Source organism: Amphiura filiformis, unplaced genomic scaffold (genome assembly GCF_039555335.1).
Source record: "Amphiura filiformis unplaced genomic scaffold, Afil_fr2py scaffold_22, whole genome shotgun sequence".
In the NCBI taxonomy this organism is placed as follows: Eukaryota; Metazoa; Echinodermata; class Ophiuroidea; order Amphilepidida; family Amphiuridae; genus Amphiura; species Amphiura filiformis.
Window position 1 is genome coordinate 610,781 of NW_027305486.1, and position 144,179 is coordinate 754,959.

At 37.1% G+C, this 144,179-nt stretch overlaps 6 protein-coding genes across 7 annotated transcripts; 2 read left to right on the forward strand and 4 right to left on the reverse strand.

Moving 5' to 3' along the window:
* The first annotated feature begins 4,109 nt into the window (after positions 1–4,109).
* Positions 4,110–27,604, forward strand: LOC140143507 (alpha-2,8-sialyltransferase 8F-like). 2 transcript variants are annotated; one of them, XM_072165337.1, is made up of 7 exons: positions 4,118–4,574; positions 6,494–6,725; positions 14,305–14,463; positions 22,555–22,701; positions 23,851–23,963; positions 25,244–25,333; positions 25,629–27,604. In XM_072165337.1, exons 4-7 carry the CDS (start codon positions 22,690–22,692, stop codon positions 26,089–26,091), a joined length of 678 nt encoding a protein of 225 aa, XP_072021438.1. In that variant the 5' UTR covers positions 4,118–4,574; positions 6,494–6,725; positions 14,305–14,463; positions 22,555–22,689; the 3' UTR covers positions 26,092–27,604. The 2 variants fall into 2 exon arrangements, with proteins under 2 accessions (XP_072021439.1, XP_072021438.1); XM_072165338.1 differs by lacking the exons at positions 23,851–23,963; positions 25,244–25,333; positions 25,629–27,604 and having other exon boundaries at positions 4,110–4,574; positions 22,555–22,683.
* A 14,422-nt stretch (positions 27,605–42,026) lies between these two features.
* On the reverse strand, positions 42,027–46,500 carry LOC140143466 (uncharacterized). Its single transcript, XM_072165298.1, has 2 exons — positions 46,281–46,500; positions 42,027–44,244 (listed from the first exon to the last, which is right to left on the reverse strand). Exon 2 carries the CDS (start codon positions 44,211–44,213, stop codon positions 42,096–42,098), a length of 2,118 nt encoding a protein of 705 aa, XP_072021399.1. The 5' UTR covers positions 44,214–44,244; positions 46,281–46,500; the 3' UTR covers positions 42,027–42,095.
* Positions 46,501–49,274: 2,774 nt separating this feature from the next.
* Positions 49,275–56,000, reverse strand: LOC140143461 (post-GPI attachment to proteins factor 4-like). Its single transcript, XM_072165294.1, has 2 exons — positions 55,906–56,000; positions 49,275–51,138 (listed from the first exon to the last, which is right to left on the reverse strand). Exon 2 carries the CDS (start codon positions 50,796–50,798, stop codon positions 49,425–49,427), a length of 1,374 nt encoding a protein of 457 aa, XP_072021395.1. The 5' UTR covers positions 50,799–51,138; positions 55,906–56,000; the 3' UTR covers positions 49,275–49,424.
* A 6,916-nt stretch (positions 56,001–62,916) lies between these two features.
* On the reverse strand, positions 62,917–69,094 carry LOC140143450 (post-GPI attachment to proteins factor 4-like). Its single transcript, XM_072165286.1, has 2 exons — positions 68,994–69,094; positions 62,917–65,430 (listed from the first exon to the last, which is right to left on the reverse strand). The coding sequence occupies exon 2, from the start codon at positions 64,988–64,990 to the stop codon at positions 63,650–63,652; it is 1,341 nt and encodes a 446-aa protein (XP_072021387.1). The 5' UTR covers positions 64,991–65,430; positions 68,994–69,094; the 3' UTR covers positions 62,917–63,649.
* Positions 69,095–70,284: 1,190 nt separating this feature from the next.
* On the forward strand, positions 70,285–110,096 carry LOC140143503 (mitogen-activated protein kinase kinase kinase 4-like). The gene is given in 27 exon segments (XM_072165334.1): positions 70,285–70,350; positions 77,728–78,000; positions 78,002–78,511; positions 79,330–80,914; positions 81,523–81,662; positions 82,639–82,750; positions 83,727–83,885; positions 84,793–84,950; positions 86,072–86,179; positions 86,597–86,696; positions 87,690–87,773; positions 88,530–88,871; positions 90,111–90,260; positions 91,291–91,452; positions 93,936–94,069; positions 95,011–95,092; positions 96,093–96,171; positions 96,832–97,035; positions 97,827–97,993; positions 99,165–99,357; positions 100,412–100,482; positions 102,698–102,814; positions 104,057–104,216; positions 105,796–105,915; positions 106,521–106,633; positions 107,292–107,471; positions 109,813–110,096. Coding segments are annotated over 27 exon segments (5,610 nt in total). The 5' UTR covers position 70,285; the 3' UTR covers positions 109,855–110,096.
* A 19,829-nt stretch (positions 110,097–129,925) lies between these two features.
* Positions 129,926–142,374, reverse strand: LOC140143501 (tryptophan--tRNA ligase, mitochondrial-like). Its single transcript, XM_072165332.1, has 6 exons — positions 142,264–142,374; positions 136,727–136,996; positions 135,770–135,850; positions 133,912–133,997; positions 132,909–133,027; positions 129,926–132,123 (listed from the first exon to the last, which is right to left on the reverse strand). Exons 1-6 carry the CDS (start codon positions 142,360–142,362, stop codon positions 131,672–131,674), a joined length of 1,107 nt encoding a protein of 368 aa, XP_072021433.1. The 5' UTR covers positions 142,363–142,374; the 3' UTR covers positions 129,926–131,671.
* Positions 142,375–144,179: the final 1,805 nt, after the last annotated feature.

Below are 144,179 nucleotides of genomic sequence, written 5' to 3' on the forward strand. Positions count from 1 at the left end.
TGATGAGTACGGGACTCAGACTCGGTGGCAAAAACCTCCCTCATGACCAGGAGAATATATTTGCAACATTTTGCGGCAGTCAGATACCTCCACAAGGGGTATGGGGCCCAAACTCATTGACAACAAATCTCATGACCAGGGGAACATTTGAAAATATTGATTATTACGATCGTATTTGCTCACTTTGTAACACCGCAAGCTTTGAAAATGAGTATTATTTTATTATGTCATGTCCGTTTTTTGTAGATATAAGAAATGTGAAATGTTACTATTATAATCTATAAATGCACCAAATGAAGCCAAATTTATTTCACTAATGAGCATCGAAAATGCTCATGATTTACAATGTTTATCTAAATATTAGAGAAAAAACTAAAAAATTAGAGATTCGATCTAATTAAATTATATTATTGATGTTTTGTTTGTATTATGTACTAAATATATTGTATTGTGGGCCTGTGGCCTTGAATTACATGATAATAAATGAACTGAACTGAACTGGAACATTTTGCAGGGGTCAGGTCAAAGGTCATGCAGAGGTCAAATCTTAGAAATGTTTGTTTGGACATCTGCAAGAGGTACGGGGCTAAAATCAGTGACAACAAACTTGATGACCAGGGGAACATTTTGGAACAGTTTGCAGGGGTCAGGTCAAAGGTCATCTGGGGTCAAATCTTAAAATTGCATTTTCTGGACATCTGTAAGGAGTATGGGTCAGATACCTCCACAACACAAACACGCCCCAGCTAGGTTTGTGGTCTATGACCACCATTTGCCACTAGTTCTTCTTCATCTGGCAACAAACTTTAAAATGCACCTCCTCCTACATGTTACACCCTACAATTACGTAAGTTGCATGCATCGGCTATATCCAGTGCCCATAGGGTCTAAACAGAATTGGAGTCAAAGGTCATTAAGGGGGCTTCAAAATTGCCACATATTATATAGTACAATGATGGCATTTGCATATCATGCATCGGCTATTATAATACACCACACGCCTATACATACAGAATTGGGGGAAAAGGTCGTTAAAGGAGTGTTTCGTGATCCTAGCATCCTCTTTTTATGACATTTTCAGTACATGTCCACGAAAAAAACCTATTCCCAAAATTTCAGTTGATTCAGATTTTGCGTTTGCGAGTTATGCATGATTATGTGTATTACACTGCTCCATAGACAATGCGTTGTAATTTCGTTCTGGTGCACCAGAACGAAATTCAAATTTCACGATATCTTTGCAAAACGAATTAATCTGCAAGAAATATTTTGTACATAAACATTATGTAGCCAGAGGTTTCCAGTGATATAAAAATCTCAACTTTTTTGAGAAAAGTGGGGGATGAGGCTGTGGATCACGAAATGCCCTTTAAGGGGTAAAATCTTACAATTTCATTATCTGGATATCTGTAAGGGGTATGGGGCTCAAACTCGGTGCTAACAAATCTAATGTCCAGGGGAACATTTTGCAGGGTCAGGTCAAAGGTCATGCAGATGTCAAATTTTATAGAAATGCATTTCCTGGATATCTGTAAGGGGTACGGGGCTCAAACTTGTTGACAACAAACTTAATGATCAGGGGAACATGTTGGAACACTTTACAGGGGTCAAAGGTTATCTGGGGTCAAATCTTAAGATTGGATTTTCTGGACAACTGTAAGGAGTACGGACTCAAACTCGGTGACAACAAACCTCATACCAGGGGAACATTTTTTGAACATTTTACAGGGGTCAGATACTTCCACAACACCAACACGCCCCACCATTTGCCATAATGTTTTTTCTTTGACTTTCACTATTTTCAATAAGTTTCTCTCTCTCCCCATTCTTTCTTTTTCTTCCTTCATTTCTTTCTTAGAAGTTCCTTCCTTCCTTCCTTCCTTCCTTCCTTCCTTCCTTCCTTCCTTTCTTTCTTTCTTTCTTTCTTTCTTTCTTTCTTTCTTTCTTTCTTTCTTTCTTTCTTTTTCTTTCTTTCTTTCTTTCTTTCTTTCTTTCTTTCTTTCTTTCTTTCTTTCTTTTAATCTTTCTCTTCTTCCTTCCTTCCCTCCCTCCTTCCTTCCTTCTTCCCTTCCTTCCTTCTAAGTTTCTTTACATAGGCATAAAATCTCGGGGTGAGGAATAAATCCCCAAATATTTTAGGGGCATGGTCTATACAATCACCTCCATGTTGACGCATGTGTGTGGGTTTCTTTCGTTCGTTCTTTCTTTCTTTTATATTTGTTTCTGTTTCATGGGCGTAAATTCCGGTGATGGGGATGGGGATAACCCCCCCATATTTTGCTATGGGAAATGGTCCATACAATCACCCAAAGTTGACACCTGTATAGTGCACTTTTGCACCATATAATTCACCATTTTAACTTCATTACTTCGTTGTCATAACTTCATAACAAACATTAACATATTCGATACAAACATTTAGAAAGAGTATACAGGGCATTCATTCTCTTCAAATTGCTGGGTCAAATCTTAGAATTTCATTTTATGGACATCTGTAAGAAGTACGGGGCTCAAACTTGGTTACAACAAACATCAAGACCAGGTGAATATCAATGAACATCATGAATGAGTCATGTCAAAGGTCATCTGGGGTCAAATCTTAGAATCGTATTATCTGGACATCTGCAACTCGTATGGGGCTCACACTCGGTGACAACAAACCTCATGACCAGGGGAACATTTGTATAACATTTTGCAGGGGTCAGATACCTCCAAAACACCAACATGCCCACTCCGGTTTGTGGTCTATGACCATCATTTGCCACTAGTTTTTTCTTTGACTTTCTCTTCACTATTTTCAATCAGTTTCACATTTACGTAAAATACGGTTCAAATTTTTTTTCTGACTTGCAAAATCTCTCTTGGTATATAATGGCAATATGAGGTCCTTGGACTATGAGTGTGACAGAGGGCGTTTGCATGGTCTGCACACAATCAGGGCCTGCACACAATCAAGGTCAGGCTCGTCAGTCCTCCTATTTTGTTATGCTTATCTAACTCGGCGGGGGCCTATTAATTGATATCCTTGACCTGTACGCAGCCTCATTAATATCGTGATGATAAGATCACTGTTTGGGGGAAATTAAATACAATATTTTGAGAAAATTATATTATTGTTTGGGGGAAATTAAATCCTGTTTGAATCCTGTTTGGGGAAAATTAAATCATGTTTAGGGGAAATTATTTTTGTTGGGGGGGATATTAATTTCTGTGTTTTTTTTTTGGGGGAATTAAATCGTGTTTGGGGAAATTAAATCATGGTTTGGGGAAATATAATCGTGTTTGGGGAAAATTAAATTAAATCCTGTTTGGGGACATTAAATCGTATTCGGGGAAATGAAATTAAATCGTGTTTGGGATGAATTAAATCGTGTTTGGGGGAAATTAAATCGTGTTTGGGGGAATTAAATTAAATCGTGTTTGGGGGGAATTAAATTAAACCCTGTTTGGGGAAATTAAATCCGGTATTAAATTATATCGTGTTTGGGGTGAATTAAATCCGGTTTGGGGGAAATTAAATTAAATCGTGTTTGGGGGAAATTAAGTCGTGTTTGGGGGAAATTAAATCATGTTTGGGGGAATTAAATCATGTTTGGGGAAATCACGTTTGGGGGAAATTAAATCATGTTTGGGGAAATTAAATCATTTTGGGGAAATTAAATCATGTTTGGGGAAATTTAATCATATTTGGGGGAAATTAAATCATGTTGGGGGAAATTAAATCATGTTTGGGGGAAATTAAATCATGTTTGGGGAAAATTGAATCATGTTTGGGGAAATTAAATCATGTTTGGGGAAAATTAAATCATGTTTGGGGAAAATTAAATCATGTTTGGGGAAATTAAATCATGTTGGGGGTTTGGGGGAAATTAAATCATGTTTGGGGAAATTAAATCATGTTTGGGGGAAATTAAATCATAGTTGGGGGAAATGATAGCTGTCGAACACCGTAAAAGTAGCCTATTCATGCGCGACGATCTGAAAAACGATATGCGCGAGTTTTTTTCTGCATGGTGATCGTTTTAGCAGACTTTAGTTTGTTTCTGCATTTCGTAATTATTTATAGCTGCTGCAGCAGAAGCCAAGTAGCTCCAAGTTGTAGGCCTATCACCATAGCAACCGTTTTAATTTCCAGAACGCATTTAGCTGTGTGGTTGTGGAAATGGGTGGAAACAGGGATTGAATTGAAATCACCCTGGATAAAATAGCACCACACGTACAAATACATGTACTGTATTATAGCCCTACTAGAGTTTCACCCAGCTTGGCGCGTCATGCATCGTATAATATTACATGCAACGTGAACTTGACTTTGCTATTTAATAATGACGTCACTAAAGCCTACTTGGATATATGACAACCATAGCAGAAGCTATATGTTTTCTGCTCAATGAAGGCGCTTGAAATGCACATGTGAAACATGGAATGGGTGACTGACGGCGTGTACGTGGCATGGTATGGTCATCATTCTCGTCATCATCATACAGTATATTAATTCACAAGAACAGCGGCTGTACAGCCAGGCTACCAAAAGCGTCCATCAAATAATGCTATCTACATGCTGTACGTGACAGGTATTGGAGAACTTTAATATCAGTGAAAGTTTTGGTATTAAAGTTATCTTTTAGCTTTTTTTACTAGGCCTACTCTATGTTGCATTTTGAAATGTTCACTATTGGCTACTGTTTGTAGGCCTATAGTTTGTCTTATTAATTCAGTATCGAAGTGTTTAGTCAGTGTTACGTGTTATCCGATTATCACCTTGTAAACTGGATCACGCTTTTGTAGTCTCGAACCACGACCGAAACTATCACAACACAAACCAAATGAGCACTCTACATGGCAACATCAGCGTGATCCAGTTATAAGCATTACGTAATCACTTCGAAACTGAATTATTCGCTATATCAGCGCATTGTGTGACGTAATACATCGTTGCCAGGTCAACAACTGGTTCACGCTATGAGATAATATCTGTGTTCGGAACCATGATCAAAATGATTACAACAAAAAGTCTATGGGAGGCTAGATTGCCAAGCGTGAATCAGTAACGGTATCATATTTAATTCACTACGACGGTGAATGAATATTTAGGAAATGGTTGTTAAATTTGTTGGCACGGTTGTTGAATTGTTGTTGCTCGAGAGTCGAGACATTTGCTTTCCATAATTTGACGTGCACAAGGCTCTAGGGATTTGCATTCCCTTGCATGCGATATACAGGGTGTATCACCAAAAAAAATGTTATATTAAATTTTAGATATTTTTTTCCAACTGGAAGGAAAAGTGAGTTCGATTTTTTATTGGCGGTAGGCCTATTCGCCGTATAAGTGATGATGTAACAGGGTTAACAACAATAGCAATTAGGTTAAGGGATCTAAAATGAGCGTTTATTGCGTTTCGACAGTATTTTTTGTGGGACATGAGAGCACCTCAGACCTATCGAATTGCATTCTGAATACGAAGCATGTCTTTCTGATATCAAATAATTTTCATTTTTGAAAATCACAATATAATACAAATTTTATGACAAATTATAAAAATTTGATATTTTTCAAATTTTTGATATATAACAGTCCTCGAAGTAAATTATATAAATCTAATGATATATTCTTAAAGTGTATGTAGCAGGAGGAAAAGCCGACGGTCAATTGAAAATTTTGACCTTTCATATTGAAGATATAGATTTTTTTCTCAAAAGACCTAATTTTTTTTGGTGTTTTGGGAAAAAAATCCATATCTTCAATACGAAAGGTCAAAATTTCAATTGTTCGTCGGCTTTTCATCCCACCTACATACACTTTAAGTATAAATCATCAGATTTATAAAGTTTACTTCAAGTACTGTTAAATATCAAAAATATCAATTTTAATGATTTGCCATAAAATGTGTATTAAATTGCGAATTTCAAAAATCAAAATTATTTGATATCAGAATGACATTCTTCGTATTCAGAATGCAATTCGATATGTCTGATGTGCTCTAATGTCCCAAAATAAATACTGTCCAAACGTTCATACCCCAGCCCTTAAGAAGACCTGGAATATGCATATCATGTTGATCACTCGCACCTATATAAGATTAGTAGGCCTATCTTTGAAAAGAGCGGTATTGTATTCAATCTACGATCGCAGACATACACAGGTGATGAGTGCAACCTACTTGTAGTGCAGAGCGATATGTTAAACAATTGTTTTAACCTATTGTTATTGCAGTTAATCTTGTTACATCATCACTTCTACGACGAATATATAGTGTGATGTCGGCTGTGTAATAGGGGCCGTTTATATATTAAAGCCAGGGCGTGTTTGGGAGTTCAAAAACCCCAACAACAACCATGGTTCAATAAAAAAGAATAGATTTCCCCCTATATAGACCCACAAGATTGTATTTTGGATTTTAAACTCAAAACTCCAATTACGTAAATATTGAACGGACCATTATTCAGAGTTTTTGTTCTAAAGTTCTATAATATTCTTTGTCTTTTAATTAAGGTAGCAGTTAAAGAGAGGAAAACAATGTCGTCATGGTTACGAATTTTCCTAAGAAATTCCTGTCATTGGTTGGTGTCAGCATTATCCTTTACGGAATATGGTGGTACGTTTACCTCGACAGTTCAACGGCTTTTGTATTAAACCGACCAAGTATCCTAAATGTACCCGTATCGGTCGCTACAACTTTACAATCGATGTTAAATACAACAACTATAAAGAGAACCACAGCAAGGTACATGTATTAATAATTTGGTAAAAAATGAATGAATGAATGAATGAATGAATGAATGAATGAATGAATGAACTGACTAAAATCACGGTAGAAGTGACGTAAGGGTGGTGCAATAATTATGTGTACCCGGGGGTGAATTCTCAAAATGGTCTGCCAAAATCGCTTGCCCCCCCCTCTGGCCGTGCCAAAAATCTTTGCCCCCCCCTTTCGACGTGCCAAAAACCTTTGTCCCCCCCCTTTGCCGTGCCAAAAAATCTTTGCCCCCCTTACACATGCAAGATTTTGGGGAACCCGAATTTAAAACCTTAAATTGTCTTATCATATAGTGCGAGTGCAGCGAGCAGGAAATTTTGCATATTTGAACGTGTTCCTAACGTTTTCCTACACCTTTTAGGGCGTAATATAGAAACGGTGCCCAAAATATCTGTGCCAAAATTGCTTGCCCCCCCTTTCGACCTGCCAAAATCGCTTGACCCCCCTTTGACCTGCCAAAAAAGCTTGCCCCCCTTTTGGCCTGCCAAAAATCTTTGCCCCCCTATAATTCACCCCGGGGTACACATAATTATTGCACCACCCCTAATGAATCGGATTAATCAAGTTGTTCTGTTTTCGAGATATTGAAAGATATTTAACATGTTTAAAGAGAAAAGACACCCGAAAAGACCCAAAATATGAACATTGACCTTATGACCCGGGTCTTATCATTAGTGTCACCACTTGTGGAGAATATGTTTTTATAATATTCTTTACTTTTTTTCTCTGTCATTTGACACCACTCCGGGGTTCATACCTTCTTGGCATTGCGATTTTCGAGATTATATGAAAAGGACCCAAAATATTGCATGACCCGGGTCTTATGAGGAGTGTCACCTCCGGTGGGAAATTCCTTTCGCGGATTGGGCTATTCCAGAAAATAGATACACCCCTATAGAGGAGTTTGAATTGACTTCTTGTCCTGTCGTAATTTATTGAAATCCAGATTTTAAAGTGTCCAAAGGCAAACAAATCCAGCAGAAAATAGTTATATCTTCAATTTGAGAGCGCATTTGGGACAATTCCATGATTTTCTATTCATTTTATATTGCATTTCCAAGCATTTGCCAGTGCCATTGGCAACTGAAATTCCGGGCGTTTTTAGAAAGCAAACTTGGAAATCCAAACATTTCTTTTGTTTAAAGTTACTCTTCTATAGGGTGTGTACTTATTTTCTGGAATAGCCCATTTATTATATACAACAATGTTTTTGCGACGCGGTTAAAATGGAGCGACTGAATAATTGCGATATCCATTGAGTAAGTTGGACTGATATTACAACAGCCTAATAAATTATTTGGCTTTTGTATTGCTCTAACATGTCTAGCATTATTAATATGAGTGATCAGATACCAAGATGATTGGACATGTTGGATGTGGATGTTATAGGATTTTGTGCTAATACTTTAATTTTAATTAAAGTATTAGCACAAATAAGCAGTGCAAGCTGTCGTGTATTACATTGTAAGAGTGCAATTTGCAAACGCATCACCAGCCTCGGAGTTTTATTGCGAAAAAGTATGAATTTCCTATAATTTATGAAAGATTAATCAGTCATTTTATTTAATTAATTTAATTGGGCTTACTAAGATTTAAAAAATGAGGTGAAAAAAGCAGTTTACAAGCTGGTGTATGATTACAATGTAAGAATGCGATTTGCAAATGGGTATACCCAAGCAAAACATGAAAAATGCTCAGAACTTCAAAACTACAATTACTACAATAGTAAATTTGGTATCAAATTAAAGAGGTTAGGTACTACACCTGGCCAATTTTAATGCCTATTTTGCATTTTTCTCAATAATTATAGCACATTGGTGACAAGTAAGATATGTATATTATAGGGGCAAGGACTACAACTACTGTACTGAAAATTCAGCCACTCAAAGCAAGTAGTTATTGATTTATTGATCATTGGTTTTCCCTCATTTTTGACTGTAACTCCACAACTGTTGTCTGTGCTGAAATAATATTTCCAGTGCAGTATAGTTGTAGTCCTTGCCCCTATAATATACATATCTTACTTGTCCCCAATGCGCTATAATTTTTGAGAAAAAATGCAAAAATAGGCACAAAATTGGGCAGGGGTGTAGTAACTAGTACCCCCTTAACGTGCTCTTTAAATCAAGTTCTCTAACGGTTAAGTTGGTGCATGTTTACTTTGAATTTGCTTAGAAAAACCTGTTTTTGGCCAAATTTGTTACTTTTTTGAGTACAAAAGACCTACATTTTGGATCTCCTTTGCACATCTTCAGGGTTTTTTCCCTGTATTTAGTTCTAAATTACTCAAGGAATGTTGCAATTTACGTAATTCTATGATTTTTTTCACGTGTTTTTTGAAACGTTTGTTATGTATATAAATTTACATGTATTACTTAATTACCTTTTATCTTTTTGGGCGGACAAACTGTTACAGCACGAGTTACCGTACGGTAGCACGAGTACCATATGTTTTTGCAAGCAAATGTAACACTTTGAAGGGCAAATCTTTTTAAGGTATATCAAAATAAACCTTAGTATATAGTTACTTATCATTAGGCTTTAGTGTTGTTGTTTTTTGTTGTTTGTTTGTTTTGTTTTAGGACCCCCATCAAAATAATAAAAATGAGTGATTTTTTAGCATGTCCTCTGCTCGTAATTACCGTTTTTCACAGCTGTCCCATATCTTCATTTAGCAATACTATCAGTATGATGATCTATAGCCTAGAATATTGGGTAGTAAAATACAAAAAATAAAAGATTCCACTGATTTTAAGGCTGGTGCATAATGTAAAAGGATGCCAAATAGTGTAGTATGAGTAAAGTACCAAATGCATCACCAACCTCCGAGTTTCATTACGAAAAATATATGTCCAAAGGTTGCTGAGTATAAGTAAGGTAAATACCCAGCAAACACAAAACGTTTTAAAACGTTTTAAACATGACCTTTAGGTCTGAACCCGACATTTTAATGTTATTAAAATCCGTTTTACTAACATCAAAAGCCAAAATATAACTTATTTAAAACGTTTTTAAAACGTTTTAAAACGTTTTTAAAACGTTTTGTATGAAAACACACTATAACACCATTTTTAAAACGTTGTCAAAATGTTATCATAAAAAAATTTTGCAAACATATTTTGCCAAATATTTTCTCAACACTAATAACATTATGTTAGAATATTTTGCAGTAAGTTTTCAAAAAAAGTTTTTGAATTTTATGAAAACGTTTTATATACGTTTTATCAAACAAACAAAACGGCTCCAGTTGCGCATTGCAATTTTTTGTATTTACAATAAAAATGTCTAGACCTAAAAACAAACTTATTGTTTTATGTCGATCCTATTAGAAGAATCATTAATAATAATAATGATAACAACAACAACAACAACAACAACAACAACAATAATAATAATAATAAAACAAAGAAAATCATTTTCCTGATAGGTCAGAGTTCAAAACTGTACCAAATGTCCAGTCAAACTGGTCCACAATGCATTGCGAATATGTTGTAAATGCTGAACCAATCTCTTCAATGAAATGTCCCATGTAGTCCAAACATACCACAGCATTTAAGTGTCTCGACGTTTTTCTAAGAAAATGATATGGATGACATGTCCCGTAGGTCACTATATCGAGGGGGTTATGCAAGAAAAGCCTATCTGCAATAGCTGCCCTACAGGCATTTGACAATTTCTGCATTCTATATTGTACACCCGGATTGTACACATCTTAAGGGACCGTTCACAAACATTTGTAAGGGGGGCCTGATGCAAAAAGGGGGGCCCTGAAAATTTTTGACCCTCCTAAGGGGGGGCCCTGAAAAAAATGACCACAAATTTTCCTGGAAAAATTGAGTTTATATGCTTTTCTATGGGGTTTGTGAACGGTCCCTAAATATAGATGACATCTGGCAGCTATTGCAGGTAAGGTGGGGGGTCTTGAAATGCAATACAAGATTATTATGTAGGCCGTGACGTCAAAGTTCCTTAGTACACGTATACGTCATGTTTGTGTGTCCGGTCAACCAGGCCATGGTTAATGACAGTAAAATGTGTTAAAATCATTAAGCAGTTATATATCTGTCAGAAACCAAAGCCTCAAACGTACAATGATTAAAGCAAGACTGACATGACATTACAAATTGTTTTAAAACAAACAAATAAAAGCAGAAACATTATTTCGAAAGTGAGTGGGGGGCTCGGGTCACGATTCCCCGATAACTGTTGAAAATCGCTTCGCTCGCCTTGATTAGAATAAAATTGCTAACTGGTGACCCGATTTTTTTTCGCCAAGACGCTCAAGAAGGGGTACCGGGGGTATAGGGGTGTGTCGGCAGGGGGGGGGGCGTTTACATACACTGTCAGTCCATGGAAAATACATGGTCCTGACCTATGCGAAATTGCTCAAGTCATGCTATAGTTAAAGCATACTGGTCCATATCTAAATGCTTCAACATGTTTACTTGCAACACTTTTATATACTTCTAAGTTCTAACACATTTAAGGTTTGGGAGGCAAACACTAAATTAAACACCATAAACACCCCTAAACACTAAATAATGATAAAAACAAGTATTTAGGTAGCTATATTGCTTTTAAGAACGAAACACACTATAACCATAATAACCATGATAACTTCTCTTCTCTGCTTAGACAAACAGTGTGTTTATTCTTCAAAGCAGGCATGTGTAGATGGGTACAATGTATATTATGTTATATGTTTGTGTTAATGATAAACACATCAAAGTATTTAAATATTAAAATAGCTAAATACTAGGATGTGTTTTAAAATCATTTAGTGTTTCGGATCGTATCATTTTGATTGTGTGTTTAGGAGCGTTTATAGTGTTTTAATATATGTGTTGATACACTGCAAAAACTACGGATAACACTTAATAAACACTATAACGCGTTTATATATAAATATTTATATTCTACACGTAAACGTATACATGGTATAGGAGGCATTGTATACGTTTACTCTAACACGTTTATAGAAGGTTTTATTGATGGATTAGTAACACTTTAACATGTTTTTATCGGTGATATAAAGTTATAAACGTGTTGGAGTGTTTATATATATTTTTATCACAAATACCTCTATAACGTGTTATGGTGTTAATCGTATGTAACACCTCCTATATTTTACATGTAGGCCTAAAATATAAAAAAATATACGCGTTTTGGTGTTTATTAAGTGTTATCAGTTTTTTTTTTTTTGCAGTGTAGTCTCCACTTTGCTTCCACTGGTGTTGACTGCAGACGACAAGTTCAGATTTTATGTTCAAAATTTCCAGAAATTTACATTTCCATGACCTTAATTTGAATCAGCATGACAAATGCATTAATATGAGCTATTGGTCCAATGGTTCTTGAGATATTTTTTGCTATTTTGAGAAAATAATCTCAAACCTTTGGGACTTATTGAAGCGTGCGGTATACTGTTATGCCTAAAATGCAGAGCAGTTTAATTTAAAAATCGCAACATCTGGGTATTGTTTGAACAGGAATAAAAGATAGAGTTGAAAAGTTGAAAAGCCTATTGAAGGATGTTTAATTGTCTCTTCCCGTGAATGATGTCAGCAGCTGGTTTATGGCCAGCAGTTAGAGATTTTTTTCACATTCTGCACGATTCATTGTTTGTTTTGCCTGATATTGTTTCACAATATTTGCACTCATTTCAGTCTGATTTCAATGGCAATGTTAGCTTATTTTCAGCTATGTTTCAGTATTGGGGATCCATATCAATATACTAAGTAATAGGCCCTAATTGTTCGGGTATACACCTTTGCACAGTATTTTGTGTGGGGCCGGAGAGCACATCAGACACACCAAATTGTATTCTGAATACGAGGAATATCCTTCTGATATCAAATAATTTTGATTTTTTTTTTTTAATTTGCGATAAAATACAAATTGTATGGCAAATTATTAAAAATTGATGTTTTTTTTATATTTTTTATATTTATTAAACCATTCTTGCAGTAAACTTTGTCAATCTAATGATATGTAGGCCTACTCAAAGTGTATGTATGTAGCTGGTATGAAAAGCCGTCTATCATGGATATTTTGACCTTTTGTAGGCCTATTGAAGATTTACATTTTTCCCAAACAGACCTAAAATATTAAATTTGATATCAAAAGGATATTCCACGCATTCACGGAGCAATGCATTTTGGTGTCTGATGTGCTCTCAGGTCCCACACAAATACTGTGCAAAGGTGTGTAATCATGGTAATACAATACAGTGTATAATACATTATTTTGTTTTCGCTGTATAAAATTGTATGTTTTTAGCTATTGTAAATCGCGTTGAGTAGTCGTCGTCGTCGTCGTGTCGTCGTCGTCGTGTCGTCGTCGTCGTCGTCGTCTAAATAATACAACTCTCCACCTCCGGAAGTTTAATATTATTAGATTTGTAAAGCTTTTTTAAACACCCGGTTAATTTATATTTCACAAAAAAAAAATACTACTAAAAAAATACACGATATTCATCCATGGCGTTGTCTTTTTAAAGACAGTTCTTGTTCAACCATACAAATTAATAGTAAGAATAAAACCACAGGTATTGAAACACAATATATGTGTTCCATTATCTGTGATATAACTAAGATTTAGAAATTGCGTGGTTTTACTGCTATATATTTAGAACCCATACCTCTTGCGCGTCTGCTAAAACCAATTAAGTTTATCTCAATATCATTTTAAGGGATCTGGAATGAGCGTTTGAGCGTTTCGACAGTATTTTTTGTGGGACATTAGAGCACATCAGACATATCGAATTGCATTCTGAAAACGAAGAATGTCTTTCTGATATCAAATAATTTTCATTTTTTAATTCACGATATAGGCCTAATACAAATTTTATGACAAATTATTAAAATTTGATATTTTTCACATATTTGATATATAACAGTCCTCGAAGTAAATTTTATAAATGTAATGGCATATTCTGAAAGTGTATGTAGCTGGGAGGAAAAGCCGACGATCAATTGAAAATTTGGACCTTTCATATTGAAGATATAGATTTTTACCCCCCAAAAGACCTAATTTTTTTTGAGTTTTGGGAAGAAAAATCCATATCTTCAATACGACAGGTCAAAATTTTCAATTGATCGTCGGCTTTTCATCCCACCTACATACACTTTAAGTATAAATCATCAGATTTACAATGTTTACTTCGAGTACTGTTTATATATAAAAAATATAAATTTTAATCATTTGCCATAAAATGTGTATTACATTGCGAATTTCAAAAAATCAAAATTATTTGATATCAGAAGGACATTCTTCGTATTTAGAATGCAATTCGATATGTCTGATGTGCTCTCATGTCACACAATAAATACTGTCCAAACGTTCATACCCCATCCCTTAAGTGTGTATACCAAAATTGAGTGTATAAGCAAAATAAATCTTATACATGGCAACAGAGAGCTAGATGAAAAGATCACACAATAGATATGCCTATATAAATAGATAAACACAAAAATAATATCATAAAGCATTTAAAAATTTTTTTTTATCATCCTATTTTATCTTTATAAAATTTTATCTACAACAGCATTCCGGCTACAACACCAAACTCTATCAATATTTTCTATGAGATGCAAGATTTTATCGCATCGATACCAAGGAGACCTGAAGCCAAAGTGTTTGCTAATATATCAAACATATTATCACATCCGTGGAAACACAACGAAGCAAGGTCCAAATATTTCAAGTAAGTAGTACATACCCAGCAAACACAAAAACGTTTTTAAAACGTTTTAAATAAGTTATATTTTGGGTTTTGGTTTAGGTAAAGACATTTTTATAACATTAAAATGTCGGGTTATATAAAGGTCATGAAATCGTTTTAAAACGTTTTGTATGAAAACACACTACAACAATATTTTTAAAATGTTTTCGAAATGTCATTGTTAACTATTTTTGCAAACACTATTGGCCAAATATATTGTCAACACTTAAATAACATGTTAAAATATTTGCACCCAGCAAACACAGAAATGTGAACTCTTAAAATGTTTTTTACAAAACGTTTTAATAACATTTAAATGTCGGGTTATATAAAGGTCGTGAAAACATTTTAAAAACGTAAATGTAAATATTTTGGGCAAACATTTTTTTTGCAAAATATTTTTTCAACCCCAAAATAACATTCTGTTTAGAATGGTTTGTACCAAGTTTTCAAAAATGTTTTTGGAATGTTATTAAAACGTTTTATACCCTTTATATAACCCGACATTTAAATGTTTTCTGTAAAACATTTGTGTTTGCTGTGCAGTGAATTACCAACAAATGTTTTTAAATGTTATGAAAACGTTTTATACCATTAATGTACCCTTTATATAACCCGACATTTAAACGTTTTCTGACAACCTTTTATAACCTTTTGCGAATGATGTCGAAAACGTTTTGTGTTTGCTGGGTAGTGATAATGTAATTATTGTTAAAGATAAAACACATTCGTTTTATATTAAATTACCAAAAAATTAAAGTGGCAATGATTACCAGGTCCAGCAGAGCGCGTGCGTGTTAGGCTTGTAGGCCTATATTTTGATTGTTTTTTCATGTTCTATCTTCTGAAGATAGCATTTAAAATACAGCGTAATTATGTTATAACAGCATGATTTATTATACTCGGAGTTTCACGCCTAAAACGGCGATCATCAGATAAATAGCTGAATATAGCATTTATATAGCATGTCATCCAGTGGGGCTGGTAAAATTGACAAGGCTGGCAAAAACTATAAATAGTATCAAAGCGCTTCCGTTGTCGTTAGAACAAAGATACTCAATACTATGGCAGCTGCTATACAATGCCCAAGGCATGCTCATACTTTTGGGTGGCGCTCAATGGGCAATATTATACTCCTAACAGCTCCCCATTTCACCCCTTCTGGAGAGAGACAAGTGAGGCAAAGCGCCTTGCCAAGTGCACTACAAGACGATGGCACCGTCGGAACTCGAACTCGCAACCTTTCGATCGCGAGGTAGAGCCCGTACCGTGCCCACCGAAAGGGAGTTTAAACATAGCATTATAACACCTTCAATAATTAATGGGAGGTAGCAGGTAGGGTATTTGTACTATGAGAATTTAATATTTTAGACTATAATGTAATAGTAGTTGCCACGCCATGGATATTGTCAAATTATGTTCAATTATATACAGGCTTTAGAACAGTCAGTTTAATCAACATTAACTCATGAAGGATTAACTTGCATTAGGAAGCCTTGTTGTTATGGTAACACGTTTGTTGGTCGTGTAATACGTTAGGCCTGCATTACTTTTATTTTATCACAAACTGTCATTACCCTGGGGGGGGGGCATCGAAAAATTTTGGTGGGTATGCTCCCCCGGAATTGTGAGGTGGTGGGTCTTTGGGAGCTGACGGCGTACCGATAAAAGGGGGTCTTTTGGACATGTTGGAGCTGCGAACAATTAAAATGTGGACTTTTGGAGCTGCGAACACAGTCCAAATCAAGGGTCTTTCTTGGCTTTCTGATTGAAAATCGCCTGAAAAAACCTTTCAGAGCTGAAATTATCAAAATCGAGGGTCTTTCGGAGCTCTATTTTGGTCAAATATAGAGGGTCTTTCGGAGCTGCGAAATCCAAAAAGAGGGGTCTTTCCGGGGGAGCATACCCGTATGGTCATTTGTGTTGAGTGCCCACCCGGGGTCATTACAATAACTGATTCGCAATTATTTAGAAAATGGTAATGTTATATTCTGTAAAGGCCGTATTAAATTAATATTTTGGTTCTCGTCCAGAGGATTTTCATAAATTAATGAGCGAGGGAGGGAGGTTTTTATTCTTTAATGCAAAATTAGCATTGTTAAAGTTATAGGCGCGTAGTTTTCGGTCTTTACTACGGTGTCTGATCTCCGCCAAACTCCCCCTTTTATAATTCATATCCCCAAATTTTAGTTTTCCCCCTTTTGCGAACCGGCTTTCCCCTTTTTCAAATATTTCCCCTTTTTAACTTTCCCCGTTTTCAAATAGTTCCCCTTTTCGACTTTCCCCCTTTTCGACTTACCCCTTTTCAAATAGTTTCCCCTTTTCGACTTTCCCCTTTTCAAATAGTTTCCCCCTTTTCGACTTGCCCCTTTTCAAATATTTTCTCCTTTTCACTTTTTCCCCTTTTCAAATAGTTTCCCCCTTTTCGACTTTCCCCCTTTTCATATAGTTTTTCCCTTTTCGAATTCCCCCTTTTCAAATAGTTTCCCCCTTTTTAATTTCCTTTTCAAATAGTTTCCCCGTTTTCGAATTACCCCTTTACAAATAATACCCTTTTTATTTTCACCCATTTTGTAAAATTAATAGTTCCCCTTTTACAAATAATCCCTTTTTAACTTTCCTCCCGCTTTTCACAAATAGGTTCCCATTTTAAATAGTTTCTCCCTTTTAAAATAATACTCCTTTTGTTTTTAATACTCCCTTTTTGTTTGGGTACTCCCCGTTTTCCGTGCGTAGGCTTTACCAGTAAGCCTGGACCCTGGAGAGTACCGTGCACTCACTAGAGCTCATTTCGCTACAGCCATTATTGGAAAGGCGTTCTACATGAATGTGGATACCAACGTAGGTAGATTTATAGCCTGTTGTGCAAGCGCCGCTAAATTCAATGGGTTAGGGATCCGTCAACTTTTATGCACGTTTATAGAGGGGCTGTACAAAGAGCAAATCCGATATGATTGATAAACCAAATGATGTTCAGAATGTTAAACGGGTGAAATGGCATGCATAAATATTTATGCTGGTCAAATTCATAGCAATGATATTTGAAAGTCTGTGAAGAACTTGTCTATAAACAGGGATATGTCAGAGACAACAAACAACTGGCTGCCATTGTTACAGAAGCCTAGATAATAAGAATTGTTTGTGCTATATAATTATTCAAAAGTTTTTTTTTAAAGTTAGCACCAAAGTTTAAAACAAGCGGTCTTAACAGTGAAATGACAATAAAAGCATACATTTATAAAACGGGCCTGGACAAAATGGGCATTGCATATTTATGACAAGTGTGGCTGTGTGATTTTATGCAACTTTATTTTAAGCCAGTTCCGAGTAATTTTCTCTATTCTTTGTTTGTCAACAATCCCGTTAACAATAAAAATGTGCTTTCTAATCAAAGGCTCTATGGCGTAGGCCCTATATTCAATTGACCAGACAAATGAACCAGGGACTTCGGTCAGTGGTGCACGCCTCAAAAATCCAAAAAGAATTAGTAGGCCCTATATGTTAGATGAAGAATTAAGTAGCAATTAAGGGGGTACCGTAAAATGGGGTAACTTCGGTCAGCGGGGTAACTTTGGTCGGTCAAATATATTTTTTTAAATGGTCATATTTTCGTACAGCAATATTGTTTTTAGTCATATTTGGTGTCAATTTGTTAAGAAATATGTTTGGAAGAAATAATAGTCGCTCATGTGTAATTTCCTTGAAATTTACGAAAAAGGGATTTTGACCAAAATCTGCATTTTTTACATTTTTTCAGAAAAATAAAAATCGATATTTGTGAGCAAGTATGTGTGTTTGATTAATTTTGCAAGGTGTCAAATGTCACAAAAACAACAACTTGCCCATATTCAGCGAAGATCAATTTTTTGATTTTTTTCCTTCATGGAATGTAATACTGTGACCAAAGTTGCCCCAAAGGCGGGGTAACTTTGGTCAGGTCATTTTTAACCCCTAGGGCACCCTTACAAAATTATTATAAAATCTTTTTCAACTTCAAGGTGTAGAAGGAACCCTAATGTCACAAAAAAGAGTTAATTAGAAATATAATTGGTTTTGTTTGGAAGCAGTGGTTTAAAAACTCTGAAAAGTGCCCAAAGTTACCCCAGTTTACGGTACTACACCCCTGCCCAATTTTGTGCCTATTTTTGCATTTTTCTCAAAAATTATGGCGCATTGGGGACAAGTAAGATATGTATATTATAGGGGCAAGGACTACAACGACTGCACTGGAAATTTTATTTCAGCACAGCCAACAGTTGTGGAGTAACAGTCAAAAATGAGGGAAAACCAATATTTGATCAATAAATCAATAACTACTTGCTTTGTGTTGCTGTATTTTCAGTACAGTAGTTGCAGTCCTTGCCCCTATAATATACATATCTTACTTTACACCAATGTGCTATAATTTTTGAGAAAATTGCAAAAATAGGCGCAAAATTGGTGTAGTACCCCCTTAAGCCTAGTCTTTTTTTAAAGTCGAGACAAGTCCAAAATAATAACGATTAATAAGCCAATCTAATTGATTCGAATTCCAATCTCCTGGCCTTTTCCTGGGTCTTTATTTAGTTGCATGATATAATTCAGATTATGATTTTTCTTAAATGTAGATCTATATCCTATAGAATTCATAAATTACATAATAAGTATCATTTTATTCATTTTATTTAGCTCAAGAATTTGTATCAGACAATCACGTGCTTTCAACGTGTAGGCCGGACCTATTTCAATATCGAAGTACATGGGACGTGAATGCACGGTACTATAGATGGTCCGTGCCTACGCATCGTGAAAAGGGGAATAAAAAAAAAGGGAGTAAAAAAAAAGGGAATAAAAAAATAAGGGAGAAACTATTTTAATGGGGGAAAAATCTGTAAAATGGTATTATGTAAAAGTGAAAAGAAAATTCGAAAAGGGGGAAACTATATGAAAAGGGAGATATTCGAAAAGGGGGAACCTATATGAAAAGGGGGAGATTCGAAAAGGGGAACTATATGAAAAGGGGGAAATTCGAAAAGGGGAAACTATATGAAAAGGGGGAAATTTGAAAAGGGGAAACTATATGAAAAGGGGGAAATTTGAAAAGGGGGAGCCTATATGAAAAGGGGGAAATTCGAAAAGGGGAAACTATATGAAAAGGGGAAATTCGAAAAGGGGGGAACTATATGAAAAGGGGAAATTCGAAAAGGGGGAACTATATGAAAAGGGGGAAATTCGAAAATGGGGAAACTATATGAAAAGGGGGAAATTCGAAAAGGGGGAACTATTTGAAAAGGGGTAAAGTCGAAAAGGGGGAACTATTTGAAAAGGGGGAAAGTCGAAAAGGGGGAAAAGGGGGAAATATTTGAAAAAGGGGGAAAGCAGTTTCACAAAAAGGGGGAAAACTGAAAATTTGGGGAGATGAATTATAAAAGGGGGAGTTTGGCGGAGATCAGACACCGTACTTTTCCAACCAAAGTATTCTTGTTCCAACAGTGCCCTTTTTCCTTTGAGATTCTGAGAGATGACCGGAAACAAGCACATTCCGTCCACAATCACCCGGCACAATCACTACCCTTTATACTCCACTCCCAACGTCCAATATATTAAATAAACACATACAATAATAATACCTGTTCCTAAAATACACAAATCTGGATTTTGATGAATTTTAGGGTGTTCTTATTTGGCGTATGACTTGTTGATAATGGGCTTTTTGATATGAACGGTGGTATTAATGTTTAAAAAATGTTGACATTTACACAGCGCTTAGAGTATGTCACATACAATGCCCAAGGCATGCTAAATACCTTTGGGTGGCGCTCAATGGGCAATATTCCTAACAGCTCCCTATTTCACCCTTGGTGGAGAGAGACAAGTGATGCAAATCGCCTTGCCCAAGTGTACAACACGATGGTACCGTCGGGGCTCGAACTCGCAACCCTCCGATTGCGAGGTAGAACCCGTATCGTGCCCACCGAAAGTGAGTTAAAACATATTCACTTTTAATTCAGATTTCCACTTTCTCGCGATATTTTGGAGTGACAAAATACCAGTATTCCATCCGTTAAAGAATTAGGCTATATTAGGTACAAATATTTGCCTGTCCAGTCCTGTCCAATATTAATCATTATTATGTTTTGTTGAATCCAAGTGCATGTAAAAATATTGGATCCAAAACATAATAATGATAAGATTGGATGCTTTACGTCCAATATTTATTGGTCTCGCTATGAGTTTTAAAATATTAATATTTTGAAACTCATAGCTCGACCAATATAAATGTGGGCTCAATCGATCCAATTTTATACCAAAACGGTCCATTTTGTCACTGATCACTGAAAAATTTATTTTCCGCATAAAAATATCGGTAAAAAATCTAACGGTGGAGATGCAAATATTTATTTTAAGACACAGAACATCAATAGAAGCAAATGGGTAACTACTCGCTAGTATAGTTGAAGCAGTAAAAAATAAATAAATAAATAAATGTTTTATAAATAAAATGAATAAATGATTCATGACATTTTAAAATCAGATTCTTTTAATTTAATCTTCTGGGCAAAACATAGGCTACTGCAGATGTTTGATAATAATTTCAATATCCATGTATCTTTTTTTAAGCTTATCAAGCTACTCTTAATGCCTGATTTGATGTTTGAGATAAGAAAATATATATTCAATATGCGCATATTCTCCTAAGTATGAAAAATTATTTAATCCTGGCTTATTATATTATACGCCTCGCAGTATTTTGGTTGCTTTTTTAAAATCACGATAGTGTGTAATCATATAGACAATATTTTCTACTGTCTGGGAGGTAATTCAATAGGCTTTACACGTAACCATGGTAACCTTTATAGTAACAACAAGAAACCATTGTGTTTATATCCATGCAGTCTTTCAAATTTTTAGGTGATTTAGCTTAAAGCCATGCTTAAAGCCAAGCCAAGCTTATAACATTTCTGTAAAAATAGATTAGTATTTATTTTCCATAAAATGTTAGCTTTTACTGTCAGATATGTCCCTTTTAATTTTGAGCCGAACAAGTGAGGTAAAGCATAGAAAATTGGAATTTACTACTAGCGCCCATGCATGTTACTCCCGCGGTTGTAATACGGTACGATCCTCGGGGGTGTGTGTATGTGTATCCCGCACGCCGTGTACGTACTGTGCATTCGTGTTTGACTAATATTTCCATCGTAATAATAAAACGCCGGTTCCATCGTTTTATTCAAAATCTCGGATCGTTTTATTCAAAATCTCGGATTTTGACAAAACTACAGCACCTAAAGTCTTGATTTTTGCAGACTATCTTTAATTGACTAAAGTACATTACAATCGTGTAAAAACCAGAATTATAAATTTTTTTGAGGGCGTTCTCCTCAGCAAATGTTATAATATGGCTTTAAAGCTATAATGAACGGTTTCCGTCAAATTTTAATTTTGTTATTCTTTACTCAAAATGCTGCAATAATTTATTAAATTATCATTAGCAATAACGGACAGGAAGGGGGGGGGTCTGTCAATTTTAAGCCGAAATAATGAGGTAAAGTGAAAGAAACCCCTTTGGACATGTTGGATATTTTGACCGTTGAACATGCACGGAGTTCTACATGTTCTATCATTGGAGTAAAAAGTGTTTTTAGGGGGAAGTGTTATCTTTTGTTCAATATAAAAAAATCTGTTTGGATGAAGGCATGGGAACATTCGGGGTTTTGACAAAAACCAATCACAGATGCCGTATTTTCCACTAGTCACCAGCTGGAAGCTCACACATCTCTTATGATGCTATGCACTCAACCGTGTAGTATAGTGTAAACAAAGACTGTGTAGAGACAATTCACTGCTTGTTTGGAAGCTCTTGGACGAAATTGTGCGCTCAGGTGTATCGAGGTGGAAACTATGCATAGATGCGTTTAGAATCCCTTTGTAGCCAAACCTTTCCATGTTTGAGAAGTTTTCACCAAAAAATGGTTGAAAATGCTCAAGAAAATTTTGTTCAAAAATCATTAAAAAAAGCCTGATTTTCGCCCAAGCTTCTAATATTTTTGGTGTTTAACCACTTTAACGATTGTTTTACATGTTTTGTTATAGATTGAAGTTTGAGACTGAGACCAACATGAGTACAAGTCAACATATAATGTTAACGCAAGAAAACACACCGTTAGATTCTCTCATGAAACGGTCATATCGAGTTCTACAGTAAAAACTACGAAGGCTATATTCGATATGCTTCCTAAGGTAAGGATATTACACGCAACTTAAAGAGAGCCCCGCCAGAGCAGTTCTTCTGGGGTGAACCAAACCTAGCTGGTTATCAAATTAATCAGTGATGAGTTTATCTCTGAATTTGACAGGTGCTAATTGATGCAATAACATTATAAAACATCAATTAGCACCTGTTAAATTTAGAGATAACCTTATCACTGATTAATTTGATAACCAGACAGGCTTGGGTCACCCCCCAGAAGAACTGCTCTAGCGGGTCTTCCTCTTTAAGAATTTTGCGGTTCTCGGCTTACTAAGTCGGGCCATGAGTTTCTAAGTTGGGGCTACAGCAGTCATCCAAGCTATCAGCTGTAATATATTTGCAAAATGTTAAGGGGACTGTTAGGCAAGAAAATGACTAAAATGAGTATGTGTAATTTGAATTTTGCAACTTATTAAATTCAGCAGAGTTTTTACCCCATTAAAATCTGACATTGCATTGCAAAGTTTGCGCTATTTGAAGTGAACATAATGGTGTCGAGAAATATGGTAACATTCGTTCGTTTCCTAATACATGCACTTGAATGCATTTATTGTTTTTCAAGGTGTGTTACGTAAAAGAATTACGAATAAAAATATTTATACCTGGCAATTACAACATATTATTTATTTAAGCTTTATTATTATTTATATATATGAGTTTTGCCTCAACAAATTTATATTCTAGTATATTTATAATATATTTCATAATTTCTCACCTGGCTATTATTAGTGGCTATTATTAGTAGGCCTAATTTTTAAAATGGTAATTTTATCAGTAATTCCAGGATTTTTCAGGCATTGTAAGTCCAAATGACTTGCAACATGGCAGAAAGGTGTAGAGAAGAACAGAGCCCTTTTTTCATCATCATCATCATCATTGACATCTTCTGTTATCTATTCTTCAGCCGGGTGCCACCACAAAACGTTTTCTTTTTCACAGGAAAATTGATACTCTGTGTCAACATAGATTTCTGTATTCAGAGTCTATGGTGTCAATCATTTTATTATTTTTCAGAAGTTTTACATCAAGAAAATTGTTAACACTACATAATATATTTTATGCTGATACAAAACTGCTGAAGCTTACTGAAACATCCAAACATTTGAATTTTCTATTTTTCTATTTGACTGACCATGCAGACATCTTTATTGTCTTCATCGCCATATGAAACATGCAGTGTGGTTGGTAGTGGCGGAATCTTAGCTGGGTCTAAATGTGGACAGCTCATTGATAGTATGGACTTCGTTTTCAGGTAAAAATGTGAAGAAAACAGAAAAACATAATTATTGTATAAAAATGTACGATAGGTGGTACTACACCCCATGATAAATTTGTGACTATTTTTGCATTTTTCTCAAAAAATAATAACACACTGATAACAAAATTTATGTATATTATAGGGGCAAGGAATCCAGTTACTACACTGGAATTTCAGTGACTCAAGACAAGTGGTAGGTTATTTATGATAAGAAAAGAGGTACCGCTAGAATGTACCTCATATCTTAACATAAATAATAAGCCACTTGTCTTGAATCACTGAATTTTCAGTGAAGTAATTGGATTCCTTGCTCCTATAATATACATAACTTTTTAAATTGTGACCTAATCAAAATTAGTCACAAAATTTATCAGGGGGTGTAGAACAACCTCAATATCAGGAAATTGAATATTGAGATGGTGTTGTAAGGAGTAGGGCAGTAAAACAGAGATGCAGAGAGCAGGACCAGACGCGAAGCCTGGGCCACTCACCAAAAATTTGGTGACGGGGATGTGCGGCCACACTGACCCCCATTTTTCAACTCCCTAACACCCAGTGACCAGCTTTTTTTGTTTCACTGAACTCCCTCTCACCCAATGACCCTTTATTGTTTTCCTGTTACCAAAAGACCCACTTTTTTCACAAAAATTGGGAAAAATTTGGGAACATTTAAAATTTTTTTTAAATTGTCGTGTATTTTTGAAAATTTTGAATCAACTTTTATATTTTGACACAAAATTTTTCTCAGACTTACTGAATGACCACTTTTTTGGTAAGATTTTCCCCAGTCACACGGAAACGCCCATTTTTAGGGCCTTCTCACTGAGAGACCCATTTTTTCGGTGTCTATGCTCTCACCGAAAGACCACTAGTTTCGAACAGCTGTCCGCACATCCCAGTCACTTCCGAAGTCGAGTGCCTCCTCCCTCCCCCCATGCAGGGGTAGCGTTAACCCCCGATTGGGGGTGAATGACCCCCTAAATTTAAAAAATATTAATTTTTCACCCTCCATATATTGGGAATGTGCAAGCTCGGGGGTAACTCTGACCCTCTACTTTTGGACCTTACTCCTACCCCTGACTACACTGCAAAATATTTTTCACCCCCGAGATTTAATTTTCACCCCATGTATTTGGATTTTCTGCAAGCTCGGGAGTGAAAAACACCGGAAAACAACCCCCGACTTTCGGGCCTTAATGCTACCACTGCCCCGAAGTAGGAAAAATAAAGTTTGACATGAAATAGAGATTTATATAATATCTTTTTTTTTTCAGATTCAATCTTGCCCCAACAAATGGGTATGAACAAGACGTAGGAAACAGGACGAACTTAACCACGATGAACCCGTCCATACATCGAGGAGAGTAAGTTAGGATTTATATAAAGATTTATATATAGATTTATATAAGGAACTCGCACACAAATGCACCGCGGAGTCTAACGGCTTACCGATTGAGCTAAATGTAGATACATATAGCACTGGCTTCTGTGTTGTACTCTGATACCTGTATGATGATTTTCCAAATCGCTACGCTCGGTGCTCGCTCCGCTCGCTATTCGAGAGGAGTCGCGGTTTGTGAAACGGGGCTAGTTCTAAATACATACTCTCATGATGTTATACTAATACTTTCGTATTTTTGTTTTCATATGCTTTTGTAGGTTTGGAAATCTAAAGACTTCAGAACAAGTGACAAACTTTACTCGGATGCTAAGTGGTCAAAAAGGTTTTGTTTGGACGCCTGCATTCGGGTTCAAAGGTTACTACAAAGATAGCTTGAAAGCGATCCAGAAAGCTAATGGTTCGAACCCAAATTTAACTTTCATTTTGGAGGGCACAAAACACTTCAAAGCATCTCAAATATTTTGGAAACAATACGGAATGAAGAAAATGCCTTCCACTGGGTTTTACATAGTTAATTGTGCACTTGCTTTATGTAAAAATGTCCACATTTTTGGATTTTGGCCTTTGAAAAAGACACTAGATGGACGGATCGCCCCGTATCATTATTACAATGAGGTCGTAGGAAAAAGTCATGATTTTTCAACGGAATTAAAATGGATTTTAACAATGCACCACTTTGGTCTACTAAAATTACACGTTGGAAACTGCACAGATGGATGAAACGGATAATTTTATGAAACATATGGGGAGATTATTTTCCCAGATTATTTTCTGCGTCTCTCATATCACTAGGATCCACAACATGCTCATCTATCAATGCACAGTTCGTTCTTTAACCCCAATACATTTAGTAGGCCTACATTCATTGTATGACCTTTGAAATTTTGAGTACAAAAACTCATACCCTGCAACTTGAGGTCAAATTTTGCACTACGATTGTTTAATTGAGGTTATTGAACTATGCCACTGGGATGAGGCATTGTGGTCCATAGTGTATCAAGTGTTGCGTGTAATGTGAAGCTAATCAAACGTCCATCCGGGTGAGCACCCCCGCAATTGGGCGATTTCTGAAGATTTTCCCCGTGCCTTTTTGCCGTGTTTTGTCCTAAAAGAAGCCAATGGTTAAGAAAAAAAAAGAGTAACTGTTCGACATTGGCTCCCGCGACTTTGATAGGCTGATGTCCTATGCTATCCAGCGGTTTAAAGAATAAATTGGGCGACTAATTGATGACTTGACCCGCGATCATGGCGATTGTGGCTGTAATTATGGCAACCATGACTTCCACCAGATTACAGATGGCCGAATTCTGTTATGAGGCTTGATGAATGGGAAACACGAACTGGGTCATAATATTTTTTATTCCTTTTGAGTAATGGATGTGATTATGCAGAGGGTGATTATGCTTGGTTTACTGTATGAATTACAACGACAGAATATCATTGCCATGTGTGCGGTAACTCGACCAAATCAGCGACGACAGACAGACGATGCGATTCAGGCCAACTCGGCAACCTTTATACACTGTAAAAAATATTTTACTCAACACTGAGTAAAAAGGTCACAGCTCAACAGTTGAGTAAAAAATTACTCAACATTGAGCTCATTATAGGTCACAACTCAACTGTTGAGTAAAAAATTACTCAACATTGAGTAATTTTTTACTCATTTGTTGAGGTGTCTAAAATCTTTCACACAGGAAGTTTGAATTTTAAATGGGGATAATACCTGAATGGGTGACTCCATTGGAAATATACGCCCCTGTGTGAGAGATTAAGGTTATATCTCACTTAAGGGATGTATGGATTTCAATTGGAAAAGCCCTATTTTAAATATTATTCTGATCGCTATTGGAAGCAGCATTGTTCTCAAAGTGCTGCTGACCATTCCTACAATTGGCACTTTCCTGCCATTGATGGGGTGTACATCGATATCACGCCCTTCTTGACCTCGCTTTCGTTATTTTATAATCACGTGCACGTGATACCTTTCTTGTATTCGCTTTCGTTATTTTATAATCACGTGCACGTGATACCTTTCTTGTATTCGCTTTCGTTATTGCGTGATATCGATGTTCACCCCATCAACGGCAGGAAAATGCCAATTAGTGGAATGGTCCATAACTCAGCCGAGGTGAACCGGATAAAACGGGACAGGAATCTGAGAAGTCTGATTTTCGAATGCAGGAGGAAGTGTCTATACAGCAATAACACCATAAATATCTTTATCATACATTTTATTCAATTGACAAGCTTCTAAATATTTGACGATGGGTTTAGCGACCTAATTAAAACCAATATGTGCCTGATAATATTGTAGAGCTTATTTTGAGAAATTACCAATATTGAATGAATATTTATGACTTAAAGGCCTTTGCAGTGATTTGCTCACTCATCCGGAGGATCGTAAAAATCATCAAAATTCAGATTTTGGCAACTTTGTTATAGTCCGTAGGCCTATACCTTCCTCGAGTCAGTAAAGTAAAATCAAATTTTGAGATTTAACACTGTTGATTTTTGCAGGAATCTTAGGGGGCTGGCATTTTCTTCGGAAGGGGGGTCACAAATATGTCGGTGACCGGAGTCAATTTTTTATGACCCCCTATCGCGGGTCGAAAAATTTTATGATCCCCCCCCCCCCTTCCAACTACACAGACTCAAGAAAAATTATTCATTGCCGGAACTAAGGCGCGGAGCGCGTCAAAACTTAAAAGTGAAGAAAGTGTGTGGAGCGCGTTAAAATTTTTATTGTAAGTGTAAAGAAGGCGCGCGGCGTGTAAAAATTTGCATAGATTGTATGCACATTTCGATTACGAAGTTAAGAATGCGCGCGCAGTGCGCGAAAATTTTGAGTCACCAGCCCTTAATAATTCTATAACCTCTTCTACTTTGGGTGTTAAAAAATTATAACCCCCTATTTTTGGTCTGAAAATTCTATGACCCCCCCCCAGTATTTTTGGGACCCCCCTTCCGAAGAAAATGCCAGCCCCCTTATGCTACAGGATGAGTCAAAAAAGTGCAGTAGGACTAAGAATTGATATTTAGGCCTACGTGAGAACCAAGTTGAACATTTCCCATTGTTGAGCGTTTTTATAAATGTCAGACTCAATAATCACCTGTGAAAAAATGAAGTGAATCGCAACTACCGTTTAATTTTTATGAATCATTTTACTGCGATACCCAATTTAACCCTTTGTCCACGATGCACCATGTATTTTGAATGAGAGCACACAATGCGGAATAAAGACACCAGATCTGAAACTGACTTTAACCTAAATCAAGGTTGATTTTTGCGTTCTAAAGGAATTATTCCTTTTTCGGTTCAAACTAACTTTCTAGCATAAAAGTTCTTTATACCTCACCCGATACGACTCCACTCCTCTTTTCACTTGCACAATTTTTCTTTTCCCTGCAAAACTTAATGGATATTCTGTAATTCACACCACTTCAGTTTGTACGCATTTCCTTTGACATTTGAATAACATTTAATGTTTCTCTTATTAGAATGAACATTTTTAATGTAAAGGCAAATGTGAAAATAACAACAAAGTAATGTTTCTTCTACTTAATCAAGACCATGGACAATAAAACTTTGGGTGCTCCGTTTACTTCAGTGCCAATGACGTTAAGAGAATGGCAGTTTTAATTGTTCCAAATGAAGACCAGAGCACAAGAAGACCGTAAGTCCAATTTGCCCCTCAACATGTATACACTAAAGTTGCGTATGTAGTTTCGTATAGTTTGGTAATGTTTTATACATGTTCAGGGGCCAAAGCAAATCTTTCACAACCTTTCATGATGTTTTCACCCTGGAACATGTATTAAACATTTATAAAACCCTAAGAAACTACACGTAACTTTAGTGTATACATGTTGAGGGGCCAAGTGGACTTACGATCTTCTTGCGCTCAGGTCTTCAAAATGCTTGACATAAACTGTGGTGATCAGCACACTGACATTCAAAATGTAGATGTTTCGTTACTAACATTAAAATGGGGTGTGGATATCAAATGGGACATAAAAACAGAATGGTAAATTGTGCAAATTAAGGGCTGGGGTATGAACGTTTGGACAGTATTTATTTTGGGATATGAGAGCACATCAGACATATCGAATTGCATTCAGAATACGAAGAATGTCATTCTGATATCAAATAATTTTGATTTTTTGAAATTCGCAATTTAATACAGATTTTATGGCAAATCATTAAAAATTGATATTTTTGATATTTAACAGTACTTGAAGTAAACTTTATAAATCTGATGATTTATACTTAAAGTGTATGTAGGTGGGATGAAAAGCCGACGATCAATTGAAAATTTTGACCTTTCGTATTAAAGATATGGATTTTTTCCCAAAACACCAAAAAAAATTAGGTCTTTTTGGGAAAAAATCCATATCTTCAATATGAAAGGTCAAAATTTTCAATTGACCGTCGGCTTTTCCTCCCTGCTACATACACTTTAAGAATATATCATTAGATTTATATAATTTACTTCGAGGACTGTTATATATCAAAAATTTGAAAAATATCAAATTGTTATAATTTGTCATAAAATTTGTATTATATTGTGATTTTCAAAAATGAAAATTATTTGATATCAGAAAGACATTCTTCGTATTCAGAATGCAATTCGATAGGTCTGAGGTGCTCTCATGTCCCATAAAAAATACTGTCGAAACGCAATAAACGCTCATTTTGGATCCCTTAAGGACGCTACAGACTCCCGAGTATTCGACGTAGAATATTTTGATGTAACATATCTACGTCATTTAACAGTTGTCTTAGGGCATTTAAATAAAGGCACTTAATTTAATGCCCACGTGACCAGATGGGTGCTGACATTACAGCGTCTAGACAGGATGTCTGGAAAAGTGACCTTTGGCACAGCGGGTGGTTTTCCTGTGTTTCAATTGGAAACGCGGGATGCTTGTTTAAATTTTCTAGCAAATTTGTAATTTTTTTGCAACTTTGTAGTATTATTGTAAGAGTTTCCGTCGATATTTTTTCCGTCGACCAAAACTTTCAAAATTTAGTTCTTGAAAACATACTAAAAAACAGAATCCCCGTATGTATAATAAAAAACAGAATCCCCGTATGTATTATTAAGTTGCCTATAAATTTTCAGTAATTTTGATGATATTTGTCTGAAAAATTCCTATCTCTTAGCATTGTAGCACATCTACTGATCACTTGGTGGTCTGGTATGGCGGCGCCCATGGGCCACATGGGCATTGAAATTTAGTGCCTTTTTATTTAATACCCTATGGTAACTGTTTAATATAGTCCCATTCTATTTCCAGTAAAGTTTAAATTCTAACGAATGTTTGATGACGTAAAATCGATAATGTGTTACGTAGAATATCTGGTAGAAATATATTATCGATTTTACGTCATCAAACATTCGTTAGAAATTAAACATTACTGGAAATAGGATGGGTCTAGATTAAATAACGTAGATATGTTACATCAAATATTTTACGTCGAATAAAAAGTCTGTAGAGTCACTTCGTTTTTTCACACAAGATCACTAATGAATGTATCATTCATCCCGTCGTGCATATATAAAGCTTCCATTTTACATTCACTAACTATGGACGCCAAAGGACTTGAAGCAAGTCTATATACAGCCTGTCTCAAAAAAAATTGTGCAAGTGAAAAGCGCCCTCTTTGGCAATTATAAAATACCGTTGTCTTACATCATCGTCAAGGGCGTAGTCTTAACTCGCAAATGCCGTTTGTTCTGTTAAATTTGCTTGTTTTAATCTCGAGATTTGTTTAGTTAACAACGAAAGTGTAAAATCACAATTGTGCCACTTTTACTAGGAAAGTGGGCGGGCTGTACATGTAAATCAATGATAACATCAAGTTTATCAAGAGTTCATTCGTGAAATCAAAAGAATGCATCAATTACACAACAATACAAAATTGTTTTTACTATTTTTACTGTTTTATCACGATACAGGTATAATGATTCTCTTTTCCACTTAAAACAGATTAAAATATAAATAAATATTTCACATTCTGCTGTAAAATTAAATACATGTGCATGTCAATGATTTTCTCATGGTAAGGGACCGTTCATTATTTATAGGGGAGGGGGGCCGGGAGGATTTCAAAATTGAGTTCATAGAGTTACACAACCCCCCTATTAGCAGCATCTAAAATTACATAACCCCCTATTGCCGCCAAAAAAATACATAACCCCCCCCTCACATCAAGAAATACATTTTGCTGGTATGGCCGGATTCACCTTTTGATGGCCCCTGGGCATGGCAACATGATTGCCACCTCTGGCTCTTCGTATAGAAGACACCCCTCTCCCCACAATTAATTTTTTTCCAAGCTGTCTCCAGAAAATATGCTATTTATGCTAAAATTCAAAGAGAGACGTATCGGAGTCACCGAACCAGGGGGCAAAATTTCCAAATCGTCCCACTGATCTGCTACTAAAAGAACATTACTTGGAAAAAATATGTGCCCTAAAATCATTTCAAAGGATGATGCATATAGGGCTTTCACAACTTTTGGTTAATTTAGTCCCAGTATTTTGATTCCGTTTTATGCTTTTTTCCAAGCATCAGAGGAGCTGCCCTAGCACTCATATTTATGATTTACATTATAGAATGGATGGAATTCTAACTCTCATTTTTGAGATTCGTGTTCAAGTTCAAGATGAAAAAAACACCAGAATTTACAAGGGCATGTCTCACAGATTTACTCGCAGAATGGTATTTCTGAGATAAATGCGCGCGAAGCGCGCAACAATTTGGCATTTTGATATTAAAAAATGGGGTTAATTTAAGAAAGATGCAAATCATAAGTTTTGTCACAATACATCTGTCGACTGAGTAGGGGAGGGGACTGACTTGCCACCCTGCCATATGGCTAATGTGCTGACGAACAGTGGTATAGATTTTTTGACATGAGGTGGTTGGAAAAATTTCTTGAAGTTTTATGTGAATCCAGCACCTTTTGGTGAGAGAATAAGTTTATGACACAAATGCGTCCAAAGCGCACAAAAATGTTGCCATATTGAAGCTAAACTCAAAATATGGTGCAGGAATAAATTCGCGCATGAAGCGCGCAAAAATTGACATTTTTGTGGCTAAAATGGCCAAATATGAGGTAAAATTGTAGTGAATCATAATCATAGTGAATAACTTAATATTGAATTTCACCTGACCCCCCCTATCAGGAAAAATAAAATCACATAACCCCCCCCTGTTTGTTAAAGTGAAAATCACATAGCCCCCCTACATTTTTCCCGGCCCCCCCTCCCTTGTAAATAATGAGCGGTCCCTAAATACTGTTTTCTTTGCAACTCAAGACATGTTAAAAGACAAACGAATATTGCAATGTTGGGAGATTACTTGTTGGGAGAGAAATGAGACAAAATAATGCACTCGCACTGATGTTGATGCGTCTAATGCACGTGCATTAGACGCATCAATATCAGCTATCATTGACTAATACATGTACAGCCCTCTTCCCTAGTAAAAGTGGCACAATTGTGATTTTACCATTTCGTTGTTAACTTAACATATCTCGAGATTAAAACAAGCAAATGGAACAGAACAAACGGCATTTAAAAGCTAAGACTGCGCCCGTGACGTTGATGTAAGCATCATGTCACAACTGTATTATCTAATTGCCATAGAGGGTGCTTATCACTTGCACAATTTTTTTTGAGACAGGCTGTAGATGTGCTAACAGCATGCTAGTGGTTAAGCCGAAAACCATAATAAACCCTTAATGTACGATTTCCGTTAAATTTAAATTTTGTTATTCTTCATTCAAAATGTTGAAATAGGCCTACATGTAATATAAATATTTAATAGTAATAACTGCCGGGAAGGGTTCCTGTCCATTTTAAGCTGAAATAACAAGGCCAGTGAAAGAAATCCCACTTGTTATTTTGGCCATTTAACATGGTCTATGGGCATGATGGGAGCTAGGGCATAAAGTCATAATTTCTGCCCCCTGCCCCCGCTGGCTAGTACCCCTAATTTTCAATTATAAACGTCATACAGTTATATTTGGTGCTAATGTATCATGGCTGTCATGGCTATGGGTCTCCTCTCTATCCGGTGACTCCGGTATACATGCAATGCACTAGTTTTCGAGAGGGGGCTATACAAATATTTGTGTATATAATGTAATATCACTTATATGGTCTTTACAAAAATAAAATGTCCATTTGAAACATAAACGCTTCATAGGACATATGTAAATGATTGTCCAGTCTACAGTAGTCTGATGATTGGACAACCGCAAGGGCCGATTAAATAAGCCATAGGGCCTACATTTAAGGTTGAGGCCCTGTAATATCAGGCTATGAGACATCCTCATGATGTTGAGGTTCTCCTATATCTATAATCCATTAAGCTTGTTTGTGTAGTATATTGATTTGGGTATTGTTTACGCAATCTACCATTAAATAAGCCAAAATACCAGAGGGTATTATTTTCTCAACCCACACCCCCCCCCCTACACACACAATACAGGATGTGTATACCATGAAAGCTAGTCACTGCTCTATTGTTGATGGCCCTACTGAGAAGGTAATTGTTTATTTAGTCAACCAGAAAATCCAATTCGCCGTCGAAGTGATGTAATAATCGGATTAAATACATAGCAATAGGGTAAAACTATTTTTGAATATATCGCACTTCACTAGTACGTTCACGCGGTACCTCTACATTGAACCATATCAAGCTGATCACTCGCACCTGTAAGATTAGTATCTTTGAAAAGAACGGTATTGTATTCAATCTATGATTGCAGACATGCACAAGTGATGAGTACGATCTGCTTGTGGTGCAGCGCGATACATTCAAAAATTGTCTTACCCTATTGCTATGGTAGTTAATCCGATTATTACGTCACTTCGACAGCGAATAGCTTAACAAATATAAACTGAGCTCAAAAAGAAACTTATAATTTTTTACAACTTGTGAATCACAAGGTCATATCTTAAAATACTGTCAATCAAATTGAACCAAAATTACACACAGATTTACTTCAATACTCTACTCTTAACACATGTCAGTAACCAAGCAGTTATCCAACTGACACAACAGCAAAATGCACTGACATGGGACAGCTTCCTGGACTACATTCACAGCCCAGCCCTGTTTCATGAAAAAGTGTATGAAAAGCAGAAAGCAGCACCGTTTTATCATCTGTGCAAGGATCTTGTGTGCATTCTCACAGATTTTTTGTCCTGGGTGCCAAATGTTGGGCTGTGAAAGTGAAGGAAGTCCAGGAAGCTTGTCCCATGACAGTGCATTTTGCTGTTGTGTCAGTTGGACAACTGCTTGGTTACTGACATGTGTTTTGAGTAGAGTATTAAGGTAATCCTGTGTGTAATTTTGGTTCATTTTGATTGACAGTATTTTAAGATATGACCTTGTGATTCACAAGTTGTGAAAAATTATAAGTTTCTTTTTGAGCTCAGTTTAGTTTGACAACTGTAACAATAGGGCTGAAAGATTGGCTGGACCCACCACCAGCACTGATTTTAAAGCCTGAAATTACAGGGCTTCAACCTCTTATGATCAACATCGAATATTTCATTCAACTTGTATTCGTCAAATTGTTGTCTTCTAAACGGAAAATTATTTGCCATCGAAGTTCAGTAGCAAAACCATTGCCCACCAAATATTCGAGAACGAATTCGTTTTGTCGTCAACTTGAATCTGTGAGTAGCTGTGATTCACACATCACATGCAAGTATTTAAATAGGCATTAGCTTGAAGTTGTGCACTGGTATAATGCAGCACATGTTACAGACCCAATACAGCTAAACGTAGCCTGTCATTCAAACACTGAGCACGTCATTAAATTAATTTTAAAATTTAATTACAGGATATTGAACAAATTATTTTGTCCATTTAGATATATCAAAAATTAATATTACACATTATCTAACTACCGATACAAAATTTGACATAGTAAACCATCAAATAAAAAATGACCCTGATTTAAAACAAGTAGACCTACTCCCCTTTACCATATCTATATACAGGCCTACAGTTCAAAACCAGTACACACATCACATGCAAGTATTTAAATATTTTAGCTTATTTTGTACACTGGTATATGCAGCACATATTACAGAACCAAAACAGCTAAACATAGCTTGTCATCCAAACACCCGAGGGCGTCATTAAATTAATTTGAAAATTTAATTACAGGATATTGAACAAAAATATCAAAAATTAATATTACACATTATCTAACTACCGATACAAAATTTGACATAGTAAACCCTGATTTAAAATAAGTACTCTCCTTACATGTCTATATAATATATTCTACAGTTCAAAACCAAAAATTGCCCCCCTAAAACGAGCTTTGTGTACTTTTTGATAGGTATCCAGTTTATGGGGCGATACTATGGTCCCCCAGGTATGGTCCCCTAAAGGTGCTCAAAATCATGAGCAATTAAAAATTGCAGAGATGATAATGTCCCCGTGCTCCCCGGTTTCAGGTTTTACAACAAACTATTACAACAAAAAACTGAACTCAAATTTTCCCCTTTTTTGGTCACAAACATTGCCAAATAATGATTATGAACGTTTTGAGCCACCCAGTATTTCAGCCTTAACGTTGCGACCCGTTCGATAGGAGGAAACGGAGATGGAGAAGCGCTGGATCATGGATGTTCGGGCCTTCCTACGAAAACCAGGACTCCGCAGTCCGCTCAAAACTCTCTGGCTACCAATTCAAAACCGATAACTGATGTGGGTGAAAGATGAAGTCTGACGAACGGGTCACAACATTATTTAAAAAATCGTTGGTGAATACAGCACTGATTTAAAGCCTGAAATTACAGGGCTTCAACCTCTAATGATCAACGTCGAATATCGAGGGCTTAGAGCCAGAAGTAGCTATGTCCATAATTACATGTTACTCATTTCGGCAACAAATGGACATTTAATTCTGCCCTCTATGTAAGTGACTTTGGGGTATGTAGGCCTACAATGTACAATGTACATGGTCACTTGCATCTAACTAACCACGATAACTGTTTACATGGTTTAGGTGACCATGCATACCCCAAAGTCTCTTGCATTTATTATGGAGGGCAGAATTACCATCCACTTGTTGCCGAAATGAGTAACATGTAATTGTGGACATAGCTACTTCTGGCTCTAAGCCCTCGATATTTGATTAAGCTTGTATTCGTCAAATAGTCTTCAAATTGTTGTCTTCTAAACAGAAAATTATCAGGGGCGGATTTAGGGGGGGGGGGCGCAGCCGGCGCGCGCCCCCCCTATTTTTTGACTAGCAAAGGGCGCCGGCCTAACTTAAAAATACAAAAAATGAAAGAAATTTAAAAAAAAATGAACAAATTCGGCCATGAACAGCAAACAATGGGCCACAACCGTTCAGTTTTCGAGGTGGTAACCCCCTGAACACCATTTTTTCGTCGTCGACCAAGAGGCGCCCCCCGGGGCGCCCCCCCCCCTCTATCAAAAATTCCTGGATCCGCCCCTGATTCGCCATCGAAGTTAAGTAGCAAAACCCTTGCCCACCAAATATTCGAGGACGATTTCGTTTTGTCGTCAACTTGAATCTGTGAGTAGCTGTGAGTCACACATCACATGCACGTATTTAAATATTTTGGCTTATTTTGTACACTGCATATGCAGCACATGTTACAGAAGAGTGCACTACACTAAATCCTTCCGCATTTGGTGTAACCCTTGATAGTTCCGGTAAGAAATAGCGCCTATGCGAAATATATCGGCGTCCCAAGGGAACCAAATTTGAGTGACTCTTGGTTGTTTTGATAAAAACGATAGAATAGGAGCTCAACATTACAAATCTGTTCAGAAAATGTTCCGAATCGAATGTACATGGGCAATAGGCCCTCGGAACAATATCATGGCCGGAACTGGTAAGGAGGCGAGAGTGTCGGCTGAAATTCGGGATGGCGCTGTTCAGGAGTTCGTATCTTTTAAGCTTGTCTCAACTTGTCCCAAAAAATCAAATTTAAATAAAAGTTTAATCTTTATTTAAGACGTGGATTCGATCAAAATATTAAAAATGTTGTTACATGGGGTAGAAAAACAAACTTACTTTCTTGTATTTTCCCGTGTATTTCAATGGGACGATTATTTAGTGGTGTGCGCCCTTCGAAGACTCATTTTTATAGGCTATGGACATGATTAATACCCGATTTTAAGTGCCAAAAAGTTGAGATTTTTGTCTGAAACTGATGTCTTTGCAAAGAAAAAAGATCTGTTTTCTATTTCCGTCTACAAATATGCAATTTCATTCTTAAACGCACGAGAAATTTGCTTCAAAACACAAGTTCCCGTCGAATTGACAATTTAAGACCGGGCTATTGAAATTGAGCTATTTTGGCCACAATATCATAGAAGTGGTCACTTTTGATTATCTCGGTGCAGAAAAATGAAACATCTTTGGAATTATTTTGATGCAAAATGTAATTATAAGATCAAAACTCAATTATAACCGTTTTGAAAAAAATCACTGAACCTTTAATTGGATCTCAATAGACATTTAAAGTCAAATCATACTATATTACGGCCTAATGATGGAAAATTGACGGCATTTTTATTATATGACCAAATGTTCAATTCCCAAGAGAGAAATTTATCAAACAATTCTAATGATGGGGGTTCTTAATTTTAGATCTTGTAAAAATAATACACACAACTGGGAAATTTAACATTTTAGAGTGTCAAATTGACGTTCTATCTACCCATACCCCCCCAAACTTTACGCACATGCCTATTTGCACGTCCTTATATTATGCATGATATAAGAGTGGGGGGGGGGGGGGGGTGAAATGATCCCATGTCGCTTTTCGGTCATGTTATATTTGTGATTGTACATATTTTTAGTAAACAAAGTCACTTTCCTGATGTTAATGGGATTATAAATACAGTTTAACATGGTCAAAATGTTGCTCTGGCCCTTGAATGCCGAAAATTGCGAAAAGTATCATATTTTTCACCCAGTCCCAGCTTGTTTGGAGCCCTGTTTTATAACTTTGGAGCGACTAGCGATAAAAAGCAATTTCACTTTTTTAGGATGTTGACCACTGATTCCAAAAATAAAGAATATCAAAAATATTTTTTCTTAGAAGAGTGCACTACACTAAATCCTTCCGCATTTGGTGTAACCCTTGATAGTTCCGGTAAGAAATAGCGCCTATGCGAAATATATCGGCGTCCCAAGGGAACCAAATTTGAGTGACTCTTGGTTGTTTTGATAAAAACGATAGAATAGGAGCTCAACATTACAAATCTGTTCAGAAAATGTTCCGAATCGAATGTACATGGGCAATAGGCCCTCGGAACAATATCATGGCCGGAACTGGTAAGGAGGCGAGAGTGTCGGCTGAAATTCGGGATGGCGCTGTTCAGGAGTTCGTATCTTTTAAGCTTGTCTCAACTTGTCCCAAAAATCAAATTTAAATAAAAGTTTAATCTTTATTTAAGACGTGGATTCGATCAAAATATTAAAAATGTTGTTACATGGGGTAGAAAAACAAACTTACTTTCTTGTATTTTCCCGTGTATTTCAATGGGGCGATTATTTAGTGGTGTGCGCCCAGAACCAAAACAGCTAAACGTAGCCTGTCATCCGAACACTGAGGGCGTCATTAAATGAATTTGAAAATTTAATTACAGGATATTGAACAAATTATTTTGTCCATTTAGATATATCAAAAATTAATATTACACATTATCTAACTACTGATACAAAATTTGACATAGTAAACCATCAAATAAAAAAATGACCCTGATTTAAAAACAAGTACTCTCCTCTACATTGTCTATATTCTAAAACCAAAAATGTGACAACGTAAACCATCAAATAAAGAAATGACCTTGATTTAAAAAAAGTACTCTCCTTACATGTCTATATTCTACAGTTCAAAACCAACAATTGCCCTCCTTATCAGACTGCCCAGAGACGTGACCGATGGGTCACTTATTGGTAATTGGCGTAGAAGTTGTGTCACGGGTAGCATTCCCACTGGCAGGAGTGCGATAGGAGGAAACCTACAATTCCCTTATAGTCCAGTCAATCTAAACAAATTAGTGGTGTCACCCATCACTAATTACAATAGAATTGTTTTCACTTTTATACATTTAAGAGATGTCCCCTGAACATCATACCAAAAATATACTAAAATATACTTGGTGGAAAGGTAGTTTTTGGCGGGAAAACGTCATACAGGGGTCAAATTTCAAAATTGCTTTAATCTTTTAAAAAGCTATACCAAAACATTCCTCTAGTCTTAAGGATTCAGAAAAAGTATAGTTTGTCATATCTGTGATGTACCATTCTCAAGTTATAAGCAAAAAGGTCAAAGGTCAAATTTTGGGATCCACGTGGGTCAACTTCGAAAAAATGCTCCGATCTCCTTTAAAATGGTCTCAATGTGTTCGTACTTTAAAGACACTCCAAAATAAGAATAGTTTGCCGTATCTTGGATGTTTCGTTACCTAGGTAGCAGGATAAAAGAGGTCATTGACCATTGAACTCTATTGACCCCGACCTAGTTTTCGATGTTACGCAAGTAATTAAACAACCTAAACAGTGCAAATATTCTTTAAATGAATTATGTTTGCAAGCCGAACAATTTGAGACCATTTTGGTTTAAATGATTGGAGTAATTTTGAAATTTGGCCCCAGTATGACCTTTTCCCGCCAAAAACTACCTTTCCACCAAGTATATTTTAGTATACTTTTTGTATGCTGTTCAGGGGACATCTCTGACATTCATAGCAGTGAAAAAAATTCTGTTGCAATTAGTGGTGAGTCAAAACCTACTTTGACTGGACTATTAACCAGTACTCCGCGGTCCTTACAACACAAAACTTTATGGCCACCAATTCAAAACCGATGACTGATGCTATCATAAACTCCAATAACGTGTTAATAAGGAGGAAAAGTGAGTTTGAAGTTTGAGAGGGAGTGTGAAGCCAGCCAGCATGAAGGGAAGTCTCTGTTTTCCTGCACGCCTGGGACCTCGTCGTGAAACAACTTCCTCGCCTATTACCATCACGTGACCAAACCATTAGCCCAGTCTATGCGCAGTCTGATCTGCTGATGAAGTCTGGCGAACGGGTCACAACATTATTGAAAATGTGAAGCAGAATTTTGATCCACATTTAATATTTTCCATTACCAAAGAATGGCCCAACAGTCATGACATTGAATGGCCATATGTTTTACAAATCATTCTGTGTTGCAGTGTTCACGTAGTTGTAAAATAAAATCACAACTAAACCTATCCCAAAAAGAAAGTACCCAGTTTGATTTTGGTCCATACGTCAAAGATGGGGTCTTAAATCTACCAAAAGTAGGTTACAGATAAATTTATTCGGCACAGTTTGATACCGCATTTGTCTAAATCGATGAAGAATTGATGACACAATGACTTTTTGAATGCACCTACCCAGGATGTTATCATCAGGTGCCTTCCAAGTCAAGGTCATATTGTTTAGAGAAACTTTGGTTCCTCAAGGTTATGCCAAACTGAAGTTTAAACAGTCTTAGTCCATCAGGTGCACAATAACAGAGATGGACTAAGACTATTTAAACTTTACTTTGGCATAATCTAAAGGAACCAAAGTTTAGAGATGCCAAAGTGAAGTTCACAGGTGCAGAATAAAGCTGAATTTATACTCGATCGCCGAGCGATGCGATTAATCGCTTTTGAAAAAGCGATTTGCAATCGCCGAATTTTGCGATGCATCGCCCGTCGCTTTTGCATTTATACTTATCACGGCGATAGCGATTGCAGACGACAATTAAAATATTCTAAATGCCACAAAATACATTTTTAAAACATCAGTTGCTGTCAATAATTATTGCTTTGAATTAATTCATCATCAAAAGTTAAAAATCGAGAAAGATAAATTAATTAGTAAAATAATAGATCCAGTTGGTTGTATATGATTGGTTGACGCATTCACGTGTCAAGCGATATCGCTGGGAAGTTGAGATTTCTTCAACTTGCAAAAGCGACGTCGTTTTTGCCTCCGCGATTTGAATCGATTGATCGGCTTGACGCTCTGGAAATGTAAGTAAACATTGAGCATGCGTGAAAATCGCTTTTCTGCAAAAGCGATCGAGTATAAATTCAGCTTAACAGAGATGAACTAAGACTGTTTAAACTTCACTTTGGCATAATCTTAAGGACCTGAGAAATTATCTCTGTTTTGTGCACCTGATGGACTAAGACTGTTTAAACTTCACGTTGGCATAATCTTAAGGAACCAAAGTTTCTCTAAACAATATGACCTTGACTTGGAAGGCACCTGATGAAAGAATATAAGCCCCTCATGCTTTAATTTCATGTATTGATTATTGCTGTGTTTTGTATTTTCACCTTAACAATATTGAAACGAAAATAATCTGAATTGGCAATTGGTGCAAGATAGAAGATACCATGCACAATTCCATTTTGCAGGAGTCTCTCTTCATCACTGTTGTGTACATTGATGAAGAATTGAGTATCAGGACCAAATCAATAGAAGTAACTGTAACTTTTAAAATTGAGGTGATTGCATTCAAAAGGTCATTGTATCATCAATTCTGCATCGATTTGGACAAAAGAGGTATCAAACTGTGCGGAATAACTTGATTTGTAACGGTAGGTATTGATTTAACACCCTTTCTTTGACTTATGGATCAAAATTAAACTGAATACTTTCTTTTTGGGATGAGTTTAGATAGACTGTTCAGTTTGAAAGAATCCAAAAACACTAAGATTCCAGTACCATACGCTGACCAGAACTATCGATAACATCAATTTGGGACGTACATACATCACAGAAACAAGAAAAATAAATATGTGAATGGGATATAGATTCACAGTACTAGCTGTAAATGGAATAGCATCATTACTATTAAGAAATATTTGAATATGTATTGATTCAAGTAAGTCAGGTATGAAAATTATAATTGCTAAAAGGAAGCAGTTTGTCACAAATTGGACTAGGCCAGGTGCATCAATGCGAGCAAATTGGTGACATCTCTCGATACGTTGTTTACTGATGCATACATAGATTGCAAGAGGAGTAAACAAAGTCATCAGTTCTAATTGACAACAAAAAATGAAGTGTTTTTGTACTGGATGGAATAAAGCATAACATCCTTGTGCTCTTTCCATGTCTTGTGAGGACACGAGGTACAGTAAGATGAAATATGTTGTATAGTATACTACTGCCAAAACCAAGGAGGAAAATAACAAATGGAGACAGATAAGCAACATCCACTGAAGTATACTTTCTTGAATTTGAATTTTCCATATTGGCTTTGGTGTGGATATGACTAGAATCCCACCTATCAAACAGGATAATATTACACCTGCATTTGATACAGATAGGGGCCAGTTTCTTGGTTTATGTGTAACATGGGTATAAATGCATTCCAGTATGACAATGCTTACAAACACAGCAGATAATATGTAAATGCGCTTGATGAAAACAATGTTCATCATAGATTTGTTTTTGATACGGATTATCATCCTTCCCATTATGTTTACCATCAATCCTAGACCCACAACTACCAACAGGGGTTCCATAGGTAACAACTTCTGACATAGTGACAAATTATTCTCATTTTCACATAAGTATCCTGCAAAATCTCGTACGAAATCTTGCATGTGAAATTCAACGTAGTTAGCGGATTCAAAATGAAACTTCAACAGTCCTGAATCTACCAGTTCTAAAAGAGAGTCATTCTTTGATTTACTATCATGACCATCATCATCGATTTCAAGAGCAAAGCTCACTAAGTTCTGTGTTAGATTGCATTTGTTATCAAGTATCGTTCGTAAGAACTGGAAAATAGTCGAGGGAATGGTTGGATCTATTGGCCCTATTTGCCTGGTAGTTACAAGTAAGTACGACCTTAATTCTGTGACAGTATACAAGTGAGAATGTAACTGATGCCCAATGATGTCCAGTAGTATTGGTAAGCCTTGTGTGATATCAGCAATGTAATAAGCATGCTCTGGTATAATATTGGTATGTACGTGCTGTAGCAACTCCACTGAACTCTTTTGACTCATCAGTGGTATATTGTACGTGTAAAAATGGGAGGTAAAATCACACTTCTGTTTGGAGGTGGTTACAAAACTGATCTTATGTAACTTAATTATTGTTTCAAGTAAATTGATGAACTCGATGTCATGAGAATTGATAACGTAATCAATGTCATCTAGTATGAGCAATACCTTGTTGGATCGTATATTGATATCACGAAGTTCAATCATCTGTGATCCTTGGTGGACTCCGAGAGATGACATAATGGCGTCCAAAGCTGAAGGAATGGATCTAATATGTTTCAAGTTCGCATAAGCCACTGCATATCTATAGTGGTCTTGCAGATACTTCCCTAGTTCACGGGATAACGTGGTTTTGCCGTATCCGAGAGGACCCACAATATTCACAACCGATGTGTTCTTGTCGATTATTTGGTGTATCAGTAGTTGTAAATCATCCTCACGTCCTACAAAAACACGTGGTTGCATAACATCGGGGAAATAGAAGTTATCAGGGTTGAGCTTGTCTAGTTTTGCCTTTCTGATGGTAAGTTTGATTTGGTCAAAACTAGGTTCCGTGTAAAGCGAACTGAACGCAAGAAATTTCAGCGCAATGAGCAAACCAACAATGCTGATTACCAAAACACTAATAATTATTATATTCTTAAGTATTAGAGGAACGGTTGAATTGTTCTTTTGGTGGTCCTTTAGTCCAGTCAGCTTAAGCTCCGGCTTGGTGTATCCACAAAAGTTTTTAGTGTTTTGTTGAGGTGGTCTATTTTGTTGATCTAGATCCATGTTGCAAGATGCGTCGAGATGACCTATAGATCTGTCAAAGAAGCAAAAATATTGTTACACCATCAGTGACCAGCTTCCACAAAATGAGCGCAAAGTCGCAAATGGTAGTTCGAGACCTCTTGGCTGCTGAGTTGGTAGGCCCCTATTCTTTATTTCACGCGCACCTGTGCAAGCCAGCAGTATGTCTTTGTGAATGGGGCATTCCGCAAGCCAGTAATATCCTTTGTGAAGGGGCATACATGACATACTAATAGCTTGTACGGGTGCGAGTTAGACAAAGAACATAAACTCAGGAGCCAGGATACATCGTCATCACCAGGTAAAGAATTATATTTGTACAGGTGGAAATGAACCAATAGATAGAATAGCCTTGAAGCGAATCACATGAATATGTATGTAAAAGAGTGAAAAATTCACTCCCGAAAAGAGTGATTCACTTATAAGACCACTCAAAAAGGAGTGAAATGTGTTTTTAACTTTAAAACCACTCAAAAAAGAGTGAAAACCACTCTTTAAGAGTGAATTTTAACTCTTTCAAGGAGTTAAATGAAGGACAACTCTAAAAATGTGTTGTTCTTCATTTAACTCCTTGAACGAGTTGAAATTCACTCTTTTAGAGTAGTTTTCACTCTTTTTGAGTGGTTTTAAAGTTTAAAAACACATTTCACTCATTTTTGAGTGGTTTTATAAGTGAATCACTCTTTTGGGGAGTGAGTTTTTCACTCTTTTACATTTAGAGAGATAATCACCCCGTCAAGAGCCAGTTAATGAATATTAAGCTGAGTTTAATAACGCGGGTTTTCCACCTCGACTCGCCAATTACGCTCGTATAGGTGCGGGTGTTGCTTCTAAAATAAATATGCATTTAGATATCTTTAATTTATTTTGTTTTCCTGGTGATTTATAAAATTAAGTGGAAGAAAGAGAACTTCTTTATGAGTTATATAAAACAAATATTGAATGTTTTATTCATTCAATGGAATATTTCCATTCGGTGAAATATGGACTGTTCTATTCAACTTGGCAAAGACTCGTTGAATGGAACAGTCCACATTTCACCTCATGAAGATATTCTTACCATTGAACTCATAAACATTAAACAAAACAAAAATGTTGTTATGGAAATGTTACAATATTACTTTGCTTTGTGCATTATTGCTATAAATAATGTTTAATAAATGGCTGAAGTTGAGTAAAACAGATTGTGTCATATTAGGGGCTGTGCAATAATGGTGAGCCCGGGGGGAGTGTACAGCTGGGTGGATTTTTTTTGGCAACCCCAAAGGGATGTGAAGAAATTTTGGGCACGTCGAAAGCGGGCGGGGAAAGCAATTGTTGGTACATATTTAAGGGTCACCTATTAAATAACACATGCAAAAAACGCAACAGTGCAAAAACGTTCAAATATTAAAAATTTATTGTTCGTTAGTACTATAATTATATACCCGCAACTATTATTTTTCTCCGCTCAAGCATGACTTTGATGACTGTTATATAATAATTATGCAAGTTTGTACCTTTGTCTTTCAACACAAATGTGTGTTATAACAAAGTTGAATCCTTTATTACGAAATAACATTAGCATAGCAAAATACCATATGGACACTGCCTGATTTATGGTGAAAAATAGTGGAGAACTAACGAACCAAATTGAGGTATATAGTCACATAATTTCAAATATCTCGAGAATAAAGTATGAAAAGTATGTGTTAGCTTGAAATTCCCCTGGACAAGGAACTTACTGCTAATTTGTCTCGTTGTAACCCATACGAAACTCGGGGAGCTGATCCTGGTTGCGAAGGTTATTTGTGGAATGTGTAGGGTGTGCGCTCTTCAAGCAGCAAAGTACTAGTCATGTTCATGCTTGAGCGGAGATAAATAATAGTTGCGGAATATAGTACCGTCCCTCGTATATAGACCATTTTAAGAGTTGTAGGCCGGGGAAGGGGGGAACAAATTTTTCGCACGCCGTTTGGAAATTTGGGCTTATTGCACAGCCCCGGATCGAGCCCCCTATATGAATACAAAAAGTCAGTTTATATTCTACTTAATACTTTCAGTACTTACCAAGTGAATTCCTTAATGCGGTAAACAGCACTCTGCAACGAAAGATGTTATTGTTAATACTATCACTGCACAATTCAGTACACGGTGGCGGTGTTGATAGCAGCAACAGAACTCCAGATTCCAAAAGCATTCAGAACTCATTTGTTTGAATAAAACAGAATATTTTCCGTTTTGTCAGATGAAAGGAACGTCATTTATACTTTACTGATATTATAAGTTAAATTTAATACTAAATTTAGGTATTTAAAAAAACCGAGTATCGGGTGTATCAGATTCACTGAGTCACTAGCACTGGCACGGTATGCACTCAGGATAGGCCTTCAGGAAACGGTCATTACAGATTTTGGGTCATTGAGTCATTATTACGGCAGAATTAATTAACGTAATCCTAAGCCGGAAGTCATTGCTGGACATTTCCGACTTTTTTTGTGTGTTTTCATAACTCCTTACTGTCAATCTCCAATCTAACTACTACTGGTTGATACAACATTATTAATATACAATTAGAATATGTGTGGGAGTAGGACCCGGAGTAGGAGATGAACTAACTCTGATTGGCCCAAAGTTATTGTATGTGAGCAGGAACATAATAGCTTCCTGTCCGCGTACATGACAAAGGACACCAAACATGGCCTAAGAATGTGTGATGTCACTGATGCAAGGTTATGCATTGTCTTGATGTTTCAGGGAAATCACTCATGTCTTGGAATCAACAATAATGCAATTGTAGCAACATTAACAATATTCTAATAAATCATTGCCGTCATCAGAGTAAGTCATACACCTACTAATTTAGTATAATGACCCTTGTTATACAGGTACATAAAAAACGGGCGCATAGGGGCCTACAGACAGATGCCACTTCAAAAATTCATTCTGAAGGCGGGTTCTGAAGGGTAGAACTATAAATTAATTTGACCTTGACAGACGAGGAGGGAGCGTTAACGAACGTTAACTAAAGCTGGATTTAGACTACATCGCTCAGCGATAGCGGTTGGTTTTTGGTGCGCCCCTACGGAGGGACCCAATATTGTCTTGCATTACAAAGTTGCTTCAATTTTTGTTTTTGCTAGATTTACTTTGTATTTGTTTTGATCATGATGCAGTTATCTCTACAGTAGAATTCACCACGACCTTTGCAGGACGTAAACCCCATTAAAAGCTATTAAACCAAGATAACACTTATTGAAAACAGCTCAAATTTTTATAAATCAGATCTTCTCTAGTCAAATCCACACTACACATGTTTCTGTTTTACCTGTGCGATCTTGCAATGAGCTGGTATTATAGTTTCAGTTGGGTGAACGATTATAAAGCAAACACAAGGTAATAATACTGTGTGGGCCTTTGTTTATCAAATGAGACAATAGTCTGCATATTGTTAACCAGCATTCTTGAAAATGAGAAACATAATGGTTGTAGACTTAACACAGTTTGGAAATAATTTCTTAAGTTTTTTGGTGTTATCTGTCATTCACATATCAGGGAGGTACGACCATATTTGCAGATGCCCAACCTACTCAGTATTTAGCCTACATGTAATGTATTCATTATTCTTGATTGACATCCAAGTTTAAAAAATATCCGTCAAGTGGTTTAGCTTTAATGCCCTTCGCAAGAGAGCGGTACACAAGTGACAGTAAAAGATGCATTCGATTTATTGCAGGCCGTGCCGTGCCCTTCCTTCCGAAAACACCAAAGTGCGAATATTTCCAAACCCCTATTATTAGCTAAAAATTTAGGACATGTTACAAAACTATATTTTCTAGAATTTCAAAGAGTACTTTAAATATTGGCCGGTTATTTTTCACACAGTGCCGTTAACTAGGCAATGCCCTATACCTATAACATACACTGTTTGTAGAGGTCACGCGTCAATGGTGAGAGTACTGTGTATGTGTAAAGGAAAATGAACAGTAACTGCAGTATGTTAAAAGTACATGCTTACAATAAATAACGCAATTGATTCGGTTTAATTGAATTTATTACTGTTTAGGCCTACTAATATGCACTGAATGCTAGTAACGTAGTTTACAGCAGGAATTTACGAAATTAATGAAAATTTATTCCGCCATTTAAAGGAGCACGGTGTAGACATATTACATGCTTACACACCTATGGTCGGTCGGAACCATCATCAACATCTGTGACGTCATCGGAGGTGTCCCTACAAACAACATCACTAGCAACAACAACAAAATCCGCCGAAGACACCGGTTGACCTGGTGAAAGCACTCCGGGGAGTGCCACAAATTTGAGGAGGTAGAAGTATAATATTTTGCTTTCGATATTTTTGTAAAGTAAATTTGTTGTGATTTTGTCTTTGGCTGTTTACTGAAACGTAGACTATGCCATAGTCGAATTTTGAGAAATTTAGAAATATGCCTATGTTATCAATCTCAATATTATAATGTAATAAATAGTCTATAAACAAATCTAGTTGCCCTAGATGTAGGCATTCTAAGTGATCATTTGTGTCCTGCCTTACTTTTGTTTTTTAATATTTTTTGAAAGAGGGCTCCCTTCATGCCTACCAGTGATTTTCTAGCAGTCTGTTTTATTTTGGAGAATTGCTCACGTTACTTACGAAAAATCACTTGGGTATCAAGCTAACAGAGGGCGTACGGTGACTGAATAGATCTGGAAAATCTATCAATTGTGCACACAATCGGAGTTTTTAAAAATGCAAAGGTAATTCTGAATATGCACAATGGCAAGTGGACTACGGAGAAGTCTAACTGAAACGATAATAATTATCATGCAGATAATTAAGGGGTACTACACCCTCGATAAATTTGTGTCTATTTTTGCATTTTTCTCAAAAACTAATAACACAGTGGTAACAAAAGTTATGTATATTATAGGGGCAAGAATCCAATTACTACACTGGAATTTCAGTGACCCAAGACTAGCGGTTTGTTATTTATGATCAGAAATAAGGTACCGCTAGGATATACCTCGTTTCTTATCATATATACTGAACGGGTTGTCTTGACTCACTGAAATTTCAGTGTAGTAATTGGATTCCTTGCCCCAATAATATACATAACTTTTGTTACCAGTGTGTGATTATTTTTTGAGAAAAATGCAAAAATAGTCACAAATTTACCACATGGGTGTAGTACCCCCTTAAAGCCAATCTCTTCAAACAAATTCTGCCTCGTTTGTGTTAAAACTTTGCCGTATTGATGAATAGAATCCAATATGACTGAATATATTTGGTGAAACTAAATACTGTTTGATGTTATTGTCTATTCTGTAATTATCCAAAGCAAAATCTAACGGGAAATGTCTACTACACTTGATGCTTCTGAGATATTTAACTATACTTGGAACTTCGCTAGACTGGAATAAAACAGCCTGTGTACAACAAGATGTTCCTGGTTCCAAAGCATGAAGATACGGCGAGAAACTCCTTACTTGTACATAATAAGCCCTTCCTATGATCCAGATAATCAATAAAAAGTAGATAAATGTGAAGAGTAGCAGCACACAGAAAGATGTTGAGGAAGTCTTAATTATGTTTGCTGATTGCCGAGTTGATGAGCAACATTCAATGTAGAAACAATGTGCAAGCCACACGATTCCAGAAAGTAATAGTGCTAGTGCGACCCACTGACAGAAAAAGAACCAATTTCGATGATATTTTGTGAGCGAATAAGGAATCATCAATTTAACCCAACCCCATCTCACTGTATTAAGAGTTCTCTCGCCTCTCCGTATGTTAGTTTCAAGTTTTGTCTCGATAAGGTGTTCTAAAACTTCTAAAAAATTATCCTTTGGATATGCATCGTCTTCAATTAGAATGACATAATCAGGGTTATATTCTAACGCTGATTCTAAACAGAACACATAGTCTTGTTTCTCCATTTCCATTTTTCCAGTCCTTTTGTAACTACCTTCTTGATATGTTGAAGAGTACAACTTTGTTTCGTTTGGAAAATACTGTGCCAGGTGTAATGCTTCATAAAAGTCTTCTGGCTTCAGATCTACATTGCACATGAAAGGAAAGACGTAATTGGTAGCACCGTGTTTTGCAATTACATCGTGTAGCTGCGTCATGACTTGAGTAAGGTATTCCAATTCGCCCACTTCTGCAATGAAGTTTTTCCTCGCGACAGTTACAACACCAATGGCATACGTTAGATGGTCAGATTTACCATTTTGAAGATACATTCTTCGAGTCCCACTTGGATTGAGTTCTGACAGTACCTCACGTGCTTTAGAACGTCTTTGATTATTTAGGCTCCTTATTCGTGCAAAATTGATTTCATTACTACCATACGAACGATAGAAAAATGAGTAAGGAAGTTTTTGGCAGACAGTAAACAGGACTGCAAGGGTCACAATATAGACACTTAAGATTTTGATGAGAGATACAAGTCGTGAGCGAGTAAACTGTTTTGCAAAGCAACAAAATGTGATTATTATTAGCCATTGTATTAAGTTGAAAAGTATACGACAGTAATAAAGTACATAACAGATAATGTTAGCTTTTCTGTTGCAGAGATATTCCATCTTTGGAATGTAAGAGGCACTGAGTTTCAATGAAGCAGCTCATTTAAAATCCGACAATGTACTTATGTAAATTAATGATTTGAACGCTGGAACCTTTGTTGTTCTACTGGTAATAAAGTCATCTGAGATGGAACCGAAACTTGAACCTGGAACCTTCGGGTTGCTAGACCAGTACTCAGACTACAAACTAATCCAATGAGACAGCTGGAAGTGTTGATGATATAAAATCGATAGTTTTCACGTTAAACCTTCCAAAACATATTGGTCCAATTGAACTGTAGTCAGGGCAGATACATCAAAAAGTCAGACGAAACATCTGCTACATCACCTGATCACCCCACTGTACATTAAAAGAAAAACGGATGATATATTAATGATGAAATTTATAAAACATATATGGACATACATGGACATAATTTTTGAATATATCGCAATGCACTAGTACGTTTACATGGTACATCTGCATGGTACATATTCATATCATGCTAATTCGAAGGCGAAATGACGTAATAATCGGATTAACTACTATAGCAATAGGTGAAAACAATATTTGATTAAACCGCGCTGCACTAGTACGTTCACGCGGTACCTCTGCATTGAACCATATCATGCTGATCACTCGCACCTGTACGATTCTCTGTGTGTGTGTGTCAGGTGGCGCTGTGTAGCGCTGCTGTGGTCTTCACAAGAGTACGCCATCTCACTCGATCTGATGCCAAGTGCGTTGCACCTTTCATTCATTGGTTAGAAACCAGCTTCACGTCATTAGTCCAAGATGTTGGTGGACGTCCTCTTCCTCGTCTGCCTTCCATACTCCCTTGCAAAATCTGTTTTCTACACCTCCATGTTTCCTGACAATATGGCCAAAGTACTTCAGCTTTCTCTCCATTATGCCGCTTCTGATGGTTAGACTTGTACCAATCTGGTCGAGGATCCATGTCACTTGCAGAAGCCTCCTAACACCACATCTCAAAAGCATCTACTCTTTTCCCAAGACTCGCATCCGTAAGTTGCAATGGAAAACACAGTTGCACGAAGTAGGTGTACCTTGAGGTCAATGGATAGGCCTCTGCTTTTCCATATGCTTGACATGCCCTGCACAGTTGTCCTTGCAATAGCCAGTCTTCTCTTAATTTCAGTTGTGCTGTCAGCACTGTTGTTAATCATTGAACCCAGATATTCAAATTGCTTCACCTCTTCCATCTGCTGTCCATCTATCACAAACTCATCACTTTTCCGCTCTCTGTCTACAACCATTATTTGTGTCTTCTTTGTGTTCAGGAGAATGTGTTTTTCTTCGCTGGCCTCTTTGATGCGCTTCAAAAGATCAATCAGCTCTACTCTGCTGCTACAAATAAGAGTGGTATCATCGGCGTACTTCAGGTTAGTAATACTTGTACCGCCAAAACTCCACCTTCAAACCCCTCCAAAGCTGTTCTCATTATGTCTTCAGAGTGGATGTTGAATTAGTAAGATTAGTATCTTTGAAAAGAGCGGTATTGTATTTAATCTTTTATTGCAGACATACACAGGGGGGAGGTTTAGCTGCTTGTAGTCAGTGCAGCGCGATATATTCAAAACTTGTTTTCACCTATTGCTATGGTAGTTAATCCGATAAATACATCACTTCGCCGGCGAATTACTCGCACCTGTAAGATTAACTAATCACATGTGTATGCCTACAATCATAGATTGAATACAATACCGCTCTTTTCAAATGTACTAGTACATTTGAAAAGAGCGGTATTGTATTCAATCTATGATTGCAGACATACACAGGTGATAAGTAACTATAAGTGCAAGATGTTTGTAGTGTAGAGCGATATATTCCAAAATTATTTTACCATATTGCTATGGTAGTTAATCCTCTTACATCATCACTTCTACGGTGAATACGCCTCTTGCAAACTGGAGGGCGTATATGGAAAGTGGTAAATGTAAAAGCGCCTTAGACCGCTCGCCCACTTGTCTTGTTGGTACATACTGCAGTTTCTGTCCGTTTTCCTATACACAATACACAGTGCTCTTTCCCATTGACGCGTGACCTATACAAATAGCCCTACGTTAACAGTATGGGGATATGACTAGTTAACGTCGCTGTGTGAAAAATAACCGGCCAATATTAAAAGTACTCTTCTAAAGTTCTAGAAAATATAGTTTTTAACATGTCCTAAATTTTAGCTAATTTAGATGTTTGGAAATATTCGTACTTTGGTGTTTTAGTTAATGTTATAGGTAATAGTACATTGCCTAGTTAACGTCGCTGTGTGAAAAATAACCGGCCAATATTAAAAGTACTCTTCTAAAATTCTAGACAATATAGTTTTGTAACATGTCCTAAATTTTTAGCTAATTTAGGTGTTTGGAGAGGGTCGTACTTTTGTGTTTTAGGAAGGATATGTAAACGACAGATAACACCAAAAATATGAAGAAATTATTTCCAAACCGTGTTAAGTCAACAATCATTATGTTGCTCATTTTCAAGAATGCTGGTTTACAAAAAGCACGCCATTGTCTCATTTCGTGAACAAAAGTACACATACCATTGTTTCCTTTCGTTTCCTTTATAATCGGTTACCCAACTGAAGCTATAATACGCAAACTTTATTGCGATATCGCACATGAAAACAGTCACATGTGCACAGCCAGAGAAGATCCGATTTAATCAGTTGAGCTGTTTCAATGAGTGTTATCTTGGTTTAATAGCTTTTAATGGGGTTAAGTCCTGCAAAGGTCGAGATGAATTCTACTGTAGACATGACTGCATCATGATCCATCTAAAACTTATTTGAACATATAATCGCAACTTCAACATAGGCCTACCACGTGACAAGCAAAGGCAGAAAATGTACCATATTTTGGAATTTTATTTGCCTAAAAACATTAATGTGTATTATAATAGAGCTACCATTATTTATATTGTTGAATTCTTAAGCGCATACAGACAATTAATACGAGGGTACTATGATACACATAAATCGATTTTGATTTCGGCCACGTGCTCTGCAGTACATCGCGTCGGTTGCGAGGTATGGCCAGTCAGTCTACCATTTTTCTTGTATACACGTTCGATGTTTTTATCAATTATTTAAAAAATCCACATTAGACCCCAATTTTGTTTTCAGGAAATAAAAGATTAGATTACCATAAAAAGGAAACAGTAATCTTTGGTGAAGTCTAATGTAATTTTTACATAGAATTTTCAACGTTTTTTCTATCCTTATTCTTGCTCAATTTAAAAATATTTTGGCCTATATAAAATTGAAATAAAATTCTCTGCCTCTTAAACGACATCAAATGTACCACAATTTGGTATCACGAATCGTTATATAGGCCTATGATGTGCAGTAAATATTCATTATTCTTTTATACATAGGATGCTTCAATTTTGACACAAAAAATATTTAATTGAAAACCCTCTCACTCGGCTATTTAAATAAGGTAACCACGCTTCCCTAGAATGTGCAATAAATTAGCATTAAAAGTTTTCTTATTTTAGCAGCATTCTAGAAACTCTTGCCGTTTGAGGAATAGAGGAGTAGCATCGATTGTGCAATGGTTATGAGCCGGATGCATGGTGGAGGGTACAGCGGGGTGGGGGGTTGCAATCCCAAGGGGATGGGGAAGCAATTTTTGGCAAGTCGAAGGGGGGATTTTGGTATATATTTAAGATTTAAGAAACACCTTTTAAAAAACCGGGAGGGGGGCACTCACATAAAAAATGGTCTGTACGCATGCGTGACCAAAAAAAAAAGGGGTGTTTTCTGAAACTTGTTTAGGGTACCTTTTCAAATTTTTGGTAATAATGAGTCCAAAAAGTCCTTTTTTTTTTTTTTGATTTTTACTAACAAAAACTCATTAGAGGGCAAATTCTATATTAAATTACCTTACTAAGGGATTTGCTGGTAGGGTATAACTCGTTTAGGAGTGTTTCAAAAAAATTTGGTCACGCATGCGTACACTATCAGTGGCCCCCTGGGTAAAAAGAAAAAAAAAAAAGCCAAATTTATTGTTCGCTACGCTAGTATTATAATTTAATACCGTATTACTCGGGGAGCTAGAGGCACATCCTGTGCACCCCAGGCCATTTTAGGTGCTATCACAAAAGGACACTGATGGCTGGGATGCTTTCCATCTATCTTATCTTAGAAGTATATTAGGCCCTAAATCAAGCCAAAAAGTTATAGTTTGGTTCAGAAAAATCCCGTTATAGGCCTATGATAACTTATAGTCTTTTTTCAGTATTTGGCGGCCATTTGGGCGCCATTTTGAAAATATACTGACTGTTGGGAATTATTTTTCTTTATATCAACTTGAGTTTATGCTGGGCTCTTTAATTAAGCTAAAAAGGTTAGTTTGATTCAGAAATAGTATTCATATATGGTCATTTATAGTGATTACCTGCATTTGGCGGCCATTTTGGGCGCCATTTTGAAAATACACTGTCTCTTGGGATGTTTTATCCTTTATATCAACTTGAGTTTATGCTGGGCTCTTTAATTATAGCTAAAAAGGTTAGTTTGATTCAGAAAGAGTATTCATATAATTATGGTCATTTTATAGTGATTACCTGCATTTGGGGCCATTTTGGACGCCATCTTGAAACCCCACTTGGGGCCAGTTTATATTTTTGGGAACATCCTGATTATGTTTTGGGGTCATCTCATGAACCTAAAAAATTGGTTTGGTTTAGTCCTGGGGGGATGCACAGGATGTGTCTCTAGCTCCCCGAGTGTGTAGCCTAGACCATTGTAAGGTTTCCAAAATGAAAACACACACACAAAGAGGCAAGTGCAGGGGTGGGGACGGGGGCAAAGTTTTTTGGGCTGGCCACGCGAGGGGAGGGCAAGCAATTTTGGCACGCCGTTTGAAAATTTGGGCATATTGAACAGCCCCTTACAAAAAGTTTATATTATACTTCCAGTACTTCAGGGTCAGAATTTCGGCGTGAATCAGAGAATTGATTCTCGCAAAGATTCTCGTAAACAGATTTGCGTGAATCAAAGTTGATTCCCGCAAACGTTAGTAGTTTACACAGAAGTTGATTTGCGAGAAGCAAATGATTCCCGCAAATTTATGTGAAACGAAATTCTGACCCTGTACTTACCAATTGAATTCCTTGTGGTAAACAGCTCTCTGGACAACATTTTCAGCCGTTTTAAATGCAACGAAAGATGTTGACAACATCACTGCAAATTAAAGTGCACGGTGTTTAATATGTTGATAGCAGCAACAGAACGCCAGATTCCAAAAAACATTCAGAACTCATTTGTTTGAATTTGTCAGTTCACTTATTTGTTCACTTATCCTTTATCAAGAATATAAGTTAGATTCAATACTAAATTTATTTTTAAAACGAGTATATGATATTCACTGAGTCATATCCTGGAAAGAGGTTTGGGTCATTAGACCTTTTACAATAAATTCTTAGTTTCTTGTTTAAGGTTTGAAAAAAGAACGAGGTGACTTCGAAATAATTCGAGCATAGGCCTACCCTGCCAACAAGTATAAGCCTTACCCTAATCTTAACCCTAACTCGAACCCTAACATACAGGGTGCGTAGGGTAAACCAGAATTGTACTTAAAACACAGGGTGCGCAGGGCGGTCAATAAGTTCGTAGAACAAGTTACTAAAAAAGAGGACTATAAACTGAATTCTTTCTATCTTACTCTTGAACATGGTCACTGCATATACCTTAATGCACCCGTTGCAATTTTTCTTGAAACCTTGATCACCACCAAACCTGATATTATGAAGGTAGGACTAAAATTCTAAAATTAATTCCACTAACTAGAGGCCATGGCTGGACCACAATGTGGTTGATTTAGTTAACTGACCCCTCTGTCGTGAATGGCAGCTTGACAAACTGAGAAAAGGGTACAGGACACAATTCGAAAACAGCCCAATTCCTACCACCAACCTTCTTCGCTTGATGGCTTGCCTCAATTTTGCTATCAAAATTGTATGATATATACCTATGATTGTACAAAAAAATTTACTTTCATTTGGCAAATAAACTGTTACCATGACTCTCCCTGAATCTCGGAAAACAGCGATGAAGACCTTTGACTATGGTGACCGAGTGATGATCTTCTTATGGGTAGGAGATCCAGTTGCGTCCACTAAATGGACTAAGAATTCCAGTGATTAATGTATATCTTATCACCTTTAGACAAATAGATTAAACTTGTCTCAGTCCGTATTCTAAGCCCGATTCTAAGTGTATAGAAGGTGTGGACCTAATTTATGTCAACTGGTATCAATTTTGTGCATGAAGATTATGGGTCCCCCATGTAGAAGACGCCCTGGAACCGGGCCCTGGAATACCCCAATGTTAACAGATTTATGTTGAAAATATTTTCATCAGAGATGTTGTTACGAGTCGTACTTGACTCAAGGCCAAAATCACCAAGTTTTACCCGAACTAGCTCGAACTCACACGAATGCACAACACAAATACACTGTTTGATTAAGCTAACAAAATCTAAGTTTTTAATTGAAAGCAAAATATATGATTGGTACAATATATGACAACAAATGCACATACAAAAATAATCAAATAATAATAATCACTCTTTTTACTACTTAGTACTTCTTCTTGAAGATAACATAGAGTTCTTGCAATGTTCTGGACGGGTAATGTATATCCCAGCAAACACAAAACGCATTCGCAAACACATTCGCAAAAGGTTATAAAAGGTTGTCAGAAAACATTTAAATAATTTCCTTTAATTTATATAAAGGGTATATTCAGGGTATAAAACGTTTTTATAACATTAAAAAACATTTTTGATAATCTACTACCCAGCAAGCAAACACAAAATATTTTAGAGACAAATCCGTGTTATATAAAGGGTATAAAAACGTTTTGATAACATTCCAAAAACATTTTTGAAAACTTGATACAAAACATTCTAAACAAAATGTTATTTTGGGGTTGAAAAATATTTTGCAAAAATGTTTGTCCAAAATATTTACAATAACGTTTTAAAAACGTTTTCATAGCCTTTATATAACCTGAGATTTAAATGTTATTAAAATGTTTTGAATAAAACATTTTAAGAACATTTCTGTGTTTGCTGGGTGCAAATATTTTCACATAATGTTAAAAATTATTTACAATAACATTTTGAAAACATTTCAAAAATATTGTTGCAGTGTGTTTTCATAAAAAAACACGTTTTAAAACGTTTTCATGACCTTTATATAACCCGACATTTAATGTTATTCAAACGTTTTTACCTAAACCAAAACCCAAAATATATATTATTTAAAACATTTTTGTGTTTGCTGGGTATATCCTTATTCAGCGAATCAGCGAAGTCCATTGTACACTTGCATTGACAAATATCCTTTGCGAATAAAATCTGCACACAAAAATGGTGCTGCTTACTCCAAACAATGATCTTGCACTGCCTTGCGCTGCTTTCTCCAAATATTTATCTCCTTGCGCTGTTTTCTCCAAAAATGGTGTTTCTTTCACCAACCACTCTTTCTCCATGGAACAGGCTTTTTCTGCATTGCTCCACTTTGACAGATGTGTTGTTTTAAAATACCAGACTCCAGCAAGTCGACAGAAGAACTTTAATCCTTTAAAGTGCTTTACTGTAATTAAAGCGCTTCTGGCTTATTCTTTCACATGGTATTTTAGTACACCATTGGGCATTACATTCATGCAGAAAGTAGGAATTCGAGAAAAATTCAGGGCGTCGCTGCGGAGCAAATCACATCTAAGCCTACTATGACTTTAAGTTGGGGGTAGGCCTACTTATTTTATTCTATTAGTTTATTTATACCTTATTTCTATTAGTGTACAGGGTGATGTTCGGGTACCATTCACGGGGTACTTTCATGGTTCTCTTACAAATTCTAAATGAACCATAGAGAAATTCAGGCTTTCCCGCCCCCCCCAAGTCATTTATACCCCCAATAAGTGTACCACCGCCTGGGATTGAACCCGGGAACTCATGTACCGAAGGCAAGTAGTACCATAATACTGTGTTACGCCATAATTATTCTCTCAAATGTACATGTTTTATTATACAGGTGTAATTGTGTGCAAAAGCCCCGGGCAAAAGTATTTCAATCTATGTCGACCCCTTCCAGGGTATGAGAGAAACAATAATCAATACAATGTCAATGTCATTGAAGGGGCTACCCTGCCTAAAGAAAGTTTAAATAAATAAATAAATTAATAAATAGCTAACATCGAAAAACATGCATTACCCAGGGAGCAGAGATGGTCCACCTGCATTGGGAAGATATAAAAACGTCATGGGTGTCAAACAGTTTAGTGGGGTCAAATAAACACTCCTAGGGTGGACACGTAAAAAATCTTCTGCACGGGCCTACAACAGGGGGTCACGTGTGGGGGGTCCATTTTAGTCAAAGTATATTGTGTTTGGTGTCAAATGAAAGGAAATTTAATTTCAAACACTGACGGTGGTGTTGGTTTTGTCAATTTATCATCCTGCAAAGAGTTACACTTAATTTAAGGTGTACATGTAGGCCTATACTATATAGTGACGAATGATTGGTTAATGAGGCTATATATTGTGTACCATATATTACTGTCCCTATCTAGAATACTACTAGTGAAAATGCTAGCTATTTCAGTGGAATGTTTCATTCTTATAGGAACTATTTTCTGCAATGGTACCTCTAATACCCCATTGGATGTCTTCTTCAGATCCACTTTCTTTTTCATCACTTGACTCCAGCTCACCTGCCAGTTCCCTTTCCGAGTCTTCTTGCAGCTTTGCTCGACTACAGGTATCAGGATGTTCTCTGCAGATACAGCCAGTATTCCAGCGTCTGGATGCTTTTGAACACTTGCAGTTTCTTTGGTACCCTTTCCAGCAGTTGGTTCCTTTTGACACATTTGGTGGCCATGGTGGATTTCTCATTGTTTGTGGAACTAAGATGTCCCCCTCCAAAGTCCATCCGCATTCCTTGGGATCTGGTAGGAAGGTTAGCGATGTGTGCTGTTTTGTCTATGATGCATGCATATGCTGCTCTCTCCAGGTAAAGGCGAAATGCATCCTCAGTTGGCGGTAATCTCTTTATGTTAGTAGTATCACTCTTCAGAAATTTGTGAGCCCAAAGCTATTACATTGAGCGATGTCATTGCTAGAAGTAGACTGAAATGAACAACTGCCGCGCCTGGTCAATGTCGTCATCTGTTAGGTTGTGGTCAGCCTCTGCAAAACTAGCAAGATGATCCAGTGGAACAGTCTTGCTTTTCTCTAACCATGTAGGTTTTCCGATGAAGAAAGGGTAGCTGGTAATGTCTCGTCCACTGATAAAGTCCAAGTATCAGGTGTACCCAAGACAGGGTAAAGGGTAACGAGGGTCACGGGGACAACAGTTTATGGGTCCAGGTGAAGGGGTTAAGGGATCCAGGGATGGGATTATGGGTATCAGCAATGGGGTTTGGGGTACCACGGTTAGGGGTTCAGTGGACGGAGTTAGGGGTGCCAGGAATGGGGCCAGGGAGAGTCCCATAGTCGGTGTTAGGGGACCCAGGGATAAGGTTAGGGGTACTAAGGATGGAGTTAGAGGTTCCCGGGTTTGGGTAATGGGTACCGGGACAGAGTTAGGTGTACTGAGGATGGAGTTGGGAATACGAAAGGCATGTTTAGGGGTACCGGAGAAGGGGCTATAGGGGACACTGGATAGGGCAAAGGATACAACAGGTTATGACTTGAAGGGGTTAAGGGGTTTCAGGGACGACCGGCCATGGGATTTTGGGTACCAGGGACAGGGTTGGGGGACCCGGCAGTTAGGGGTTCGAGGAATAAGGTTAGAGGTGACAATCGTGTTAAAGGTCCCGTGGATAGGGTAAGGGGTACTGAGAATGGAGTTATTCCTCCCATGGTCGGGGTACCGGGCATTTGGTAAGGGAAGCCGGATTTGGGGTTACAGGTACCGAAGATGGGCCTAGGGTCCCAGGGACGTGCCATGGGTCTCGGGGACGTAGTTGGGGGTTCCAAGAATGGAGGTAAAGGTCCCATAGTTGGTGTTATAGGTCCCAGGAATATATAAGGTAAGGGGTACAGGGGATGGAGTTAGGGGTCCCAGGGTTGGTGTAATGGGTACCAGGAATGGGGTAAGGGGTATCGGGCATTGGGAAAGGGGAACCGGATATGTGTTTACATGTACTGAAGATGGGGTTATGATACCAGGGACGGTTACCCAGCTGCCAAAGATGGGCTTAGGGTCCCGGGGACATGTCATGGGTCTCGTGGAAGTAGTTAGGGGTTTCAGGAATGGAGTTAAAAGGTCCCATAGTTGGTGTGCCAGATATATAGTGTAAGGGGTACAGGGGTACTAGGAATGGTGTAAGGGGTACCGACATTGGATAAGGGGAACCGGGTGTGGGGTTACAGGTAATGAAGATGGGGTTAGGGTCCTAGGGACGGGTCATGGGTATCGGGGACGGAATTATGGATTCCTAAAATGGAGTTAAAGTTCCAATAGTTGGTGTTAGAGGTCCCAGAGAATAGGGTAAGGAGTTGGGGATGGAGTTAGGGGTCCCAGGATTGGGTACCAGGAACAGGGTAAGGGGTACAGTGGGCATTGGCATTGGGTAAGGGGAACCGGATATCGGTTTACAGGTACTGAAGATGACCCCAGGGACGGTCATGAGTCTCGGGGACGGAGTTAGAGGTTCCAGGGATGCAGTTACAGGTCTTTCTGTTAGGGGTCCCGGGGATATGATTAGGAGTATGGAGTTCGGGGAGTCCCAGGGTGTGTTAGGGGTACCGTACTCAGGACTGAGTAAGGGCTCAAACTCAGGGTCCATGCGCTTGCTTGTGGTCAGAGAGAGAGAGAGGTGAACAATACTGAGAGACGCAGATATGATGCTGCATTGCTATATTAGGCTCTATAATGGCTATAGCTGGGTCAAGGACTGGTTTTGGTAAGTCGGGTCTCTGTTACTAGGCAGAGGGTATTCAGGATAGAAAAAGGTGGTCAATTCGATAAGTAGGGGAACCTAAATCGTAAAGATTAAGAGGATCTAGCTACTTGTTTGTTATATCTATCCAGAAACAAGGAAAGAATGTGAAACAGCACATCAGAGTAGTGTATTAACTGCAAAATTTAACGAAATATGATATATACCATACATGCCATATATGCTTAGCTCTACTTCATCTGATAACCCCCCCACACACACACACACCACCAACACCACCACCACACTATGGTGGCCCAGTCCAATCAAATGTATGGCATAATTTTAAGCATTAATTTAATAATCTTTGTGTAAAATAAAAGTGATTTTGTCCCATTTAGTGTATTATATTAAGTATTACGCTGCAAAATGGGTTTCTGGGGGCAAACTTTGACCCCCATAACACCCCTGTGCAGCTGATTTCAAAACGTGTCCACCCTAGGGATGTGGTGTATAGTCCATAGAATCCATCTATATAGGACACGTTTTTATATCTTCCCAAGTCAGTTTGCATCAAAATATGGGGGTTTGCTCCCTGGGTACATAGTAGATCGAAAAAACATGCAAGGCAGTGCAAAGTATTTTTTAGAAATAACATAATATTTAATAAAACAAGTGAATAAATTATAAATATATAAATGGTTAATACATATGATATATACAGGAAAAAACATTCATATAAACTTTGCGTCATAATAACTTTGGCTAATTTGCAAAGGTTTGTGAGCACCATTTGAAGTACTTGTTTAATTTAACAATTCATACATCTTGATACTGTTTGGATTATTGTAAAAATACCTACTTTAATAGGTAATTTGCTGTCAGTAGCAAAATAAGGACAAACAAACAAATAATGGAATTCATTTCCCACTTGACCTTTAGCACACATTTTACAATACATTTTAGGACTAATCCAGAGGATGATTTAAGGAAGCCCCATCATGCACTGCAAAAGTGTTATCACTAGAGTTTCAACTGCCACTTTACTTTTCAAATCCCATTGAACTCTGTGCAAAAGATGTTGTTTTAGAATTGTGCATGTGTCATTATTACTTGGTCGACTTCAGAACAAAAGTGATGTGTTTAAAGGATAATTCACACCTTCTGTAGGTAACATAAAATGTGAAATCGACCAGCATCTTCACAGCGTTTTTTATGTAAATATAACTGTACAAATTCAAATTTAACCATGCACTTCTATGCAGCATAGCAAAGCAGTGGTGTCATGTTACTCACACTGCTCGCCTGCTGCACAGTAAACCCAGTGGGGTGGTGGGTAGTACTTAAATCATCCTCTGGGACTAATCTGTTACCATAACATCAGCTCATTTCAACTATATTTATAACTACGCACGTGGCCCATGGGCACGACATATACCAAGACCAGCAAGTGTGACCAAATCCTCATGCCGTTGACAAGGATAGGAACTCTTTACATAAATATCAACAATTTTAAGCCAGGAATTTAAGTATTAATTTTAATTGCAAAATTATTACACATGAGAGGGATTCCAAATGTGTAATATGTTATCAAACACAACATTTTGAAAATATTTGCCGACGGGAAAAATGTTTATTGACGGAAACGTTTACAATAATATCACAAAGTTAAACAAAATATACCATTTTGCTGTACTGGCTGGTGTTGACACCGCTATTGCATTCAATGTACAGGAACCCAAGCTGCAGTGTCAAATGTTACATCCAGACTTCCTATCTACAAGCTGTTTTCGCAGCACGGAGGTGGTCACGTGCATATTTATAAATACGTAAAACACATCATCATTGAAATTTATGTAATAATATCTGTGTAAAGTAAATTTGTTGTGATTTGTTTCTTTGGCTTTTTACTAGCGATAATAATTACCATGCAGAAAATGAAAGCAAACCTCTTCAAACAAATTCTGCCTCGTTTGTGTTATAACTTTGCCGTAATGATGAATAGAATCCAATGTGACTGAATATATTTGGTGAAACTAAATACTGTTTGATGTTATTGTCTATTCTGTAATTATCCAAAGCAAAATCTAACGGAAAATGTCTACTACACTTGATGCTTCCGAGATATTTTACTATACTTGGAACTTCACTAGACGGGAATAAAAGAGCCGGTGTGCAACAAGATGTTCCTGGTTCCAAAGCATGAAGATACGGTGAGAAACTCCTTACTTGTACATAATATGCCCTTCCTATGATCCAGATAATCAATAAAAAGTAGATAAATGTGAAGAGTAGTGCACATAAAGATCTTGCATAAGTCTTAATTATGTTTGCTGGTGATTCCTGAGTTGATGAACAACATTCAATGTAGAAACAATATGCAAGCCACACGATTCCAGAATGTAATAGTGCTAGTGCGACCCACTGATAGAAAAAGAACCAATTTCGATGATATTTTGTGAGTGAATAGGGAATCATTAATTTAACCCAACCCCATCTCACTGTATTTAGAGTTCTCTCGCCTCTCCGTATGTTAGTTTCAAGTTTTGTCTTGATAAGGTGTTCTAAAACTTCTAAAAAATTATCCTTTGGATAGGCATCGTCTTCAATTAGAATGACATAATCAGGGCTATATTCTAACGCTGATTCTAAACAGAACACATAGTCTTGTTTCTCCATTTCCGTTTTCCCAGTCCGTTGAAAACTACCTTGTTGATATGTTGAAGAGTACAACTTTGTTATGTTCGGAAAATACTGTGCCAGGTGTAGTGCCTCATCAAAGTCTTCTGGCTTCAGATCTACATTGCATATGAAAGGAAAGACATCATTTGTAGCACCTTGTTTTGCAATTACATCGTGTAACTGTGTCATGACCTGAGTAAGATATTTCAATTCACCCACTTCTGAAATGAAGTTTTTCCTCGCAACAGTTACAACACCAATGGCATATTTTAGATGGTCAGATTTAGCATTTTCAAGATACATGCTTCGAGTCTCATTTGGATTAAGTTCTAACAGTACCTCATGTGCTTTAAACCGTCTTTGATCATTAAGGATCCTTATTCTTGCAAAATTTATTCCACTACTATCATACAAACGATAGAAATATGAGTAAGGAAGTTTTTGGCAGATAATAAACAGGACTGTAAGAGTCACCATATAGACACTTAAGATTTTGATAAGACATACAAGTCTAGAGCGAGTAAATTGTCTGGCAAAGCAACAAAATGGGGTTATTATTAGCCACTTTATGAAGTTGCGGAGTGTACGGCAGTAATACAGTACATAACACATGATTTGAGCTGCTCTGTTGCAGGATAGGAATATACTATCTGTGGAACATCGGGAACTTTTCTATCATACAGTACATATCATGCAATATACATGATTTGACCGCTGGAAACTTTGCTGCTCCTCTATCTGCTCCGTCTACTATAAGTAATAAAGTTATCTGAGATGAAGCCGAAACTTGAGTCTGGAACCTTCGGTTTGCTAGACCAGTACTCTGCACAAACTAATCCAATGAGTCAACTTGGAAAGAGCAGATGATATAAAGTCAGTAGTTTTCATTGTGCAACTGCAATCCCTTCTCACATTGTTTCTTTGATCACAGTTCACAACCAGGAACATTCCCAAACACATCGGCGACCCACTTGTAAGAGGCTTATGAATTGTGGTGGTCAGTGCAGATACTTCCAAAGATCACCAGAAACCACTCCAGCATTTATACCCCACTGTAGATTAAAGAAAAATGGATATTAATGAGATTTGTAAAACATGATAATTATGGACATAAACAAATGTGTATTGTTGAATCCAACACAACATTTGTGTGCAGTTTAATTTTTTTACTACTCCTACTACTACTAATAATAATAACTACTACTACTAATAATAGTAACGTTAAAATTCACTAAAAGGGGAAGTGGTAAAAAAAAACCCGGATTCTAGAGCAAAATTTGGGCTTACTCATAACTCTAATGATTATTGTTATTAATATGTAATGATCTTTTAGAACTCTTTTGAATAATATATATTTCCCCGTATCGAATTAAATAAAAATATGCCTTTATGGCCTTTTTTATTACTTCCACCATTTTGGAATAATAGAGACCACACTGATCAACTTATCACTGAGCCTAAGGGGAAAGCTGAAGTTTTGAATAAATACTTCAAGTCTGTTTTTACACAAGCAGCCATTACCAACATCCCTGAATAAACAGTACCTGAATTCCCTCATATGCAGAATTTCACCATAACCGAGGATTTGTCATCCAATGCCTGCAACAAATCGTTGGCAGTAAGAACCAGCTGAGTGTCACAAGACCGGCATTTACATATCACACGTTGACTGTCTGTACGGATCTTATGGGTGTCAAGGAAATCCATCATCTGGCTGTGTATAATAGTGAGCACTGGAGCAATTTGTTTGGCAAGTATTTTCAAAATGCTAGACGGATGTCTATAAGGATAGCCGGATCTTAACGCGGCTGTGTACTCTAGCCATTGTTTCTTTCTCAAAATTGAGTTTTTATGATATGTTTGTACCTTGTTATGTTTTTATAAATACAAGGAATGAAAATCCAGATTTGTAAACACCAACTGCAATATTTTAAGGATTTTATTTCACTATTCCACTCGTGTTTGAAATTGAAAAGGAAAGAAAATCTTTGTTGTACCAGCAAGGTACACGCACGCAACAACTCATCGCGTTGCGTGTCGCGCAATTTGTTAACGCACAAATACGCTGACGCTTACGCTGACGCTTATCTGCATGCGCGGCGCATCTTATGGAAACACCACAGAAGAAAAAAAACCTAGTGGTCAAATGGCTCCGTTTTAGCTGATAAAATGTGGGGTTTTTCAAGTTCTTTCCCGATTTAAATATCAAGTTATGAATGGATTTCGCTCAAACTTCTCAAGGGGCTGTGGATTTACCCGATGTTCACGTAATATAAGTTTCAAAAACGAAAACTGTCGCATTCTCCTGTGAGATTCGATGAAAGTGCAAAATGTGACCACTTTAAACTTCAACGGCCATTATTTCAATGTTCATTTTCTCGGTAAAATGACGATTTAGGTACACGATAACTCAATAAATACAGCATCTATAGGTAAGCAAATATGATCATCGTAAAAAGCATGATCGACTCAAGAAACGGTTTTCTCATTTTTTTATATTTTGGTCTATTTCCGATTTTGGGCATCATTTTGTGCAAATAGGCGTTTGTGAATTTTAAAAAGTTCATTTTGATGCCTAAGTTATATGGTCAATATCTCAAAAAATAAGGCCAATATCAAAAAAATAAAAAAAACGTTTTTGGAATGGAGCCTCAAGATTGAGCTAAAAACAAAATAAAATATTTTGGAAAGAGTGTTTTTTGTTATGATGTACCTAACAAATATTGCCAAAAACTCACTTTTTTGTGATTTTCTTCAAAATTGTTGTTTTTACCCCAAATCTGTATTTATATTAAGATTTATTGATGTCTTGCCTTCATAAAAATGTATACTTTTATATGTTTTATGCGAATAATTACAAAGTTATTGCACTTTTACTACATGCATGTCTGAGAGTACACAGCCACCTTAATTAGCCCGAAGTTTATATTTTAACGACTTCCTTGGTGATGGTGAAATTCTGCATTATGAGGGAATTCTGCTGCTGTTGGTTCAGGGATTTTGGTCATGTCTTCTTGTAAATACAGACTTGAAGTATTTATTCAAAACCTTAGCTTTTCCCTTAGCTGCTTAGGCTCAGAGATAAGTTGATCATTGTCTCTCTTAACACGTCAATACTTGTTGTCATGTTTAAGTGTCTTAAGGGGGTACTGCACCCCTGCCCAATTTTATAGCGCATTGGATTGGTGACAAGTAAGATATGTATATCATGATATTATAGGGGCAAGGACTACAACTACTGCACTGGAAATTTTATTTCAGCAGACAACAGTTGTGGAGTTAAAGTAAAAAATGAGGGAAAACCAATATTTGATCAATAAATCAATAACTACTTGCCTTTTGAGTTGCTGAATTTTCAGTGCAGTAGTCCTTGCCCCTATAATATACATATGTATATCTTACTTGTCACCAATGTGCTATAATTTTTGAGAAAAATGCAAAAATAGGCACAAAATTGGGGGTACGTAGTACCCCCTTAACAAATTCTTGAACTGAGCATGTTTAACCAAAAAATCTTTATCCCCCCCTTTCATATGCCAAAAAATAATTTACCTCCCTTTCCACATGGTAAAAAATCTTTACCCCCCCCCTTTTCACATATGCCATTTTGGAACCCCAACTACCACTTTGGAGGTGACACGTATCTAGGGCTGTTAAGACCCCCTTTTCAGCATCCCAAAGATGTGGTCATATTTGTCTTCGAACACATGCTCTGTCACCCAAAGACCCCTTACTTTTCCATTTCACCTGAAACCCAAAGACCCTTATTTTTCAATTTGGACAGCAACTTCTATTTTAAGACTGATTTTTAAATACCAAATCCATTTGAAACCATCTACAACTAGAAATTCAAAGATCCCATTTAAAAAAGCAATTCTTACCCAATGCCCCCCTAATTTAGACTTAAAAATGGCCTGTCTCTCACTCAATGCCAAACCTGACCCCCTATTTTGTAGCCCTACTATAGCGCCTTTTAAACACACTATATCCAAGAACAGCTAAAACCCACTAACCGCTCTATTCTGGGGAATAGTAGTCACTGGGCTTAGCAGTTCTCTAGATATAGCCAGGTTTTATGATATACATGTGTAGCATGGTTTTGGATTACCACAGTCAAAAGACCCTATACTATAGATAGGGTTAATATTTTGTGCATTCAGTCATGTCAGTGTACGTGTATTGCTAGTCCGAGGTGCTCTGACGCTACACTCCGATCGCCATGCAATCTACGTTTTAGATTAGGCCAGTGGGACAATGGAACCGCTACGACGAGCTATAGAAAAATTATCAAATTTGTGTACATCGTGGAACATACAGACTCTTTGCATGGCTGTGGCTGCGTAGTAAGCAGTTGTACACAGATAGCCTCGCTAATATGGACGCGTGAAGTAGCGTTATGCTGCGTGTAGTTAGCATGATTAGTCGCGAGTAACAAGCGTAATTGAATGTTCCACGACACGATGTACACGAATTTAATATTTTTTCTATAGTGTATTTGCCTTGCCCTTGGTAAGCTTAAAATTTATTTTTAGAATTCAATAAATAGAAAATGTCACTTTGGGAAATGGCTACTTTTGCAACATAATGAAAATAACCAATGACTGCAAATCCTTACATAATTATACACGATGGCGATGCCTATATCAAAATCGCTGTACAGTACATGCATGTTCAATGTTGTTGTGGCACATGATCGCTTCCTGCTCGGCTGCTCGTACGTCTGTTTTGGAAAATCAGTGTGCACTTTACACTATCACGTAGAGCAATATATGAATATTAATGAGGTGATGTCGCGCCTCTTGTTTCATGAATATACATACCTATTTATCTGTGCATTTATAATATTTTGGTAGGGCCTATTCAATCCTACAAATATCAATCAACCAATCAATCAATCAATCAATCAATCAATCAATCAATCAATCGACCAATCAACCAATATATGAACAATCAACATTATGATTTAATATCAATCATTCAACATTACTATGACTTGGCTAAAAGAGCACTCACAAATTGATATGGTTCCGGATTTACGACTTTTTTACGCGGAGTGAAGTGTGTGAAAAATTTCAATTTCAGACCATTTTAGCCCCAAATGAGGTGTGTTTTGCTATTTTAATTTGTATGGGGCCAGTGCGCTTGAAGGCGTGCAATTTTACCCGATACCGTATTTGGCCCAAAACATGGGTGGTTTTTTTTTTACTAAAGGCAAATATACAATTATTGCTTTTATTTTTTTCTGAGCTGTAATGATTTTTAGGGGCTGTGCAATAATTATGAGCCCTGGGGGAACTGGGTAAAATTGCGATTTTTGGCACACATTCTTGGAGCGCCCGAATAAAACACTCTAAAAAGGCTTAGGAAACGCTTAAATATGCACATTTTCCTGCTTGCTTCGCTTGCAACATGTATTATATATTTAAACCATTTAAGGTTTGCAAATTGGGATCCAAAAAAAATTGGCATGTGCAAGGTTAAGGGTGGCAAAGATTTTTGGCAGGCAATCATAATTATTTATTGCACAGCCCCTGAGGTGAGAGTCCCTCCAGTGGCATAGATTTCTTTTTGACATCGGGGATGGGGTTGTAAAAAATTTCTTGAAGTATAGTGAATTCAGCACCTTTTGGCAACATAATAAGTTTATGGTACAAATGCGTGCAAAGCGCGCGAAAAATGCTGTAGGTCACAAACACCCATTTTCCCTCTATATTTAATCACAATTTTTAACATCACCTAGGATTATTATTGGGGGGGCTGAAAGCTAGGTATTCCAGCCCTGCACCAAAATTTACCAGAAAAGCAGACAGAAAAGGCTTTAATTGATTGCGTGACATCACTTCATTAATATTCATAACCTGCCCTACGTCGTGGTGTAGAGTGTACACCAATTTGCCCAAAACAGACATGGCGGAAGACGAGGAAGAAATGCGTAGCGATGTGCCACAACATAGCGATTTGATTGGCATCATGTAAGGATTTGTAGCCATTGATTGTTTTCATTTCTATTTAGAATCCAATGTTGAGGATAATTTCTTGCTATTTAGTACAAGGGTTTGTCAAGCAGTTTTCTAGAAGTTGCATTTTATCCATTGAAACTAATGCTAAAATTTAAGCTTACCAAATTATGAAAATATACCGGCGATCTTTTCTTTTAGACCACCCGAGTTAAATAAAGGTTAAAATAACGAATTTATCAAATTAAACATGTATGTACATGATCCACCAGTGGATCTTCTGCGACCCCTACGCAGAACTTCCGATAGTGGATTATCTGCGCACGGTGGACGCAAGGAATCCACAGTCGGATTTTCTGCGCATGTGCACTGAAAATCCCCTCCGTATATAGTTCCGGTAAAGTAATTCAGCGCACGGTCGCAGGGAATCCACGGACGGATTTTCGGCGCATGTGCGCAGAAACTCCCCTCTGTATATAGCTCCGGTGGAGTAATTCTGCGCACGGTCGCAGAGAATCCACTGGCGGATTTTCAGCGCATGATTAATTGTTATGATTTAATATTATTATGGTAGAAAGTAAGTCATATTATTTAGGCCTATGTTTAGAGTCAGTTCTGCGCATCAAGTATCATGTTTAAAAAACATGTTTAAAAAATAACTTGGAAAGTAAGAAATATTATATATATTTTTAGAGTCAGAACGGTGGAGTAATTCAGCGCACGGTCGCAGGGAATCCACAGCCGGACTTTCGGCGCACATGCGCAGAAACTCCCCTCGAATATAGCTCGGTGGAGTAATTCTGCGCCTGCATGTCATAGGAATCCACTAATGCGGATTTTAAGTATACGATTTAATCATCTCATGAATTGTTATGATTTAATATTATTAAATGGTAGAAAGTAAGAAATGTTATTTAGGCCTATATGTTTAGAGTCAGTTTAAAAAATAACTTAGAAAGTAAGAAATATTACCGGTATGATTCCCTGCGACCGTGCGCAGAATTACTCCACCGAAGCTATATACGGAGGGAGTTTCAGCTAACGTCTTGCCGAAAAGTCCGACTGTGGATTCCTTGCGACCGTGCAGAAATACTCCACCGTTCTGACTCTAAATATATATATACATAATATTTCTTACTTTCAAAGTTATTTTTTTAAACATGTTTTTTAAACATGATACTTGATGCGCAGAACTGACTCTAAACATATAGGCCTAAATAATATTACTTACTTTCTACCATAATAATATTAAATCGTAACAATTCATGAGATGATTAAATCGTGCGCCGAAAATCCGTCCGTGGATTCCCTGCGACCGTGCGCAGAATTACTCCGCCGGAACTATATACGGAGGGGAGTTTCAGCGCATGTGCGCCGAAAATCCGTCCGTGGATTCCCTACGACCGTGCGCAGAATTAATCCACCGGAACTATATACGGAGGGGAGTTTCAGCGCACGTGCGCCGAAAATCCGTCAGTGGATTCCCTGCGACTGCGCAGAATTAATCCACCGGAACTATATACGGAGGGGAGTTTCAGCGCCCGTGCGCCGAAAATCCGTCAGTGGATTCCCTGCGATGTGCAAAGCGCAGAATTAATCCACCGGAACTATATACGGAGGGAGTTTCAGTGCGTGCGCAGAAAATCCGACTGTGGGTTCCTTGCGTCCACCGTGCGCAGATAATCCACTATCGGAAGTTCTGCGTAGGGGTCGCAGAAGCTCCACTGGTGGATAGCTTACATAACTCAATTAAACTTTCGCATCAAGGTTAAACATGTTCTTAGCTATACAAGCATACCTTTTATTTTATCGAACAAGCTTTATTTTGTTCCAAAATCCGTGTTTTTATTGCAATTTTTGATGTAAAAGAGCTGAATGCAAAACCGGTGATGCAAACTTTAAAACTTTCGCGTAGCACGAGCGCTTGATGTACGCTCGTTTTGACAGTGATTTACGCTCACGTATCAAACATTTACAAGCGCGTTTGACAGTTTTTTACTGCATGATGCATTTATTCAAGATGGCGAATTTCTCGAAAAACACGATGTATTTTACTTTAAAAAATTCCCTCATTTCACAAATTCTTTGCCATTTTCCACTCATCTGATCATGTTTTCATGTGACGGAAGTGATGCTGATTTTATGAAGCTATGTTTTTTGTTTTTTTTTTAATTTTTGAATTATTTTTGAGACAAAAACTTCCGAGCAGAATAGCCGTTTTCACTTGTTTTCAAAAAGTTGTTTTAACCTTGTTTTTTTTACCCCATAATTTCCCTCATTATCGAAGCCCTGCCCTCCTTCCAATACTTCCAAAACTTTTCACCATATAATGAAAAAACTAAGGCATTTGTGTGATTTCTTTTATGTGTGATTTTAAGGGGAGTAGACATACTTCATTTATAAATTAAAAGAAATCCTTCAGCTTCTTTCATTAAGCAGCAGGATGCTAAGAAACATGGATTTTGAAATACACGATGTATTTTACTTAAAAAAATTCCCTCATTTCACAAATTCTTTGCCATTTTCCACTCATCTGATCATGTTTTCATGTGACGGAAGTGATGCTGATTTTATGAAGCTATGTTTTTTGCATTTCCAATAATTTTTGAATTATTTTTTGAGACAAAAACTTCCGAGCAGAATAGCCGTTTTCACTTGTTTTCAAAAAGTTGTTTTAACCTTGTTTTTTACCCCATAATTTCCCTCATTATCGAAGCCCTGCCCTCCTTCCAATACTCCAAAACTTCCGAGCAGAATAGCCGTTTTCACTTGTTTTCAAAAAGTTGTTTTAACCTTGTTTTTTACCCCATAATTTCCCTCATTATCGAAGCCCTGCCCTCCTTCCAATACATTAAACCTTGACTTCAAAGTGTTTGGCAACTGTTTAACCTTGATGCAAAAGTAAAACTTGATGCAAAAGTAATAATTTATAGCGAGGGTGGTCTAAAAGAAAAGATCGCCAAAATACCATTATTTTACATTGTTCAATGTGTTCAAGTTCATGCGTTAGACACACATGATGAAAGACGGGATGTTTCTCAGTCACTAATTTCCCCCATTGTCATTGAGTGCAACGGTAAGTGTCCTCTTACTTTGTGAGGGTGCAAGATTTAGAAACAGCCAAATATGCAAATCAACTTCAAGTTCAAAAAGGGCCCGCAATGGCAATTGCGATAGGCTAGCGATGAAGCGATCTATCGGTGTATCGCGAGTGAATATAAACTTCATTCACAAATTCGAACTTGGTCAATGGCAGCAGCAGATCACCTCAGGCTCAGTACTCAGCAACCAATCAGAGAGTTATATCCGTCGGTCGGACATCCGGACATCCGGGCATGAACCGGCTGACAATAGCACTGGAGTGAAATTAGGGATTCAATCATGTTTCACCGTTGTTCATCACCGTTTAACAACGATGCGGCAGCGTCGTCTGCGTGGTTTACTTGGCGAGGGCAGCTTTAGCTGCCCGGCGGCTAAACCACGCAGACGCCGCTGACGCGAGTTTCACCGTTGTTCATCACCGTTTAACAGCGATGCGGCCGCGTCGTCTGCGTGGTTTACTTGGCGAGGGCAGCTTTAGCTGCCCGGCGAAGTAAACTGCGCAGACGCACGCCGGACGCGAGCAGTTGATAAACGGTGATGAACAACGATGAAACTATGATTGATCCCTTTCAACAACGAAAAGAAGCTAAATATCGTATAATTCACGATTATTTTACGAGGAATGTCAGTTGATCATTGCCACTCAGCCTTACAAAAACTTCGATAATTTCTCTTTTGATATCAGCAATAAAACTACAGAATAAAACGGCAATGTTTAGCCGCTACCTGAAAAATACTGAATTCAACTTGTAAGCTGGCATACGCACAAAGGTTCCAGGCATGATGAATTTTACGCGCTCTCAGCGTAGCGCGTAGTCTCGCTTCGCGTTCACAGTATACGCTTCAGTAAAAGTGTGGGTTCATCACGGTTTAACAACGGTTGGCTCCTGTACAAAGGTGTAGGAAGAGTTGTTGAAACAACATTCACATTCACTGAACTCTGGAGTGTATCACAAGCTATCACACTATTGAGCTAGGTTTGACTCTCTGCAAATAAAAATAATGCGATAAGTTGTTTTCACTCCAATGCATGAATGGATGTGGCGTGGCCCGACGAGAGAATACCAGTGGCGTAGCCAGTGGGGGCCAGGGGGCCGGTGCCTTTTTTGGCAGTGGGTTTTTCACTTTTCACGATTCGGATGATAATAAAATGTGATAGTAATTAACACGTAAATGTTGTTGCTTCGATATTTGGGATGGGAGTTTTATATGGTCTTAAAAAATACCATAAATACAGAATTTAGACTCTTCTTTTTTTTAAAACTTTTAATGAATTTTTAGTTTTTCAGTTTAGGTCTTTAACCCTAACCCTACCCGTGGGTTTTTTGCTATCGGAACTTATTCGGAAGGGAAAGAAGAAACGAAAAAGGAGAGAAGATGAAGAAAAAAGTCACTTGGCACCCTCGGGATTCGACCCTCAGACCCCTCGCATGCCACGCAGAAGATCCCCAGCATGTAGCCACACAGGTGACGTTGGCCCGGCCAACGATTCCCTGGGTATATATGACTTGGGTTGATTGCGTCATCAAGTCCCGTGGAATGCATGCACGCAGAGTGGTTTTAATAGTGAGCTTTAGTGAGACCTAGTTGGGTTAGGGATAATCTACTTTCCTTTATTTTTTTTATAGAAAATATTTCATCATCATTACCCCCACCCTCCCTCTGATTTTAAAAGACCCAAGCCTGGACCCAGAGCATAAAGCAATTTTAATGTTACGCGCGCACATGCTTGGCTTGGAAAGCCAACTTTTCCAAAAAGCCACGTGGTCGGAAAATACTTTTTGTAAATGCTAGATGGCCGCAATGCTATTGCATTACCACGGTTGATCAACAGAGCAAGTAACAGGGGATTTCCGTACTAGTGTTTATTATGAAATAAAACGAACGAAGACGGGAAACAGTTGTACATTAGCAGCAAATTTTCGGTACCAAGCGTACCTTCTTCAGGCTTTATTATAAAATGACACAAGAAAACAATCTAAAAACAAGCAAGAAAATTAATGCGTAACACGTAGAAAAACAAGCATGAAAAAATTGCGACTTAAAAATGTCGCAGTGTGTTTGTTATGTTAATGTTTTGTCTATCGCCTGTCAGTCCCTCACGCTGAATTTACATAATACATTCAATCGCTGAGTGACGGTCAGCTGGATTGTGGCCAATCAGGTATCGCCAAGCCTTGAAATAAGCAGGCGCGGGGAGCAAATTTGCTCTCGTAAAGCCACCAATTGCTCCTGGTCCTTGTAAAATTCACAAGAACCAGGAGCAATTTTCTAAAATAAATTGCTCCTGGTTACAGTTTTGCACTTGATGCAGTCATGCCGGTATGATGTATTGTATATGCAGAAAAGAATTTAATATTTGAAAATTGCTCCTGTTTCTTCAGAAATTGCTCCTGGTTCTTGTAAAGTCCCAGTGAACCAGGAGCAATGTTCGAAACAAATTGCTCCTGGTTCCAGTCCGCTTATTTCAAGGCTTGGGTATCGCGCTTTAAAATTCGTATTCCAAGTATCGTAAAACGTATTACGTGATTGGCTACAATCCAGCCGCCCGCCACTCAGTGATCGAGTGTAAATTCAGCATCAATAACATTTCGTGAATCGTGATGATGAACATACTCAGTGTAAAATGAGAGCGGTAATTCCCAGTAAAGTAGGAGTGTATACATGTAACTTGTTTGGAAAGGATTTATTTATTTTATAACAACTTTTATATTGATTTTAATCAACAATATTGGCCAAATTTTTCATGATGCTGGTGAGCAACTGAATAACTGATCGGCAGTAACTGAATAACTGATGTTGCTGCCCATGGCAATGGTACGTGTTTACAAACAGGGCGCAGGGCCGTATGGAGCTTTGCGTTCATAAAAATTCCCGGCTAAAAATGAAATACTGACTCACGTGTGATGATCATGATATACGTGTACACGTTAGTATAACGTAGTAGTATGATGCGTGTCACGTAAGGGATAATGCACGGGATAATACAAGCCGAACCTGAAGGGGAAGTCCTCTTTTGGTCTATACGCTAGCGCGCTCGCCTCTTAATCCCAGGGTCGTGGGTTCGAGTCCCAGAGGCGCAGGATATTTCCGTGAGAGGTTTGTGACAAAAATGGTGGCAGCGGTGGTCCCTGGTGTTTCTTAACACCAGGGGGATCCACGTATTGGAAAGGGTTAGGTTAGGTGTTCACAAATCACAAATTGTACAATTTGTTACTGTTTCTTGATTCTGACAGGCACTCTACAGTATTAACACCCCTTGAAAGAGTGCCAAGCACTAAGTTTCTTGGTCTACAAATTGACCAGAATATCACTTGGAGAGAACATATTGATAATATTGTAAAAACATGTTCAAGAAATGTCGGTATCATTAATAAATTTAGAAAATTCCTCCTACATGAGGCGTTATATACATTGTATTGTTCGTTGATATTACTGTATATCAACTATGGTATTTTAGCCTGGGGATGTGCATGTTCATCGTACATAAATGATCTTTTTAAAATTCAAAAGAGGCCACTTCGTATTATAAGTGCAAGTGATAAATAGAAGTAGCACTAATCCCTTACTGATTAGGTATAATACTTGAAGTGTCAGGGATATGTATACATTTGAACTTGGTTTATTAATGTACAAACATGATAAATGGATTTTTACCAAGTGTTTTTGATGATTTGTTTGTAAAACTGTCTAAGATCCATGACTAAAACACCAGAAATAAAGATCGTCTGAGGCTTCCATTTATCAATTTGAGCTTTCTGTGAAAAATCTATTAAATATGCTGCTACTAAGTTATGGAATAATGTTGATAACAGCATTAAAAGTTCATCATCGATTAATCAATTCCGCCATGTATTTAAAAAATTATGCAAAGTTACTATTAACTCTTATTGTATCTGGTTTATATCACCACATTGGATATTTATAAATTATATTACTTATTTGTGTTGTGCATTTTCTTATTTACTATTGTTAACTGTTATTTTTCATGTATTTAGGTTTAAAAATCATATCAAGATGTGACAGCTTACTGTTACTTCATTGAAGCGAATGATGAATTAACCAATCAAGGGATCACATACTTTCAGGCCTCTTCTTGGCCTTTCCTGTGATTCCTTCACTCTCACTTGTATTATGATTTTGTATGTATTCTAGCTTTTTGCTATTTGATGAGTGAAAATAATAAATGAATGAATGAAAAATGCAGGGGTGCCCTCGATTCTGATGTCAAAAAATATGAAAGTAATAAAGTTAATCTTATATTATATATCTCATCTTATTTTCTTGCAGGGATGGCATCGATGACGTCTTAAGTCAATCGGGAACCATGAGTAGTGTCGAGGAGTCGACTATCGGTAGTTACGGTACTCAAGAGCCACAAAGATGGAGTTTTGATACCGAACAGCTGCTTGCTTCCTCAGAGCAGCCCTTTAATGTCTTTCCCTTTGAAGATGAAAAATTTGACTCTTTAGACAGCGACGTGGGTTTCGGTGATGGCTTACTTGGCACAACACCACCTCGAAACCATCGCGAGGAGAAACGACAGGGACGGAGACATTCTCAAAAAGCCGCCTAAATTGACCATACCAAAGACGACTGCAAGTGCGAGTGGTCGACCATACAGAGCACGCCATTCGTTGTTCCGAATGGAGGGACTTGATGAAAGCTCTTTCTATCTGCAGCAACAGGTCGATGAAGCTAAGCAGGGATATCGCAAACAAAGTCGACAATTAGATAAGGAGCGGACGAGGGATCGCGAGTTCAAGCACAGTGCAATAAGTATAGATACAACTGATACGACCACGACAGAGCGCTTTCATTCCCTGCCAACCATGTATGAGCCATTACCTTCCCCGATTCCGAAAGTAGACTCATTCACTCCGTTTCGGAGTATTAAATCGCAGCAGAAGAGCCCGCCGAATTCGCCGAGCATGTCAACAGCCAGAGTGAAACGTCTGTCCAGTACCTCCACCAAGTTGCACTGTCCGTCGGATAGAGTGGAATTTCATAACATCTTTTCGAAGTTGATTCGAATGGGAACAAAGAAAGACACACAGAATGCAGAGAATACGAGGCGAGTATAATAATAATTAATATGTTCAGGTGTAATATATATGTGATGCGATCAAGCAAAGTGAGTCGGATGTCGGGAATATTCATTTTGAGATATAGGCTACAAATATACATGAATGTAGTATTCAACTTCCTTTGTATTATTGTTCTGAGCAACACTAAAATGACCATATCTCTGGAACCATAAGTCTAATTATAATGGGGATTTTAGCAAAATAAAGCTCTAGTCTGAGAATGGCTTATGTAATGAAATTGAAAAGTGAATTATGATTTTGATCGACATCAGGCTCATTTACATGTAGCTTGATCGCATCACATATGTGATAATTACTGTTGCATCCATTGAACAGCCAGGGACATATTGAATTAGCAATGCATTGCTAGCTGTTCAATAGATGCAAAAGTAATTAAAATGAACAACTTTATCCAGCTTGGGAAAAAAAAGCTTAGAATTTTGAACTTTTAGTAGAGTAACAAGTAATTTAGGGATGATAACTTCTTGCAGTAAATGACATTTTGTCACTGAGCGGGAAAAACCTCATATGTACTTTTTGCCCCTGAACATGGATGAAGCAAACCATTCAATATAAAGTCTACGCCTAAAAGGCTTATCCATGTTCAAGGGCCAAAAGTAAATATGAGGTGTTTTCTGCATGTACTTTTGGCCCTTAAACATGGATGAAGCAACCTCTTCAATATGACGTCTACACCTACAAGGCTTTATCCATGTTTAAGGGCCAAAAGTACATATGAGGTTTTTCCTGCCATTTGCTGAATTTAATGCCCCAAGTTTGTTTTCTTGTGTTATTTTTGCTACAGGTACAGTGTGCAAAGGCAAGACAGTACCCCTCAACAAGACATGTTTCAAACAGAGTGGAATTCTCTTGTATGGCTGGAACTCCAAGCTTGGCAGAACGGCCTCTCCATGATGGAACAAGACAAACAACTGCTGGAATCTAGAGAGCTTATCGAGAGTATCTTACATGCGATTATGACATTCAAATTTGACAACACCAGTAACAAGAAATCAGAGCCGAACAGGTGCACGTTGAAAATGATACCACCTGCCGCGCTGATGGGTAGCTCGTTAGATGGTGACGATGAGAATGGTGAATGGCTGCCAGGTGGTGCTGCTGCAGAAGTAGTCCAGGGCAGATCACGTCACAGATGCGACTCCTGCAGTGTGAGCAACGCACCGGGTCCATTCAGTCGGAAGATCAGCACCTCGTCCGATGCAGCCTGCATACCTCTGAGCAAAGCCTTGACGGATTACATCCACGACAGCAGGGAAGCCTGGAAGGTGATCACAAAACTTCTCGAGCAACTCGAAGAAGCAGAGAGGCTTTATCCCACGCAGAAAGCGCTGCAGACTGACTTTCCACAATACGGGACTTTTGAATTCAACGAACGAGTCAAGACGATGTGTCTGTGGTTGAACGTGACCAACGACCTGAGTTTGACCTTTGAACTAACAGAGCTTGGTCTTGGTGTGTTCGATGTAAAGGAAAGTGTGTGGTGGCCGTGTATAGGGTGTCATGCGGGGGGACGACACACTTGTTTAGGCGATGAGGAGTACGATGAAACGGCAGGTGGTTATTATGATGACAATGGACAGATGGAGATGGTCAGACCCGCTGTGTTAAGACTAGATGGTGCTAATAACGAGGCTCAGTCTGAGAACTCCGATTACGACACGCCGGAAGCTGATTACCATACGCCGCCGGTCAGCCAGCAAAATATCTCAGAACCACCGATGGTCAAACCGACAGCTAGACGCCTCGATCTAGGCCAGTCTTCTCCAACTCAAAACAAATCAAACCTTGCCGAAAATGTGGAGTCTCCTCCGACTCAAAACAAATCAAATCTTGCAGAAAATGTTGAATCTCCTCCGATTCAAAATAAATCAAATCTTGCAGAAAACATTGAGTCAAGTCCAAGTGAACATAAAGTGGATGATAATAACAAAACAAGGTCGAGCAGCACTGAACACAGATCAGATAGACCAATGCTGGGGAAACGGCAGAAATCTGTGACCTTTGACATCGGAGATGAGCCGCCGGATGACGAGATGGGTGACGACGATAGCTTCTACGATGACGATGACAGTGCGGCATTGTCAAGCCCGGGTCGTACTAGTACACCAAACTCTCGCAGCCCGCTCAGTGCAGACTCGCCGCGATTGGGTAGAATATTCAGTGCGTGCCATTTTAGTTTTGATTACGATTCCGCCACGGCCATGTATCGCCCATTCGTGGATAGGAGCTTGAAGCATCTTGGATTGAGGAAGATGACATTGCAGCTGTATCATCTGCTAGGACCAACCCTTGATAAAACGAAAGCGTCCTTGAGTAAACCTGCTATCATGATGGAGGATATGCAGACCAAGAGACATGGGCATGTGCAGGTAAGGACTAATGGGCTGTTCTGGTTGAAATCTATACATCCCCAGTGGAAAACATGACCTTATTAAATCGCCCACACAGGGGGTGTGGAATTCAAATGGAGTCACCCATTCAGATAACCCCATTTGAAATTCAGACTCCCTGTGTGGAAGGTGAATAATGATACATGTCTTCTGTGGGGTGTTTATAGATTTCAACTGGAAAAGCCTAATCAATAAATATATTGCTATCCTTGTGGAAACCCGCTTGGGTTCTGATGTGTCCGGATTCGAGTGCAATTTTTGTGATTGGCAATTTTTAACTACGGTACTTCACTTGTTCCTAAATTTGCAGTTTTGCTTTTCTGTATGCATAAGAGAATATATTCACACATTTTTATTTTTGAGTTAGTTGTGTTGAGCGCGAAAATTAATGTGCCACAAAAATTTCCACTTCTACTTGAATATCAACAATTTGACTTGTTTCAAGCAGAATTCAGGTGAGTTGTGCCTCCAACGGAAAAGTGTATAGTACAGCACCTGGAATATCCCAATTAGCCATAAACATATAAGGCACACATGAACACATTTTAACGTAACAATTTCTTTGGTATGTTGTATTCTTTCTACAGGAGGCTCTGATTGGTCCGTCAAAGAAACCCAACCCGTTCGCAGTATATCGCAGCAAACCCCCAGGTGAAGACCAAGTCAGACTTTCTTACCATGGAGCGTGGAGCAAGGAATTCTTAGCTATGGGATTGCCTTCCTTCATGTAAGCTCAGCACTGGTTTTTTTTTCACCCAAAATAAAATTTCACTGAAGATTTGACAAGATTTCACTGGTTTGAAAAAAGCCTTTGATGTTATAGAATCGACAGGACAAGCCTTTGATATTATGAAAATACCAGGACAGGAAATAAGTTGGACATTTCTGATGTGGAAGAGTCTACCGGATTAGAGGAAGTAATCATTCAGTTTTTTGAGACTCTTCCCACAGAAGGCAGGAGGTTTAAAATTCTGGCTCTAGAGATGTGGGAATTATTCTATTCCACTTTTTACATGTATATTGTATGTGACCCTACAGGCCAATTACATGTACATTTCATGTGCATTTTTGCTGTTATGGAGCCTTAGCATGTATGCATGGTGCTGTATTAATGATCTATTTAACTCTCTCCATATGGGTGTCGACTGCAGACGACACGCTTCAAATTTGCTTCGAAAATTAAAAAATTTCAGAATTGTACATTTTCATGAACATATTTGGATTCAGCATGAACAATGCATTAAAATAAGTACAAACAAGCCTAGTATTGGTTCAGGGATTCTTGAGATAGCTCTTGATATGTTGAGAAAATATCTCAAAACTTAGGCCTAAAAAAAATTGTTTGATTGGCGTAACATAAAAAAAATTAGGGTCAGCAATTTTTTTTAACATACATTTTAAGCTGTAAATTGCATAAATTGGAACTTTAAAAAAAAAAATTCTTAAATTTCAATTTTTTTTGCAAAAATATAAGAAAAAAAGTCCAGGGAAGCCTATGTTGAGGACACAGAGCATTAATGTTCCTGTTTCCAATGCTTTAGTAATACTTCATAGATTTGAGAATATGTTCAAAGCATTTAAAAATTTCAGTTTCATTGGATCAATTAAGTAAAGCATTTGTATCTTCCCAGACCTTCCTATCATGAACATTCTTCACATAGTGATGTTGAAATGTTTTTTTATATTATCGTTTCTCATTTCAGACCTGCTTACTTGTTTTTACTGCGCATTCCTCTCGACGTGATGCATGAGTGTCTACGATTCCGTTTGGAGCACAAGCCAGCAGTGGACCCCTCAGCGCATAGTATACAACAGGTAACTTACATAAAGAGAAATCATCCTCCTGCGAATAATGGCGATTTATACACTTATTGCACAAAATGTTGGGCAATAAATCGAAAGTTTTACTCCTTCCTTTCTTTTTTTTCAGTTGACAAAAAAAACACCTTAATGCATGATATGCTTGTATTTTATGTGCAAAAATCTCTGTGAATAAATGAGTGCTTAGGCCTGTTGCAACTATTCACCATCCTCTGTGAGGAATGAGGATCAAAGGGCAGAACAAGGGAAACTCAGACAACCCTCATTTAGTGACCAAAAAAACCCTACTGTAATCAGAATATTGTTACACACGGTGAGAATCCATTTGGATTCTGGCAAGAGTCTTTGGATTCTACCCCAGTAAACTGAATAAACTTGTGTAATTAGCCTATTATATTTATGAGAACCTGACTGCAAATCTAGTCAGGACAATCTGTGTAAGAATGGATTCTCAGTATGGATTCTTGTCAAATTCCTCACCTTACTCAATAGGCTGCTAATCATTAATGTAGCGGTCAGTATAAAAACAAGTAGCTGAAACCTTACTGTCAATCATTGTTTTCTCATTATATTTTAAAATAACTTGTGTTGTTTGTGTATTTGTGATGTTTTATAATACAAAATATTCTGTAATACTATGGGCCCAAGGCCTGAATGTATAAAATGAAATTGTGACCCGATTTAGGGCACTCAGTCCACTGAAGCCAGAAATAGGTTAAGGTTATAGTTGTAAGGTTATAGATAGTCATACTTAGACTATGAACATGTAAAATTGTTGTAACTTGCAATCAAATTGGTTATAATGGAGTTTGGACTGATAGAAAGGGATTTTTTTGCTTTATATAAACCTGATATTAAGCCTTGGTAGACTCAATCGGGTCACAATTAAACTTGAGCTTGAACCTTACTGTCATATCCAAACTAGATTCAATGCTCTTTACTCTGTGTTTGATGGTTTCTTTATATACAGCTTTTACACGAATGCAAGGAAGTGATCCGATCGTCGGTGAACATGAAACAGTACTACCACAGCCAAGCCAATGCAATTATGCTAGATGATGCCAAAGCTAAAGAACATGTAGAGAATGATATCGATGAGTATGAGACAGACTTACAAGAAATGTTACAGGTAGGTGTGTCCATGAAATAGTAGTACCACAGCCAAGTGAATGCAATAAATGTTGGCATTTATACAGCACCTTTCACATGTATCAAAGCGCTTTATATTTATGCCGCTTTCGTTAGGATATGTCAGCTGATATACATTGCCTAAGGCATACTCAAACCTTTTGGCGGCGCTCAGTGGACAATATTCTAACAGCTCCACATTTCACCCCTGGGTAGAGAGAGGCAAGTGAGGTAAGTGCACAACACGATGGCACTGCTGGGGCTCGAACTTGCAACCCTCGGTTTGTGGGGTAGAGCTCGCACTGCTGGGCCACCATGCCCCCACAACGCAATTATGCTAGATGACGCCAAAGAATGATATTGATGAATATGTTGCAGGTAGGTGTGTACATGAAACAGTACTACCACAGCCAAGTCAATGCAAATATGCTAGATGACGCCAAAGCTAAAGAACATAGGGAATAATATTGATGATTAATATACAAGAAATGTTACAGGTAGGTGTGTCTGTTAATTGTCAGTTACGAATGAAGGCTCTGGACTCTTCTCAGTTCTAGCCAAAGATATTGGAGGTCAAAATAGTATTTACGTCTACGTTGACTACTTCTATGTGGACTAAATAGTGTACCTCCAAATTATTTTGCCATGCATCCGGCAGACTTGATGTAAACTGCATATTTGTTTGTATTCTGCATTTGTAATGTGTTATGCCTATAATGTGTTCTAAGCGCTGCATGCAAACCTGTATAACGCTCAAGTTTAAAGATGTCAACTATCAGTTTATTTTGGGCTGTAACCAGAAAATGCAGAAGGTACACTATTTTGCTCTGCTCAAGTGACACATGAATATGGCAGATTTACCATAGCATTTTGAAAATAATTAGAATTTATTTACTGTTTATTTTCAGGTGTATTTTGAATATTTACATAGTTGGATCTTGATGCTACAGAGATTGCCTCAAGCATCAGTTAGTCTGAAGAATATCATGGAGGAAGAGTGGGGATTTGCCAAGGCGGTGTGTCCGCATGTCAGAGGGGGTGAGGCGCAGGTCGGCAAGAGATTCTGGTAAGATGCATTCTTTTTCCCTGCCCGACCAGGCGACCTGCCATCATGAAGTTTGAAATAAGGCTCAATCAATCTGTCCATGTAACATATCAGATTTGAACATATGACCGCCACATTTGTTGTCTGCGTAGGTCATAAAGTTGAATTCAGAGCCGTTCCTAGGGATTTTGCCGCCCTAGGCAAAGCCTCTCCTTGCCACCCCACCAATACATACCAAAAAAGTGTTAAGGGGGATTACCCCCTTGAAAACTCATCAGTTTTGACCTATTTGTATTCTGCCCACGACCGTTTTCCTATATTTTTATCCAACTTTTTATTCTTCCTCGGACACGACCCCCCCCTATCGAAGTACTTCCATCCGCCACGGCTTACACAAATTAAGAATAATACACACGATATCATGCATAATTTTTTCTTCCCTTTTCTCTCTCCATTCCTGTTTTTTCATTTTTTTGCCCTAGGCGACCGCCTTACCTGGCCTAATGGTTGGAATGGTCCTGTTGTAATTATTTGCACATACAAAGATTTTATTGTAATAAGGTTAAAGAAGTGTAATTGTCTATTCCAGTTGAAATCCATACACCCCATGGAAGACATGACCTTAATCTTCCACACAGGGAGTGTGATTTTCAAATGAGGCTAGGTGAGTGGTTGACTACAGCCTCTGCGGAGAAGATTAAGGTCATGTCTTCCATATGCGGTGTGTGGATTTGAACTGGAAGTAGCCCTATGTTAGATTGGGTGGTTAGGAATACACAAAATAAGGTTATTTATACCCAGCAATGATCAAGAGGAATGAGTCACATGTCGACCCTGGTCGAAAATGAGTTTTACATAGGTCTGTAAAGAGGACATTTAGAGCTTTCATAAACTGAAAACCCCATGTTGATACGACTTTTCTTTGCGAAGCTACGTCAATTTATCAATCGCTGAAAACAATATAAAACAAAAGAATTTTAACACTCGCTTTGCCAATATCACGAAATCAATATTAGCGACATCCGACTCATTTCCCTTGATCGTGTCACATATTATAATCTATCATGAAAAAAAAATGCATTTGAGCATGATTTTATGATTTATCAGAACAATAAACAATTTTTTTTTCTTGTATCTTTCAGTATTATGGCCACCAAGTTACTAGAATCAACTGGTGATTACTTGGAGAGGGAGGTAGATGATATGGCCTCAAGTTTACAAGATAGCCAGTCATTTGGTGACTCCATGAGGTAATTCATTCACATCTTCTTAATGCCTATAACATGCATCAGCAGTCGCAAGGACGGTAGCCTGTTTTGGGATGTTTTTCCATGTCTATTAAATGGGTACAACAATGTAAGCATCGGGAATGTGTGCTCTTTTGGAGAAAAATGCAACGCACAGTCATCTCCTAAGCCTAACTCTAAACTGTAATCCTAACCTTAAACATAATCCTAACCCTAATCCCAAACCTAACTGTGACACTAATCCTAACACTTACCCTAACCTAACCCAATACCTAACACTAACCTTATCCCTAACTCCTAATTCTAACATAAATGCCGTAAACCCTTACTTTGAACCTTTTTGGTCTAATGACCATTTGGACTCATGAGCTGTTTTCCAAACTTATGTTTGTTTGTTTGTTTGTTTGTTTCCACCCACAGACGATTCATCATGGAATCATGTCGACGTTTCAAGAATCTATTCCACGAGGTGAAAGAGAGAGCTTCCAAGGCACTAGGATTTGCCAAAATGTTACGAAAGGTGAGCAACATGGTTACCAAATAAGAAAAAAAAAATTGTTTGTCCGGTACAATTACTGAATAGGGTGCAACTTGCTAGACTTGAGTCCAGTCCTCGTGTATGGAGTTTAGGATAAGGGATTAGGGATTAGGGTTGGGGTAGGGCAGTCTTGTAATGAGACTAGTAGAGTTGCACCCTAATTGTAATGGCTCTGTCTGTCTGTCTTGGGATTCAATTCTGAAATTTTATGATGCAATGTTAGGTAGTGTTCACAGGCCTCAAATGGGTTATTCCAGTTGAAATCCATACTCCTCCTATGGAAGACATGACCTTGACCTTCCATAGGAAGTGCAAACTTCAAATAGGGTTAATTGCATTTGTGATTTAAATTGGAATCGGCACCCCCTGTGTGGGAGATTAAGGTCATGTCTTCCATAGGGGGTGTATGAATTTCAACTGGAATAGCCCAATAAGTTGGACCTTCTGGCCAAATACCCTTAAAATTGGTGGTATTCTACAGAACATCTCATTTGTCACTTCACATTTGGATCGCAGCAACTTGCTGCTTCTGTACCAATTACCAGGAGGACCTGCTTATTTTGAGGCTTGCATGAACACATCCTTGATAAAACCTGGGTCAATGACGAAAGTAGAAGTGGTTATGGACTCATTTCTATTTCTATTACAATGGGCTGTTCCATTTAAAATCCACACTACCCCTGTGGAAGATTTTGAAAATATCTGCCACTGAGGGAGTATAAATTACAAATTGAATGAGGACATTCTATAGCTTCATTTGAATTTCATACACTCTCTGAAATAGATTCAACCTGAATCTTCCCCTGAGGTAGAGTGAGTTTCAAATATAACTGCTAATGTGTTAATTCCATTTGAAATTCATACTCCCCCTGTGGCAGATATTTCTAAAATCTTCCACAGGGGTAGTGTGGAATAGCCCAATATGTGTGTTTTATTTTATGTGATTTTCTTATTATACGAACGTGTCTTTTTCAGGATTTGGAAATTGCCGCTGAATTCCAACAGAATGTGTCTGTTCAGGAGATGCTGAAAGTGTTAAAGGAATCGGGACATGTCAATGTGAGTGAAGAAATTAACTTCAAAACTTTGATTCATATTGATGTTAGCTGCTCAAATTTCTCAAAAGCATTTTTTATTTATGCAAAAACTAAAACCTGTCCACTTACTGTACACCAGACTATTTTTTGTTGTAAAGAGCTAATATACTTTATGATGTTTATCTGATTGTCAAATGAGTAATTTTGTATTTGCAACAACTATTTTAATGTCACAGCAGTTTGTAAAATGACTGTATTCTGATGGGCAATTGAACGAGCTCATAGTGACAAATACGCAAAGCGCACACTCTCATACTGGGAGGGGGGCGAGTTGGTGCAGCGGTTGTTCCCTTGCCTTGCACCCGGGTTCAAGCCTCAGCTGTGCCCAAGGACTGTATGTGCACTTGGTTTATCCTGATCCGTGTTTTCTCTCACAGGTTTTCTCGAGGATCTCTGGTTTCCTCCTGCTTTCAAAATTGGTGATTAGTTTTTTGGTTATCAGAGATTCCCTTCACCCAATGGAATTTGGGGAGCTGCACAGAAAATTGGGTGGGTGTTACAATCTAAGTGCAATAGGTTTGCGCTGGGTTTGGCTGCAACTGGCAAAGTTAATGCGTTCTGATTCTGATGATTCACCAGTGGCAGTGAAATAACAGTGCTTTGAAACCATTGGAAACATTTCAGTCTTAATGCATATGATTGAGCTAACTTGGCCAAGTGCTAAATTTGACCCGTGCTAAATATCTTACCTTTTTCGTTCCATTTCTCTTTCTCCCAGGTGGTGCTGGACACTCACGATCCTGGTCACCTGATGTTCGTTCCACATCACTTAAAAAACAACACTCAAGGCATCCTCCAACTTCTCAACGACCTGTGCGGCGGAGACGACCTTCAACCTTCACCCTTCACAGACCCTTCCATAATCCTGTCTGCTGACCCTGAAGGATACCTTCTCTTGGTAGAGCCCAATGGGAGAGGAAGCTCACCGGAGATGGATAAGGATCTGAATAGCAGCACACCACCAGATGTGGTGTTGAGCGGGGCATTAACAAAATGGGATGGGGATAGCATTAAGGTATCACCTACGGTGGAGATGACTATTGCCTTGTCAGATATACAGGTGCGTGATCATATTAGTTGATTCTATCCATTGAGTAGGCCAAGGAGAAATTTCGTCCTTGAGTAATTAAAAAACGATATAATGTGTTGTGATCAAGTCTGAAGTCGGTCACATTCAATTTTCAATTTCTTATTGGATTGTCACAAGCATTTACAAAGCTACATTTTGCAGAAAACCCCATTGATATTGGACTACCAGTTCAAAAGATATGAACAGTTAAAGAGTTTCCAGAACAACAGGGAACAAAGGGAAATATTTCCATTGTTTGGCTATATCTCACAATCAATATTTCCAACTTCCGACTGATTTTGCTTGATCACATCACATCCGTGATGCGATCAAGCTGAATGAGTCCGATGTCAATCAAAATACTGTTTTCAATTTCATTACTTGAGCCATTTTCAGAGCTTTATTTTGCTGAAAACCCTATCATAATTTGACTTATGGTTCCAGAGATATGACCATTTAAAGGTTGCTCACAACAATGAAATTTGAATATTATTATTGGCTATATCTCAAAATCAATATTCCAGATATCCAACTCATTTTGCTTGATCACATCACATGTGTTTCAGCTATCCTTAAATTAAACTTCTGTGATTTATTTTGGCATTGCAACATTCTTATCAACCCAATTATTTCAGTGGTAATAGGCTAGCATAGATATAATGGGCATGATGAGTAATGGGATTGGCTGTGTTTCACTCATTGTTTGAAAACTTTCTTCCCTAAGACACATTTTTCACCTACAAAATCAACCTTTATTTCTGACAGACAAGATACAAAGCAGAAGCTTACTGACTAGAGGCAATTGCAAGAAATACCAGGACAAAATAAAAAACAAACCACAGAACACACGTTTTTTATGGATCAATTGTAAATTTGCATGTCATTCTTGTCACTTGTCCTTACACCATTTTTCAATGTGATATGTGGTTGTGACGTTAGTGGGCATTACATTGGGCGCAGCGTCAAATCGCTAGCATTTGCTCAAAGCATTGGCGTACACATGCACATGCTTAAAGACGCCTCGTATATTCACGAGCGAAACAGTTGCCTAACGCATGATGTCACTGCCACATCCTAATCCTATATGGTACAGTGGTGAAAATTCCAAAAACTTTCACGTATACAAATATCGACTACATCTGGGTGAAATTTGGTGTATAGCAGTGAAAGTTCACAATTTTCCCACATGCACATATTTACACTATCTTCTATTCAATTTTTTATCCACAGGTGAACAACCTGTTGTTAGTGGTGAATCACTCGGCACAGTTGTATAACCAGCGTAAGGCATTCCAGAAAGCAGTAGGCGCAGCCGTCACACTCACCAGTGATCAGACCTCTAGTCATAACACTATAGCAGAGGCATTGGAAGAGTTGAAGGTAACATGTTCTCAACATTCAGAGATTTTTTTGTACAAAATTGTTTGCCTACCCCTCCAGGAAGTGATCATTAGGCATACATAGCAAAAAAAATGTTCATGAAATAAGTCAAGTCCTTGTAGTTTCTGTTGGCCTGAACTGTCTGGTAGTGAAGGTATATATAGTTCTGAATTTGATTTCCCTGCAAACAGGTTGTACTAACTTAATATTTGTCTCTCATGAAGATTCATTTTTGGAGGTCAGTTACTACATTTGTGACTGTACGCCACAAATGAGCCGTACAAGTTCTAAATTGTATTCTGAGTTACAGTGTAAAATGTGCATGAAGGTCGTATTCATAGGTACCTCAATTAGGTGTGACATGTATCTCATTTTGATAGCGCCAGTCAAACACCTTTCCAACCAATCAATAATCCTATTGTTGAAGAGGATAGTAAGCTTCTACCTATGTTTATAGACTTGTTAAATAACTCTAGCCTTTGTTTGCTTTGGCTAAATCCTGTTAAAGTGGTGGGTTACAAAGCATTGTATTTTGTCTAGGTATGTATAACCAATAATTAACAATGAGAGGACATTCCTGAACATTGTTGACTTGGGGATGATTTGAAATGACCGCCAATTATAAATGTTTGATATTTATTACCAGCAATGTGGAAAAAGACACACATGTAGAACTGAAAAAAGGTTACCATTTTGTTGATGGAGCAAAGTTAAACAAACCACTTCAGGATATCATTTAAAGTCAAATGATATAGCATTTTCAGCTTATGATATATATTTTATAAACATGAAACAAAACAAAATTGACCGGGGGTCGACTTTATGGCTCATTCGTGGTGTACAGTCACATTTAGTAAACATTTCCAAATTGTGGAAGTGTGGTTCAGCAGTAATGAATCTCTGAGTGTGTCTTTAAGCATTATTATTTGCCCCAGTTATACTAACACCAATGCTGGCACAAGTCTTAGGCATTCAGGTTATAGGATCTAGATAAAAGAGGTTGAAATTGATTTCAATTTTTTTCCCGCAGATGCATGCATTGACATTTTGTAACAAGGTACTGTACGCCATCAACCAGGTGGATGAGAACCTGAACCATGAGCATACACCTGACCTGGAGGAGATGGAACGAGTCAACATCCATTCCTACTACAAAGAGACGATGCATCAGTGCTACTATGTGGGATTTGATGTAAGAGTCAAAGATTTATTTTTAAAAAAATTTTGGAAGTTTATTATTTGTTTTGTATTATAGTTTGAGTTTCATGTGTGCATTACTGCATGTGGCTATTCCAGTTAAAATCCATTATACACCCACACAGAGTGTGAATTTCAAATGGAACTACCTGAATGGGCGACTCCATTTGAAATCTAAACCCCCCCCAATCCATGTAACAAAGAAGAATCGGATCGAAAAAAAATCAGCTACAACCTTGGCGAAAAAGGTTGCCACACCTGAGCGTTAATTGGCCAACATCCTTCCCCGCTCCCCTATTGCAATGTTGATTTGGACAAAATCGTCATCATTTCTACATTACAGTCTCCCAACATTGGAAAATGGGGGGTGGGGAAGGGCAAGTGTAATCTGAATGTGCATTTGCAACTATTATACAAAATAATACGGAACTATCACATATTTAGCTTCGATTGCGTGCTTTTATCACCAGAACGTGCTGGTGTGGCAAATTTCCGCCAGAGTTGTCTCTAATAAAATATAAAAGAATCTTCTGAAGTTACGTTTTCGTTCATATCTTTAGAACGGAATGCCGGATTCACGTGCAATTTTCACAAAGTCTTAGCCTGTTTATGTACTCTGTACTAAATATAATTATTTTCATGTAATTTATACATGGCTTGGTCTATGTGTCCTATTATTTATAAAGATGCCAAAATAATGCAAATATGTGAAAAACATCAATCGCCATTACATGCTGTCTACTGAAGATAGTACACGCAAAATTTTAAAACTATTTTAATGATGACGAAATAGCGTGAAGTTTAAGTATTAGACCTAATAATAATAATAGCAAGGATCAGAAGAGGAAAATTATAATCATAGACAAGTCATCAGAGGTATTCGAACCCCTGATCTCACTGATCTATAGATTTCAAGGCGGCGACTTAACCGCTGAGCCAAGAAGAAGTCGTTGAATTCGTGAGCATTTCTAATGTATTAATGTTAATTTAAAATTATGCAATGCGTATATGTACAGTAAAACAGGTGATTTAATTCTCATTCACCTCCATTTCAATTGTTATGCCGTTCTGGTTGGTTTAACCTAATACAGAGATGTTATAACCTCATAGTAGAATTAACATGTCATACAAATGCATTTAAGATCAGTAACCCATTGCACATATGGAGATGAGGTTGATGATTTAATGGTCGACGGTCGACACAAACAAATTAAAAGAAATGTAGATTATTTTCTTTATTTAAGATTTGTCCAACGTGGAGAAAGGTGGTGAATCGAAATTCCAACTTTATTTTTATAACCCTAAATACATTGCCAACATTATACAATCATTGTAAATCGATGAAATTATGTGTATTGGAGACGTTTCAGGTCAATTTGATACCATATGCATTGCATAATTTTAACTAACATTAATATATTAGATATGGCTTGGAATTCATTCACTTCTCCGTGGCTCGGCGGTAAAGGCGCCGACTTCTAAACTACAGGCCACAGGTTCGAACCCCGCTGTTAGTTTTGTTAAAATTAATATTTTTCCTCTCTAATCCTTCGTATTATTGTGGGTCTAATAGTTAAACTTGGCTATTTCATCATCATTCAAAAATGATGAAATTTTCGGTGTACTATATTCAGTAGACAGCATGTAATGGCAAATGAGAAGGTTTTTTGACACATTTTTGCATTATTTTGGCAACTTAATAATTAATAATATACATAGGCCGGTCCGCGTGAAAATGATATAAAAAAAATGCTATGATATAACGGACAGTAACCACTAAAAACCTGTGTGTAGCAGCAACTTGATACGATTTTCCGTTACTGATATTTAACAGAAAATCATGCAGTTTAGAGCCCTAATTACGAAATGCGTGTAATTTAGCATAAATGGTGATTTGAGGGACCACTCCCTAAATAAACCAAGTACTTTGTCAAAAATGTTATTATGATTCAAAAGAATATTATCTACTCCCAAATCGTGTGCAATATGAAGATCATCATCGACATTCCGTTTTTGAGTTATGAGACAAAAACGAAATTTAGATGAAATATTTTGCATTCGGCAGAGACAACCTTAGCGAAAAAGGTTGCCACACCTGAGCGTTAATTGGCCAACATCCTTCCCGCTCCCCTATTGCAATGTTGATTTGGACAAAATCGTCATCATTTCTACATTACAGTCTCCCAACATTGGAAAATGGGGGGTGGGGAAGGGGCAAGTGTAATCTGAATGTGCATTTGAAACTATTATACAAAATAATACGGAACTATCACATATTTAGCTTCGATTGCGTGCTTTTAACACCAGAACGTGCTGGTGTGGCAACGAATTTCCGCCAGAGTTGTAGGTAAGAATCCTGAAAGACACTACAACATGAAAAATGAAAGATAGACACCCTTGTTTCCTATATGTTGCAGTTATATTTTACGGTGCATGCCAGATAATCGAATACACATTTGTTTACAATTTTTTCCGCAGTACCATAAAGAAGTTGGTCGGCTGTTGTCAGGGGATGCAAGATTAAAGTTGGCAGAGTCATCGCTAAAACTTGCCAAGAAATGGATGACGTTTGTGTTGGAGAAGTGTGAAAGAGGGAGAGGCACTAGACCAAGGTTGGTTGATTAACTCTCTCCAAGCGGGTGTCGACTGCAGACGACAAGTTTCAAATTTTTTGTTTCAAATTTTTTTTTACAAATTCAAAATTTCAGAATTGTACATTTCATGATCATTTTGGGAATCGGCATGAAAAATGCATCAAAATTAGTACAAACAAGCCTAGTATTGGTTCAGTGGTTCTTAAGATAGGTCTTGATATTGAAAAATATCTCAAAACTTGACTTTTTATGTTGAAACCTATGGTTAGCAAGCATAGCATTTATTGGGCTGTTCCTGTTGAAATCCATACTCCCCCTATGGAAGACATGATCTTAAATCTCCCATACAGGGGGTGCAGATTTTAAATGGAGTCATCCATTCAGGTAATGCCATTTGAAATTCACACTTCCTGTGTGGAAGATTAAGGTCATGTCTTCCATAGGGGGTGTATGGATTTTATCTGGAATAGCCCAATATAACTACAGTTAACATTTTGCCAATAAAAAAAGATTTGCTTGATTTAAAGTTGATTAAAGATTATAATTTTTCAAGATATACAAGAAATTTACAAGATGTTGATCGTTATGATTCCTGCAAAATTTGTTTCCAGTGTCCATAATGAATGAATTCTTGCACTGTGTTACAAAGAATTTGACCTGGTCAATTCTGTTGTTGATTTTTCAAAATCATGCATTACCGTAAAAACATGTCTACAAGCATATAGAGTGCATCTGATGCAAGCTAAATTAATCCAGGCGCCATTATGGAGTTTAGGCAAATAAATTACAGATCCAATCATATACAAACAAGTATTATTGTAAGACCAATCTATTATATTGGCATATTTACGCATGTATCGTATTAATTTAGCTCTCATCAAAAATACTATATATGCTTGTAGACGAGGTTTTACGGTATGTGAGCCAAAGCAAATAAACGAGGTGATATTTTTTTCCAGGTGGGCCCACCATGGTCTTGATTTCTTGATGGTGGCATGTGAACCCAGGAATGTAGCCCACTTATCAGATGAAGATTTTCAGGTAAGAATTGATCCTTGCATTAGCCATTAGATGTGGGGGGGTTATGACCCCAGGACAATTATGCTCCCATTATATAAGGTAAAAGTGTAGCATCATTTCAACATAGGCAGCGGGGGCACCAGGAACTTTTATTCAGGCGGGCATTGGAGAGGGCAGTCTGAATTTTAGGTGAGCCAAAATGAGCAAAATTGCTGCAAAACGGACATTTTTGTAATTTGGGTTTTTACTTGGAGGTGGGGGGGGCAAGTGTTCTGACTGGGGAATATATGGTGTGTATGCCCTCTCTCAGCTGAATCAAAAGTTTGAAAACTTGCATAAAACAAAAGGCTTGTGTAGTGTTTATAAACCCATTGAAGTCCTCAGATCAAAAGCTGCCAGTGCCTGTCATTACATATTTGTTTCAGATAGACATTGTACTTTTGAAAGACCAAACATACTAAGTAAGTCGATATTATTATTGCTAACTGTTATGTTATTTTACAACATGTCTTCTGATGATATACCATATATGTGACATGATCAAGGGCAATGAGTCACATGTAGACCCTGGTCAAAAATGAGATTTACATATGTTTAGAGAACATTTAGAGCTTTCAGAAACTGAAAACCCCAGGTTGATATGCCTTTTCTTTGCCAAAGTTATGTCACTTTATCAATTGCTGAAAACAATAGAAAACAAAGAATTTTAATACTTTCTTTGCCAATATCTCAAAATCAGTGTTAGCGACATCCGACTCTTGATTGGTGTTGTGACTATCAAAATAAGACAGATGTCGCGCCAGCTTAAGTGACCGATGAATACGACCTTCGTACACATTTTACACCATAACTCAGAATACAATTTAGGTAATTTACGGCTCGTTTGTGCTGCCGGGTCACATATATCATTGTAAAGCTCATTTTGAGGAGAATTTGCCTATCTAATATCTCAAAAAGTGAAAATGCCGACATACAGCCCAATTGTGGTGGACGGTCACATAATTTATATTTTGTGTTTCAGGATTTGAAAAGCTTGATGAATAAATGCATAGTTCATGTGATAGGGACTCATGACAGCAAATCATGTCCATCCAGTCCTGGTAAGTCTTATGTTTAAAAATGAGGTTATTATTATTATTATTTAGCAAAAAGGGCTATTCCAGTTGTAATCCATACACCCAGCTATGAAAGACATGACCTTAATCTCCCTTGCAGGGAGTATGAATTTCAAATGGAGTCACCCATTCAGGTAGCCCCATTTGGAATGAACACTCCCTGTGTGAAAGATTAAGGCAGTGTCTTCCATAAAAGGGTGTGAATTTCAACTGGAATAGCCCAGCACATTTCATTTAAAAATTTAAATTGCTTACCCATTGTTTAGGCTACAGAGCAAAACAAAATAACAAAATATTGCAAACAAATTTAATAATGTTTACTATTTCTAGCAATGTAAAACAAAACATTCAAATAAATAAATGTTGGCAAGCCACCCACAAAAACACGATGTGATACTAGTGTTGTTTTAAAGGACAAGTAACATAATATCAAAGCATTCCACAAATCTGTTTACAAATTCTGTTAAAATGCATCAAAAAGCAAAATCAAATTACATATTACAATAAAAGAAACCAAAGATGTAATACCCAATGGGCTAGCCTGGAAGAGTTAGAAGCACCAAGACACTGTCACCAAGAGATGTGACTCTTTTAACCCATTGGGGGCATCCATTTATAAAGGCTTATATGATTGTTGAATTCCAGCATTTGGCTTCCCAGCACCCGACATGAACCACAAACATAGCCGAGTGACCCGCTCCAAATCCAACAAAAGTTCCGGCTCTGATGCCACGCCATCTCCACACATCGCGTCACCGGTATCATTCAGCGAAGAGCTACGACGCACTAATAGCTGTGACAGGTTTCTGTCTTTGATACCGACAAATAGCCCTACTGAAGAACAGCAAGGTAATGTAAAGGATCAAGTAGTATTTTATTTATGAATTATATAATAATATTGGATGACTTTGATTGTGATACGAGAATATACCGCAGGAGTAATGAAAATACAGACCGGGCTGAAGGCGAGTTCAGTAATTTCATGACGAATGCGATATGCACAAAAATACGCCATCCAATATTATAATTATTAAGCTTTTTCAATGATTTTTGTGCCAAAATAAACATGTTGATGCAATTTGAAAAGCACTCATTCTCCTCATGTTTGCCGGAGATATTACAACAGACGCGCTTAAAGTTGTGTGCGCAAATATAAAATGTGCATGCCTGTTTTACTGTGCAGTATTAAAATTTGCATTATATATAGCTAAAAGCTTCATATTATCTATTAATAAACTGTACTGTCTTAATAGGGAGGTTCAATACTTGGAATACATGCACTCTGTTTACTGACAATCGGGGATTTTAAAGATATTTGTAAAGAAAAAAAACGCATTTGGTCGGAAAGACTCGTAAATTTTGGGACTGTTTTACTTTTTTTTGCCTTATTATGATATCAACTGAACTGCCACAGCTAATTTATGGTTACCAATTGTTGATATAGGCTGTATCATGGAGTTGTCTATAGTGGGACCCACTTGGGTCAGTATAGGCAATTTTTAATTTAAAATATAGGCAAGAGTAAGGTGCGAAAACCAATATAGAAAACATAACATATTTAGGCATTTCAAATAATATTCTAAGATGTAATAGCTGTATGTTCTTAATATTTTTTAAAAATTTGATATCCTGCTTTCCAGAGCCCAGCTTTCCAAGACGTAAAATCTCCAATCCGATAAACTCACCACCTGCTGGTAGTTCACAGGTCACATCTCCACAAAGTGGCATCACGTCGCCCTTATCACCTAAGTTAAGCGCATTGTCTACAAGTCTGTCTGCCAGGACGTTTCAAACTATCCTCACCAAGGTAAGACCAATCCTTGAAATAAAAGCATCTTCTATCATTTCTACAACTTTTTGGTCACATATGTTGTCAATGTAATGTGTAAGTGCACAAATAAGGGACAGAGGTTCTGATCGACAGCTTTTTTTGGGGAGGGGGTATGTTAAGGCTAATGCACAATTTTTTAGTCTTGGAGCAATTTATGTTAAAAGGGCATTTTTGGATCCACAGTACAGCCTCATCCCCCCACTTTTCTCAAATAAATTGAGATTTTTACACTACTGGAAACCTCTAGCTACATAATGTTCATGTGAAAAAATTTCTTGCAGACTAATTCGTTCAGCAAAAATATGATCAAATATGAATTACGTTCTGGTACACCAGAACAAAATTACAACACTGGTTTATGGAGCATTGTAATACACATAATCATGCATAACTCGCAAACGCAAAATTGGAATCAACTGAAATTGCGGGAGTAAGCTTTTTTCTTTGATATCTATCGAAAAGTATATAAAGAGGATGCTAAGATCATGAAATACTCCTTTATGAATTCAAAACTGCCACCCCCTCCCTCATGCAGTGTTGAGAAATGCCAATGATGTCTTCAGAAGTTTTCCAACAATATACATCAATTCCATGATTGTGAAAAACTACATAGAATTTCGACAAAGTGTGGCAAGTGTTGAAAAAAACTAATTGTGGGATAGGCTTTTACGACGGGAGTTAGTTTTTTTTAGCGGGTTCACCATCGGACAAGTTTAGAACTGTCAAGCTTTCATCAGGAGTAGCTCTGACTTCTTCAGGTCAAAGTACCTAAGAATGAGACATGTAGGCTGCCCCTTGCCTACTGATGGCTCTGAAAAGAGCTGTTCACTGAAGACTCCCTTGTCAACAGAAAACAAGCAATGCTAATGTAAAAGGTTTGGTGGCTCTAAAAAAATGTTCAATTCCAGGATTGTAAGCATTAACAGTAGGTATCTATTTAAGTAGCGATGACAGGTTGACGCATAGATTGCAATTGTTATCTGGCTTTAAGCTTTGAAAATCATGGTTTAAAGCTACATATGCTTGTCAGCACAGTGCAGGTAGGACATTGCAAGTGCTCGCAGCATATAGGAGAAATTATCTTCTGTGATAGATCAAGTTGCATCTGAAATTATACTATTTCACTTCTACCGCTGTTGTTTTTAAGGACCCTGAATCGGAAAAGAAAGATCGCATGACCAAGATTAGGGAGGCGCTGGAAGAGCTTGAGGTGCAGCGTAATACCATGCTGATGGAGAGACAACGGATTGGCTGTGTGAGTGATAAACCAAGTGATAACGAAAGCATCAATATCAACTGTAAAAAGGTCACATTTGGGTGGCAAAGGGGCTTCAAAATAGGTAGGTTTGCTACAATAGTGTGTATGTTGGGCTGCTAACACACAGTGTCTTAAATTGGAAAAATCGTCCTTCTTTTAATCTTCCAGCTTGAATGGGGAATTAGCATTGGCTGACAATAAAAAACACTCAAAAGTTGGACCAAAACACTCAAAAGTAAGACCAAAATAAGATGAACCACTCAAAAACTAGCTCAAAGTAAGACCAATTCAAGCCAAATTTACTGAATCCACTTCACTTGAGTGCCCTCTTGAGTGAAGTACTTGTTCCTATTGTGATTGTCTTGTCTGATCCAACATTCAAGTGCATTCATCCAACTTTCAGCTTATTTTGGTCTTAATTTGAGCTTGTTTTGGTCCTTCTTTTGAGTGTTTTCTATTGTCAGCCAAACCTAATTCCCCATTCAACCAGGGTATTAAAAGAAAGACGATTTTTCCAATTTAAGACATTTGGAGTTTCCAAATTAAAATACACACACCCTATGGAAAATTTCACTGCCATCTTTCCAGCTAAAAATATTGCAAGTTTTATGTTCAATTCCAGTTGAACGTTCTTGAAATTGATAAAACCCAGTTTAAAAATGTTGTTTGAAATTTCAAATACTTGAATAAATATTTGGTTGGTAAGTTCTGCCCAGATTTAAAAAATACAGGCTCCGGACTGGAGTGTGAGGACATAAAATGGGGGCTTCGGAGCTAAAATGGGACTTTGTTTAGTGCCCTTTTTGATGAAAATCTTCAAAAATGTCTTTGAAATAAGTGCTTGGAGATCACATTCGAAGCTAATTTTATGTTTCTTAAGAGGGAAATTTAACCCAAAGTCTCTGAGAACTTCAAAAGGTGGTCTCTGAAATGGAAAAAGGACTACTGGCTATGGTGACTAATTCTGTCTGACTTGAGTTCAACTGCTGGTAGCAATTTTTCTCTGATGCAGGCAGCAACTTCTAATGCCAAATAGATCATCAAAGTTGCCTGCTTATTTTATTGGAATGATATGACCCTTACGTTTCTCTTCAAATACCCAGTAAGTTCTATTGCCACTTCTGTTCCTATTTTAGGTGAAGGTGTATCAGCTACTGTGTATTCTTGTATTAATATGGAAACAGGCGAAACATTGGCCATGAAAGAGGTAAGCTTAAATTATAAGTTGCTACTGATTTTAGCATTTTATCATGAGATGTTGTTTGTGGTGAGGAATAACTTCTGATGTGCAGGGGCGTCGCCAGACCTTTTTCATTAGGGGGGTGTAAGAGTCAATGATTGCCGACGAGCCGTCTGTGTGCCGACATACCAAATACTAGAGCAGTTGTCACCATGTAGCTGAACCATGTTGCATCAGCCGGGGGGACTTTGTTTTCATTTTACACCTTGGGAATCATAGGCATACCTTCTTGGCATTTCGAAATAGACCAAAATATGAATACTGACATTTTAAATGTCGAAAGCAGAAGCGAAAATGGTCATTTTGATTGACCACAACGTAGGGGGGGGGGGGTAAGGGGGGATTTTTCCCCCTCAGAAGTAAGAAACTTTTGCAAAATGCACACCCAATTGAAGCGTTTTGGTGGACCATTTTGACACTATTAGAGTGTAAAATTTTAGTTTGAAAAAGCCCCCACATTTGTGAAATGAGCGGTCCATGAAGCCTTTTGCTTGTGAATTTTCCCCTATTATTGTAGGCCTATAAATTGTGTTAAACAAAAATTTGGAAATGTCGAGAACAGAAGCGGAAATGGTCATTTGTGTGACCACAACGCAGGGGGGTGTCTGAGGGGGGATTTGTCCCCCCTGAGAAACTTTTGCAAAATGAAGACCTATTTGAAGCGATTTGGTGGACCATTTTGGCACTATTTTGTGTAAAATTTTAGTTTGAAATCTTTCGTGGACAAGTTTTCCCTATTATTGCAAGTGTATAAATTTTGTAAAACATGTTAAACTATTGGGCCTAAACTGGCAAATATTGAAAGCAGAAGCGAAAATGGTCACTTGTTCATCCACTACGCAGGGGGGTGTTTGAGGGGGGTTCCCCCCTCAGAAGTTGTGAAATTTTGCAAAATGAAGGTCCAATTGAAGCCATTTGGTGCATCATTTTTACACTATTTAAATCATTGCTTTACAAGACTTGAGACTCACAATATTAAAGCATGCATGTATTGATGTTGAAGTCAGCACGGAGTCCGTCTTAATATAATACTGACTTGGTGAAAAAATGTGACGACGGGGCCCTGCATTTTGGCAGCCGGCAGTAATTTTCACATGCTTTTAGGACGAGGACCCGCCTTCAAGCAATGCCTAAAATAATAGCAGGCCTATTATAAGACCTACTTCCGATCGACCCGACTGCATGTTTTTTAGGCATAGGCCTACTATATGTGCAATTTAACTTTTTCTCTCCTCTTTTCTCCCTTTTCCCCTTTCTCTCTCTCCTCTCCTCTCCTCTCCTCTCCTCTTTCCTCTTTTCCTTCTTCCCCTCTTTCTTTTTCTTTCCTTTTCCTCCTTCTCCCCCTTTCTTTGCGATTTGCCGACGACGGCACGATTTTGCCGACGGATTTTACGATTAGGGGGTGTCACACCCCCCATACCCCCCCTCTAGCGACGGCCCTGCTGATGTGATGTGTTTACAAACACATTGTGGTGCAGCGGTACAGGCTTTGACTCAGGCTGGTAATTGTAAGGTTGGGTGTTTGACATCTCTACCTTTTTTGTCTCTAGAGCTCCACCCTGGTGTTTAAATGGGTACCAGCATATACTCATTACTGGGGTAGTGCAAACATGACTTGTCATGTGGGACAAGTGGGCACCTTTGTTTTATAACCACTAAGGTATTGGACATTTTTTGTTTTGCTTATAAGCCCCTCTTCTGAAGTATTTAATTATATTCATACAAGTTTACTAAAGTAACATTTGATGCAAATTTTGTTGCACAATTGTATGGGGTTCTTTTTATGATCCTTTTTAAAAGTGCCTAAAATGGCCTAAAATGACATAAAATGAGGCTATAATGCCCTTTTCAGCCTTTTCTAATCTTCATCTCCATAGACTTGTATAATGAAAATGTCCATTAAAAAGAACCGCATTCAAGTTTGTTATAAGATTTGCACATAATGCTAATTGAGCATATATGCAGTGCACTTATTTTTGAGAGGGGCTATACAAATTATTTTTTATGTATTGTATGTCACTGGTATGTATCGTCTTTTAAAAAATAAAATGTCAACTTGAGACATAATTGTGGGGAACATCAGACTATAACACAAAAACAAAAGATGATATTTTTGGCTTGTGATTATTTGTCTGTCATGACCTTGAACCCGTAGCTCAATCTTTCACCATTTGTTTTGCAGGTGCGGTTTCAGCGTAATGATCACAGCGTTATCCGAGACATCGCTGATGAATTCCGCAACTTTGAGGGGATTAGACATCCAAATCTTGTCCGCTATTACGGTGTTGAAATACACAGGGTTAGTTCAATTTTTTATCTTTTAGTTGATAAGAATTCTGTAATCTCATTGGTCAAACACCACTTGGGTAAATATCTGTATTACCTGCGTACTCCTTTTTAATATACAGACAGGTAATATTTAACCTGTGTGCATACATGTATTCAGTAAGACTATCAAATTCAATTCCTTCAGCAAAGTTTACAAGTAAGTTTGAAGATAATAGGGCCAAGAAAAAAAAATTGTTTGCTTGCCCTCAAATGAATTTTAACAATTGGGTCGGTCGGTTGGGATTTCTTTTTTTTTTCAATTTTTTTAATTACTAGCAAACTCTACTGTTTGTATTAATTAAGGCTCAAAATATGAAAAATCAGACAATTTTGGTGTCAAAATGAATCAAGTAACATTACAAAACAACTAAAATATTGAACACAAGCTCTAAAATACATTTTTTACATCTTCAAAATGCAAAAATTTGAAAAGAAAAAAAAAACTTTTTCAGGAATTTCCAAAAATAGGGTCGGTATTCTTTTGTACAGTAATTAGAAAAAAACACCTTTTTTTGGTTTCCAAAATTAGGGTCGGTCGGTTGAGGGCAAGCAAAAATCTTTTTTTTTTTTGGCCTAGAATCAGTGTTTACTAAAAGGTAAAAACCTTACCCTCTGTTTGTTCTCTTGTTCTCACAACATACGAGAAATATCTACAGTGTGGTGCCGTATTCCATTTATCCTTTGGCTTCATGGAATATGGCACTAGACCGCAGATATTTGCTCATATTTTGTGAACAAACAGGATAACCAATAATATCAGTTTTCAATTCACACTATTTATGAAAAAATAACCAGTGTTTACTTTGTTCATCTTATAATTGGGGAAAAATTGAGACTCATGACATTGTGTATTGATATGGAGTGATGTGTTCGCAGTTGGGCGCAGCATCAATAAGTCCAAACTTACCCTCATAAATTTGCATAAGCGCACGCCAGTCAGGATTTATGTAACATGCAACAAATGCAGAAGAGCGGAACAGTAAAGAAAAGAAATAAGTTGTGACAGCTTTAGCATGTGAAATAATTATGAGATACTATTAGTTCATCTGGTGCTGTATTCCATGAAGCCAAAGGCTGAATGGAATATGGTATCAGAGGGTAGATATTTTCCTGTATTTCGTGAAAACAAGGGATGGGTAACAGTAAATGATTCAACTTTTGTTTCAATTTTTAAGATATTTTATTTGTATAATTTACTCTCATGATTTCTCAGGAAGAGCTGCTAATATTCATGGAGTACTGTGATGAAGGCACCATAGCAGAGGTTGCTAAAGCTGGCCTACCAGAGGATATGATTAGACGATATACAAGGGAGATAACTATTGCTATTAGTGTGCTACATGAAAGAGGAATTGTACACAGAGATATTAAAGGTAAGATACAGTCTATCCAAATCTGTGGCCTCGGTTGCATCACACGTGTACGGTACCCGACAAGTAAAGAGCGTGGTGCACTCGGCAAGTACAAATCGCGCAGCAGTTGGCACGAGCATTGCACTGAAATAATTATTCTCATACCTCCAGTTTCCTAGGTCTATTTACTTTGTACTTCTATGTGGACAGACTGTAGAGGGTAAACTGTGTTGGAATTCTAGAAAATGATATACAGCAATGCACTGGGCTATTCCAGTTAAAATCCATACATGTACCCTTATGGAAGACGTGACCTTAATCTCCCACATAGGGAGTGTGAATTTAATGGGGTTCCCTGAATGGGTGACTCCCATTTAAAATCTACACCTCATGTCTTCTGTAGGGGTGTATGGATTTCAACTGGAATAGCCCAATGCCATGTGGATCCTGTGCCGAAATTCCTTCCCACAATGCAATATGCATATTGCATAACTAGGGAGATGAATTAATCTCCCGAGGTTATCATGTACAGAGCTAAACAGTTATATATATATATAGTTGGAATAGGCCCTATGTAATAAGCCAACAGGAATGGTATTAACAATTCAAATAGCCATGTTAGAGTACAGTTCTAAGATGACAGAGGGACAGGTCTCTAGATCGATTCCACAGCTATTCATAACAACCACTTGTTTCATTGTATTATCTTGGGATATCCCCAGTGGAGGTCTTTTGGAGGACAGAATTGTATTAAATGAGGAGGGCTCTGTCCTGAGTGACAGCATATTGCATGCCCTCTATATAGTAAGTATGGCTGAAGGTGATTAAGCTTTAAAATTCTTCAGAGATCTAAAGAGCTCAATTTTGATTGGTTACTCAGACACTTGAATATATGAATACAAAAGCCACCCAAGTCCATACTTTGGCCAAATTGAGATAAGCATGGGAAAGTGTTGCTATACATAGGCCTGTCATATGTATGAAAGAACAACCCAAATTCATCCTCTGTGTCTATTGAGCATGTGAAAAATAGCATGTATGAAAGAATCAACCCAAGTCCATGATTTGAGTCTTGTAACACATTGATTGAAATCCAGTATGTATAAAAGTCCACTTGTAACACATTCATTGCTGGAGAGTGACTTTTGAAAATAAAATGGGTTTAATCAAGGAACGTGTGTGGTTTATATTACATGGCAGATACTTATCAACATTATACATTATACTGTGTGCTTTATTTTGTATTATCTTACTAGTGGTAATCTCATTCCAACATTATTGTCTTAGTATATGATTCAAAAAACCACCCAAGTCCAGAATTTAAAATGAACCCCACGAAGTCCCTGAAATGCTAATCGTCATACCTAATACAGTTTTACCCACCCATTTACACGTACAACTTACCATATTGACCAGGTAAATCTAACTGAAGGAATTAAAATGATACACGGTTTTTTCTCTCAAAATCACTTCCCATGGACTTGGGTGGGTTTTGGATTCATGTATTCAATTACATCCTGTGATAAACCAATCATTGGCACTGTAAGAACGGCAGTAGTGCCCATGGGATTAACCATACTATTTTGTTTGCATCCCCCAGGTGCCAATATCTTCTTATCATCTGATGGCCATGTCAAGCTAGGAGACTTTGGCTGTGCTGTGAGGTTACAGAAACACAATACAATGCCGGGAGAGATCAGTGCTTTCATGGGAACTGCAGGTAAGTTTTTAGATATGAATTAAAATGAAATTTGAGAGAAAAAAAGGTGTCATTGGTTGATTCTGTCTTGTTATTAGCGCGAAAGAGACTCGATGGTTCTCGGTTCAAATCTTCCCATGCCTACTGAAGGAAAGAATAATTACAACCAAGGGCTTTACTAACAAGTTATCATTTGCATACCTAGTATAAGTTATCATGCGCTGGTCAAGATGAGACAATTTATGTAGAGATGGGTGTTTTCAAAATTTAAGGCGTGTTGAAGCAGTACCTGAGCTAGCGGTGTTTGTGCTCAAATATTTAGATGAGTAAAGCCCACATTCATAGGGAAAGGTTTAATATGTGCGGTCCCAAGCTCCTTGTAATGGGTTATATTTTTTGCCCCATGTGCATGATTTTCACTGGGAGGCCTATTTGTCGTAACTCAGATAACTGCAATACCTATGGAAATATAAATGTAACCAGTGGCTTCCTTGACTTGACCCTGCAGAAATAAATTGTATTATTTAAGCAAAACCACGGTAACAGGCAAAATATGACCTGAAGGCACCTTAATGACTTGACTCCAAACTGTTAGCATTTCTCCTATCTTGTATATATCGCTACAGCTTACATGGCACCAGAAGTAATCACACAGACAGGGCAGGACAAAGCAGGATATGGGAGAGCTGCTGATATCTGGAGTCTGGGTTGTGTGGTGATTGAAATGGCTAGTGGAAAGGTACGAATGTAACTTAATATTGATCAACTTCTTTAAATTGTAACACAATGTATTTTATTTGCTGTAATAATTTATGAAATTGGAAAAATTTGAAGCATGTTAGATGTTTAAGAAAGGCATTAGCAGACTATTTGTCGTTGCCCAACTTTCATCAGGACTGTCAACACTCACACATTTGGTGTGAGTCTTACACATTTTGACCAGGCATGAGATTTTTCAGGCTTTTGCCTGAATTCAGGCAGTTTAGTTGTCCAAATTTGCGCATTTTTTTTTTTTCAGCCTGTTTTGGGCCTTTCAAGGCCAAATTCACACACCTTTTCAGGCAGTTTTCATAAAAGCAATTTTCATTCCTGTTTCGATGCATTTGGGCACATTCTCACACTCTCATGCCAAGATAGTGAAATCTCACCCATTGTCAAAATCTAGTTTTGAGAGAATTGATTTTTTCCCCTAACCAAATCCCCCCCCCCCATTTTCTAGCATCCTGGTGAAAAAAATTAGGAGTCAGCAAAATTAAGTCAATTGGCATTTAATTGTAGTCAGCAAAGTATATTTCTGTCCCGGTACCTCCCTGTTCGACAATATCTCACGCCAAACAATTCTGGAAAGTTGACAGCTTTGCTTTCATTCTCTCTTTTCTTTGCTTTCTGCAATACAGAGACCGTGGCATGAATTCGACCATGAGTTCACCATTGTCTACAAAGTGGGTGATGGTGCTATACCACATGTGCCGGAGAGCCTGAGTCCAGAGGGGAAAGACTTCTTGTCACATTGTCTTCAACATCAGTCATCAGAAAGATGGACAGCTAGTGAACTACTGGATCACTCCTTCATTAAGGTAACATATACTATGGTGTTGACTATGTGATCGTCCACTACAAACCACTCTTAAAGTTGTCAAATTTTGCCAAACGTTAGCTTTGAACATTTAATTATTTTATTGATTTTTCACCTGGGTAAGTCGGGTGGAAAATAAATAAAATAATTAAATATCCAAAGCTAATGCTAAATAGGGCACCTCCACCTAATGTATTCAAATTTACGCTAAATAGGGCGCCTTTACCTAATGTATTCATATGTGCCCATCCACCACAAACTGGTCGTAAAGTCGGCATTTTCCATTTTGAGATACAGTCAAAAACAGTATATGGATTTCTCTGTAAAATATATAGGAATTTGAACTTTGATAAGCCATAACGTCACTTCCAGATGTCCGATGAAGCTGGTTGAGGTGCCATTTTAAAGCTGAAAGTGCATTCTTTCAAAATCTGCATTAAACAGAAAATGATCTAGAGCCGACTTAACTACCATTTCGTGGTGGATGGTCACATATTACAGCAAAGGTACCTTAAATGGTGGGTTACAAAGCATTGTATTTTTGGTATGTATTAACCATTCATAACCTCATTAATATACGCAGTAAGTGCGATCCAATTACATTAAGTTACTTGTGAAAACGCGAACGCAAATCGAGGTCATTAATATCTCACAATTGACCGCAAAATGCGTAATTGTTCTAATGTCGCACACAATTGACCGGCGCTTATGTGTTGTTGTTAAAGGCAAACAAACTGCTTGTGGCGCTGGCTGCCGTATTTGGATTGCGCGGTACCATATTTGCACAGATTGTGATACGCACTTTTGTTATTGGTCATCCTGTTTAAGCCTGATCGATTTTTGGAAAGGGAAGATGTAAAATCATCTATTTTATAAACTTTTGAGCAATATTTTGTGTTATTTTGTAAGGTGAAGAGATTAAAGTGACGGTTATGAATGAGGTTAATAACTTTGCATCGGTAATATGTCGGGCATTGTGAAAAATCTAAACATTTTGCTTTGGACCTCGGAATATCCCTCGGGACTACGCCCCTCGGGATATTCCTCGGTTCCAAAGGCAAAATGTTAAGATTTTTCACAATGCCCTCCAAATAACCGATGCACAGTTATTAACCTCTAAACCATTAACAATGATGAGGACATTCCTGAACCTCCTTGACTTGGGGATGATTTGAAGTGGTCTGTTTGATATTCAAAGTGTGGAAAAGAAGCATATACATGTAGCAACATCAGGTTGCTTTTGCTGTAACAGGTGCATGAAAGTGCCTATTTTAACCAATCATAACACCGCATCTGGATACTGTTTGAAGTCAAATAATAAACCCAATCAGTGTTGCCAAAACTTTTCAGCGTCAAGGTGCGGCACATTGACTCGCCAGGCCGCGGTAAAGGATTCTCAAGTAGCCCAATTTTTTAAGCTTCCAAAAAAGCGCCCAATACCGGATATTTGGACAGATTTACCCGAATTTAGAACGCAAAACACCCAATTGGGCTGAAAAGTACTTGATTTTGAAACTTCCGGTACTTACTGGGAAGTTACTGACCGATCAATAAATGGTCACAAAACCCATTGTAATTTCAATTTGGAGCTTCAAAGACTCAAAACCTTTATAAATCGGCTAAATTGAAAGGAAAATACATCATATTAGTGCCGCGGCCTGAGACTGGCAAAAGTAGCCCAATTTTAGACAAGTAGCGGCATGCTTTTTTGAGTAGCGGCAAGTTATCGCCAAGTAGCCCAATTGTGCGCCTAAGGCGCGGCGTTGGCATCACTGAACCCAATCAGCTTTGTAACTTCCTGTTTTTGAGATCAGTTTTGGGACACTTTGACCTCTGACATATCAGCAAAGTTAGTGTAATTATTATTCATTCATTTATTATTGTAAAAATGTTATCAATAACAATATTTTAAATAATTAATTCATGAAATAATCATATTTTTTGAACAATTTTTATTCTAGTTAAACATTTTTAATAATTTTTTTGTATGCACAAAAACAATTTTCTGGATAGGTCAGAGGGCAAAGCATTGCAAATTACACTGCCAATTTGGCTTATTACAAGCACACTTACATATAAAGCCTATGGGTAAAAATATTTTCGCTGGCTTTTAAATTTGCGCTTCTGAAATTAACCTCAAAAAGCGCGGAAATAATAACCTCGCGAACATTTCCCGCTATACAGTATGTTGAGCAATTAGTGCAAGAAAGCAATAGCTGCCATGTGTTGTATTCTTTGATGTGTACAATATATAATTAGCAGAAATTGTCAAATGTTTATAAGGCAGCTATCGCAGGTAGAGCCTTCTTTAATCCCTCTTATATGTGTTTCATTTTTTGCAGGTTGCTGGAGTAGAATTAGAAGATGGGGATGAAGAAATTTGAAGAAATAATCTTCATTGTGCAAGATGTAACATTTAAAGTTGAGTCTTGGATCTTGGACCAGCAATGCCAATACACCATTTCAAATCCGAGTTTGGAAAAGTTCGGAAAACCGGGTGCTGTTAGCAGTATTTCAGTAAGCTAAGGGGTCAAATAGCGAATAAGAAAATCATGAATTGCAGTACCCTTAGAGCGAAAGTACAGCTAATTTAGCCAATGTCAACATAGGGTAATCAGGTAAAATATTTTCCGAACAAATTGAACTAACACGTCTGCTATTTGGCACATTACAGTATGACAGTAATGGAAAGAAAATTGCAAATGGTTGTCATTTTTAGTGCAAATAATTTTGACAAAAATGATGTCACTGATGTAAACACAAGACATACAGATTTGTGTTGAGGCTAAATAGCTGCGTTTGTGATAGTGTTGATGACCCGTAACTGTAAACTACAATCTTTGAAAAAAGTACTTTGAACGCTTGGCACACTCTGTCGAATTTCCATGCAGAATTTCATATGATCATGGAAATGATAGTGCTAGGGAACAAACATGACATCTACAACAATGATTTACCCTTCCCCTCTCCCCATCAATCAATGTTGGAACACATTGGGAAACCGCTGAAGACATAGGCATTTCTCAACATTGCACGGAGGAGAGGGGGTGACAGTTTTCCGTTATTTACATGCAAGCGTTCCAAGACTTATTTTGATGATTGTAGGTCATCCATAAATAAACCACAGCAGTCTTCGGAAGACTTGAAAAGGTCTATAGATAGCGGTCAAGATGGCTCAAAGCCGTAGACTTTGATGCATAAGGGTAGGAGTACAAGCCCCGGCAGTGGTGTTACATTGCTCTTGTGAATACATAAGTTAACTTGAAATTCTCCTTTCAAAGAATTAATTGCTAATTGTCCTGTTGTAACCCATATGAAACTCGGGGAGCTGATCCTGGCTGCGAAGGTTTATTGTGGTATGCATAGGGTGTGTGCTTTTTAGCTGCAAGTCCCTGAGTTCTTATATGGATTATGGGCTGATTAGAGCCACAGTGGTCAGCAACAGTCTGTTACTGTGCAGAGGCCTGTGGGTTTGACATCGCAAACCACAAATCAGTAACCAATCTAAGTTTGGATTAAAACCCTGTTTTGTTGTAAAAGTTATGCGAATAGTCCAAGAAACCCCTTTTAGTTGTGTTTGAGTTCATCATAAATGTTGTCTTCTTGACAGTAAGGTTTTAATGTGCAATTTCTAAATGTATAGGACACTGCTAGTCGTGGGTTGGAGTTCGGGTTGCATAGTCTTGAATGCAGTCTTGCAATTCCTTGTTTATTCCATAGACACCCACTGTGTGAAATTTATAGACTTTGTCAAATAGATTTTAATGATAGACTAGTCGAGGAATCAGTGCCAAATGTGATTAAAGATGTGTTTTATTTATTTTTAAAATAAGAAATTGTAATTAATTATTTTTAATTTACTTTGAAAGTAGAAAATTAGTGTGTTATGAATATTGTAGCTACTGTATAGATGTCTTGTATAGCGCCTTGTTCAACTTCTTGGTAAAGCACTATATAGAAATTTACTGTTATATAAATACCTGTTATGTATGTATGTAACAAAGTTCTTTTGTTTTTTGGATGTATTTCATATAAAATATTTAAGTCATTTTATGGTTTCAGATATTGTAATTTTATGTATTAAAAAGAGTCTAGAAAATTATTATACTGTGGCCCCATGCATGAACCTGATGTTCCACAAATTCTTAATTTTTGAGTTATAGTCATGGACGTGTAGAGTAACACTAAATCTTTTTTTGCTAAAAAAACCCAACAAACTGGATAACCAAACTTTTTATCTATAGACCACTTGACATGTGACATCATTGCCCGGCAGTATGCGTACAAATTATTAATAATTTCCATTGTTTCCTTGCCCTGCAGTGTGCGTACGCATCGTAGTTTGCTCAGTGCATGTTCATTTTAAATCACCCACCACATTTTATATAGTACAAGAAAGCCGATGAACAGTGTAGCGGTTCGTTCAAGCATATCAGTTGACCAGTCCCTGGCCGTTGTTGATAAACAATGATGTCAAGTGGTCTATAGAGAGCAGTATTATCAGGTTCATGGGGTTAACTTGATTTTTCTCAGTTTAGTGTCTGTGTACGGGATTTCAGGTTCATGCATGGAGCCACATGATCATTGTTAACCAGATATAAATTTATACATGCATGTTTTCTGTAAACTTGAAGGTGAAGGGCATATTGAGGCCAAGGGTTAATGCAAGAAGACCTTATTATGCAATAGCTGCCAGCTGTCATTTTTTAGATGTGTATACAATGTAGAATACAGAAATTGTCAAATATCTATAGGGCAACTATTGCAGTTAATGGCCCTCCTGCACTAATCCTTGATTTATAGTAATTTTTCTCTACAGTAGATAGTCTGCTAAAAATTCTAACATATTGTGTCGTGGTAGATATAGATTACATTGCAAAAATATGTTGGGCAGGAAAAACCTCCTATGTGTCATTGGCCCCTGAACATGTTTAAAGTAAAACCTCCTATGCAACCTCTTGGCTGTTTGATTTTAAACATGTTCAATTAAGGGCCACAAGCACATAGGAATTTTTCCTGCCTAATGATTATGTTGGTCTATCCATCATGTAAGCATACAAGGAATTAGCCTATTGTCAAGTCTCATTTGCTACTTGCGGTTCCGCCATTATGCACTATGTGCGGGAGAGAACCTCGAACTGGCAGCATACATGAATGGGAATTGAACTAGTCATAACGTTCTGTGTAAGGTTACATAATTCTTCCTTTCATGTATGCTGCCAGTTCGAGGCTCTCCCCACATATAGTGCATAATGGCGGAACCGTGCAAGTAAGCGATTGAGGGATTATACAGCTTTATTTCATAAGCTGTATAATCCCCATATTGATACCAGATAAAGGCCGAGTATTCGATGTACTATCGATGTAATATGTCTTCGTTATTTAATCTATTCTTATTCTATTCCCAGTACCGTTAAAGTTGTACATGTAACGAATGTTTGATGACGTAATATAGATAATATGTGACATGATCAAGGGGAATGAGTCACATGTCAGCCCTGGTCGAAAATGAGTTTTACATATGTTTCTAAAGAGGACATTTAGAGCTTTCTGAAAGTGAAAACCCCATATTGATACGACTTTTCTTTGTGAAGTTACATCAATTTATCAATCGCTGAAAACAATATAAAACAAAAGAATTTTAACACTTTCTTTGCCAATGTCTCAAAATCAATATTAGCGACATCCGACTCATTTCCCTTGATCGTGTCACATATGTTACGTAGAAAATCTTGTAGAAATATATTATTGATTTATTTCATCATACATTTTGTTAGAAATTAAACATTCCTGGAAATAGAATGGGATTAGATTAAATATAGACGATATGTTACATCAGATATTTACATCCTTAAAAAGTCTGTAGGGTCCATAACTCTTTAGTATGCTTACATGAAGATAATGTACCAAAAAGTGTTTTGTTTTGAATAATACTTTCAAATATATTTTATTGCGATTCCGATGTTTATAATCTAGTCATCACTCCTCCTGTAAAACCATCTGAAAATTTTAATATTTTATCACCCTTTCCTTAGTTTCTGTGGTTTGAAATTTTTTTTTTTTAAGTATGTGTGTAATACAGAAAGTGTACTCATCGCAAAAATCAAAATGCTGTGCTGTTTAATTCGGGTCTTTAGAAAGAGGTACGTTACTTATGTTCCACTGACCCATGATGGCACTTTCACGTAATGATTCACCACTGGAGAGGAACAAAAAAACAAATTAATGAGGAAATATGGGTGATCTTTTGATGTGGAATTGCTTTTTGGACACTATATTGATTTTGATTAGGCGTGTAGGGAGTATACATCTATGTCTCATTAATTTTGTTCATAAGTTCAGTGATACTCACTTCTTGTATGCACAAGGTTGCCAACAAATTTCAGCCCGAATCGCGTGTTAAATAATCGAAAAGTCACCCAATTTTTTCTTAACCATTGGTTTCTATTGGACAGGAAACTACAGGAGGTCAGAGGAGCCAAGGTTGAAAAGTGACCCAATTTTGTTCTTATGCATTGGTTTCTATAGGACAGGAAACTGGAAAAATTGCAGGGGAAATGTTCATAACTTGCCCAATTGGGCTACCAAATCACAGGTTTGGCAACCCTGTGTATACAATTGTAATGGTCAGAAAATGGGGTATTCCATTTGAAATCTGTACACCCCCCTGTGGAACACATGACCTTAATCTTTCACACAAGGGGTGTAGACTTCAATTGGAGTCACCTATTCAGGTAATCCCATTTGAAATTCGCACTCCATGTGTGACATATTAAGGTCAAGTCTTCAATGGTCCAATAATGACAGCAATTTGAAACTCAAAGATTCTCCGCCACTTCCTATATAGAAAGTCTTGTGTTTTAAGATATCAACTTTTCAGTGTTGTGTGCATTGTGTTGTAAACCGTCAATGTTTTCTCTAACTGGTGGTAATTGATGTGGTTTTTCAGCTACTCCCCATCATTATTCAAGATGATATTAAAATGTATGTTACATTGTACGCATGTGAACAATGAAGTTGCACATTATTAGGGTTATATGTCCCAATAAAAAATGTTACATTGTAACTTAAAATGTGCCTAGTGGTTAGAACTTTGCCTTCTATCAGCATATTCTACTTGCAGCATTTAATGCATACATTGATGAATTCTGTTTTTATGTCCCTTATAATCTTACTTGATGTTACTTGTGTAAATTAGGTGTGATTATATGAATGTATTTGGTCAAAAAGTTCGGAGCCTATGTTGAGCTGCAACATAGCTTGCGATACCATCACTGTGTCTTTTGGTGTTGTGTGTACAGTCCTCCGGTCACCTGACCAGCCCTGGATGGTCGAGTAATTCCAGCTGGTCATTTTAGATGAATGAAGATGTTGTGATGGTATCGCAAAGTATGTTGCTGCATGTTTAATAGAGACTTCATGCAAATATCAAAATAATAAAAGAGTCTAATTTTACTATTAATATGAATGTACTTCATCCAAATGCCCTTAAAATAATGGTTACAAACCGTAAATACTTGTATATAGAGAATATGATACTGGTGCTAGACATATATTTCTAGATAAATAAATATGTTGATAATTTATTATGCTTCTTCCATGTACTGATGGTAATTAGTGTCATTGTTGTTATAAATAGTTAATTTGAGAAACTTTCTCAATTTTGTTATGTAGTAATCCCATGGGCACTACTACCTTTCTTACAATGCCCCTGATTGGCTAATTGAATATTATAATCATCCGTGTAGCCAGTCAAATTAGAGCTTTTCAATTTGATGCTTAATGATATCCCTTACTGACTATTCTTACCATGTCTCTGATTGGCTCAATACATCATATAGGCTTTGTAACCAATCAAAATAGGCCGGAGGCAGATAATTTGGCCAGAAGTGCCCATGGGGTTAAACTGAAGTTTGCCCTCGCAAATAATTTATAGTTAATGGAACCATTAGTTGCCAATGTTCCATTGTCAAACTTGCATATTGGGGATATTTGCTCCATATAAAGTACTGGTTACAGGGAGTTACAGGTAAAGAGGTTGGAGCTAGGCCAGTACCGTAAGTATTATATGTACATCTTCTTATTGTGTAATAGCCAAAGGATTTGGCAGTTTGATAATATAAATTTGTTTACAGTACAAAAGTCTTAGATTGAAGAGTGGTTTTCCTAAACTCAATCAGTCCACAAATTATGAGAAAATCACCTATGAGATGACTGGCAGCCATTATGGAGAAAAAAATCAGGATATTGCAGCACACTCAGTTGTTGATGAAATGTGTAGATGAATTGTGTCCGAGTGTCAAGCATAATCAGTGACTAGTTTTGAATACATTTAGAACAAAACACAGAACGCATACCCCAAATTTATATCTGTACATGCACAAAAATGGCGGCGAGTCCAGATTCTTTGTTATCTATTTCTATGATTACATAGAAATAGATAAAAGAGAATAAACATTAAAATACATGAATGTACACTGCCTATATGTAATACAATGTTATTATTCATTGCTTAAGATAAAATTAACTTTATTTCACATCCTATAACATATTGTATTGTTAAAGGTGGGTGACCTGATTGACAGCCTCATCCCCAACTTTACCCTATCAAAATGCAGATTTTGGTATCAGGTGAAAGCTCATATTTTTCTCATTAACATATTGAAATAAGGCGTTCCAAATCGGTATATTACGAAGAAATCTTCAAAAAACTGCAGAATTAGTCTCAAATGTGGTATACCACATTTTTGACTAATTTAGCAGTCTTTTGATGATATATTACGAAATACACTGATTTGGAACTCCTAATTTCAGTGTTAATGAGAAAAATAGGATCTTTCATTTGATATCAATTTATTACATGATCATGATGATTATCATTAATAAAAACACTGTAGACTACCAGTTTTATGCTGTATTAAATGTCAGTAATTCCATGAAGAATTAGTCCCATTTACAATGAACATTTACATGATCTTTTTGCATGAGATCCTGTGTCATATACTGGGGTACCCAAAAAGGTGGTTTTGTTTCATTTTGATGTGCAGCTTGGACTTCAAAACAGTGTCGCTTGAGTATTCCTTCACTTAGAAGATTCAATTAGGTCTTAAATTGAGGCTAATTTATTCTATATTACTCATGATTTTATTGTGTTTTAAAATAATTTTGAATTATTTTCTTATGATGTTTGGCATGAAATGTACCAAGGGTGGTTGAGGATTAGGAGGAGGGATTTGTATCGTAAATTTGATCTAAAACCCCCATTAAAAATTTGAATCTAGTAAAAATATGTCTAAATGAACTCCCAGACATCTAAACCAAGTAAATAAGTACAGAAGGTCATTTAAAAGACTAATACTTGCTCAGAATGATTGTAAATGTGGAAAAGAGAGGTGGGGTTAAATCCCACCTACTTTGTGATTGTTTTTGCACGCACTCTCTCATTTTTTAACCGATTTCCATAAAAAAGATGTCAAAATGCTCAGGAGGATGAACCACTTCAAATGAGACGTGTAGGTAAAATGTTTGAAACATTTTATTTTTTTACTATGTAACACAAAGGTACCCCAGGTTGTGACACAGGACCATGAATGCTTAAAAGGGACAACAGTTTATGTTATACAATAGTTTTAAAGAATTTGATTTTCCAAATATATCAGGTCACCTTCCTTAAGGAAGGGGTATGAACGTTTGGACAGTATTTATTTTGGGACATTAGAGCACATCAGACATATGGAATTGCATTCTGAATACGAAGAATGTCCTTCTGATATCAAATAATTTTGATTTTTTGAAATTCGCAATTTAATACACATTTAATCATTAAAAATTGATATTTTTGATATTTAACAACACTCGAAGTTAACTTTATAAATCTGATGATTTATACTTAAAGTGTATGTAGGTGGGATGAAAAGCCGACGATAAATTGAAAATTTTGACCTTTAGTATTGAAGATATGGATTTTTTCCCAAAACACCAAAAAAAATTAGGTCTTTTTGGGAAAAAACTCCATATCTTCAATATGAAAGGTCAAAATTTTCAATTGACCGTCGGCTTTTCCTCCCAGCTACATACACTTTAAAAATATATCATTAGATTTATATAATTTACTTCGAGGACTGTTATATATCAAAAATTTGAAAAATATCTAATTTTTATAATTTGTCATAAAATGGGTATTATATTGTGATTTTCAAAAAATGAAAATTATTTGATATCAGAAAGACATGCTTCGTATTCAGAATGCAATTGGATAGGTCTGAGATGCTCTCATGTCCCACAAAAAATACTGTCGAAACGCAATAAACGCTCATTCTAGATCCCTTAAACCCTTGATTAAAGACAAAGATATTAAGGCAGGCTGTCTCAATGCAAATAGAAGTGACTTACAGGCTTTTGAGGTGAACAAGAGCAATCACTCTCCTAAAATGCTCTCCTTAACTTTCTCAGGAGATCAGTGTGTGACTCACCTGCAATTTGTAAAATTGAATGCTCACCTGACAGCTCTCATAAACATCTTCAGGAGTAGCTCACCTGTAATTTATGGTGCTGTTCAATTTAAATAGCTCCCCATAGAGCACTTCTAAACATCTTCAGAAGATATAATTTTTCACCAAGTTCAAGTTTGCCATCATAATTAATAATAACCTTTCAACCTGCCCGATGAAGCTCTCATGGCCAAGTGGTTAAGGCACAGGTCTCGTAAACCTGAGGTCCTGGGTTCAATTCCCGGGCGGGATCATTTTTTCTAGTGGTCTCCTTATTATTTGTGATGGTGAACCTGGTGAAAAATTATGTGTATTATATTTAATTCCTGTCTATCATGCCACTGTTTTTCCATGTTTAGGAGAGTGTTGTTTGCATAGTTTGCATGTGGTTATCAAATGTCAAGCCTGGACTAAAGTGCAATTAATGAACTAAGAAATGTGTGATATGTGAATTGTTGATACCCTTTTAATTTGGAACTGAACAAATGATGTAAAGTGAAAGGCAATCACTTTCATTGCAGTGCCTAGACCGGGAGTGCATGTATTTAGATTAGTATTCCACCAGCCGTCTACACTGCGCATGTACTGTGTTATGCTTCATAGTGACGACTGATCACAGATCACAATCTGAAGTTCTATATAAAAACAACAAACTCGGTCTTGGACACAACTGCGCAGTCTCGGTGAAAGTTTGCAACCTGCTTAATATTCATGTGCAACTGGTTGCAAAAGTCTGCCAGTTTTTTCCGCATAGTTTTCTCATCAGTCGTCAATCCAGAAGGTTGACGAATGAGGGCAGCAGTCTAGCATGTATTGGCAAATTGGCTGAATTAAGTCTTGGGATCCCGAAATAGCATTTTAAATCTCGGATTGTGTTACAAATGCAACATTTTCTTTGCGCAGGCTATTTTTGTTCAAAGTTCTTTACAATCAACTTTAAAAATCTTGAAGGAAAGAATTTGCAATTGAGGATATCCTCATCATCCTTACAATATTGAATATTGCTAGTGCTTTTAAGGGATTGGATAGTGATGTTTGCACAGTATTTTTGTGGGACATGAGAGCACATCATCTCCAAATTGCATTCTGATATCAAATAATTTTTCCTGGTATTCAGAATGTAATTTGGTGTGTCTGATGTGCTCTCAGGTCCCACAAAAAATGCTGTGCAAACGTCGCAATCCGATCCCTTAAGGTGGTCCTGGACTGAAACAAGGTTTGAATTGTATACATGGCTGTAGTGAAGTTTTCCATAGACCAGTAATATGTGATCTATAATGGGAAAATTCTCCCAGCAGAATTTAAAGCCAGCTTTTAGTTTTACAGGGCCAAGTACCCAAAACTTGAAAGTGCACAATTTCTCATTGCATCATTTTGAATAATTTCAGTGCTTTTTTGCTGAACCATGAAATGGTATCAGCCTATATGAGTGTAGCTTACTAGCTTACTAACTGACTAACCATTTGGTCCAAAATGGACATATCTCTAAATGCCACGAAGGTATGACCCCATGAGTGGTGTCATATGAAAGAGGAAAACATAAAGAATATAATAAAAAATATTTCCAAACGTCAGAGGTCATCTAGGGGTCAATTAAATGCTTTAATTGAGCTGAAATTTAAATGCAATGATCCTTATGACATTCTAAACATTTAAAAATATTTTAAGATTCATTTAAGGTCATTAAGGGGTCAAAGGTCAAGTTTTTCAAAATGCTCCAATTGAGCTGAAATTTATATGCAATGATCCTTATGACATTCTAAACATTTTAAAAACATTTTAAGATTCATTTAAGGTCATTAAGGGGTCATAAAGGGGTCAAAGGTCAAGTTTTCCAAAATGCTCCGATTGAGCTAAAATTTGAACGCAATGATCCTTATGACATTCTAAACATGTTGAAAATATTTTAAAATTCATTAAGATAATAAAATTCATAAAAGTCATTAAGGGGCAATAAAGGGGTCAAATGTCAAGTTTTCAAAATGCTTCAATTGAGCTGAAATTTAAATGCAACGATGACAGTGGTATAGGCCTACCACAATATACTGCCGAAGCCACATGGTTCAGCTATGGTGCGGTTATCGCTCTAGTTTTTCATTGAAGCTTGTATGAAATTAAAAAGGTGTGATTGTGGATTTTGTGTGTAACTCAATAATGCTGGAACTTCAATTAATGGAAGTGCGGCACAATCTGATCCAATCAGATCTAAGTCGGTAATAAATGAAAGAGAGATACAGCCAAAATATAGAGCAAAAAACAGTATAAAACATAAGAAAATTGCTATGTGAGAAGTTCATAACTTTGCAATTATAGTAGAAATTGAAATTGAATGAACACAGCTGCCAACAGCTGCATGCGATCCTACCGCGATTTTTATGTCACATATTTACGTATAAGTACAACGCGAACACACGACCGTGGATACAATTATGAAAATACTAACCAATCATGAGTGAGTTGACATGGTTGGATTCAGTTACGCACAGGCGGTCGTTCATCACAAAATGTATGCTGAGAATCATCATGCTGTTGACAGCTGAGTTCATTCAAATGAAATTTCTAGTAAAGTATGCGAGGGATTTATATATAATACTGGAGGTTTCTAATGGTGATATCTCATTTTCCAAAATTTCTGACTTTTGTTCAAGGGGATTAGATTGTATTGCATTTCAATAAGCGCACAAATGTTTGAGATTGTTGCAACGCACAAATCATTGCATGCAAATTATATTGTACATACAGTGTTTGCCTGTATGATCTGTTTGTGTACACATCTTGTGAATGTAGTGGTGTTTCAAACAGAATGTGCCAAATTATGAAGATATGGGAATGCAGCTTGCTGCACAGAATAATGGTCAATTTGGCATATTCTGTTTGAGACCCCACTACATTCACAAGGCGTGTACATATACAACAGCCGTGAAAAAGGTGACTGTTTCAAATGTGGTATCATTGTAAAGGAGAATAAACATGTCACAAATAATCTGAGATACAGATGTTTGAAAAAACTTTACAAACTTTTTTGAGTAGTTTATGGTCATGTTTTTTATGTTGGGCACCAATTGCGTTGCATGTGTATTTTTCAAGCGAATCACATGTTTTTACAGGTTTGGTACTATAACTTCAAAAGTTTACATTAGAACCCAATTAAAGTATATATTCTGAGAGCATATACTCGGATGATTTCAGAAACGAAACAATGGGAGTCATTATACAGGGTGGCCCATAAAATATACAGGGTGTAACAAGCAAAATAAGGATGAAAATATTAATTCAGTTAGGGGTGTCACACCCCGACGTACATCGATAATGTAAAAATTTGACAAATGTTTAAAATAGCTAACTTAATTGCCCACCCAGTCATATGGAACTTATGGCGGTCAAGTAATTCAAAATGTAGATACAGGGTTGTCAAAAATATATCTATATTTCTATAAATTTCTTCAAAGCACACCTTATTTGGCACTGGAAATGCACATTTTCATGATTGAGGTATGTAACTAGATGTAAAATAAGCTCAACAATCCAGTTTTGAAAGTTAAAAGAGAATTCGACAAAACGTTTTTGTAAAAATTGACATTTTGGACAAAAATTGAGTGTGAGGGCGCTCTTTCACATTTGTCGCAAACCTTCTATGTTCTACTAGTTTTGAGTTTACTAAAGTAAAGAGGATCACAACCAAGGTTTGCTTAAGAAATTTGAGCCTTTTAACATGTTTTGTTTGCCCGTAGCACCCTTTTGAATGTTCCCTACATTAAATCCCTATTCAAATGCATAGAGGTCAATGAACTTTATTAGTGTAGCAACAAGTAATTAGTAAATTTTAATTGTCTAATTAACAAATACTGAGGCAATGAATGCTAAACATGATATCGTTTAGCCGAGATCAAGTACAGAAACAAGTAGAAAATAGAAATCCATCAATAATGTTTATTGAAGATCATGTGGTGGAGGATCACCATTGTACAGCATTGTGATCCTCCATCACATGAGCCACCCCTGACTAATTAGACTTAACGAGTTGCAGTAATTAGTACAAATGAAAATCATAAATTTTTGTTTCAGAAATTGAAAGGTCAATGTCTAAGGAACAAAATAGTACCAGACAAGCTCATAATAAACATCAAATAAATAAACGACATGCATGTAAACATGTCTTGATGAGTAAGAATGCAACAGAGCCACCCTTTTTAGGTGCCCAGTATAAAAAACATGACCTTATATTGCATATTTTGCATCTGATCTTGGCATTTTCATCATCACTTACTACATTCTTGTGATCAGACAATATTGTTCAACTTTAGGCTGATTGGATCAGATGAGAGTACATATCAAATAGGTCACATAATGAGGGTTCCACAACAAAGACTTATCCCCATTACATTGTAGCTGCCCTGGGTAATATTATTCATAAGCGTGATTGCATTTATACGCAAAGTTACCTGGGGAAACTAATGGACATGAGTCTTGGTTGCACTGAGCCCTCAAATGTATTATAATTTGCAGTTGAGGTTAGAAAGAGTATTATAATTATTACCCTAGGGGAGTCAGTATAATGTCAGTGCGCATTCATTGAGCACGGCTTCAAATCATGAGTGCTCAATCAAAGCACTGGCATGGCATATACATAAGCACACGTTTAGAGGCAATTCTCTTGGTCGGGCTGACGTCATAAAGGGGAAATAGCCTTGTAAAACCAGTGTGCGCATGTGCAGTTCCCCTTTCTTGAGCTGGTTGCTATGCGCGCACTTGTGCAAAGGGGACGAAGGGGACAATGTTCCCGGATGTCCGACCGAGTGAATTTGTTGACATCACTGTTGACTCATCCTCCTTTAAACAACTTGATTCCATACGAGTGTGGAGCAGGTTATTTAGCATGTTTAGCATAGTGGTTCTGGCCTTGCTTTCCACTTGAGGTCCTGGGTTCGAGCCCCAGCCATTTCCAGACGACTTAACATGTATCTGGTTTCTAATCCATACTCGCTCTTGCCGGTTTCGCTGGATTCTCCAGTTTCCCCCTGCATCTAAAACTGGGCTATGTTCTTCCCTGAATTAATTGATCTGCCGTGACTCCAGCCCATATGCTGAATAGTTATTTGAAAAATAGCGCAAATCTGAAATCATGGTCTGTGTTACTGATAAGTGCGAATAAATTGACTGCTCAGTGCCAGAAGTGGGTAAGTGCAATAGCTGCTCTGTGAACAATTTTCACACAGTATATTGTGCTCATCTACACATGGCAGCTACATATGACTGCTATTGTACTTACTATTATACATACTTCTAGCACTGAGCAGTCTAAACCAAGCACCCCCATCCAACTTGATTCCATACGCACGTCTCACTATATAGCATAATTATATATTTGTATATACAGGCTGTATCAAAAAGAATGAGACTGCCAACAAAAATGGTAACATAAGATGCATACAGGTGTTCATCAAAATATATTCTAATATCATTTCTATGGCTACATTTGCATTTGGAAACATGCTTTTTTTCCTTAAAAATATATCAAAACTAATGGGTTCCAATTATTTTGACACAGCCTGCATATACTTCAATTTTGTCCATTTACATTGAAGGTTCAAATGTAACAATACAGATTTGTTGTGCTTTGTTCATCATTATAAACTATATACCATACCAAAGTTAAATATACTGCATGTTATGTAGGGTGTATGTATGTATCATATGTAAAATTATGTAAACATGTTGTCATGTATAAAATAAAAAAATATATATTTTAGAAGTTAATACATGTTATAATAATATAACCAAGCTTATTATTGTTCTTATAATAAAATAATTAAGATCATTTCTTGAGAAAAATGAAAGCAAGGTTTTAAGTGCTTTGTTATTATTATCAGAAGTATAGAGGTTATCCGTGTTCTATAAGCTGCATATCATATCAGCGACGGTACCTTGTTTAGGGCTTTCAAAAGAAGTACCTGCATGTGCAACCATGACTGTTTCAAAATAGTCTGCCAAAGTCATGCAGGTAACTCTGAGGTCATGCATTGAATTGGTTTGAATGAGGAATACTACGGGAATCAGTGCCTTTTGTTAGAAGTCACACATGAGTAGAGTGGATAACCTCTATAGGCCCCAGAATAGAGTCCTGGGGCACACGTAAGACCTTTATTTAATTGATGAATTAAGTCTCAAAAATAGAAAATGATTCAAATAATTAATATAGATTGGAAATTGTTTAATTTATAGAAATATTTTGAGGTATTTTTTTTCTTTTTGTTTTGTTTCGCCAAATTAATAAACATACGGGAATACAGAGAAATCAAATAGATGTTTTGTTTATTTTGTGTGATTGTGTGCAAAATTAATTGTCTTTTTAAGGGCTGGGGTATGAACGTTTGGACAGTATTTATTTTGGGACATTAGAGCACATCAGACATATCGAATTGCATTCTGAATATGAAGAATGTCATTCTGATATCAAATAATTTAGGTTTTTTGAAATTAGCAATTTAATACACATTTTATGGCAAATCATTAAAATTGATATTTTTGATATTTAACAGTACTTGAAGTTAACTTTATAAATCTGATGATTTATACTTAAAGTGTATGTAGGTGGGATGAAAAGCCGACGATCAATTGAAAATTTTGACCTTTACAGTATTGAAGATATGGATTTTTTTCCCAAAACACCACAAAAAAAAAAGGTCTTTTGGGAAAAAATCCATATCTTCAATATGAAAGGTCAAAATTTTCAATTGACCGTCGGCTTTTCCTCCCTGCTACATACACTTTAAGAATATATCATTAGATTTATATAATTTACTTTCGAGGACTGTTATATATCAAAAATTTGAAAAATATCAACTTTTTATAATTTGTCATAAAATTTGTATTATATTGTGATTTTTAAAAAATGAAAATTATTTGATATCAGAAAGACATGCTTCGTATTCAGAATGTAATTCGATAGGTCTGAGGTGCTCTCATGTCCCACAAAAAATACTGTCGAAACGCAATAAACGCTCATTTTAGATCCCTTAACAGTCTCATCCCCACACACTTCATTATAATATGTGACATGTCATGTCAAAAGGAGACACTTTTGGGCAGGTTATCAATTTTGAGGTTTTTACATATCTTAAATACAGAGATATTTTGCTCCACAACACCGTTTTCCCCAATGAAATTGGACATTCCTAAGCGAAGATATTGAGTTCATAAGTTATGGTATTATAAAATTGGAAATTGAGATATCGGACTTTAAAAATATTATTGACAATGTTGAGAGTAGGAATTACCTTGAAAAATGTCTCAACAAAATACAAGATGTCAGTTATATTCCGGTCTGAAACTATATCAGACAATATTTTTAACATTAATAGCATCACAAGTTTGCATCAAACCCAAATTGTGAAAAAAAATCACCCGGGTAGATTTTTGGCTATTTCTCCATTTACGATCCTGCCCAAAAGTGTCTCCTTTTGACATGACACATCACATATGCTTAACCCCCTTGACATCGCTTTCAGGGATTGTGGTCTTCATGGTGGGAATTTTAAATGCTTACATGAAAAGAATAAACAAATTTTATTTTGATGATTTGACACTTTTAAATGGTATTTCCATCCCAAAGCACACTATAATCTGTAGCAAGGTTCCTTTTATGCATTAACCACCGTGTATGGGCACACGACATCAAGCATGTGCATAGGACATTGTGGAAAATAATATATGCTGGGCGGTTAGCAGTACGCTTAATTTGTGAAAGGAAATCTGCAATTATTATCTAAATCCCCGCACGTTTTCTTGCAATTAATGTATCCGTTACAATGAATACTAAACCCTCAAGAGAGAAATCACAAATTTGCTATGTCCAGGTATCAGGAATTCCATGCAAATCCAAAAGGGGAAGGTTTCTCAAAAACAGACAATACTTTCTGTAAATGAAAAGAAAATAGTTTAAGGGTATTTTTCTGATTTTATCAACTATTTTGAGCGACTTACAGCTTTAATTGTCCTCGATGGATCTCAGAAAGTCTCTTTTATAAGTTTTTGAGGTTGTACTTCATAAATATTTATTTAGAAGGCGACAGAAAAAACCCACTGTTTTATGGGTGGACAAACTTTTCAAGTAGGTCAGTCTGAAAGAAATCTGGAGCCTAAAATGATCATCGAAAGCCTGAAAAAACCTGGCAAAAATTTGATGTTTTTTGGAAACATATTTTGAAAATGTTCTGAATTTTTTCCAGCAAATTTCAGTAATTAATTTTGGTCAAAAAACGTTTTTTACAAAAATTTAACATAACTTTAAGGGATCCAAAATGAGCGTTTATTGCTTTTCGACAGTATTTTTTGTGGGACATGAGAGCACCTCAGACCTATCGAATTGCATTCTGAATATGAAGCATGTCATTCTGATATCAAATAATTTTCATTTTTGAAAATCACAATATAATACAAATTTTATGACAAATTATAAAAATTTGATATTTTTCAAATTTTGATATATAACAGTCCTCGGTAAATTATATAAATCTAATGATATATTCTTAAAGTGTATGTAGCAGGGAGGAAAAGCCGACGGTCAATTGAAAATTTTGACCTTTCATATTGAAGATATGGATTTTTTCCCAAAAAGACCTATTTATTTTTTGGTGTTTTGGGAAAAAATCCATATCTTCAATAATGAAAAGGTCAAAATTTTCAATTGATCGTCGGCTTTTCATCCCACCTACATACACTTTAAGTATAAATCATCAGATTTATAAAGTTTACTTCAAGTACTGTTAAATATCAAAATTTCAATTTTAATGATTTGCCATAAAATGTGTATTAAATTGCGAATTTCAAAAATCTAAATTATTTGATATCAGAATGACATTCTTCAGTATTCAGAATGCAATTCGATATGTCTGATGTGCTCTAATGTCCCAAAATAAATACTGTCGAAACGCTCATACCCCAGCCCTTAACAAACCAATTTTTTTTTAAATTCTAAAATGCAAAGTATGGGTCAATATACCAACAATGAGAGGTCAATAATTATGACATCTAAAAGAGACGAAACACATTGTTTCTATTCCGGTTGGTTACCATGGCTACCATGCAGAACTGCTGTTCAATGTTGAATTAATAAGCCCTCAAAAACGGGTTACTCCAAATGAAAGTGGAATGTATGAAAGCTAATGTAATGATTGACAAAGTTTTTCTTGATTAAAAAGCCACTCTCAATGAAACAAGTTTAGTAAACACACAAATCCATAAAATAAAATACTTTATTTGTTTCACACCTGTTTTTCTGAAACACAATTCTCAGTCTGATTGAAATTATGATTATATTTTAAAAATGATTAAAGAAAGGACTTGATCCAGGGTCAGAATTTCTGCGTGAATCAGAGAATCGATTCTCGCAAAGATTCTTGTAAACAGATTTGTGTGAATCAAATTTGATTCCCGCAAACGTTTGTAGTTTACACAGATGTTGATTTGCGAGAATCAAATGATTCCCGCAAATTTATCCTGCAAGAATCAAGATTGATTCTCGCACTGTGAAATGAAATTCTGACCCTGTTGATCAGTAGACAATTGCCAATCGGTGTAAAAAGGTTTAATATCATTGTTGGGCAGGAAAAACCTCCTATGTGCTTGTGGCCCCTAAACATGTTTAAAACAAAACTGCCAACATAGGAGGTTTTGCTTTAAACATGTTCAGGGGCCAATGACACATAGGAGGTTTTTCCTGCCCAACAACAATATTGTTATGAATTTGGCAGAGAGATAAATAACAGTTTAGTATAAGGCTCATGAAAGTTGATTCTTAGTTTTCGTAACCGCCCATATCACCTTTTCACTTTGGCCAAAACTATCATTATTTTCATTAAAAAAGTCAATTATCTGACAATTGAGATGGATATAAATAAAACTGATACAGCTCAACTTACCGTACTTTTCCTAACCAGACAGTCCATGCCAAAATTGTTACTACACCTTTACATTTCATCGAATCTCTTTTTGATGTCTGTCATTTTGAACATCACACTTGAAAGATGTATGCTATGTAGAAACTTTATTTTGCAATTTCATAATTTGCATATTATTAGCATATTTGCAAGAAAAAACATGAAAATCAATAAATACCTATATTTTTCACAATTTCAATATTTTATTAGAAATTAAGCATGTAGGCCGTTTGTTATGACTTGATGAATGAAGCTGTTAAAACAGATTTTGATATTTTTGCTTATTTTTCCTTTTTTGCCCCAAAATGTGTAAAAATCCAAATTTTTTGGATGACCTATATTTTCTTTCAATATTTATCAAATTTCTTAATTTAGGTATAATACAGTGCAGAAAAGATGTCAAAAAATCTGTTAAACAGATTTCCAATAAATTTTCCATTTTGGGTTAAATACTCAATTTTCATGCGCGGGATATTTGAAACATAAAATGAAAACATGTCCATTGCACTTTTTCCTCGAGATGTACTATAATATCAAGGTTACGGATATATTATAATCCCTTCTTATCTTCACTGAACCATCAGATACCTATTGTTATGAATGATCAATGAAAAGGTTCAGAACTGGGCTACTAATGGTCTGTCAAGTATCTATAGTTATTTTCATGAATGTGTCAACTCAAAAATCATGCAAGGTCGAATGTAGGAAAAGTATGATCAGTTGAGCTGTACTCTCAAAATTTCTGACACTGACATGCCTGGCTGATCATAATCAGTTTTTCTTAGTTGTAGCTGTAGAGTGAAATGGGTTGAAATGATATTCACATTTTAAGGAAGACAGGACGTTAATCTTACACACAGGAAGTGTGAATTTCAAATGGGGTTACCTGAATGAGTGAATCCATTTAAAATGCACACTACCAGTGTGGAAGATTAGCTCATGTCTTCCATAGGGGGTGTATGGCTTTCAACTGGAATAACTCTGTGCAGTTTACTGTTTAAAGTTGTTACACAACATTCATTTTTGCATAGTTTATAACCATTTTTTTTTTTGCTAATCAATACATACATTAATTATATGCAATTAATTAATATGCAATTCATTAATTAGCTATAATTAATTACTTATAATTACATCAAGTGTAAATGCCACAAGATTCCAGAAGACATCTAGAACACATTGTCTTACTTAATTGCTAAGCATAATGGTTTCAGCATAATTATATGTATAATAATAAAAAATGCTCTACTACATGTAAATGAAATACTGTACTGAGAACCCTTACTGTTGCATGCAAAGTATTGGCAAAAATATATAAAAAAATTGAGCCATTTTAGCTCTTTAAATGCACTGATTATTGATTGAACAAAATAAAGATACAAACTCAATCTTGTGCACATACATTGTAGGGTAGTCAAGAGTTATAGCCAGCACAATTTTTGTGCTGACTAATTTTAGTATAATCAAATGCAGTAAACCTTTGACGAGCGTGTATTGTAAGTATACATCACATATTTACTGCGTTGGACGCACTTGTCTCTGATTGGCTGCTGAGGCGATCTGTTGTTGCCGAGTGGAAATTTATGAATGATCTGTGCGCCGTACGCGTTGTTAGCGCCGAATTTGCAACATCACGGTAGTCGTGCTCGTCAAAGGTTTGCTGCATTTGACTATAGCTGAGTGTGTGCAAGGAGGGAGATTAAGAGATGAAGGGGGAAGATTAAAGGGGGGACTCCGGCAATCATAACAGTATGCCTTATATATTAGAAAAATAATTATCAAGCACGAATCACATTGTTTTATTTAAAACAAACTCATATCGACCATAAAAACGAATAAAAACAGTCGGCTCTCAACACGCGATATTCAAAATTCCCGGGCGAAATTGTCTAAGTGCAATGACATAATGGTTATTTGTGTTCAATTGTCGTCAGCCTTCATTGTATTACTGGGACGTCATTGCACTCGGCGCCGGGGAATTTTGAATATCGCGTGTTGAGAAACGGATGTTTTTATTTGTTTTATGGTCACTATGAGTTTGTTTTAAATAAAACCATGTGATTCGTGCTTGAATAAGGAATAATGTTGTGATTGCCGGAGACTTCCTTTAAGAGATGAATTCATCCGTGGTGTAGCTGCTCTCCCTCCTTACAGCTACACCACGGATGAATTCATCTCTTAATCTCCCCACACGGACAAATTCATCTCTTACTGTTTTCTCGGGTAAAAAAACACAACATCTTGGTTGTAACTTGTGCATTTTCTGTGATTTCAAATATTTTTGTGCCGGTTGGTGACCAATATATTTAAGCTTAGTGCAGGTCGGGAAGACTCTGTGCCGGATATCCCCGACCAGCATGGCTAGAACACTGGTAGTCAATAGTTGAATTTATAAAGCAAAGCAAGATACCATAAAAAAAAAATTTCTTTCTTTTTTTTAAATTGAAGTTTTAGTGATTTTGAACCTTGTTTGCATAGCCATAAAAGTACGGGTAGTTTTTAACATAGAGGACTTACTCAATAAATGCTTGTTTCCTTACTGGGAACAAACCAAAAGTTTGATGAAGTCCTCTATGTATAAGCGAGGGGGTCAAAAAGTCAGATTATGTGTGTAAAAAATTATTTACACTATTCGAAGTTGAACTTTCGGTTTTGAATTGTCAACATTTCACACTTAAAATTTCAGAGAGGCAGGGAAGTGCTCAGCCTTCTAATGAATACACTTTCGTTTATATGATGTCATCAAACTTTTGGTTTGTTCTGCAAGATAAAAAATCCATTGCTTTCTCTGAATTAGTTTTTTGATACCAATATCTGAAGAACCCTCACATTTCAAGTTAGGTGTCATAAAGCTTACTTACTGGTCTTTTTAATTTATACAAAATTCCTATTGTAGCCACCTGCACAGGTCCACCATTGCCAAGATACCTGACGGGTACACACAGAGTACCTACACAGGTACTCTGCTGCTCCTGCACAGGAACCACCAGTAGATTACTTTTTTAGTGCTTGTGCAGTAGCAGCCCTGTCAGATACCTTGGCAATGGATACCTCTGCAGGCAGCTGCAATAGGAATCTTGATGTGTATGAAAAGCACAATTTTGCCATTGTCCATATTTTGTAGTGAACAAGTCACTCTTGGTCATACTACATGAAAAAGGAATACATGTACACTGATTTCAGTAACAGTATAATAAGGCATAAAAAATGAGTTTGATTGATATAACCTGACCAATCCTAGAAACACTGACTTGCAGGGTTTTTTTTCAACATTTAAAAAATATATTTTTTGTGAAAATCTTTTTATGAATATTAATATTATTTATTTCCTACATGTTTTAAACAGGCAGATCCCGTTAGCTGACACAAATACACAGGGCTGTCAACTTTTTGGAATTGCTTGGCGTGAGACAGAGGCGTACCGGGATTTGCCGACTCCCATGGTTCATTTTGTACCATGATTATTTGAGCCACGACGCTCGAGACTGTGAAAAGCGGGGGTAGGAGTAACAAATTATTCATGACGATGCATGAGATTTTACTCATTTAGCGTGAGATTTACTACCTAGGCGTGAGCTTATACTACCTTGGCGTGAGACCGTGAGAAAGTGACCCAATGCGTGAGACTCACGGCCAATGCGTGAGAGTTGACAGCCATGAAATACATTTGAAAAAAATTTCTGTGTTTCCGTTAAAATTATACCGACCCTTTCTCTGCACAATGAAACATTTTTTATGCCTAAGACAACCCTGAATTGTAGATTTACACAATATTATTCACATAATCCAACAAGTTTCTTCACTTCAATAAAATTCTCGGCAGCCATCGCTCTAGCTTTTTCTTCCCCTATACTCAACACATGCTGGATAAAAACTTTATTCCTTCGCACTTCAAAAACATGTTCTCTTATTGGTGCTATAATTTTATTGACCGCCTCGGCGACAACCATTTTATATTCCGCCGTTTCTTGTCCTTTTGCTTGTTTGCATATCTCCTCGACGCTTAACCCTGAGAATGCGGAATGTATCGATATCAGATTAGACACCCCGGGTCTTTTTTCTGGGTCAAAGGTCACTTCCGAGATAAAGTCGGTTACCGCTTTCTTGCATTTTTTCTGGATGTCATCTTCAGAGTCTGTGAGCTGGATGCGACTGAGTGCATCGCTATCAGATTTGCTCATCTTAACTGATGGGTCACGCAAACTTTTGATCCTGTCGTAAGTTCCTGAAACAAGATTTTGAAAAATACATTATATTACCATCGGTTACAAAATAGGAAAATAAACAGAAGGCCCTCTATTTGTGACTACATGTAATGTGGTTTAGTTGTGTCAAAACACATTAAATATGGTTTAGTCATGTCAAAACACAGAGAGACCTGGATTTGTGACTAAATATGATTTGGTTGTGTCAAAACATACTAAATATGGGATAGTCATGTCAAAACACACTTGTCTGAAGTTTGTATGACCCCAAATTATACCAAATTTGACGAAAAAAAGATCCAAAATTATACTAATTTTCTGGAGTTTTAAATTATTTCTATCCAAGATAAATTTGCCAAATTCTAGAAAAAAAAAATTGCTAAAAATCAGGCACTTTTTCCAGATATTTGGAAACAACTTGAAAGAGCACATTTTCTCCCAATCAAGTTCCTGACATTTGCACCTCAATTTAAACTGTGCAAGGACCTGAAAATCTGTGAATCAAATCTGCTGCAAACCCACCTTTCCACCAAGTATCTAAATAAGGTCAAAAAGAGGGGTTTGTCTCAAACATTTAGCAAAAATGGTATGCTTTTTTTAGGAAAAACAAACCATGTTTTTTGTATGTGTGTGGTTTTAGCCTAATTTGTCTTGATTTTGCCACTAAATTGTCTTGTTTTTGCCACTAAAGAAGGCCTACCACATAGGGCTACACGATAGGACAGATTTCACATGCATGTGGGTTTGAGAGATACATGTACAAACCTTTTTTTTTTACCTAAAGAATAATGAATAATACACAAACCTGTTATTGGTTGAGGCAAAGGAAAATATTGCCCGTAGTTGTTGTTAAAAATTCTGGCAAGATCCTTGGCTAACGTTAAATGTGGCATTTGGTCATCACCAACTGGAACATGAGTTGATCTGCAATATGGACACATAAAACAATTTATATGAATAACAGCGGCAGTGCAGCACCAAGGGTGGTAGATGGGGAGATTTTTCTCACCCACTTCTCCACCCCCTCCCCAGTTGCAATAAGAAATCGGCTGAATTTCTATTCTTTTTAAGGCCATAAATGCTCAATTAAAGGCAAATTTTTGGATGCCCCCCTTTGTCAAAGACTACTCACGATTTACGGGACACGAGCCGCGAGTCACAAACCACGATATCCCACGAATAGCGAGCGTAAATAGTGTATGGTTCCTATGGGTAATATAAGTACACGGTCTATATAGCACAGACTATTAAAGGCCTCAAGTGTGTTTCCATTAGAAGGGGTGAACAATTTTTGCCTTCTATGAGCGACATGCAAACATGGTGGAGTTAGTTCTCCTTGGGTTTAATCTCGATGGGCATTAAGAGAAATGGGCTATTCCAGTTGAAATCCATACACCCCCTATGAAAGACACAACCTTAACCTTCCACACAGGGAGTGTGGATTTTAAATAGAGTCTCCCATTGGTGGAGTTGGTTCTCTTTGGGTCTAATCTCTTTGGGCTTTACAGAAATCGGATATTCCAGTTAAAATCCATACACCCCCTATGAAAGACACAACCTTAATCTTCCACACAAGAAGTGTCAATTTTAAATAGAGTCCCCCATTGGTGGAGTTGGGTCTAATCTCTTTGGGCTTTAGGCTTTTATGCTAGTTGAAATCCATACATCCCCTTTGAAAGGCACAACCTTAATCTGTGTGGAAGATTAAGGTTGTGTCTACACCCCCTGTGTTGGAGATTAAGGTCATGTCTTCCATAGGGGGTATATGGATTGCAACTGGAATAGCCAGTATAGCTTGTATAGCTTACTTGTATAGAAGGATGTCAGCTGCTTGGAGAACTGGATATGTGTAAAGTCCAACACAAGCTTTGCTTTTGTCACCACCAGTTTTAGCCTGAAATCAAGCAAATGAAAAACGTTCAAGTTTATAATGCAAGTTTTAAATTATAGGGAAAGTTACGATATTTTATAGGAAATTATTATTTTGTATTCATACTCTATTCAACTCTCTCTCTCCAAACAAAATTAGGCCTGGGTGCTTAATCTCGCCAATTAACTCTGCGGCGTGCCCGGAACCCAAGCCGCAGACCCACGCCGATGCGCCTATGCTGAGAAATAAAATACTGGTGCGATATGCACTAACAAAATGTGTGTCTGCCCGATGAAAAGCCATGTTCAGTCACCCGTTCATCGGCTTGATTGGCCCAGCTCCTACATTTCTCGCAACCGGCTTATAACACTTGACAACAATACCCTTACAAATTAGTGTCCTTGAGTGCGTTGATTCTTTGCGGATTATATCGACTGATCCGCAAATTGCTCACGGTGAGTAAACTCAAGTAAGTACTACAATAAACATTAATATAAAGGTTTTGAGTAATGAATGGCAAACCGCAGAGCAAGAAGATGGCCAGATGTTGCGAACTCGATGCCCATAACTGCTCACGAATTCACAACCAGGGATATGGCCACACTATATTAATTCATCGGCGTGCTGCGGCTTGAAACTGCAAGCCGCAGGAGAGCCATCTAAATGCTCTGAGACGACGCAGAGGTAATCGGCGAGATTAAGCACCGGGGCCTAAAAGCAAAAGAAATCCAGCAGCAGTCAAGTGGTAATTCTTAGTCAGTGGCTGTGGTTTGTTAGCACTGAATTTCATTGCACAGTGAGGCGCGAGTATGTAGCTTGTTTGATAATAATATGCGAACAAGATCACAGTACGCACAACCAGGGGTAGTGCTAGAACTAAACACTCCAGTGTCCGCAGGGACCCCCAAACTTGCAGAAAATTATAAAGTAGGGGGTTCGGAGTAGAGTTTGGTGAGTCCGAGTTGCACAAATGCAGCATAAATAGTATGTCTGCAATAGCGCTAGATTGAACAACTGGGGGTCTGCAGGGACCCCTGAACTTCCAGAAAATTTAAAAACAGGGGGTCCGAACTCTATTTTGGTGGGTCCGGGACCCCAAAAAGCAACCTAGAGCTACCCCTGCGCACAACTAAAACGGTATACAAGTTTCGATCATTTCAGAAAAAGGGAGTTTTCATGATGGTAACTCAATTTTTACTCAATAAAACAGATTAAAATAATATTTAACTGACTAAGAATGAGAATAAACAACAGGAATTTTTGTTTTTACTATCCTTTACTGTGTAATGAACGGAAGGGAGGTCTAATATTTTTATCGTAGTGGATCCACTTCTCAAAATATTGGACATGCCTGTCGTCTATCACACAGTTTATAGTAAAATATTCATACACTTAATATACAATGCATTTGCAGTAACAAACATTTTGCTTTCTTTGATATCTAAGCCAAGCTTCAAATTAAGCAGGCACCCAGGAGCCATTTACCCAATGGTGATATCATTTAGGTTCCTGGTCCACACCAAAATCAGGCTCCACATTTTTTTCTTCTTCAAAATAGAGCCTGGTAGTTAAAAATAGGTTTTGTATTAGTGTACAATTGAGATTTAAATGACATTGGTTCACTAGATAATCACAGGACCAGGAGCTGCTTTTTCCAAATGTTTGGCTCCTGGACATCGACCAGAGCTGCTTATTTTGAGGTTTAATCTCAGCAATATTTATTTCTGTAACCATGACTTCCTCTGGGCCCTCATCCAATTTTTATGGGCTTCTGTTACTTGGAATTAAGTTCTCACCTTCCACTGGGCGAATTGACCAAGCCTGGGCAGCGTTGTTTTGCACCCAAGTAACCACGCTAATTCTGCATGCTGCGAAATCTGAAAAACACACAAATTATAATAAAAATATCAATCATAGTTGGCAGTGGTGATACAAACCCACCCTTTTTATTTCAAACCCACACTTTTTATTCTATACCCTTTATACTAAAACCCCGAAACGCAACCTTTCTAAGCGTGGTTACTGATCATAGATGGTGGTCCAGGAGGTGCAGATTTGCATCCAAAGAGAATTACATATTGATGTTTTAGATGACCAAACAGAATGGGATTTCAATATTTTTTTGCATTTAATGTCATTCAATTGGAAATTACAGTACCCGGTAAGCTTTGAGATTGCAATTGTCGACTTCTACATGTAAACCCACCATTTTTATCAGTGACCACGCTTTATATTTGGACACACATTTTTTCCAGAAATTTTTTCAAACCTACCCTTTTTAGGCATTTTGTGGACCCTTCAAACCCACCCTTTCTAAAGCGTGGGTTACCAACTATGTCAATGCTGAAGATGGAGATACAAATGGGGACAAAACTGGAGATGGAGGAGAAGAGATGGAGAAGGAAATGGAGACAGCTCATGAAGACAAAGATGGAAATGGAGAAATAAATGGTGAGAATGGTGGATAGAAATGATGAAGATGATGATGATGATGATGATGACGATAATGATGACGATGATGATGGATGATGATGATGGATGACGATGATGATGTATAAGATGATGTTAATGTTGACAAAAATAATGATCACAATTATTACAAATAATTATTATTCAGAAATGCATCCTTAGAAAAACAAAAGCTTTTCACTCTATACTTTACTTTTAAAACCATTATCTTTTTGGGTTGGGTGCAAAATGAATATCAAACCTGCTCAATACATGCATAACACAGACTTGAAAGAACCTCTTACACTTGATTGCTGAAATACAATTGTCCTCTGTGGATCGATCCCACACGCTATGAGCACTGCAACCATATCGTAGATGCTTTGAAGTAACACAGGCGGGTCTTGTGGCAGAGTTATTGAATGCAGGTCAACGATACTCAGGATGATAGTGTCGTTAACGTTAGCTTGCATTTTCACCCAACTCTGTATGGCACCTAGATAGTTGCCTATATGAGGTATACCAGTTGGCTGAATCCCTGAAAAGATGCATTTTGGCGATAAGTCCTGTGGAACCTGTGAATATGACAAAGAAATTGGAAAAGATGCTAAATCTATTCAAATCAATGAACCATAATTATCTGATTTGATTACAGCAACCCCATGTCCAATTATAAGGCATTTGTTTTGGGGCGAAATTTTCCAGAATTTTTTTTCCCAAGCAAAAAATTATTACAAATTTATTTAAAAGATATTTTCCTCATACATTGGCTTACATGCAATATGAAATCACTTATGAAAATCATAAAGAAAGGGGCGGGAAGCAAATTTTGACACAGATGTTTTGGGCATTGTTTCTTTTAACTATATTATGCCTTAAAGGTGTCTACATTAGAAACACATTAAAATATGCAAAATTTGCTGCTCACTGTGCTTGCATATTAAGGTTTTAAATTTTGGTTCCCCAAAATCTTGCATACATAATTATACCAATAATGATGTAATTTTGCCACCAGTTTCGGATGTGCCATAGCTTATGCTGTAACCTGTATGTGATGCGATCAAGCAAAATCAGTCAGAACTCGGAAATATTAATTTTTCTGTTTCTTATAGGATAGTTAAAAACATTTACAAAGCTGCAGTTTGCAGAAAACCCCATTGAAATTGAACAACCAGTTCCAAAGAAACGAGCAATTAAAGAGTTTCCAAAACAAAAGGAAACATTTCCTTTGTTTGGCTATATCTCAAAATCAATATTTCCGAGTTCCGACTGATTTTGCTTGATCGCATCACATACATGTATATAGAAACACATTCAAATATTTTAAAATTTCTCTTCTCACTGAAATTACAAGACAATTTAAGGTTTTTTGAAGGTAGAAGTCCTATCCGGATGTGCAGTCAAATAAGAAAAAACATCTTTGATCAATACGGAACACCGGCCGTTATCTCTCTTTCTTTCTTTATTGTGTACATATCGTACACTTTTATTTAGTCTTTTTGAATAGTGTACATATTGTGACATGATGAAATAAATGCATATTAACTATACGCTGTACTAGTTATGCAATAATCGAATTAACTACCATAGCATAGTTCGTCTCACACACATAACAAATGCACTACGATCAAAGAGGTTGATGACAACATTTGATTGAATGGACTGCACTGCGCCATGATTACTGTGACTGAAGGACACCGGTTCAAATCCTTTTGCGCCAATCAATAATTTCACACACTTGTAACCTCTATTGTACTATTTCGCGCACACTAAAGGAATCGGCGAATTTAAGCAGGGCTTACACATTGCTGATCAATATCATTTTCCACTGCATGACTTCAATTTTAATCGCCCCTAACTTTGAAATTGACTTTCCTTTACATGTAAAAAGTTTTTCATCATGGGAATAATTCTCTGGTCCCGATTTATTGTCAAAATATAGTTAAAATTGAATAAAAGTTTATTTGAATTTATTGTCGAAATATAGTTAAAATTGAATAAAAGTCTGTATAAGGTGGTACGTACTACACCCCTTGATAAATTTGTGACTATTTTTGCATTTTTCTCAAAAACTAATAAAACACTGGTAACAAAAGTTATGTATATTATAGGAGCAAGGAATTCAGTTACTACACTGAAATTTCAGGGACTGAAGACAAATAGTTATTGATTTATTGATCAAATATTGGTTTCCCCTCATTTTTGACTTATAACTCCACTTAACTGAACATTGTCTGTGCTGAAATTAAAATTTTCAGTGCAGTAATTATAGTCCTTGCCTAAATATACATCTTACTTGTCACCAATGCACTTTAATTTTTGAGAAAAATTCAAAAATAGGCACAAAATTTGCCAGGGGTGTAGTACCACCTAAAGACAAACATTTCAAAATGTTACCAACAAATCTTTTTTTTTAGGTCCGAGGTCCACTAGAGAACATTTTCTTTCATGACTTTTTTTCTAAGCTATAGTATATATTTTTTCAAATAAATAATAAAAAATGGCTGTCGGGTGTCTTTAGGGTCAGTCCATGTCAAATCAACCAGTTTTCTGAAAAGTTCCCAGGTGACCCTCTGATTTTGATGAAATTCCATCAGAATAATCTTTTGTAGCCACAATGAACCCATACAAAAATTTGGCTTCATAGGCCATGTCGTTTTGAGAAATGGCCCTTTGAAGTTTGGCCCGGACCCCATTTTTGGCACTCATGAGTGTCATTGGAGATTTTACCAACTTTGGTGGCTCATAACTTCTTGTTCTAAACAGATATAAAGCTGCAATCTTGGATTCTAGCTAACCTTATGTCATATTTTCAGAATCTGGCTCTAAATTTCAGATATCTGCTTTCCTTTTCAAGTTATGAGCACCCAAAGTTGGTCATTTATTAAACCGCAAGTGTGATTTTGTCATTTTGGGGGTCCCCTGGTGCCACAAATACATGTATGTGGTCATATGACTCAAATGTCATAGATACATTGTCTATGGGTACATATCTGAGCACACAAGCAAGTTTGAGCAAATCAAACCATTAATGGAGGAATGGGCGGCATCCGAAGTTGGGTTCGGTGAAAATTTGCTGGAGACCCCCCCTCTTTCTGACCAATGTTTGACCTTGTTGACAGTTGAAACATGAATTGAAATTTACTGCCATGAAACATACTGAATGAGACCTACCCAGAAACAAAAATTCAGCTTTGGTACTCAACTCCATCTTAGTCAGATGGCAGCTTGAAAATAGGGTGGAAAATAGCCCTAGAACTCTGGCCATAGTATCCGTTTTTACTTCTACTAGGGCCAGAGGCACTTACATTGAAAAATTTGTTGGAGATGCTTGAACGATCCAGTACAAAAATGACAGCATTTCAATGCTTGATCGAGGTCACTAATTAACATGATAAAACCCACTTGAGAACACACAATCGCCGGTCATTTCTAAAGATGCATTTATACTCAATCGCTACCTGAATCGCACGCATGGTCAGTGTACTAAATCGCCGTCGTATTTGCCTGCTGAGCATGCGCATGATTCGCTGTTTTTCAAAAGCGACACGTAGGCCTATATTGACACCCTCTGTCGGTCAACGTTCTCTAAAATTGCACACATAACTTGTGTAGTTAGCGACAATGATTCAGTCTGGGTATAAACACAGCTTTGCACAATGACTAATTTACATAGGCACAAAAGACCGTGTTCATGTACCGTTACTCAGCCAAACATGGCAGAGTAGGTCCCGGATCTTCTGTACATGTTCCTATCTCCTCAACGTTATACCTTTCCAACAAGGAAAGAGATACGAAAAGCGAACGTCTAGTGGAAAACCTGCTATTTCTTGTCTAAGGGTGTTGAATTCAGCAACCATGACTACAAAATCAGCAAAATTTGACAAAGTTTTTTCACAAGTGTCATATGAAATATGTTCTGGGTATGTTTTAGAGGCTAATAAACACATCTAGATAGAGTGGTCTGTAATGTACGACCCAAAAATATGCACATATACTTAAAGTAAAATTTGGCATATTATTTTACCATGGCTGCCGAATTCAACACCCTTAGACAAGAAATAACAGGTTTTTCTCCCTATTTTCAAGAGCCATCTAACTATGATGGAGTTGAGTACCAAAGCTGAATTTTTGTTTCTTGGTAGGTCTCATAAGTATGTTTCATGGCTGTAAATTCAAAGTTTAATTCATGTTTCAACTGTCAACAAGGTCAACCATTGGTCAGAAAGAAGCTCCGGCAAATTTTCACCCGAACCCAGCTTTGGATGCAGCTCATTCCTCTATTAATGGTTTGATTTGCCCACACTTGCTTTTGGGCTCAGATATGTACTCATAGTCAATGTATCTATGACATAATGAGTCATATGATCACATATTTTTGGCACCAGGGGAGCCCCAAAATGACAAAAGCACACTCGCGGTTAAATAAATGACCAACTTTGGGTGCTCATAACTTTAAACTTATTTAAACTGAAATTTAGAGCCAGATTCTGAAAATATGACATAAGGTTAGCTAGAATCCAAGATTGCAGCTTTATATCTGTTCAGAACAAGAAGTTATGAGCCACCAAAGTTGGTAAAAAGCACCAATGACGATCGCAAGTGCCAAAAAGGGGGGGGTCCGGGCCTAACTTCAAACGGCTATTTCTCAAAAACGACATGGCCTATGAGGCCAATTTTTTATATGGGTTCATTGTGGCCACAAAGGAATATTCTGATGGAATTTCATCAAAATCTGAGAGGGTCACCTGGGGACCCCTGGTTGATTTGACATGGACTGACCCTTTAGTTAATTGGACAGACAATAATTGGCGGACGCTTGGCAGACCATTTTGAAAAAATCACCACCCCAAGGTACACATAATTATTACACCACCCCTATTCACCCTTTGGAATTGCATGGATCTGTTATCTTGCTACCAAAACGAGGTCCTTCCCACTTTGAGGGGAGGACCTCGTTTTGGTAAAAGTACGCATCCGCAAAAAGTATGAATGCCAGGCAAACCTTAATTTTCACATTTGCTAGTCAGCCAAATTTTAAGAATGAGAATAAAGGTATTGTTTTTAGCCGCTGCAGTGCATCTATCGTCTCATATAACACGGGCGACATCATTTAGGAATCCCAGGCAAACCTTAGTTAACACATTTGCTAGTCAGTCAAATTCGCCGACAATGTCAATGCATATTTACATAGAAATTTAAAACAACTGGCAAGAAAGAAACCTACATAAATATGCTTTCTATACTTCACTTGACCCAAATATATGATTTTTTATGGTGATAAGACATGCGCACATGGAATTTTAGAGGGATTTTGATAGCAGTTCCATTAAAAAAAAAGCTGCTATCATAATGAGACTAAGATCTAGAAACACCCCGAAATGCCGCTTTTGGGGAATTTTGCTAGCTGAATCTTTTTGATGAAAGTCAATCTTTGACAAGATGTAACTTTGCTACGGAAAGTGCTATGAAAAAAAAGGTTTTCAGTTTTGGCTTTGTTTACTCAAGAGCTTTAATTTGATATATAAAATGATGCAGTTTGATGGCAAATTTGAATTCACCTAGCATACCTACATCATTATTTTAAGCGTAAAACAACTCGGCTTCGCTAGATGCACTCCAGGGGCTAAAAACAATACCTTTGTTATTCTCTACTTATAAAACATGTCATGTAGGCCCTTCGGCCCTTAGTTATAAGTAAGCCTTAACTTATTACTTAAAATTCAATATAAAGCTTACTTCTGCCCCCCTGGGCTGGCCCTGGACGTATTAAAAAATGAAAGATGAAATGAATTCTTTGTAATCGGTTTGAAATGCTATAAACTTCCACTATTATACGAACCTTTTTACTTTCCGTACAAAACCAGCTGATCAAATTCCTGGAAACCCTAGAAGAACGAGAAACTTGCTGACAAAAATTCAGTCCCCTGGATAGCGCCATTGTTCTCGTTCTTCTGTGGGAAAATTCCTTCTATTGTGTAGGAGCACCTCTGTATTTACGGGCGTATTACCATAGATGAACTCCTGGATGGGGCAGCTTTAATTAGCATGAGGCCGCATTGATATGTAAATAGCGTATTGTTATTTAAATTTGCGCCCAGACGTATTGAGGGCGACAGTCATGTTATCCAGACGGAGAATGGCTGCATATGCCGGGCATGTCAATTTGCTGAGTGAAGGCTGATAATCACCTTTCTGTATAGGTAATAAGCTAGTATATTTCGTGTACCAGTTGGTTATAACAAAAAATTAGTATCATATTAAATATATTAAATGTATAAACTTTGAAATTTACATGAATTTGAAGAGCAGAGCTTCGAAATGTAGTTAAGTCAGGTGATGTGAAATTCTGCTGCGTGACCCCCTCTGCGTGGTAGAATTATATTCATAAAACATTGAATTTAACAGATATCATGGGTAGCCAACCACGATTTATCAGCATTTAAAATATATGTTAATTAACAAAGATAAATAATAAAGAGTACAAATGGCAATTAACTAGTAAACAAGCCTGAAATCTTAAAATGTTGCCACGTGATTTCCCGAACACATGATATGTTAACATGTGACCACTATTCAGATTTACCGTAAATATTTGGAGTATGCTTGCACATCATGCACATACACTGTGCATTTCTTTACTTCCGTATAAAATCAATAATTCATGCTGGGAGCCAAGTAACATTGTCTGCTCAGAGCAGATTGGTATTTTATTTTACTTGAGAGCATAATAGAAATACATAAAGACGAATAAGGCGCCATGATGGAAGGTCAGGTCGGGTATCAAAGGTTATTATAACTTAAATACTACTTGTATTTCCCACCTTGCCTCTGTCACATATTTCCTTCATATTATTGACAGCAAGTCCTAATTTTGACTTTGCTATTGCAAAATGTCATTTCATATCAAATTAGTAGACTTTCTTTGAAAAAAACATATCACTGGTGCCTGATGGGAATACCCGTCCGCCATTTCATTAAACTGGATCGTTTTCGCCTGTTTTGTGCCCAGATGTATTGGGGGCGCGCTATTCTCTCATTGAACAGGCAAAGTTCGCAAAACTAACAACGTTGTTATTTGCCAAACTCAATTAACATGATCCAAGGGGTCGAACATGAATTATTCATAACGAGCTATAACGGATCGATAACTGGCCTCACTTTCTAGCTAGTAAACCAGCTGAATTTTTCATAGATTTTGCGTTGCTAATAGAACAACCGTGAATTTAGTGTCACCCCCTTGGTATTACACTAAAATCATGGGTGATGAGTTCCGGTTAAACGTATACGGCTACATGCCCAGACAAACGTCTATGGGTAAAACAGCATTAATTTTGCGCGCGCCTAGAATAAAAATCGGCATTAGGCCGAATGCAAAGCTATAAAGAAATGTTAAAATGAAGAAGTTGACCCAAATTTAAAACGACACTTACATAGCAGAGATTATTGGGAACATGATGGAAAGAAAATAATAAACAAAACAATAAAGCAAAACAAAAAGAAAACAAAACAAAACAATGACTTTTTTGTCTCATATAAACCCGGCATGATTGCTATCTTCGGTAGAGAGTCATATCATTAAAAAAATCATTAAACATAAAGAAAAAAATTAGAGGTATGAATCAAGGCCCTAAATGCTATCTACAGAAGATAGCAAGGAAAGCAAAAAACATTCAAAATAATAATGTTCCAAAATAACATTGCCTAACACACGTTCTAGATGATGATGATTGAGAAGGCAAAATGGGAGGATTCAGT

What these genes read in the sequence shown, in the direction of transcription:
- LOC140143461 (XM_072165294.1), bottom strand. Translation starts at nt 50,798, where the DNA reads ATGGAATATCTCTGCAACAGAAAAGCTAACATTATCTGTTATGTACTT.
- LOC140143507 (XM_072165337.1), top strand. An exon ending in AGTATGGACTTCGTTTTCAG is followed by an intron (nt 23,964 to 25,243) that starts GTAAAAATGTGA and finishes TTTTTTTTTCAG; the next exon opens with ATTCAATCTTGCCCCAACAA. An exon ending in CCGTCCATACATCGAGGAGA is followed by an intron (nt 25,334 to 25,628) that starts GTAAGTTAGGAT and finishes ATGCTTTTGTAG; the next exon opens with GTTTGGAAATCTAAAGACTT.
- LOC140143466 (XM_072165298.1), bottom strand. Translation starts at nt 44,213, where the DNA reads ATGGATCTAGATCAACAAAATAGACCACCTCAACAAAACACTAAAAAC.
- LOC140143501 (XM_072165332.1), bottom strand. Translation starts at nt 142,362, where the DNA reads ATGGCGCTATCCAGGGGACTGAATTTTTGTCAGCAAGTTTCTCGTTCT. An exon ending in TTTGTACGGAAAGTAAAAAG is followed by an intron (nt 136,997 to 142,263) that starts GTTCGTATAATA and finishes TCATATTCACAG; the next exon opens with GTTCCACAGGACTTATCGCC. An exon ending in GCTGACATCCTTCTATACAA is followed by an intron (nt 133,028 to 133,911) that starts GTAAGCTATACA and finishes TCCATATTGCAG; the next exon opens with ATCAACTCATGTTCCAGTTG.
- LOC140143450 (XM_072165286.1), bottom strand. Translation starts at nt 64,990, where the DNA reads ATGTGTTATGTACTGTATTACTGCCGTACACTCCGCAACTTCATAAAG.